Source organism: Armigeres subalbatus, chromosome 3 (assembly GCF_024139115.2).
Source record: "Armigeres subalbatus isolate Guangzhou_Male chromosome 3, GZ_Asu_2, whole genome shotgun sequence".
Classification (NCBI taxonomy): Eukaryota; Metazoa; Arthropoda; class Insecta; order Diptera; family Culicidae; genus Armigeres; species Armigeres subalbatus.
Window position 1 is genome coordinate 390,115,792 of NC_085141.1, and position 144,179 is coordinate 390,259,970.

Genomic DNA, 144,179 nt, shown 5'->3' on the forward strand with positions numbered 1-144,179 from the left:
TCGACGGTAAATTCTTCTCTGACATCACGAACGTCCGCACTTACCGCAGTGCGAATATTGAATCCGACCACTACCTCGTTGCAGTATGTCTGCGCTCAAAACTCTCGACGGTGATCAACACGCGTCGGAGTCGTCCGCCGCGGCAAAAAATTTGACGGCTACAAGACTGTAGACTAGCCCAAGACTACGCGCAGCAGCTGGAAGTGGCACTCCCAACGGAAGAGCAGCTAGGCGCAGCATCCGCCATTGGAAGCACCGCAACCGCTGCACTAGGCACGGTGGCTCCGGATCAGAGAAACGACTGGTATGACGGCGAATGTGAGCAGTTAGTTGAGGAGAAGAATGCAGCATGGGCGAGATTGCTGCAACACCGCACGAGGGCGAACGAGGCACGATACAAACGGGCGCGGAACAGTCAAAACTCGATTTTCCGGAGGAAAAAGCGCCAGCAGAAAGATCGAGACCGTGAAGAGACGGAGGAACTGTACCGCGCTAATAACCCACGAAAGTTCTATGAGAAGTTGAACCGCCCACGTAAGGGCCACGTGCCACAGCCCGATATGTGTAAGGACATAAACGGGAACCTTTTTACAAACGAGCGTGAGGTGATTCAAAGGTGGCGGCAGCACTACGAAGAGCACCTGAATGGCGATATGGCAGACAACGGTGGCGGTATGGTAATGAACCTAGGAGCACGCGCGCAGGACATGCGACTTCCGGCTCCGAATCTCCAGGAAATCCAGGAGGAGATCGGCCGGCTGAAAAACAACAAAGCCCCTGGAGTTGACCAACTACCAGGAGAGCTGTTTAAACACGGTGGTGAAGCACTGGCTAGAGCGCTGCACTGGGTGATTACCTTCCTTCTCCAAGGTTTGGGATGATGAGGTTCTGCCGCAGGAGTGGACGGAAGGTGTCGTGTGTCCCATCTACAAAAAGGTCGATAAGCTGGATTGTAGCAACTACCGCGCAATCACATTGCTGAACGCCGCCTACAAGGTACTCTCCCAAATTTTATGCCGCCGACTAATACCAATTGCAAGAGAGTTCGTGGGGCAGTACCAGGCGGGATTTATGGGTGAACGCTCTACCACAGACCAGGCGCCATACGTCAGATATTGCAGAAATGCCGCGAATACAACGTGCCCACACGTCATCTATTTATTGACTTCAAAGCCGCATATGATACAATCGATCGGGACCAGCTATGGCAGCTAATGCACGAAAGCGGATTTCCGGATAAACTGACACGGTTGATCAAGGCGACGATGGATCGGGTGATGTGCGTAGTTCGAGTTTCAGGGGCATTCTCGAGTCCCTTCGAAACGCGTAGAGGGTTACGGCAAGGTGATGGTCTTTCATGTCTGCTATTCAACATCGCTTTGGAGGGAGTAATACGAAGGGCAGGGATTGACACGAGTGGTACGATTTTTACGAAGTAATTTCATTTCATTTATTTAGTTAACATCTAAACAGATAACACTGAATCAACAATTTGACGCCACAATGCACGGTTCGAGGCCGCATCTCTCCATCCTCGGATACGCCCCACGCTCGCCAAGTCGTTCTGCACCTGGTCTGCCCATCTCGCTCGCTGCGCTCCACGCCGTCTCGTAACTGCCGGATCGGAAGCGAACACCATCTTTGCAGGGTTGCTGTTCGGCATTCTTGCAACATGTCCTGCCCATCGTACCCTTCCGGATTTAGCTACCTTCTGGATACTGGGTTCGCCGTAAAGTTGGGCGAGCTCATGGTTCATTCTTCGCCGCCACACACCGTCTTCTTGCACACCGCCAAAGATGGTCCTAAGCACCCGTCTCTCGAATACTCCGAGTGCTTGCAAGTCCTCCTCGAGCATTGTCCATGTTTCATGGCCGTAGAGGACAACCGGTCTTATTAGCGTCTTGTACATGACACATTTGGTGCGGTGGCGAATCTTTTTTGACCGCAGTTTCTTTTGGAGCCCGTAGTAGGCCCGACTTCCACAGATGATGCGCCTTCGTATTTCACGACTAACGTTGTTGTCAGCCGTTAGCAAGGATCCGAGGTAGACGAATTCCTCGACCACCTCGAAGGTATCCCCGTCTATCGTAACACTGCTTCCCAGGCGGGCCCTGTCGCGCTCGGTTCCGCCCACAAGCATGTACTTTGTCTTTGACGCATTCACCACCAGTCCAACTTTTGTTGGTTCACGTTTCAGGCGGGTGTACAGTTCTGCCACCTTTGCAAATGTTCGGCCGACAATGTCCATGTCATCCGCGAAGCAAATAAATTGACTGGATCTGTTGAAAATCGTACCCCGGCTGTTACACCCGGCTCTCCGCATGACACCTTCTAGCGCAATGTTGAACAACAGGCACGAAAGTCCATCACCTTGTCTTAGTCCCCGGCGCGATTCGAACGAACTGGAGTGTTCGCCCGAAATCTTCACACAGTTTTGCACACCATCCACCGTTGCTTTGATCAGTCTGGTAAGCTTCCCAGGGAAGCTGTTCTCGTCCATAATTTTCCATAGCTCTACGCGGTCTATACTGTCGTATGCCGCCTTGAAATCAACGAACAGATGGTGCGTTGGGACCTGGTATTCACGGCATTTTTGAAGGATTTGCCGTACAGTAAAGATCTGGTCCGTTGTCGAGCGGCCGTCAACGAAGCCGGCTTGATAACTTCCCACAAACTCGTTCACTAATGGTGACAGACGACGGAAGATGATCTGGGATATCACTTTGTAGGCGGCATTAAGGATGGTGATCGCTCGAAAGTTCTCACACTCCAGTTTGTCGCCTTTCTTGTAGATGGGGCATATAACCCCTTCCTTCCACTCCTCCGGTAGCTGTTCGGTTTCCCAGATTCTGACTATCAGTTTGTGCAGGCAAGTGGCCAGCTTTTCCGGGCCCATCTTGATGAGCTCAGCTCCGATACCATCCTTACCAGCGGCTTTGTTGGTCTTTAGCTGTTGAATGGCATCCTTAACTTCCCTCAAGGTGGTTGGCTTCCATCGTCCGCTGAACTGACGTAGTCATCTCCTCCGCTGCCTTGACTTTCACTGCCTGTACTCTCAGCGCCATTCAGATGTTCCTCGTAGTGCTGCTTCCACCTTTCGATCACCACACGTTCGTCCGTCAAGATGCTCCCATCCTTATTCCGTCACATTTCGGCTCGCGGCACGAAGCCTTTGCGGGATGCGTTGAGCTTCTGATAGAATTTGCGTGTATCTTGAGAACGGCACAGCTGTTCCATCTCCTCGCACTCCGCTTCTTCCAGGCGGCGTTTCCTCTCCTGAAAAAGGCGGGTCTGCTGTCTCCGCTTCCGTCTATAAAGTTCCACGTTCTGCCGGGTACCTTGCTGCAGCGCGACCGCCCGCGCTGCGTCCTTCTCCTCCAGAATCTGTCTGCACTCTTCGTCGAGCCAATCGTTCCGTCGACTTCGACCCATATACCCGACATTGTTCTCCGCTGCGTCGTTAATGGCTGCTTTGACTGTATTCCAGCAGTCCTCAAGAGGGGCCCCATCGAGCTCACCCTCTTCCGGCAACGCTGCCTCGAGATGCTGCGCGTATGCAGTGGCGACATCATGTTGCTTCAGTCGCTCTAGGTCGTACCGCGGCGGTCGTCGGTACCGAACATTGTTGATGACGGATAGTTTTGGGCGCAGTTTAACCATCACCAGATAGTGGTCAGAGTCGATGTTAGCGCCACGATATGTCCTGACGTCGACAATGTCGGAGAAGTGCCGTCCATCAATCAGAACGTGGTCGATTTATGATTCTGTCTGCAGTGGTGATCTCCAGGTGTACCGATACGGGAGGCTGTGTTGGAAGTAGGTGCTACGAATGGCCATATTCTTGGAGGCGGCGAAATCAATTAGTCGTCGGCTGTTTTCGTTCGTCAGCCGGTGAGCGCTGAACTTTCCAATAGTCGGTCTAAACTCCTCCTCTTGGCCAACCTGAGCGTTCAAATCTCCTATGATGATTTTGACGTCGTGGCTTGGGCAGCTGTCGTACTCACGTTCCAGCTGCGCGTAGAATGCGTCCTTATCATCATCAGTGCTTCCGGAGTGTGGGCTATGGACGTTGATTATGCTGAAGTTGAAGAACCGGCCTTTGATCCTCAACCTGCACATTCTTTCATTGATCGGCCACCACCCGATCACGCGCCTTTGCATATCGCCCATCACTATGAAAGCTGTTCCCAGCTCGTGTGTGTTGCCGCAGCTCTGGTAGATGGTATGATTACCTCTAAACGTTCGCACCATTGATCCCTTCCAACAAACCTCCTGCAGCGCTACGATGCCGAATCCACGGTCCTTGAGCACATCGGCGAGTATGCGTGTGCTCCCGATGAAGTTGAGAGATTTGCAGTTCCACGAACCGAGTTTCCAATCGCTAGTCCCTTTTCGTCGCAGTGGTCTTCGTCGATGGTTCCGGTCCGTACTCTCTTGTTGATTGTTCGTTGCTTATGATTTTTAAAGGCTGGCTTGCAGGGCCTGACACCAAACCCCTAAATTTACGGAGGACCATTCTCCTTATTTCCGGTGGACCATGGTGCACAGTTTCACTTTAGAGTCCCTCGCTGGCACTCGGACGATGATCAGCCGCCCCTAACATGGAGACCAGACGCTGTTGTGAGCCGATCCTGACATGGAGAACAGACGCTCAATAAGATTTGCACCTCCGGAAGAGCAAACCCCCTTCCCTGTCAGCATACGACCATAGTTCCCACCGGGGTTGGTTACCCGATCTTCCCTAAGGTTGCTCGTATCCCGGCCAGCACCGCGGGGAGGTAGGGATAGGAGTTGCTGGGTAAGAGGCTAAGGACCGCGAGATGGGGTCTATTTTATTCCTTCAGGTACGCGAAGTACCAATGGTACGCTTTACCCAGCATTTGCCGTGCCGTTTTTTCACGAAGTCCGTCCAGTTATTTGGTTTCGCCGACGACATTGATATCATGGCACGTAACTTTGAGAGGATGGAGGCAGCCTACATCAGACTGAAAAGCGAAGCTAAACGGATTGGACTAGTCATCAACACGTCGAAGACGAAGTACATGATAGGAAGAGGCTCAAGAGAGGTCAATGTAAGCCACCCACCACGAGTTTCTATCGGTGTTGACGAAATCGAGGTGGTTGAAGAATTCGTGTACTTGGGCTCACTGGTGACCGCCGATAACGATACCAGCAGAGAAATTCGGAGTGGCTGGAAATCGTACGTACTTTGGACTCCGTAAGACGCTCCGATCGAATAGAGTTCGCCGCCGTACCAAACTGACTATCTACAAAACGCTTATAAGACTGGTAGTTCTCTACGGACACGAGACCTGGACGATGCTCGTGGAGGACCAACGCGCACTTGGAGTTTTTGAAAGGAAAGTGTTGCGTACCATCTATGGTGGGGTGCAGATGGCGGACGGTACGTGGAGGAGGCGAATGAACCATGAGTTGCATCAGCTGCTGGGAGAACCATCCATCGTTCACACCGTGAAAATCGGATGACTACGGTGGGCCTGGCACGTAGTTAGAATGTCGGACAGTAATCCAGTGAAAATAGTTCTTGACAACGATCCGACGGGAACAAGAAGGCGAGGTGCACAGCGGGCAAGGTGGATCGATCAGGTGGAGGACGATTTGCGGACCCTCCGCAGACTGCGTGATTGGCGAAGTGCAGCCATGGACCGAGCTGAATGGAGAAGACTTTTATGTGCAGCACAGGCCACTCCGGCCTTAGCCTGATAATAAATAAATAACGGAGTAACACCATAAGCCCCGCCCCTTTGGCAAACGAAATGGGTGCACATTTTGTTTGCGCATTTCCACATTCGCTGTTGGGGCTAATGACGGTGGTAGGTCAGGTTTGGTATAAAGTCGTTTGGCATAACGCCGTTTGGCATAAAGGTCGACAGATGATGAAAAGACAGATGATGTGTATTATGGCCCCGAATAGGACAATGTACCCCGAAACTCACATCCCCGAATGGAACACTGCCCAGAAATCCATTACCCCAAAAGGCCAATACCCCGAAAACATTTCAAATCTGTAGTATTATTTTTTTTAACATTATTATTATGTTTAACACCAACAGAATCATCGAATCGCAAAATGACAATCTTTGCAAAAAATAAAAAATATAGGTACTTAGAGAAATGTTGTAAATGTTTAGAAATTCTGTTTAACCAACAGTTTTGATTTTCCGTCTGATTAACTGACTTAAACTGAAATTCTATCCTATCATAACCTGGAAACTATTCTATGCAAAGGAGTGTGAGAGCATTCATTCAATAGATCGCATTTTTCCGGAATAAGGCCTTCTTTAAATGGACGCATTTTCTCAGTATAATGCAGCCAAAAGAAGTGTTAGCCTTCTTTAAATGAACGTCAACCAGACACTCTCTCTCTCTTTCTCGTTCACTCTTAATCACTCACTCACTCACTCTTACTTACGCACTTACTCACTCACTCGCTTTTACTCATGCCCTCCCTGTTACTCACTTTATCATTATTTTTAACTCACCTACTCTCACTCTCTCACTCACTCGCTCTTACTCACTCACTCACTCTTGCTCATTAGATCATTCATACCACACACTCATTTTTACTCGCTCACTCACTCTTACTTGCTCATTCTATCTTACTTATTCACTTACTCTTTCTCACTCAATTTTACTCATGTACTCATACTTACTCACTCATTCACTCGCTCCCTTTTACTCCCACTCACTCACTTTTACTCACTCACACTTATTTACTTACTCACTCACTTTTATTCACTTATTCATTTTCTATTACTCATTCACTCACTTTTACTCACTCTCACTAACTCATTTAATCTTACACACTTACTCTAACTCGCTCACTCTTACTAACCCACTCAATCACTTGTCGATTCCAAGACCACGCTTCATCTATAATCCGTTGCTTTTACTACAGCGAACAAGAAACAAATTCAACCTTGGTGCCCTTGTAGCTATGCTGACGTTGACTCCGGCGTTGTGTGCATGAGAACGAGATGCATAATCTCCCCATTCAGGACTCAGGATGTGGGCTGTAGAACGGGATTTTACGGAGTAAGAATACAACCGTAGGTGGTACAACCCAAGACTTTTGTATGAGAGTAGCATCACTTTCATCCGTTACCACAGATATTGGACTTTCTTTAAGGAAAATGCCTTTGTATACACCACGCGAAACCTGATATATATTTTTACCTCTGTAGTTTTTTGTATATATAAAAAACAATGGTTTTTCGTATGAAAGTGCACATTTTTAGGACCCCCTCCCCCTTTAAGAGTTACGTAATCTTTAAACATTTCCTAATAAATGCTCATTAAACATCAATTGAATGTTATTAACTCTTATTTGTGTTAATATATACTTAAAGCACATGATTAGATAAATGCGTACTCCACGTACCCCACCAGAAGCGCACTTTTACCCCACCGGTGGGATAAGAGTGCGTTTTCCACTTGTCTTGCAATAAGGGTTCTACCAAAACAAATCTCAATAATTTCAATATTTTTTCCACTGGGTAACATAAAGGAAGAGTATATGAATCATCGACACTGATTTGATATGCAGAAGCTTGCTTCAGGGGCCCTCCTTAGCCGTGCGGTAAGACGCACGGCTACAAAGCAAGACCATGCTGAGGGTGGCTGGGTTCGATTCCCGGTGCCGGTCTAGGCAATTTTCGGATTGGAAATTGTCTCGACTTCCCTGGGCATAGAAGTATCATCGTGCTAGCCTCATGATATACGAATGCAAAAATGGTAACCTGGCTTAGAAACCTCGCAGTTAATAACTGTGGAAGTGCTAAATGAACACTAAGCTGCGAGGCGGCTCTGTCCCAGTGTGGGGATGTAATGCCAATAAGAAGAAGAAGAAGAAGAAGAAGCTTGCTTCATAAGGGCCACATGATCGATTGAAAACTAAGTGCGTACTCTTGTCCCACTCTACTCTAGTGTTTTTTTTTTATTTCTCGAGGTGAACCCGTCCAGGGCCAAAATACTCGTAAATAAAGATAATAAATATGTAGAAATTTTGGCTATCTCAGTCTTTAAAACCATTAAACGATTAGCGTTTAATGGTTTTAAAGACTGAGATAGCCAAAATTTCTACATAAAAACTATTTCCAGTCGTTTCCAATACCATAAAGATAATAAAAGTTATAAACTTTTATCGAGTAATTTTTTTTTCATTGATGTGATATATAAACTTGAAATAATGACTAATTCGGGGTACTTGCTCGTTCGTGGTAGTGTCCCATTAGAGGTAATGGCATTCGGGGTAGTGGCCTTCAAGGTAATGGCATTATGGGTAGTGTCGTAGAGTCGTGTTTTATATCTGCCTTTTCCACTTACCATCTTTTTTGCCCGGCAAGATACAAGAGAGGATATGATTCCATCTTTCAATTCGTATATTTGCTCGCACGGAAAGGTATGTTTCCTGCTTTTAATGGATGCATTTGTCTGGTAGAAATCAAAAGAAGATGTGGTTGCTTCAATCCAGGAAATTGCTCGATTTTAGGCAACTGAAGACATGATCCCCCAACGGGTTCAAATTCCAAGCAGAAGGCAGGAGATGATATGCCTTCTTATTTCAATTATCGGGCATTTACGCGATTTAAGGCAAGGGACAATGTGATCGTTTTTTCAGGATGCATTTTTCCGGCAAAAGGCAATTGATGATTTGACTCCTTCGATTTAGCGATCGGTTTAAGGTAAAGGGAGATATGATACCTTCTTTGAGAGATGCATTTGCCGGCAGAAGTCTAGAGAATATGACTCCTTCTAATTCAGGCATTTCCCCGGTTTAAGGCAAGGGAGATGTGATCTCTTCTTGAGGGATGCATTTGCCCGGTAGAAGGCAAGAGAGGATATGATTTCTTCTTTTGATTCAGGCATTTGCTTAGTATAAGGAAAGGGAAGATATGATCCTTTCTTTCGACAGGGTGCATTTGCCCGACTGATGGTAAGGTAGGTATGAAGCATATGGTGTCGATGGTGAATAAGATCGACAAATAGAAGTAATTAGTTGAGGTCAAGCATCGCAGAATCCAAAACAAAATTCACTCGCGTTTTTTAAGGGCACACAACTCAATATGAAAGCATCGCACAACTGTCATTTTCTTTATTCCACGCATGCTGCGCCACAGCAAAGCTGAAATAATAAAATGCTTGTCCTTAAGCACTGAGGAAATGCTTATAGAAAATTAAGTTGAAAAGCAGGCGAAGTTCGAAGAGCCATTGAAGAAGAAGAAGAACTAAAAAAAAATTTGCTCAGGCATGCTTTCCATTCATCGAAAATACAGGGGTTAGGCAAAATGATTGAGATAGGCAAAATTTGGCCCAAATTCAAATCCTTATAACTTTTTGAAAAATTGATGAAATTGGACAAAACCGGAAGCATTCGACGGCAAATTTAGTCAAGATTTAGGAACATGTGCGATCACGAATACTGGCCACCGGAGACCGGAAATGTTCCGGATTTTCGGAGGCCATGTCAAAAACACATTTTTTCTGCCGCTCGTATTTTTGTGTGGTTTGAAGTTACATCGATAAACATTATTTTCCTAAAAACTAGATCTTATTGAAAATTGAATGCGGGCTGTTGCGCTAAGATCCGTTGAAAAACATCCGAGATATGGCCATTTCAGTAAAACTGGTTCCGGATACTATGGTCAATTATGTATATCCTTCCAATCACGTATATATTATCCGGTACCATATCAATATTGGTATCAAACTTCAAGATTTTTCATGGAGATGCTTCAGGAAGCATATTCAAGATGGTCAGTTGCTCTGACCACTCTGTAGTAGGTTCCAGGTGCCCGGGGGAAGTGGCCAATTTGAAAAACGTTCAGAACCCTAACAATATGGGTATCAAACTTCAAGATTTTTCATGAAAATGCTTCAGGAAGTATATTCAGGACGATCAGTTGCTCTGACCACTCTGTAGTAGGTTCCAGGTGCCCCGGGGAAAGTGGCCAATTTGAAAAACGTTCAGAACCCTAACAATATGGGTATCAAACTTCAAGATTTTTCATGAAGATGCTTCAGGAAGCATATTCAGGGTGATAAGTTGCTCTGACCACTCTGTAGTAGGTTCCAGGTGCCCCGGGGGAAGTGGCCAATTTGAAAAGCGTTCAGAACCCTATCAATATGGGTATCAAACTTCAAGATTTTTCATGGAGATGCTTCAGGAAGCATAATCAGGATGATCAGTTGCTCTGACCACTCTGTAGTAGGTTCCAGGTGCCCCGGGGGAAGTGGCCAATTTGAAAAACGTTCAGAACCCTATCAATATGGGTATCAAACTCCAAGATTTTTCATGGAGATGCTTCAGGAAGCATATTCAGGACGATCAGTTGCCCTGACCACTTTGTAGTAGGTTCCAGGTGCCCCGGGGGAAGTGGCCAATTTGAAAAACGTTCAGAACCCTATCAATATGGGTATCAAACTTCAAGATTATTCATGAAGATGCTTCAGGAAGCATATTCAGGACGATCAGTTGCTCTGACCACTCTGTGGTAAGTTCCAGGTGCCCCGGGGGAAGTGGCCAATTTGAAAAACGTTCAGAACCCAATCAATATGGGTATCAAACTTCAAGATTTTTCATGAAGATTTTTCAGGAAGCATAATCAAGATGGTCAGTTGCTCTGACCACTCTGTAGTAGGTTCCAGGTGCCCCGGGGGAAGTGGCCAATTTGAAAAACGTTCAGAACCCTATCAATATGGGTACCAAACTTCAAGATTTTTCATGGAGATGCTTCAGGAAGCATATTCAGGACGATCAGTTGCCTTGACCACTCTGTAGTAGGTTCCAGGTGCCCCGGGGGAAGTGGCCAATTTGAAAAACGTTCAGAACCCTATCAAAATTGGTATCAAACTTCAAGATTTTTCATGAAGATGCTTCAGGAAGCATATTCAAGATGGTCAGTTGCTCTGACCACTCTGTAGTAGGTTCCAAGTGCCCCGGGGGAAGTGGCCAATTTGAAAAACGTTCAGAACCCTATCAATATGGGTATCAAACTTCAAGATTTTTCATGGAGATGCTTCAGGAAGCATAATCAGGATGATCAGTTGCTCTGACCACTCTGTAGTAGGTTCCAGGTGTCCCGGGGGAAGTGGCCAATTTGAAAAACGTTCAGAACCCTATCAATATGGGTATCAAACTTCAAGATTTTTCATGGAGATGCTTCAGGAAGCATATTCAGGACGATCAGTTGCCCTGACCACTTTGTAGTAGGTTCCAGGTGCCCCGGGGGAAGTGGCCAATTTGAAAAACGTTCAGAACCCTATCAATATGGGTATCAAACCTCAAGATTTTTTGAGGTGATACTTTTAAATACTTATAGAATACTATACTTATAGAACCAGCAGCTGTCATGACCACTCTGTAGTGCGTTCAAGGTGCCCCGGGGGAAGTGGCCAATTTGAAAAACGTTCAGAACCCTATCAATATGGGTACCAAACTTCAAGATTTTTCATGGAGATGCTTCAGGAAGCATATTCAGGACGATCAGTTGCCTTGACCACTCTGTAGTAGGTTCCAGGTGCCCCGAGGGAAGTGGCCAATTTGAAAAACGTTCAGAACCCTATCAATATGGGTATCAAACTTCAAGATTTTTCATGGAGATGCTTCAGGAAGCATATTTAGGACGATCAATTGCCTTGACCACTCTGTAGTAGGTTCCAGGTTCCCCGGGGGAAGTGGCCAATTTGAAAAACGTTCAGAACCCTATCAATATGGGTACCAAACTTCAAGATTTTTCGAGGTGATACCTTTAAATGCATTTTAGAACCAGCAGCTGTCATGACCACTCTGTAGTAGGTTCCAGGTCTCCTGGGGAAGTGGCCAATTTGCAAAATGTTCGAAACTATATCAAAATGAGTATCAAAGTTCAAGGTTTTTCATGGAGATGCTTCAGGAAGCATATTCAGGACGATCAGTTGCCCTGACCACTCTGTAGTAGGTCCCAGGTGCCCCGGGGGAAGAGGCCAATTTGAAAAATGTTCAGAACCATATAAATATGGGTATCAAACCTCAAGATTTTTCGAGGTGATACTTTTAAATGCATTTTAGAACCAGCAGCTGTCATGACCACTCTGTAGTAGGTTCCAGGTGTCCTGGGGAAGTGGCCAAATTGCAAAATGTTCGAAACCATATCAAAATGAGCATCAAAGTTCAAGGTTTTTCATGGAGATGCTTTTGGACTCTCCTGTCGAATAGAGTTCGCCGCAGCACGAAGTTGACCATCTACAAAACGCTCATTAGACTGGTCTGCCTCTATGGCCACGAAAGTGGGATGTTGCTGGCAAAGGACCAACGCGCCCTTGGAGTTTCCGAATGGAAGGTGTTGCGGACCATCTATGGTGGGGTGCAGATGGAAGACAATGGAGGTGGTGGTGGAGGTCAATGAACCACGAGTTGTAACTGTTAGGAGAACTACCCACACGGTACAATTTTGGCGGTTACGATGGGCCGGGCATGTAGCCAGAATGTCAGACGATAACCCGATTGAGATGATGCTTTGATAATAATCCGACCGGTACAAGAAGAAGAGGCGTGCAGCGGTCACGGTGGATCGACCAAGTGGAACGCGACCTGCGGATCTTTCGCAAAAATGAAAAACAGACGTCATACTCAGGATTTGTCATCATATCAACAAATACCTTGTCTTCCAAAATAATTTGATAATCGGCAGGCTTCACTTTGCCCTTAAGTGCCATAATAGGACCATGGCCATGTCAAGATATAGCACCCCACACAATTGCTAAGTCATGCTTGCGACCTGGCACGCCATCTTACACTTGGTCGATCCCCCGTGACCGCATCGCGCCTCTTCTTCTTGTACCGGTCGGATCATTATCGAGCACCATCTCAATCGGGTTGTCGTCTAACATTCTGGCTACATGACCGGCCCACCATAACCGCCAAAATTGTACCATGTGGGTAGTTCTCCTAACAGTTACAACTCGTGGTTCATTGACCTCCACCACCACCTCCATTGGCTTCCATCTGCACCCCACCATAAATAGTCCGCAACACCTTCCATTCGGAAACTCCAAGGGCGCGTTGGTCCTTCGCCAGCAACATCCAACTTTAGTGGCCATAGAGGTCGACCAGTCTAATGAGCATTTTGTAGATGGTCAACTTCGTGTGGCGGCGAACTCTATTCGACAGGAGAGTCCAAAAGCATCTCCATGAAAAACCTTGAACTTTGATAATGAGTATTGAGTACTTGATATGGTTTCGAACATTTTGCAATTTGGTCACTTCCCCAAGACACCTGGAACCTACTACAGAGTGGTCATGACAGCTGCTGGTTCTAAAATCCATTAAGAAGTATCACCTCGAAAAATATTGAAGTTTGATACCCATATTGATATGGTTCTGAACGTTTTTCAAATTGGCCACTTCCCCCGGGGCACTTGATCATCAGGCAGAGTGGTCAGGGCAATTGATCATCCTGAATATGCTTCCTGAAGCATCTTCATGAAAAATCTTGAAGTTTGATACCCATATTGATAGGGTTCTGAACGTTTTTCAAATTGGCCACTTTCCCCGGGGCACTTGATCATCAGGCAGAGTGGTCAGGGCAATTGATCATCCTGAATATGCTTCCTGAAGCATCTTCATACAAAATCTTGAAGTTTGATACCCATATTGATAGGGTTCTGAACGTTTTTCAAATTGGCCACTTCCCCCGGGGCACCTGGAACCTACTACAGAGTGGTCAGAGCAACTGATCATCCTGAATATGCTTCCAGAAGCATCTTCATGAAAATCTTGAAGTTTGATACCCATATTGTTAGGGTTCTGAACGTTTTTCAAATTGGCCACTTCCCCCGGGGCACCTGGAACCTACTACAGAGTGGTCAGAGCAACTGATCATCCTGAATATACTTCCTGAAGCATTTTCATGAAAAATCTTGAAGTTTGATACCCATATTGTTAGGGTTCTGAACGTTTTTCAAATTGGCCACTTCCCCCGGGGCACCTGGAACCTACTACAGAGTGGTCAGAGCAACTGACCATCTTGAATATGCTTCTTGAAGCATCTTCATGAAAAATCTTGAAGTTTGATACCCATATTGATAGGGTTCTGAACGTTTTTCAAATTGGCCACTTCCCCCGGGGCACCTGGAACCTACTACAGAGTGGTCAGAGCAACTGATCGTCCTGCATATGCTTCCTGAAGCATCTCCATGAAAAATCTTGAAGTTTGATACCAATATTGATATGGTACCGGATAAAATATACGTGATTGGAAGGATATACATAATTGACCATAGTATCCGGAACCAGTTTTACTGAAATGGCCATATCTCGGATGTTTTTCAACGGATCTTAGCGCAACAGCCCGCATTCAGTTTTCAATAAGATCTTGTTTCTAGGAAAATAGTGTTTATCGATGTAACTTCAAACCACACAAAAATACGAGCGGCAGAAAAAATGTGTTTTTGACATGGCCTCCGAAAATCCGGAACATCTCCGGTGTCCGGTGGCCAGTATTCGTGACCGTGCATGTTCCTAAATCTTGACTAAATTTGCCGTCGAATGCTTCCGGTTTTGTCCAATTTCATCAATTTTTCAAAAAGTTATAAGGATTTGAATTTGGGCCAAATTTTGCCTATCTCAATCATTTTGCCTAACCCCTGTAAGACTAGCCACCAATGTCAAATTAATTCAAAGAAGATTTCTCTTGCTAGTGAGTGTGTTAACATTTAAAATATTTCTGGTTTTACAGGAACCTTTATTATTGATCTTTTGCTGCGTCGTACAATCATGTGTCTAATGTTTCATCGTAGAATCAACGATGGCTGAATGTTATTCATAAATCACAAAGCTTCAATAGCAAATTATGCCAAATTACCATTATGCCAAACGACTTTATGCCAAACGTGGTACAATCCTAATGACCGACCGCTTTCTTTTTCATTGTGCATAAAAAGAGCCTTGTTTTGCGCGCGCGTGTCATTTTCGTTCGAAATTTCAGGGATGCCGCTGTTACTTGCTGCGGTTCTATCACTGAATTCTTTGGAAAATTCCCTTTCAAATAAGCCCTTGATCTCTTCTGTAAGATGTTCGTGAACAAAGTTACCAGTTCTTTCCACCTTTGAAATCGGTCTTTTTCCAATGTCCATTGCATTGTCGTACCTGAATAGTCGACACTGCCCGGGTAAAAATATAAAATAGGTTTACAAAAATACAATTAAAATGCACTCTATTGTTATGTTAAAACGTAAACATTGTACTTCGGGTTTTATTAAACTACCACATGGTTCTCCCAATAAATAATGTACAAACTATTACAAGCAACATTGCGATAATGAAATAATGTAAAAACAATGAATAAAACTTTATTTTGTTCAAGAAAATGGACTCTGTATGGATTTATGGTAGAATTTTTGATTAAAATAAAACCTAGTGTGGAGAGCAAAACTGTCTAAGGTAATTTTATTGTGGGCATCTACATTGATTGTAGTTAATGTTTATATTCAATATTTTATTTACTTCTAGAAAAAAATTAAAAAATGACATTTTGACTAACTATCTAAATACGGTGATCAAACATTTTGTACAAATTTATTGTTGGCTGACAGTAAGTTCTATGAAATTGGATGAGCGGAAAATTGGATGAGCACGAGACCAAAACCATTCAAAATTCAGTGAAATCTGTTACAACCATTATTCCCTTTTTTTGTCCTGAACAATAATTTGTATTGAATTTTATTTTATTAATTTTTATTAGGGTGTGGATAGGTAGGGTGTAAAGTAAGAAATAATGAAGAAAAACGCGCGACATGATAAAGCGATAGCATCGCGCGTACTTTCTGAAAAAAATAGCTACGTCGACGGTCGTTGACAAAATAAAAATGTTTCGCGATTATCAGTTATAATAGAGGCTTTGATGGAAGGCTCGTATTTCGATAATTCAAAAGCCTAGAAAAATTATGCACATTTTTGAAAAGTGTTGAAAACTTGTAGCCTAATACATAGAGGAAGATAGTCTTGTTCGAGTTTAATTATATGTGAAAATACCTCATCAAGTTTTTCTCAATCGCTATAAATCATACATTGCTAATCAGTAATCACGTACGGATACAGCGCATCTATTGTCAGTATTCAGATTACTGTTGCACTATTCAAATAAACATGATCTTGTGTAACATTTCTTCTATTTTATATAAAACGGTTGTGCCAGGAAATGTGCCAAAATTTAGCATAATTATCACTGGTATCGCACAGTAGTCCTCTTGACAAACAGCGAGACCAAAATCGTTGGCCCCGTGTCGTTTATCGTTTCAGAGTGCCGGCCGGCTTGGCACGTTCTTCCTCCACTCAACAAGCACTTTGTCCAACTGTTTTAACTAGGACTTGCGGCCCCCTTTTCGGAAGATGTTTATTCTGGCGCTGTCTGCCAACGTGAGGAATCGCTTTTTCTTATCACCGCCGAGAGCGATCTGCTTCCATTTTTCTTCACACAATGTGCCCTTTTACTCGATTCCATTCCCAATTCGGTGGCCACCTTCCGGAAGCGCCGAAACTAAGACGACGGTCGGTGACAGCCAACGAACGAAGTGACGCTTCTCGGTGCTGTGATTTCCGTTTGGCTTCCGGCGTGGCCGGCCGGCCGCCCGAACTGAATAATGCCATTCCCGTTCTGGCAAGATAGGTAGCTGTACCGACTGTTCGCTCAATCCAAAGGACATTCGATCTGATAAATGTTTCAGTTTGTCTTGGAAAAATAGACAGCAGCGTGCAACAACGGTGACACGGAAATGGAAGAAGGACAGCGTGATTCGCTTCATTATAGCGTATTTTACAATTCGGCCCTTTAGGGGGTTCGGGCGTTCGTTTCTCGCTTTCTTACAATGTGGACTGTCGCATTTAAAAGACGGAGGACAGTAATTGTGCCTGAAAGGAGTTGATATTTTTCTCGATGGAAACGGCGATGGATGGAGATTGGTTTCAGGTCATTTATTATTAGCGATAGAAGTCAAGTAATGGCGCTTTGCGTCGGTTGTGTTCTATTTTATTACGCAATTGAGGTGAATTAAATCTTTTTCAAATCGTTTTTGTTTTTCCGTGCTTAGAGCAACATTTTCATCACCTAATAATTGTCGTTGAAAGTTTACAAGATTTGTTGCTGGAAAAATAAATGAAGAAGGGAACCGATGGCCACTAGACCGAAAGGTATTTAATCGAGTACGTAATTCGGCCAAACAAATCGTTAGAACAAAACCCATCTTGCCGACAGTCATTTGGGCGGAAATGGCAGAGGTGGAAATGGATTTACGGCTGATAATGTCGTTCGACCAAACTGGTCATTTGGCAGAAAATGTCGGAAGGCTGAATAGGTGAGTTGCTTACATGCTTTGGAATTTCACAAAATCAAGACCAATAACGATGCCGGCTATGTCCTCACACTCAATTTAGGAATTTTTAGGGTGTCCCAGAAAGTATAAGCACGATTTTGATGCACTCCTATTGATTTCAGATAAATTTTAAATGACAGGTAATTACTGAGGATCATTGTTTACGTTATAATCTGTCGCTCTGTGATTCACAAGTGCCATTTGTTTACGTTGTTATGGAATTGCGAAGTTTTTTCCTGGAAAAGCGCGAACAGACTTTGCACGAATGATTCACTATTTCTAACATTCATTCCTGTCAGATGGCGAAAATAGAAAATTAGAGCATCGGAGCAGTTTGCAATGCGATTCGGAAGTAAGGTGTGGATTTTTCCTTCCAGGTCATCAAAAAATCTGAACGTAAATGGACCCTATGAACCATATGTTCGATCGGAAATGGTACTTCTGTTCAAGATTTGGAAAAATATGAGAACATCGAAGAATAAAGTCGACCGAACAAAACACAAAATGAACTACGGACTTTCAGAGAGCAGAGGAAGAAGAAAAGAAGTGAATAATGCTGCATATGTCCGAATATGGGCCTATAAGTTATACGATAAACTTTTGTGTGGAAGACCGTTATGCAAGGTGATGATGATGATAAACCATGAGTGAAGTTCGGTTATATGTAAAATGCTTCCATGGGACCATTTCAACATGATCCGTACTGGTAAAGTATTGACGATGTTGATAGGCAAGTTTATTTAGAAAAAATCTGTAAAAAGGCAATGATTTTGTAAGCAATTTGCAAGTGCGTAATTCTTTCAAATCCATTTGCAGCGATCGATACAATAACAGTTGATGTGTACGTTCAGGAATTCTTTTAGCGGCGGTTACTGTCCATTATCCGAAAGCATCATAATCCAGCACTATTTTGGCTGGTTTTGATTTCAGTGTATTACGCGATGGACACGGTAATATGGTTCAAAGCGAAAAGAGTCGACTCCGTACTCAATGAGATGGATTCTCTAAATCATTCCCAGGAAATTCCTATTATAACTTTTTGTGCTTTGACAAAGGCTCATTTGTGAAAGCATGTAAAGGAAGCGGACTCCATAATAACTTTTCAAAAAAGATTGAAAATGTAGCCTAAATCATTGACAAACGGTCCGTGCAGAAGCTAATGGGTACCATCTGATCAAAACCGCACTCCTTAATGTACGATCAAAAGCATCTGGGAAAAGTGACACTGAACAGCAGTAAAGCATAGTGAAGGACATAAAATATATATCTCCTATAGGATTAGGAGAGGAAAATTAGTTCGACACTCATTGCTACAAGAGACCAAAATATCGTCTGCATCTCCGTGAGCTTCACGGGAAAGGAATAGATGGTTAGATGAGAATGTAATCTCTAGGAAGTCGCCTTTGCAAGCGACTAAATATTTATTTTGTACAAAATTATTTTTCTTTGTACGTGTGTAGTATGCCAGCATATGTTGTGTTGAGATTATCAACATCTGTACGGTAATTGACAGTATTGGTGTGATTTGAGATGTGGCACATCTCTAAGATGGGGAGAGGGAAGAGAGAGAGAGTCAAATTCATGGTCTTGATCAATAATGTGTTTCATCACACTGATGATTGTTTCTCTTAGTCTAGCTATCTCGTTATTTGTCTGTGTTGTGTTTAATTCTACGAGCTTTCGGTGTTTGTTTATGTGTGTTTGATGTCCACTAAGTCGTGTTTTAATTGGTTTCTAGTCATACCAATGTATGTGTTATTACAATTTTTGCATGGGATTTGACTGATGTGTTATGGGGACCAGATTTTTAACCTGTTTTAGGATGTTTTTAGTTGTTTTTATGATTCGATATGCTAATTTTACCTGTCATTTGTAGGCAGTGTGCGATGTTGGTGGTCAGCTGGGGGATGAACGGAATTGATTTGTAGGCGGTTGTGGATTTTGAATGCTGATGGAGTTGGAAGTGGAAGTCATGTTAACCATTGCTGAATTGATGCTGTTCGGATCCATTTGATGTTGTGGTGATGTGGTTGAGCTATGTTGTTGGCATGATGATGGTTGCGAAACAGGTGAAGATTGTAGGGCTGCAATGGATGATTGGCCGTTGGTTTGGTTATTGTCCTGGGTGTTGATGTGGATGTGACATAGGATTCTGTTGATTAAGGTCACTCCTCACGGAATCCAAGTTTCAAAGTGCATGCGTTTTCAGGGGCACACCACTCGATACGGAGGCGGCGCACAACTGTCATTTTTGTTGATTTAGCTTTGCTGCGTCACAGCATGCGTGAAAAAATAAAAATGACAGTTGTATGCTTCCGTATCGAGTGGTGTGCCCCCGAAAACGCGAGCACTTTGAAACTTGGATTCCGTGAGGAGTGACCTCAATGTTGCGGGATAGTTGTTTTGGCGACGATTTTGAAATATGATCTGCTTTAAGATGTTCCAGTTTGTATTCGTTGTCAGTCTTATTACTCGGTCTATGTAGTTTGATGCTATGTTCATTTCATTGTAGTTGGATGGAAAGAGTGGAAATTCATCAGTCGTCCGGATGCGATAGGCTTGGAATACCAGCTGGTGCTAAGAGTCTGGTCTTCGTGTCGGGTGATGAGCGTGTCTAGAAACGGAAGCTTGTTGTTGGATTCTTTTTCTACGGTGAATTGGAGATGTGGGTTGTAGCCATTGAAAATATCCAGGACTTCATGGATTTTATCTTCTGGTAGTGCGAGTATTAAATCGTCAACATATTTTATAAGGACAGGCATGGAATACGGTACTAGTCGATTCACCGTGTGTAGGAGGCTATCCATAACTACATCTGCTCGAATTGGAGACAGTGGACTGCCCATGGCTGTACCGAATGTCTGTATGTAGAATTTGTTCCGGCAACAGAAATAGGATGTTCCCAGACAGAATTCAACCATTTCAAACAATAAGTCCAAGCATATGTTCGTGGCTTGTTGGATATCATCCCAGTTTGTGATTATATTACGGACGACGAGGTCCTTGGGTATGTTCGTGAAGAGGGAGACCACGTCAAAACCAACACGTATTCTTGTGGAAGTGTAACTCAAATCAGTTCAAGATCGCATCAGATGCCAGGTCGTAACACACATCCAAAACCACCTAGCTCGAAACAAGTCAGATGTTTACCAAGCCCCAGTACAAAAGTTTTGTAAACAGGCCGAAAAAATCACGCGCAGGTCGCTGAACATGACAACGCCATAGCGTTAGAATCAGATAAAGACAAATGGATGGTTATAATGTATCGTGAGCAATATGACACCAAAATGCTTACACTACTAAACGACGACACGTACAAAGTTGTCCCTAGAGATCCGACATCAAAATGCCAAACTCACAACAACAAAAAAAGAGTCTTTTAGACCTCCATCTAATTGATGCGCCAACCTAAAGGACCACAACCACACCATCTGCCCAAGGATATACGGCCAACCTAAGGCAAACAAGCCGGACCTGCCTTTACGACCAGTCGTTCCGAACATGACCTCACCCACATACCATCTATCGAAGTACATCGCATCAATACTCAAACAATCTTCAAAGGGACAGTTCAACATAACCGACAGCTTCAAGTTTGCAAATTATATCAACAGATTATCTGTTCGGCCAAATAACCTCTTCGACCACATCATCTCCTGTTCGGCCAAAAGTCCTATGCGGCCAAATTTCTTCTGCGGCGAAATATCCTATTCGGGCAAATTTTTTATTCGGTCAAATTTTTTATTCGGCCAAATGTCCTACTCGGCCAAATGTTTAGCGAATGCGACCGCTATTGAATAAATATGATGGTTTCATAAGTACAGTGAACTCTCCTTAACTCGATATTTTCCCTGACTCTAGCATACTGCGAAGAATTAGAAGAAGTTTTTCAATGCATTTTCACTTCGCTCACTCGATGTTGTCAGAAACAGTTTAAAGTGAGAAGTGCGAAGTGGGAGGTGAAAAATTAAAAGAGGAGGAGTGAGAAGTGCAAAGTTAATAGTAAGAAGTGAGAAATAAGAAGTAAAGAGTGATACGTATCATATCTTAATTTTTTCTTCTCACTACTCACGGCTCACATACCATTTCCCATTTTTCTCTTCTCCAACTTCTCAATTTGCACTTGTTTATCTCATTTATTGCTTCTCGTTTCTTATATCTTACTTCACAGTAAGAAGTGGGAAGAAATGAGGAGTGTGAAGTGAGACGTCTAGCTTACTTTTCGCTTTCAATTTTTCCTTCCTTGTTTATCTTTTTTCACATAGCACTCAAAGTGAAAAGTGAGGAGAAACTGATGAGTCTCATCTTATTTCTCATTCTTCACTTCTCATTTGACTTTTTCCGCCAAACAGTTTTCGTTCTAATAACTGTTTTTTGCCAAACGTTTAATTCGATCAAACGGATTATTCAGTTGAACGACTTCCGGCCAAATGACCCTTCTCCACATTGCCAACCCAAGTAATCAATAAGTCGTATATTTCGCCAAATCAGCCATATAGTGCTACTTTATGCTTATAAGTGTTAAAATAGCCTTATATTGGCCCTATATGGCGGTTTGGCGTAATATAGTGCTAATGGTTACTTGAGAATCACCTGTCATAAGACGAGTTTAAACAATCCCATTGAATTCCACCACTTAATTGTATCCTGACAGATACGTATTTCGACCTCAACAGTAAGGCCGTCTTCAGTGTCTTGTACTTGACTCGAACTCGACTTGAGAATGTATACTATCTTAATAAACCAGTCCCACATCCAAACATCTCCCATCATCTGGTACTAACTCTCGCTACATTCTCCCGCATAGCTATCAATTAGATCTCCTTAATCACCTGGTATCATCATTCATTATTATTATTATGGATCCTGTAGTGCAAAGGGCCGACTTGAAAGATCTCCATCCTGAGCGTTGCCCGACTATCGCTTAAACCTGTTGCCAGGTTAGATTTCGGTCGACTTATTTTATTTCTTTGTTGAAGCTTCGCCGCCATGAGCCTCTGGGTCTGCCTCTGCTGCGATGTCCCGCTGGGTTCCAGTCTAATACTTGTCTACAGATTTCGTTTCCGCCCCTACGTAGAATGTGGCCGACCCAGCCCCACTTCCGATCCCGAATTTCTGTTGCTATCGGCCTCTGGTGACAACGACGATGGAGCTCGTTGTTTTAGATCCAGTTGTGAGGCCACCAGGCCCGAATTATATACCGCAGGCATCTGTTAATGAACACCTGCAGACGTTGAGTGTTCTCCACTGATACACACCATGTTTCGCTAGCGTATAACAGCACAGATTTCACGTTAGAGTTGAAAATTCGTATTTTGATGCGTTCACTTATCTCCCTGTTTTTCCAGATATTTCTTAAACTCGCAAAGGCAGCCCTTGCTTTCTTGATCCGTGCGCCTATGTCGATCTTGGTACCGCCGTCTGACGTCATTTGGCTACCAAGATATTGGAAGCTTTCAACATTCTCCACTGCCCGGCTACTGTGAAACTGGAAGGGGTCATTGTGTTTACATCCAACGATTTGGTTTTGTTGACGTTGATGACTAAACCTGCCGAGGAGGAGCGCTGGGCAAGGTCGTTGAGCTTACTCCGCATATCAGAGCGCCGTTGAGCGAGGAGTGCAACGTCATCAGCCAATTCGAAGTCGTTTAGGTGCTCCATGGTTATAGGCTGCCATAACAGCCCGCGGTTTGGTTCACGGTCAATCGCATCTACCAGAATCTCATCGATTACGATGAGGAACAGTAACGGTGATAGAATACATCCTTGCCTCACACCAGCTACGACCCGGATAGGGTCAGACAGGACCCCATTGTGCAGCACTCTACACGAAAAGGCCTCGTACTGTGCTTTGATGAGGCCGATGATTTTCTCAGGAACCCCCTTGCATCTCAGGACGCCCACATATTCTCGTGATTGAGACGGTCGAAAGCTTTTTCGTAGTCAATGAATACCAAGTAAAGGGACTCTTGGAACTCGTTGACCTGCTCAAGAATTATGCGGAGCGTGACAAGATGGTCCACACAGGATCTTCCGGCACGGAATCCGGCTTGCTGCCGCCGGAGAGTCGCATCGATCTTCTCCTGAATCCGGGCTAGGATAATTTTGCACAGAACTTTGAGAACGGTACACGGCAACATAATGCCTCGCCAGTTATCGCATACAGTCAGGTCACCCTTTTTGGGCACCTTCACTAAGATACCTTGCATCCAGTCGACCGGGAAAGTTGCGGTGTCCCAGATATTACGAAATAAACGATGCAGTGGTTGAGCGGATGTCATGGGGTCAGCTTTGAGCATCTCGGCTGATATGCGGTCGACCCCTGGGGCTTTATTCTATTTCATGCTTTGGATGGCTGTTTGAATCTCTAGCAGTGATGGAGCTTCGGTATTGACACGTGTTATACGTCGGATCCTAGGCAGATCATGCCGAGGTGGTGATGGCTTGCCTGGCACTTGAAGAAGTTGTTCGAAGTGCTCAAACCAGCGTTTTAGCTGGTCAGTTGGGTCGGTCAATAACTGATCATTCGCGTCTTTCACAGGCATCGTTGCATTCATCTTCGCCCCGCTTAAGCGTCGTGAGATATCGTAGAGGAGGCGAATGTCCCCGGTTGCGGCGGCTCTCTCTCCTTCATCGGCCAGAGAGTCTGCCCACGCTCGCTTGTCCCGTCGACATGAGCGTTTTACTTCCTTCTCAAGAGCCGCGTATCGTTGACGGGCTAAGACTTTGGCTCCACTGGTTTTCGATCGCTCTATCGCGGCTTTGGCTTCTCTTCGCTCCTCTATCTTCCTCCAGGTCTCATCGGTGATCCATTGTTTTCTCTGGGTGCGTAGTTCGCCCAGATTGTTCTCGCTGGTGGCGATGAAGGCATTCTTGATGGCGGTCCATTGGTCTTCCACGCTGCCACCTTCTGGAACATCTGCAGCACGCGTCTCCAGTTCTTCAACGAAGGACCGTTTCACCGTGGCATCTTCCAGTCGGCGTGTGTTGAATCGTCGTCCAACTCTTTCCTCCTGCCGACGAATCCGCGCAATGCGCAGGCGTATTTCGCCGATGAGGAGGTGATGATCAGACGCGATATCGGCACTACGTTTATTCCGTACATCAAGAAGGCTCCGCTTCCATTTTCGGCTGATGCAGATGTGGTCGATTTGATTTTCTGTAAAGCCGCCACGGGAGACCCACGTGACCTTGTGAACCGGTCGATGAGGGAAGAGCGATCCCCCGATCACCATGTCGTTATTACCACAAAATTCTGCGAACAGCTCTCCGTTTTCGCTCATTTCTCCGAGACCATGTCGTCCCATAATGCGCTCATGATTCGAGTTGTCGGATCCGATCTTCGCATTGAAGTCGCCCAAACAGATCTTGATATCACCCTTCGGAATTCTATCTACGACGGCATTGAGTTGACTGTAGAGGTTCTTTTTGTCTTGCAGATCGGCAGCATCGGTTGGCGCATAACATTGGATTATAGTAAGGTTTCGGACCCGTGTTCTAAATCTGGCAACGATTATCCTTTCACTTATAGGTTCCCACTTCATAAGCGCAGAGTGTGCCTGAGCGCTTAGTAGGAAGCCAACTCCGCGATGCCGGGGAGCGTGTTCACCTCGTAAACCAGAGTATAGCAGAACTTGTCCCGACGGTGTTCTGTATTCTCCAAAGTTTGGCCAACGGACTTAAACCAGTCCCAGGATCTCAAGCTTCATGCGGCGTGCCTCATTGGCAAGTTGTGCCAATTTACCCTGCTGGGCTAGGGTTAAAACGTTCCATGTTCCTATGCGTGTCCGTTGTTTCGCGCTAAGAGTCGTCGCCGTAAAATCAGTCCGTATTCTTTCATTATCGGATTCTCGAACAAATTGATGTTTCGGGAACAGTAGGTTGTTGGCCCAAGGTTCCCTATCCACCGGGATGGGGCTGCCATGTTAGGTATAGCTTTCGGGGAATAGCATTTCATACTCAGCCGCTGGATGCCAGAACAGACGCTGTTGGAGCCGCACCTCCTTGGTGAACAGACGCTCGATCAGTCGGGTCAAATTTGTTTAAAGTCCCACCCAGCACCAGGACTAGGCTAGTGCGCTTTGAGCGGCACACGGTCGCTTTAATAGGGCCTGCTTGGGGACACATACAGCTTTGTATAAAAGTTCAACAGAGCCCACTGTCGAACCCCACCACATCCTAGGCAGACCCCACAGGACGCACCCTCTCACTCTAGCTGATGTCAGAAGGACAACAGTGCACAGGCTGCACTACCAGCTAAGTACGCAACCCTTAGCTGGCGGTCAATTGTCATCGGAAGACCCGTGCACTATGGGGAATCAGGTGGCCGAAAATAAAAAAATCGACTTTCTCTGATTCGTAGTTCAAGTTGACCGATGCTTTGGAGCATGAAACCCCAGCATATCAGCACTCTAAGCCATATGGTTATCAAGATATAGGCATTAGAGCCAGACACTTTTTAGTTCTTGAAAAATCAATGCATTATTCAACTGTCAATATCTTCGGCTACAGTAGCTCTTTTCCAACTCTTTAAAAAGTTTCTGAAAGTTTGTTTCATGGACTTGCGAAGAACGGGTTAGTTATGGGAAAATAGGTAGTGAAACATCCGAAAATGACCCGAAGAAAAAAATACAAAAAGTTCTATACAAAAAAAGTTTCTCAAAGTTTCGCTTAGCGACTACCACTACGACTTTCTTTGGACCTCCCAGAAGGCATTAAAACAAATTCCAGCTGCTTATGGCTGCAAATCTGCGATTCCAATCACTTTTTCGAAAAAAAAATCATTAATTTTGAAACATTAAATGTAATTATTCTCATAATACACGGCAGACTGTGATGGGCTGGATACAAATCCCATGCGTATGCCAAAAGAGCATCAAGAACAGTTAAAATAGAGATAGTAGATAACACGAAAAGTGTCGTAGGCTTCGTGGTAGGCCGTGTACACGATAGCTTATGCAGCTATATGATACTCCATTTGGCGTAGGCTCACCAAGAGGAGGCAACTCATTATCTATCAAGTATCAAGCAAATAAATATGAAAAAAAAAACAATATACTCTTGAGGGTTACGAAAATACTAGTATATAGGCTTAATTTGAAATTATTTCATAAAAAGTAAAATTTTGATATTAATTAAAATCCAATATGTGAATACAAGAAGCAAAAATGTCTGTACCTAAGGACATCTTTCGATAATTATTGGTATGTACCTAGGTGAAATAAATAAACAGAACATTTATGAATGTCTATCTGAGTGCATAGTGAGCTGTGATTGCGAAGGTAAATCGTGTGAAGTGTTTGTACTTATTATTTGGTGAATCATGAATTATAGGCAAAATTACAAAATTTACATGACGTTTTCATTCGTGCTATGAACTCGTCGGATCCTTTGATAAGCTCCCTCAACTTAGGTAAGCGACTTCAAAATAAATCTAATCTGGAATATCCAGAAGATGTTCAAAGTTTTTTAGTGACTGAAACTTCTTGCAATACAACAGATTCGAGTACAGAAAAATATACCGTAGCAGATATTTTAATCGATCTTGAAGAAATAAATGATGATTTTGTTGAGGATGTTCATGTACATAATGAATAAATAAATGTTGTTGCAGTATACTTATATATCTTGAAGCTTTTATTGCATGGAGTTCGTTTAGCTTTAATATAGCTTTATATTGTATTCCCTTTACTTGTTTTACGGGTTAAGAGCCTGAACCAATCTGAGAAATCCTACAAAGACAACCTGTTACGTATGTAGATGCAATGGCCTGTATTTGACGGAGTCCTTGTGCAACTTAGAACATCTGTACAACTCAATTCACATAAAAACAGTATACAATTTTCTAGTTTGAACTCTACAGGTCTGCGCTGCAATAAAATACACATCTATAGACTGCTGTGTACATGAGACATTCGTAGATAAAAGGGATATATTCCATAGAGATCAAAGGTCTGTATTCCAGGTAGTTTGGAGACCTTAGAAGTAATAATGACCTGCAAAACAAGTATTTCACATCTTTTAGACAATAATCTACGATATAAGTGTGAAATATTGCAGAAATGAAATGAAAATATTTTCGGCCACCTACTTGTATGGAGCCGCCCCATAGTGCCGTGGAAGCGTGAGTATTGGAACTTGTGAGGACCAGAGCTATGTTAGGTGCCCCTTCCCGGATGTCAACTCACCATTTCGCAGCCCCCGGTATCATCACCGTAGTCAAATTTAATTTTACGACCACACACCAATGGCTGACATAATTACTATTCTGTTATCGAATTCACCGTGAAAATACTATGGAATTTTTGTCGTAATTTTGATAAATTTCCTTTGAAAATACGGATGAACTTGTTGCAGTGAAACTTCTGGTGATTTTTCATATGACATTTCAAAGGAATTCTGATTTATTACTATTTAAGAATTTTCATAAAAACTACGGAGATTTTTTCATTGAATGTCCTGAGAATTTCTTATAGAAAATTCGATGAAGCATTTCCCATAGAAATTTTGAAGTATTTTCCGCAGATAGTCTGCAATTTGCATTGGAATGTTTTGAAGAATACCGTTAGATGTATGTCCGTTGAATGTTACGAATATTTTTTGTTATCTTTCTTTATTCTAAATCCACTTTTTTTTGGAAATAACATGTGATAAAAATTAATCTCCAGACTTCCCATCAGAAGAGTGAATCATGCTTTTTCAGATGGTAATGGAAGGTAGCATTTGGTACGTTCCTCAAAATTAGCTTGAACAAAAAGTTGCTTTATCAACGTTCATAAATTGCTACACACGATTCAGAACTCGAATGCAAAAAGGTCGCCCCCGTTCTAGTCATCATCAGCTGTTCATTTACCCTACACAGCGTCATATAGAGAACATAAAATTCCTACACAGAGCAAATGCCCGTGGTTTGTTTTCTTTCAGAATTTCCAATAACATCTCAACTCTGGTGACAAGAACGACAACGATGGTCTGCCATCGGTGCATATTCTGCGCTGCACTTCTCGTATGAAATAATTTCGCATGAATGAAGTGGAAAACCTCCGGTTCTCCACTGCATGCATGAGAAAAGTGCACTAACCGTGACACTCCGACCCAGTCCCAGACAGACACATTGTTGAAGGGTGAAATGTGTGGAATAACAGAAAATATTGGTTTTACAAATGTTCCTCAATGTTTTCGTATTTTTCATGCTGTTATGATCCCATGTTTTCTCATGTTGAAAAATGAAACATTTTGCAATGTGTGCTTCTGCAATCAACTGTTCCGTTACGAGACCATTTTATTTTACTATCGATTCCCAAACTTACTCTTTCGGGCACCTTTCAGCAACAATAGGAAACTTTTCCCAATACTGCGCCACCCAATCCCGGATAGATTCCGGTGAGGACAAACTCAAAATCAACATTTAAATTACTTTCTTTGCACACTCGACTCAATGGAACGGCTAACCTTTCCTAGGATCAGGATTGTACGGCGATAGCTGTGTAGGTACTCAAGGCATCCTCCCTGGGAACTACACAGAGTTGATGGAGCAGCGCTGCATCCGGTAAGGCACCTACGGAGGAAAAATCTTCTTCAAGATTTCGCTCGTCAGCTGTCATACGACAGCTCCCAACAGCGCTCCTTCCCGAAAATCACTATCAACTTGAGTTTACTTTCTTGAGAGCGGAAAGTTTTCGAACGAACGGGGAGTGAATTGAAGAGTTCTAGTCGAGATTTCTCGTATCCCGGTAGTGACCTTTGGGCATATGCGGGTGAGCTTTTGGGAAAATGTTGTTTGTCTCCGTTGGAGTTGATGTGTGCACAAACTCACTCTGCAATCTTATAGGACAAATGTTTGAATTTAGTTCTAATCCTCGGGGTCTGTCATGGTGCTTGAACACATTTTTGTTCGACCAAAGACCTAGCAACTATAGCTGGTTACTATGTTTTATTTCCACGAGTGTCATGAAAATTGAAATTTATTGGCATTCGGAAAGTTTTAACGATAATTAGCAGGCGTGAAAACAAATGCCTTCCTGTTCAAATCGACCTAGTTCATGATTTTTGCTTATATAACTTTAAAATGTCTTCGTTCATACAAACACCTAGCGAATGACTTCGCTTCATTTGCTTTCTTTTATATAGTAAGCACTTGACTTGACAGCAACGTGTATTTAACATTTAATGATGATGATTGTCACACAAACTACATTGAATCTCGCAGCTTTGCTTGCCTTTATCAGCATAACACACTGATGTAACAAATTCCGTTCCGATTGATAAAAATAAGATTGTCCTACCACGAAACGAGCCAGCGGCTGGTAAGGAAATGGTAGCCAATCTGAATGTACGGATTTACCATTTTTATCTCTAACAGTTCTGCACAACCGTTTATTTGCCTTAATCCGCTAAGCTAAATAAATATCGAAACATTATTGGACTGATGCGATATCATAGAGTTCTCGCTTTCACACCCCATCAGTGCAGTGTTTGGTTTTCGTCGTTTGGGCTGATTTTAAAATTATCCACGGCAGAGAAGGCTGCTACAAAGTAAATCGGTACGCTTGGAAAATACTTAGGAAAACGTATCCAGTGTTGAGCCAGACATAACACACATTGCAAAAAAAAAAACTATTGTTTGAAAAACACAGATGTAATTGTAATTTAAGCAACTTTCCCCTTTTTCGAAATCTTTTTACACACCATAAAAAAGTCTTGCAATTGTTGTATAAAATATTAATATATACAATTCTACAAGATTTAAATTAAAGAAATGAAGGTTTTTTCTTCAGAAACTATATTGAAATAATACAAGATTTTCAGATTTTGATACAATTATTGTATTCAAATCTTACGAATTACAATCTCGGTTAAAGTTCATTAGCTGAAATATCAGCTGAATCGACGTTTGATTACGGCGGCTCCTTTGAGTGCCACAGTAAACAAATTGCTTTATCAGCTGAGATATCAGCAGAAAGTCCCGAACCGAGCGCTCGGCTGTGCGGATCTCGGTAAAAGAATGAAAAAATGCCGAGCCGAACTAAGTGTGCTCGTTGATTATGAACGAGCAAATTTCCTGAGTTACCGATTAATTTAGCATGTAATGTGATTCAGAATGTGATAACTATTTTGGAATGTTCTCGAGAGGTGATTTGGGCAAATATGGTCTAAGTTAACCCTCCGTCTGTCTTTTATATGATGCCCTTTGGTTTGGTTGATCACAATAATTTTTTTAAAAGTTCAGGCCTTCCTGGAACTGACGTCCAGAAGCGGATAGCGGAAACAAACTACAGCGTATTCGAGAGTAGTTTGCTAACTCTAAACAGTTATTCGATGGCATATAATGCTGAACAATGGTGAATATACTAAGACCTTGCAATTTGTGGTTACGAACAAGAGATCAGACTAAACTAGTACTAGTACTATAGAGTTACATATGATAGGGGTAGGTTGAATGGAGGCTGAATCCCTCCCCTTCTGTTCATGATGAACAAATGATGGAAAAGGCGGTACCCGATAATTGAGGAAGTGGGTTTTAGTACCCCTGGTAAAAACCAGATGAAGCCCGTTAAACACCGGTGGTAAGACTTGTACCCAAATGTGGGTGCCCGGGAAGCTCGACAAAAAAAAACTCACCCGTCCTCGACTAAAAAAGCTGATGAGGGCTGCAAGACAAACGGCATTTTCAGCCAGAACGCCTCGGATGCTGTAGGACTTGGATCGAGGTACCTCACACTTCGGGCACCGGAGTGTACTCGACCGAACCCAACACTCCGCTGTCATTGCAAACAATCCGGAATGGGCTTTCTACAAAAACAGGGTATAAGAAGGGAGACGATCTGCTGTTTTCTGTAGTTGGCTGTGTTGGTAGAAAATATTGTAATAAATCACTATTTTCACCGGCGAAACATCTATTGCTGGTGATGCTAGGGCGGTAAATGTCAACGAAGGAAAACTCAATACGTTTTGATGTGTACCCAACATGTTTGGGGACGATGGACCGTTTGGCCCAAAACCATTCGGCCGAATTCCATTTGGCCAAAGGCCACTAGGCTGAAAGTTGTTTGGCTGTATATACCATTCAGCCGAACAGACCATTAAGCCGAAAGGGTCATTGGCCGAAAGAAAATATGTATGAGATCCCTTTTTGCCGAATTCATTTTCGCGAAATAACGTTAGGCGGTATGTATTTTGCGCTGTATGACATTTGATGTATTACACATCTTTCAGAATGACCTTTGGCGGAATGCCGATTTTCAGAATTTATATTAAACAAATTGGCGCTTTCTTGGATAAGCGTGGTGTAGTATAGCAGCTATTCGATATATATATATATATATTAGGGTGGCTCAAATTAGTATGGGAAAAACTTTGTTCAATTTTTTTGATGGGCCGCCCTCTTATCCGGTTCTATTTGATGCCCTGATGCTCTGGACAAAATTTCAGCCAAATCGGTCAACGTTTGGGCGGTGCTAAACTCGTTGGAAGTTTATATGGAAAAATGTATGCAGAAACATCCAAAAACAGTAAATTGCAGCTGTACTACACAACTTACCATGAAGAACTATGATACTCATTCAGATCTTGGAGAATTTAATACAGAATGTTATGCAGAAAACCGCGAGAAGATTCGAGTTTGCCCGGCTAAGTTATTACCATTTCTCTGCAGTGGGGTTTGAGCAAATTTCGTTTCTTTTACCTTTGAAAAGAAATAAATTCACACCTACAGCACTCCAGTAAAATGCTAATATCTTTGCGTAATAAACTCTAATCTTCTCGCGGTTTTCAGCATAACATTCTGTATTTTATTTTACAAGAACTGAATGAGTATCATGGTTCTTGATCGTAAATTGTGCCGTCCAACTGCAAATTACTGTTTTTGGATGTTTCTGCATACATTTTTCCATATAAACTTCCAACGAGTTTAGCACTGCCCAAACGTTGACCGATTTGGCTGAAATTTTGTCCAGAGCATCAGGGCATCAAATAGAACCGAATAAGAGGACGGCCCATCAAAAAATTTGAAAAAGTGTTTTTTGAGCCACCCTAATATATATATAATTGCTCCATTACAATTCTTTATTCCTGGAAAACGCTCTTTTAGTGAACGAATTATCTCCTCATCTTGCCTTATCACCGGCAGACGTTTTCTCGCTCGAGACGCCTTATACTGGAAAGACGAGTTTATTTGAAAAAAGGCATTATCTCCTCCATTTGCATTACACCGGGCAGACGCGATCATTTAAAGAAGGCATTGTCTCATTCTTTCACTTTATTCCAGACGAACGAGTTCATTTATAGAAGGGACTATATAATATATCCTCTTTGCCTTATACAGGGCATCTTTGCATTATTTTGAGCTAACGCCTATTTCTGAAGAAAGGATCACATCTACCATTTCCTTACTTCGTGAAAATGCCTTCTTTTAAAGAATGGATCACATCCCCCATTATCTTATTCCGGGCAGATTATTAAAGAAAGAATAATAACATTGATTATCTGGAGAAACACCCACCAAAGAAGGGACATATTAACCAATGCATTATTCCAAGCAGATACATTCTTTTTAAAGAAGGAATAACATGCACCATTGCCTCATTCCAGGCAAACGCATCATTTTTGTTTACAAGGATTACATCCACCATTGCCTCCCGAGCCAGACAAAAATGGTTACAGCAACTTGATTGGGACTGGATCTTATCACAAATGAGTTGCAGTAACCTATGTGAAACATGCGTGCTGCTAGGGCTTATACTTTTTAAGAAGGTACATCTTCTGTCCGGTATGTTTGATTTTAAAGATAGAAAAAATATTTCCTAAAAAGATTTTAATCGGAATTACTGTTTACCACTGTTTATTTTCTTCAGCCTTTATTCGACTATTTTAGAACAAAAACTACCTTGAAAAATACTGTACTCTGATATCTTTATAATTTAACAACACATCTTGAGGGATCAAGAATATCTAATACTATCACAGGATATTGAGCTGATAATCTCCAATAAGACAGTCTTGAACGTAACTTTTGTCAGCTATAATAAAGTAGGGGCAGCGTATATTGTTGCGCCGTCACTACACACCAGCCGTACTGGCAACCCTGAGAGAAGAACGAGAAGGCAGTGAATATTTCCATTCAGTTATGTACCCAAATCTGTATAATAAAGACGTATTGAAATGAGTCTCGCGTGTGTTAGGCGTCCTTTTGCTTTATCCGTGTCACATAGCGCAATTGTCCGGAATCGTTCCGGTGAATCCACTGGCCTGTTGTGTGTCGGTTCTGTCCGACGGTCCACTCTGCATATCCCATCAACTTTGAACACTGCTCTTTTCGAACGCTCATAGTTGATTGCGAAGATGTGTTTGCAAGAGGTACTTTATTTTCGGTAAATTATTCCATTCGGGGAAATGTTGCATTCGGGGTATTGGAAGAAATGTCATTAGATAATTGTCGTACAATCACCTAATAGGTCATTTTGCCAAACTGGTCATTTGGCAGAAACGGTCATGTAGCAAAAAGGGCCATTAGGTCGAAAATCTCGTTTAGCCGAAAAGGTTATTTGGTCCAAAGTCGTTTGTCGGAAAGGTGCATTTAGAAAATGTCGTTTGGCCGGATAGGTCATTTAGCTGAAAAAATCGTGTGGGAGAATCATTTAGCCGCAAACGCCGTTTGCTTTGATGTTCGTTTGGCAAAAAGGACCACTTGGAATAGTGAGAACTGATTTCTAACTTTGCTTTTTTACAGTGAGAAACAAGTAATGAGGATTGAGAAGTAAGAAGTGAGAAGTTTCACTACAGTGGGAAGCGAGGAGTGGGAAATCAAGAATGATAAGTGTGAAGTCGGACGTCTCACTTCTATCTCCTCGCTCCCAATTTCTCTCTTCACTGTGCAAAATGATTGTAGCGAAATGGGAAGGAAGACGCCTCTCTTCTCACACATCATTTCTATCTTCTCATTTCTCACTTCTCGCAGTGAGAAATGATGATTGCGAAGTAAAGAGTGAGACGTCAAATGGCCCATTTGGCCTTATGACATATTCGGCGGAATAACCTGTTCGGCCAATTGACATACATATTGTGGGGAACCGACTTGCCTTTCTATACCTCCGATAACCTTTCTGGCCGTCCAACACTAAAAGGTATTATTTTTAGCAATGCAATTCAATTGCTTTCCAATTGCCAATCGTCTTTCAATCTATGATAATTATCTTACAAACAAATCAATACACGTGCGACATTCTAGGCACAACACCACATTTATTTATAGGAACAACTTTACTAACATATTTATTTTCTTCTTCTTCTTATTGGCATGGCATTGGCACACTTAAGCACTTCCACAGTTATTAACTGCGAGGTTTCTAAGCCAAGTTAGCATTTTTGCATTCGTATATCATGAGGCTAACACGATGATACTTTTATGCCCAGGGAAGTCGAGACAATTTCCAATCCAAAAATTGCCTAGACCGGCACCGGGAATCGAACCCAGCCACCCTCAGCATGGTCTTGCTTAGTAGCCGTGCGACTTACCGCACGGCTAAGGAGGGCGCTCAACATATTTATTTAGTTTAGTTTAGTTTTTAATTGCCTTGTTTTTAAAGCCTTGAACTTAAGACTTTACAAAAAAACAAATAGAATTTACCTCGTGAGGGTCCGCCACACACTATAGGTGGGTTGTTAACACACAACTAAAATGTCTATTTCTAATGGTCATGATCTCTTTTTTTTATTGTCTTTATTAATGAGGTTTTCGGCCCTTGACCGGTTCACCTCAATCACACGATCTCGATCGGCGCAGTCCGATAATATATATCGGGTTCTGTGAGAGTCAGCTTTTTCTATTACAGGGTGTCTGCAAATTATCCGTACAGATTTTGATAGTTTGCTTCTACAAAGCAAAAACAGACAATAATGGCATAACAACTCAGCAGGTTGTAACAGATGTACAGGGATGCCACATTTGAAGACATGTCTTCAATTTGAAGACATTTGAATCTCTGTGAAGACATTTATTTCATGAAGACATTTTGAAGACTTTTTAAAATATTTGAAGACTTACCTGCTTATTTAAAAATACTTGAAGACAATCAATAGGTCAGCGAATAGAAAATATAATTTGATTACTAACTTATGAATTTTGCGACTTCTAAATGCAGATAATATATATTTTAATAATATATATAATATATATAATAAATATTACAAAAGTTATATTGTGGATTTACTCGCTATGAAGATTTTCCCGATTACTTTTACGGCAACTCAGAGTAAGCGCAAAAAAACGAGGGGAACGACAATGTTAATGTCTTATAAAACTTGATTTTAATGATTTCAAATATTAAGTCAAATGAAATCAATTCTTCAATATTACAGTCGCAGAACTTTATGATATAATGTAGGTATTTCTTTCGCGGTTTTTTGGGGCAAGTATTAAACATTTTATATCTCACGATCAGGTAATAAATATCATATACATCTAACTACCCCTTACCTACTGGGACACGTGATCATTCTTTTGTCCGCCAAAAATGAAAATGCCAAAAAGCACGTGGTTGCCGATAAACAAATATTCGCTTTTTCACTCAGATTGCTGGAAGGATTTTTTTTGACGTTTACTTTGGCTCGCTCAGACCAACAGCGAATACTCTAGCGACTACTTTAACGAACACTTGGTGGAACGGCTACTCTAACCGACTGTGTCCACCTAGCAAGTAAACGTACAATACTTCAAACTACGAGTCGGAGCGAGTTTTTCTAACATATTTCGCGTATTGAATTAATTTACTCAACTACCCCGAAGTCAAATGCGATAGTTAATAATGTGGGGTGGCTTCTGTTCATATAGGGAGAAAAATTGTGTGGGGCAGCTGTAGATGAATTCCAAAAGCAGCATCGTATATCAGGGACTGGACGAAATTGCTGAAAAAGGACCCACAGAAAATAAAGCATCACTTTTCTAGGAATCTGGGTTGCAGGTTACGACGTCTATGATATGGCCATCAGGTAGTGTGTGTTGGAATATCAGGTAGTGTGCGACGCTTCGCTGTAGATCGAAGATGGATAAGAAGCGGGCGCTGGTTAGTTGTAGTTGCTCTTTGGTATAGATTAAGGAAGTTTGTTATGGATTATTGTATATACCTATTGTTGAATAAAGAGAACTGCAGCTGCTGGCAGAATTATCAGTCAGTAGCCTGCCGTGGTGTAGAGAGGGAACTCTAGTTGTTATTCTTTGTGAGGGGGTTCCCTTCTCCGGCCAACAGGTTATGGGCCCAGGAACGATTCCCGTTCTCCATCTTAGCGGGATGTTATGGCTGTCAACGTTATCGCAGTGGGATAATGGATCGGCCGCATAAATCGCGTGGTGCAGTGGGATCATGGATCGGCCGCATAAGTCCCGTGGCGCAGTGGGATCATGGATCGGCCGCATAAGTCTTGGTTAGCGCTGGACGGAATTCATCAGGAGGTTGGAACGTACGGTAGGATGCTAGCTGGTCAGCAGCAGTCCAAGAGGAGCGTCGGAACATTCAGGAGATGGTCAACAGGGTGCTGTGCAAACGTCGAATATAGGTCATTTGTACGGACAACGGATTGCACCAGGAGGAATTGTTCGGCGAGGAGGAGCTCTGGACTAAAGGCTCAGTGTTAGGAGGAGCTAGGAGAGTTGCGAGGCGTGCACACTAAGGAGGAGAATTTCTCCACTAAATCCATCTCTGAAATTCCACATGAAGCTCCTCCAGGAATTCGTCCAGCAATTCCTTCAGAGATTTTTCAGAAAATTTCTCCAGAATTTCCTTTGAAAGTACCTCTAGGGGGTCGTTCAAAAATGATGTCACAAGTTTTAGGGAGGAGGGGGTCTAAGATTTTGTGACAGTTCATGTACTAGGTATACAAAAAAAACGAGACAGAGGGGGGGGGAGGGGGTCTAGAAATTCCAAAAAGTAATGGACGTCATATTTGAATCGCCCCTAGGAGCTCCTCCATAAGTTCGTCCAGAATTTTTCCGTAGGATCCTCCAAGAATTCCGTCGGAAAGAAATTCAGAAATTCCTTAGTTTGTTTTTCATGACTTTCTGCAGCATTCCTTCCAGGAATTCCCCTCGAAGCTCCTGCAAGCAGTCGTACGAAAATTCCTCCAAGAATCCCTTCGGAAGTTTCTCCAGGAATTCCTCTTGATTGTGCTCCAATAATGTTGCCGAAAGATTCTCCAATAATACCTCTGGAATTATACTCTGGAATTACTCCGTTATTTCCAGGAATTCTTTCGGAAATTTCTGCAACAATACCTCAGGAAATTCTTCCAAAAAGTTATCCAGAAGTTCCTCCTGAAGTTTCTTCAGGAACTCCACTGCAAACCCTTTCAGTTATTGCTCAGGAAAATCATCCAGGAATTCTTCAGGAAATTTTTTCAGTAATTCCTCCCGAAAATCCCTCCGGAATTCCTCCTGCAATCCCTCCGGATGTTCCATTAGCATTTCAACCGGAAGTTCCTTCAGAAATTTATCTGGAAGCTCCTTCAGAAAATCTTTTGGATGTTCCAACAGCAATTCCTCCGGAAATCCCTTCAGGAGTTCCTTTAGAAATCTCCGATAAATCCATCAGAGATTTATCCAGAAGTTTCTCCAGAAATTCTTCCGGAAATTTCTTCAGAAAATCTTGTACAAGTTAAAGAAGTCTTTAAAAATAAATTCAGAAGAATTCCACAAGGAAATTTAGTTAGAAAAATCCATTGGAATTATATTTGAAGACTCATTAGAAAATCCAAGTGAAAGTAATTGCCCTTACTCATGAAGATTTAAAAGAGTATTCTTTTGAATTCTAACAATTTGAGTGTTAAAACATAAACGATACATAAAACAAAGGAGATGAATGAAGTTACAAACCTATTGGATTTTGAAATTTTTTACTGATAATCGTAAATTTGATATTGAAGACATTTGAAGACATTTTTACTCGACTGTGAAGACATTCGAAAATATCCACTGGCATCCCTGCAGATGTGTACTGCCCTGAATCGCATATTTGTTGAATAGGAAACCCAGCAACAATGGGACTGATATGCGATTCACGGCAGTATATGTACTCTGAGCGGAGCATTAGTGATTAATCATAGATTTAATCATGATTAATGAATAATGCACACTTAGTTCGGCTCGGCATTTTTTCATTCTTTTACCGAGATCCGCACAGCCGAGCGCTCGGTTCGGGACTTTCTGCTGATATCTCAGCTGAAAAAGCAATTTGTTTACTGTGGCACTCAAAGGAGCCGCCGTAATCAAACGTCGATTCAGCTGATACTTCAGCTAATGAACTTTAACCGAGATTTGCACAGCCGAGATCGGTGGAAATTTTTAAGTGTGTGGGTTATTTAATCATTATTCATTAATCATAATCATACAAAAAATACGATTCAATCATTAATCACTAATCGTTAATAATAGATTTTTGCATTTAATCATTAATCACTAAAAGTATTCATGATTGTTTTGAGTTTATTCATTAATCATCAATTTTTACATTGCTTTTATTTATTATTCTTTAATCATAATCATACAATTTTTATACCTTTAATAACATAATTTGGTAGAAAGGTTAGTTGATTATTGATCACTATGCAAATCAATCAATTTGATTATTCATAATCATTAATCATTAATCATATCGATCGTTAATCATTAATCATACATATATTGTGTCAACATTTAATCACGATCGGTAATCGTTAATCATACTTCATAATCGTTAATCATTGTCAAAAATTATTTTAATCGTTAATCATAATCATTAATCATTGTCAAAAATATATAAATCATTAATCATAATCTTTAATCATAGAGTTGAATGGTTTAATCATAAGAAATTTAATCATTCATTGGAAGCTTCATTCATTAACGCTCTGTCTGAGAACACTGAGCGTCATTTCATGTATAAAAAAAAATCTTTGTGAATGTTTTTTTTTTTCGGTTTTCCGAAAATTCCTTTCTACTGCCTTCCTACTCACCCGATTTGGATTGGTCTATATTGAAATCAACAGCCATCAAAACACCGAACATATTATCGAGACATTTGAAATCATGTCACAATCGTCAACAATGTGTGAAAAGTATCTGTATAGAAACGTGCGGCCATCATGATTTTTTTTTTTCCAAAACGATCGAAGGCGTACAACTCATGACACTCATGGTTTATGTAGTCCCATTATTATAACATGCAATGCATGCTGGTTTTTTAATTTATTCCAAAAAATATTCAAAAACCTGTCTTGTTGTACGGATAATTTGCAGACACCCTATACTGTTAAATTGCCTTCGGCATTGAAATTCATATCCATCCTTGCTTTACGATATATCTACACTCATACACTACACTGATAAAGAAATGAGGAGTGAGACATCAAAGGATTTACTTAGCCAAATGACATATTCGTCGAATGACCTATTGGGCCGAACGACCTATTCTGCCGAATGACCTGTTCAGCCAAATGATCTGTTCGGCCAAATGACCCTTTCGGTCAAATTACTTTCGACCAGATAGGTTTCGGCTTAATGGTTTGTTCGGACTAGTGGCATTCGGCCAAATGGCTTCTGGCCGAATGAGTTTCGGCCAAACGACTCTCCCCAACGAGAACAAAGAGAACCGTAGCGACAATCTTTCTCACACTCAAATCTCAATCTTTTTTTTTTTTTTGCTTTATTTATGACATACTATAATTACAGAGTTCGTTCGACAAATACTAAACAAAGGCTAAACTGGAACGGTCAACAAATATTTAAGCATGTACCGAAATTATTTTTAAACGCTAAACGATTATTCCATCTCAACATCGTTGAAACCTCATGCACGAGCGAAACGGCCTGCGATTCTGAAGGAAGATAATTACACTTGAGTCTATTACGCAGAATCGCATAGTTTCGCTCACTCACGTTTAGAAAAGCTTTCTCTTCTTCTTATTCTTATTGTCATTATGTACGTCCCCCACTAGGACTCGCAACTTTGTTGCAAGAAGTGTTCATTCAGCACTTCCACAATTATTAACTGCAAGGCTCCTGAGTCAAGTTACCAGTTTTTTTTTGTATTCCTGTAACACTAGGTTAACACGTTGAAGTTTTTATGCCCAGAAATGTCGTTTTCAATCGCTCTAACGCAAAATTTTCAATTTGCTTTGCTGCGACGCATTTGGAAAATAAAAACCTGTTAGCTTTCTCGGGCAAATATTAAAACATCGTCTTACTAAAAAGATGCGCTCTTTCGATAAGGCGATCAGTCGAGCATTTATTTATTTTTTACTTCGCGTTGCAAAAAATGGTGTTTTTCACTTCGAGTTTTCCCAGACAGTAAAGCGAGCCTAGCAGTAAAACGCCTTCGATCACTTTGTTGCTGTCGTGCACTACTCGATCCCGTTCCACGGACTGTGTGAAACCTAGCCAAAAAAAACTCGCAGAGGATATTTTCTAGGGCTCAACGTGACCTTCGGGAGGATTGGAATAAAAGCCGTTATACCCTTTATAGCCGTATAAAAACAAAACGTCATACCCGCCTTCTATAGCTGGGCAACCACCGCGCGTCAATTTCCATGTTTTGGCAACAATGAATAATAGAGTTCATGCCTGCAGCGGTAGCCTCTTGACTTATATTACGAATACTTAAGCATATTTTTTACTTCTAGACCACCTTGGGACAGTAAAAAACATATGAAAAACAAGAAGTGAGCTTTGTTTTGTTGTCGTTTTCCATTGCAACATGCTATTTTTGATCTAGTTCCTATTCCAATTTTCCTTCCATTCCTCGATCTGTCCTTATCTCAATGGTCCCTTAAGGTGAAACTGTTCAGAATCCAAATAAATTTTTCCTCGCATTTTTAGAGGCACCAATACCAATGCCATCAAAGAAGCAACGAATAACGGTCATCTTTATTATTTTAGCCTAGCTATGTCGTAAATATCGATACTTAATGATTTTTTCCTGCCAAATTGCACGCATAGTAAACATTGTTTTTAAACCTTCCGTTACAACCCCCCCCCCCCTTTTGAAAACGAAAATAAAAATCTGTTCGCCTGTAACTTTTTTGACTTTTAACATTTATTTCGCAACTTTCACCAAAAAATCGGAATTTATTCAAGTTTTTAGAGTTCTATGGATTTTCAGGATTGGCCACTTGATTCCGTAGTTATTCCGGATTTAAATTGAGTGTTAGCCTTTGGCTCAGAACGCATGTTTTGGAAATTATTATTTTAAATATTTTGATTGAAAAAGATGCATAACATATGCCAAATTTGATCAGGAGTTTTATCGGTCTAAAATCTAACCTGTATTCCGGATTCCGGACTCTCCGCCGGTACCTGTTACGGGTTCACTTTACGGAAATAGGCTAATACCATCATGCGACACATCAAACTCCATGATTTCATAAGTTATGGCAATCTATGGAAGTTTTATACTTCTTGAGCAATATTGAACCTACAGGAACTGGTAAACGAATTTACCAAGCACCAGCTCAAAGGTCAATTTTGGGAAATAAGCAAACCCATCAAGCGACAAACTTCAAACTTCATAATTGCGAAAGCTATGGCATTTTATGTTATTGATGTGCTTTCTGGACTATATTTGATACGATTGGAGCAGATAGTTGTGCTAACGGGAGGGTTAATTCCGAACATCACATTAAATACAGTAAAATGCTAAATTTGAACGTCATCTCAGTTTTTGATAATCATGATGTGTTTGATCGTTCGTTTTCAAATCTGTTTTTAAAAATAGGATTAGGCTTTTTGATTAGGATACAGTCTGTGGAATTATGTGAAACATTCGAGACGGTGGTTTATAAATAATAAATTAATAAAATTCGTTTTATATGCAATAATAACGAAATGTTCAAGATAAAGCTTCATGTAACGAGTGTGGGTGAAAGGAGGTGATGTCTGAATGTATATGTGCACAAAACTTCGCCAGCAACCGGTTATCGTAACTTCATATTACATAATCGATTCGACAAATAAAAAAAATGTGAATACTTCTAACTGAGGAATGAATTTTGGTAATTAATATGCAACCAGTATTGATTGGTTTTAATAAAGAGTATCTATTTGGATTGAAATCTATATACATAAAAATGAAATTCTGTCTGTCTGTCCAGCCGTTATTGACTCGGAAACTATTGAACCGACTGGCGTGAGAATTTGTATGCATGGGTTTTTGGGAGTTTTTTGGAAGTCTCTAATGGTGGTTGTAGACCCCTCTCTCCTCTATAAAGGGGAACTCCCATACAAATGATACACAATTTTCTCCATAACTCGAAAGCTAATCAAGCAAATGGAATCAAATGTATCATGTTAAGGGTTTTAATGGCCAGAAATATGTCTGTTCTAGGTTCGAGACCCCACCCCCTTTTGGGAATTCGAATAATTTAATTAACCGTCTTCTAGAAAGAATGCAAATATAAAACCACGTTTCAGAGAATTGATCAATCTCATGCGAGACGAAATTCGTCGGGTCTGCTAGTATTATCGATAAAATTAAATATTAACAGCTTAACAGCATTTGTATGTAATTAAGTACGGAAATTTGCCATGAAGTAGGTATGTGAACATTTTCTCTCCCGTGTTAACGGATACCGATTTACCTTGTACCAGCTGTCACAAAACTATTTTCCAGCATGCTCGCCGGTTTATCGGCACCGGCGAAAGCGTCTTCGTCTCTCACGTATTTATTTGGTCGGAAAATTGCACAACTCGGCAAACATGCCATCAGGGAAAATCGCTAGTGACAGCATAAGCGTAAAATTCAAATCTTCACTTTGCGCGCGGAAGTCACAGTCTGGCACATCGGGAAGGAGAAATGAAGAAAAAAAAAGCACCAAACATTCTGCGACAACATCGAGCGGCGACACCACTGACTGCCGGCAGCTGAACTGAGAAAGAAACTCCATTTGTGGAAAGCAAATATTGCTGCACGATTTAGTTTAAGAGGAAATTGGGACGCAAAAAAAGTGCAAACGGTAGTAACTTTTTCAGTCGGTAAACCGCAAATAAAAACCAATCGGTTTTCCTAAATCTGCTAAGTAAACGTTTTAACTGGAGATGCTTTTGGGTTTACTCACCAATTATTTCATACCGGTATCTTGCGAACACAGAAGAGGTTGTTTGATATATTGTCGTTGGACATAAATACTGCATGCGGTGTACGGTTCGGACTTACAATCAATTTGGAAACTTCGGATATTTCGAATATGATGCTTTTGTATACACTTTTTATTTATTATTTAAGCTTCTTTTTTTCGATTTGGCGAATTTTTAACTTTATTGTTTTAGTATCTAGGTGAGTGAGAAAAAGCAACCAAGTATAGTTTACTGACAATCAATCAATGAGCGATTAGGACATACGGATAACGAAGAAACATTCGGCATCACCGAATAAGTTAAGATTTCTGTGAATTATGAACAATTATAAGGATGTCATCATTTCAAACTGTTTCGGATCAACATTAATTACACAGGAAACAATTAAATTTCAATTCATCTTCAATTTTTTATTAGCCCTAATTTATGTACAAAAATGATACACTTGATCGGCTCCGTCTTTCTTTATGTACAAAATATACAATGCAACAACTGGCTTTAGTGTATTCGACTCACGACTATTGCAGCAAATTGCTTTTTCAAGCGCTTCAACAGCGCTGCTAAATGCTAAATCTTTTCACTTTGTTTTCGCTATGGTTTAAATAATTCGAAACGGCAGTGACCTTTCTTTCGGCTGCCTTCTTGCTTGCGTTAAATACTATTCAACAGAATCTGTTCAAATGACTAGCGATTTTCTCGATAGAGAAAATCGAACAAAATCTACCTCTTTTGTCCGCTATGATACAAAATTATGAGAAAACCTGTGTACAAAAATATTCGTATCTATTTTAATCGTTCTTTCTTTCTTATTTTCTCCTGTCGTTCATTCACGCTATCTATACACAACAGTCTTGTATTTCTATGGTCTCTCCTGGGGGGTGCCTTCGCCACCGTCGCACCTCCTGGACTATTTGCTCAGATTTCTCCTTACCCTAATCTATCACCAATCACAGCGCACCCATCACTCGCTTCTTCGTCTTCACCGTCCTCACGCTCACAGTACCGCATGCCCTAACCTGAGTGTGTTGATGAAGATCACAAACAGCGCCACCTTGGAGACGAGCGTGGCCGTGCCGGACTGGGCCATCCCCGCTTGCGTCGAGCTGCGGATCGATTTGCTCCGCGCCGCACCCTCGATCACGTTGTTGCTGTCGTCCTCGTCGAGCAGCGTCCAGCTGGGCGCGTTCGATTCCCGCTCGGTGACGTACCGGTTGACGCTATTGGCGGCCCCGGTGGAACTCGCCACACCACACGTGGGCGTCGGCCGCCAAATGCGGGTCAGGTTCGACGCGTACGCATCCATATTGTCGGTGCCCTGTTGGGGTTAGAAAGAAGGGAAAATGCGATTGGTTAGCAATAAATCATGGAGAAACAGTCAGTGGGAGCAGCTTCCGGGATCAAATGTTGAAACGCTGCAAGCTCACGAGAGCGTGGCAAGGACAAAAGTTTTCCCCTCAATCCAACTCAATTTCAAGTCAGCAGAGTGAGAAAGGTTGGTGGAGTTAAACTAGTGAAAAAACTATCCGGGGTAAATGGTTTCGGAAGCGGGAGCAAAGGAAATCTCAATATTTGCATAAAATTGATTTATAAAGTACTTTGCCAAACTATTGTATAATAAATAATCCTCTTAGTGACTGGGTTTGCGGTGCCCGGAAAGAAGGATGCTGAAAATGAGAAGCAAATGGAACAGAAGTAGTGGGAAAGTTTTGCGCAAAGTTTGTCGAAGTAGAATGGGAATTGGTTTTGTGATTTTTGACGAACGGGGGAAATTCATTTTCTTTCATTGTGAATCGGGTCAAGATGTTTTCCCCGAAGGATGTGAAAGTTTTCCGTATTCCGACGGTAGTTGGGGATGCATTCAGTGGTCAGCGTTTGATCTTTGAAGCGTATTAATTTTGGGGAAAATTTTACTTACCGGGATGGGGGTATTCCGGGCGCTCCAACAAAGGGGTTTGAAGGCGCCTTTCCGTATCACATATTGGAACGCGTTGAAGTTCACTCTCCAGTCGTAGGAGAGTAGGCGTTCCTCCAAAGTCATTCCGGCGATTTCCGGAGGGGATGCTATCCGGATGGGATTCGCTCCGGGAGCTAACTCGTTGATTCCGACGGCGTGCAGAACCGTCGGCAGACTAGGTATCGAGTGGCAGGATGTGAGCTCTTTCTGGCGAGGGTAGTATAAACTGAGTACGAGGCAGGTTTCGTCTCGCGAGGTGTAACCACCGAGGGCGATGGTTTTCCTGCCGGTGCTATCGTAGGAACATTCAGCGATGAGGCGATCTCCTGGCAGTGCCTTGACTGGGTTGTGCAACCGTCGGAACTCCTGGTAGTTGGCATCCACGTTCAAGTCGTGGGCGATTGGCGGCAGTTCTTCGCGGTATCTGATCTGTCGCAAGCGGACCTGTTTGCCCATGTGACTGGTTTGCATCATGACGGCAAAGATGTTGATGCCTGGTCGGGGAAATGCTCGCTGGGTGCACTCCTCAATGCAGTGACCTTCGGAAACGACTTTTTCCTGACCGGGCGGGATGATGTGCCGCCAGTTGGGTTGAATGCCAACCGAGAGGACACCGGCGTCATGTTTTCGCAGAGTGGTCGAGTAGTACAGACGAAGACCGGAATTGTCCATCCGGGGGCGCATGTCGATCGAGTTGCTCTGGAAGCCCATGTAGTGCGTTTCCATCATGTAGAAACGGGCCTGGTATGAATCGAGCGGGTATCCGGCCTCGAGGGGAAATGTAAAGCCCTGTTGGTAGAAAAGAGAAAGTAGGAAAAATATTCATGATAGTAATAGCATAACGGTGAATGTGGTAAAAAGAAAAGACAAATCAGATTGGATTATTTTTTGTTTACAAAAATAAGGTTTTTCTCCCTGACCTAATCGTATAAGTGTCAGTATTTAAAATATGGAAGGGTCATTTGGTCGAAAGCTATTCGGCCAAGTGCCACTCGGCCGTATAATACGTTAGGCTTAGTCATCTAGCTGAAACGGAAAATATCATTTGGCCTAATACGATTTACGACCAAAAGGGACATATGACCAAACTTGTCACTAGGCAGAATAGGTCATTTGGTCAATAATGCCGTTTGGCTGAAATGATTGCTTAGAAGAAAGGTCCATTTGGTCGAACATTCCATAAGCCGAACGGGTCGTAGAGTCGAAAATGTCGTTTGTCCGGAAATTTCGTCTGGTCATTTCGCCAAATACGTCATTTCTCCGAAAATGACGTTTGGCCGAAATAGTTATTTGGTAGAAAGAGTCATTCGACTGAAAACGTCAATGTTCTGGTAAATTCCGATGTGAATATGTACATTATGTGGAAGATTTTGATATGAAACAAGTGTTGACAGTAACCACATTCCTTCGATGGGACTCGAACCCATGACCCTCAGTACACTTGTTTGAGTCCCACCAATACATTTTTTAAATCAAAATATTCAACATAATGTAAATATTCACATTGGAGTGTACATATTCCAGGAAAATAGTAAATTAATTAGTTCATGTATCCTCCACATTGGCTTTTCTTGGTGATATAGACCAGCGGTTCTCAACCTGGGGTACATGTACCCCTGGAGGTACCTTCGCCGAACCCAGGGGGTACCTCGAACGAAATGCTCAATGGCGGATGAATTACTATTTATTGATAAAGTTTTGACAATTTTGTATTTTTTTATTTCTAAACTTTGTCTTGTACATAATATGCATGGTGAACAGTAAGTCATGGCCTATTGAATCCTGACCTCCACAACCAGTACAATGGATGCAGGGCTGTGAGACAAAACATCAAAAGGGCAAAACCTCGAATGAACAAATTTTGAAAAGTTTCTATGCAATCTACCAGGCCAAAACATAATGAAATCTAGAGTCTACAGATTTGAAAGCCTCCATTTGACAGACATGAAGACTATTTCCCGAAAAGCTCGGTTGCTTCGTTGCAAGAGAATTGGATGCATCCTTCTACGCTTCTCGGAAGCCTCCTTTCAAGTGTCCCGGAAGCCTAATTTTAAGAGGTTCAAAAACTTTCTTTTAAGAGGCCCGAAAGTCTCCTTTCAAAAGGCTTAAAAGCTTCTTTTTAACAGGCTTGAAAGCCTTCATTTTAAAAGGCTCGGACGACTCTTTTGAAAAGGCTCGGAAGGCTCATTTCAAAAAGCTCAGAAGCTTTCTTTTGAGTGGTTCGCAAGCATCCATCAAGGAGGCTCGGATTTTTTTCTTCAAGAAGCTTGGAAGCGTCCACTCAAGATACTCCAATGCCTCATTTTAAGTGGCTAAAAAGCCACCATTCAAGAGGCTCGAAAGGCTCAAAAGTGTTTTTTAAAAATACTCTGAAGCCTCCTTTCAGGGGGCTCAAAAATCGCATTCAATAGGCTCGGAAGACTCTTTCCAAGAGGCTTGGAAACCTCCTTTCAAGAACTCGAAAACGTCCCATCGAGATGCTCGGAATTCTTTTTATAAGAAGCTTGGATGCCTTTTGAAAATGGCTCAGATGCGTCCTTTCAAGATACTCAGAACCCTCCTTTAGAGTGACTCGGAAGCCTTCCATAAAATGGCTCGTAAGGTCTTTCAAGAAGCTCGGAAGCCTCCTTTCAAGAGGCTCGGAAGCCTTCTTTCAAGAGGCTCGAAAGCCTTTTTCAAGAGTCTCGGAAGCCACCTGTCAAGAGGTGCGGAAGCTACCTTTCAAGAGGCTCGGAAACCTTTTTTTAAAAGGCTCGGAAGCCTCCTTTCAAGTGGCTCGGAAGCCTTTTTGAAGAGGCTCGGGAGCCTCCTTTCAAGAGGCTTGGAAGCCTCCATTCCTCAGGCTCTGAAGCCTTCTTTCAAGAGGCGCGGAAGCATCCTTTTAAGAAGTGCGGAAGTCTCTTTTCAACAGGCTCGGAAGCCTTTTTTCAAGAGGCTCGGAAGCCTCCTTTCAAGAGGCTCGGAAGCCTCCTTTCAAGAGGTTCGGAAGCCTCCTTTTAAGAGGCTCGAAAGCCTCCTTTCAAGAGGCTCGAAAGCCTCCTTACAAGAGGCTCGAAAGCCTCCTTTCAAGAGGCTCGAAAACCTCCTTTCAAGAGGCTCGAAAGCCTCCTTTCAAGAGGCTCGAAAGCCTCCATTCAAGAGGCTCGAAAGCCTCCTTTCAAGAGGCTCGAAAGCCTCCTTTCAAGAGGCTCGAAAGCCTCCTTTCAAGAGGCTCGAAAGCCTCCTTTCAAGAGGTTCGAAAGCCTCTTTTCAAGAGGCTCGAAAGCCTCCTTTCAAGAGGCTCGAAAGCCTCCTTTCAAGAGGCTCGAAAGCCTCATTTCAAGAGGCTCATTTCCATAGGCTCAGAAGCCTAATTTCAAGACGCTCGGAAGCCTGCCTTGATGGGTTTTAGAAGCCTTTTTTCGAGAGGCTCAGAACCCTCTCTTCAAGGGGCTCGTAATTCTTTTTTCAAGCAGCTCAGAGGCTTCCTTTCAAGATGCTGGAACGCTCCCTTTTAAGTGGGTCGAAAGCCGCCTTTCAAGAGACTCGAAAGCCTATCTCCAAGTGGCTTGGAGGGTTCTCTCGGAAGAGGAGCGGAATCCTACTTCCAAAAGGTTCGGAAGCCTCCTTTCAACATGCTTGGAAGCCTTCAATAGTCACAACAGTCCCTACAGTCAGTCCCTCGATGTAAGAACTTAATTTTAATTGGGAAGTTTAAAAAAATGAAAATTTCAGAAAAGTTTATGGAGAGCCATATATTCCGTTAGTTTTCAGGTCCATTTTTCATATACTTGAAGAGTTACGATTATTTTCATTTACAGCAAATAAATCATAGGGGGTACCTCAATTAATGCAAAAGTTCGAAGGGGTACCTCTCAAGAAAAAGGTTGAGAACCGCTGATATAGACCATAAACAACATTATTTTACGTTTCATTGGACGTAGCTTGCTGGATGTAACCTTTCAATTTTGTCAGTCAAATAACACTTCAATGTCACCGAAAAAAGCCATTTTAGAGGCTAAGTTAGTTGAAACCCCGCGATGATTAAATCAAACAATAATTGTAAATAAATAACAATGTCGGGTGGCCCGAAATATAGGTAATTCACTTTGATTGAACTGCGTCATGAGCCGAACGATTCATAAGCCCAAAAATGTCGTTTGGCCGAAAAATGGCGTATGTTTAACTGGCCACATAACCAAAAAAATCATATCATATCTCATTTCTGATTTCTCACTTCTCACTCCGTTCTTCTCTCATTTACAGTGAGATGCGAGACATGAGGAGTGAGGAAAGTTAAATGAAACTTCTCACTTCTCACTCTTTATTTCTCAATTTTCACTGTGAAAAAGAAGAAATTTGAAGATGTAAGAAATAAAAAATGATTTATTTCCCCTTCTCACTTCTCCCGGTGAAAAATGAGGATTGCGATGTGAGAATGATAAATGAGATGTCTTACTGATCATTTTGCCGATAATGCTGCTTGGCCGAAATGGTCGTTCAGAAGAAAGGGTCATTTAGTTGGAAATTATTTTGATCGAACTGGTAGTACAGTTAAAAATGTCGTTTTACCGGAAATATCATCTGACCAAAAGTCATGTGGTCGAAAATGCCATTTGGCCTAAATGGTCGTTTGGCAGAAGGGCCATTTGACTCAGAATGTCATTCGGCTGAACGGCCCATGAGGCTTAAATAGTTGTTTGGCCGAGCAATAGAGAATGTAATGATAGTCGAGAAATAAAAAATAAGCCATGAGAAGTGAGAAATGTGAAATGAGATCTTTTTACTTCTTACTTTATGCTTCTCATTTTTCTCATTTTTCTCTTCTCACTTCGCACTGAGAAGTGAGGAATGAGGAGCGAGTAGTGAGATATGAGGGAAGAGAAGTGAGGAATGAAGCCTTTTACTTCTCACTCTTTTTTCTCAATTATCAGTGTAGAAAGGCAGAAATTTGGAAAGAGAAGTAATAATGAGGAATGCAAGGGAGAAAAGAGACGTCTCACTATTTAATTCTTATTTCTCACATGTTAAATGAAGGTTGCGAAGTGAGAAGTGTTTAATTTGACGTCTCACCAGTCAGCATTATATGTACGCATTTCTCACTTCTCACTTCTGACTGTGGAAAAGTGAGAAGTGCGAAGTGAGAAATAGGATGCGAGATATGATGAGTGAGAAGTAAGACGTCTCACTTCTTACTTATAATTTTTTTTCTTTTGATTTCTCATTTCTCACTTCTCATTCCTTACTCCTCATTTCTCAATTAGCATTAAATACTCCACAGTTTTCACATTTACTATTATTTAGCAAACCACATTTTCGGCCGTATGACCCGTGCGCCGAATTGACAGTTTCGGGCAATTGGCTCTTTCTGCCAAACAACAATTTCGGAAAAAACGGCATTTTCGGTCAATTGACAAGTTCGGACAGGCAACCCTTTCCGTAAAACGGCATTTTAGGACAAATGATCTGTTCGAACTAACGGACTTTTCGGCTAAAGGACCAGTTTGACCGAACGACATCATCGCAGTTCATTAAATTTCATAAACAATTCACTACGGTTAAGTTAAAAAAAAAATGATTCATATTTGATGTTCAATACCGTGCCGTAAATGCGTTTTCTTTTCGGCAAGAAGCACCCAATGTTTATGGTTTATGATTATGCAATTTTGTGTTCTCTAAAAACAATTGAGAATTCGGCCTACATGTATGCATTTGACCTGCAGTTGTTAAAAATCACTTTAAAATGTCTGGCATGATAGGATTTCCTACAAATAAATAATTACAATCTTCCATACAGCAATATATGCACGTTTATTATTTATTCAGAGGGCATCTCCGTGATAACGAATACCGGGCAGTCATCCATTCCTATCGACCAAATCAACCGTGTCTAACAGGAATAAACAGAGCTCTCTCGCAATGAAAAAAAGTCTTTATTCCACTTTATGGTAGCATCGCCTTTCTCATACGTTAGAATAAAAAAGGCAACAATAAATAAAATTAAGTTCATTGATAGGAAGATAAGTCCGACTTCAATTTGATGACTGTATTTTTCTCATATCAGAGAATTCATGATCAGAGAAACGACTGGTATGACGGCGAATGTGAGCAGTTAGTAGAAGAGAAGAATGCAGCATGGGCGAGATTGCTGCAACACCGCACGAGGGCGAACGAGGCACGATACAAACGGGCGCGGAACAGACAAAACTCGATTTTCCGGAGGAAAAGCGCCAGCAGGAAGATCGAGACCGTGACGAGACGGAGCAACTGTACCGCGCTAATAACACATGGAAGTTTTTTGAGAAGTTGAACCATTCACGTAAGGGTTACGTGCCACAGCCTGATATGTGTAAGGACCTAAACGGGAACCTTCTTTCGAACGAGCATGAGGTGATCCAAAGATGGCGGCAGCACTACGAAGAGCACCTGAATGGCGATATGGCAGACAACGGTGGCGGTATGGTAATGAACCTAGGAGCACGCGCGCAGGACATGCGACTTCCGGCTCCGAATCTCCAGGAAATCCAGGAGGAGATCGGCCGGCTGAAAAACAACAAAGCCCCTGGAGTTGACCAACTACCAGGAGAGCTGTTTAAACACGGTGGTGAAGCACTGGCTAGAGCGCTGCATTGGGTGATTACCAAGGTTTGGGAGGATGAGGTTCTGCCGCAAGAGTGGATGGAAGGTGTCGTGTGTCCCATCTACAAAAAGGGCGATAAGCTGGATTGTAGCAACTACCGCGCAATCACACTGCTGAACGCCGCCTACAAGGTACTCTCCCAAATTTTATGCCGTCGACTAACACCAATTGCAAGAGAGTTCGTGGGGCAGTACCAGGCGGGATTTATGGGTGAACGCTCTACCACAGACCAGGTGTTCGCCATACGTCAGGTATTGCAGAAATGCCGCGAATACACACATCATCTATTTATCGACTTCAAAGCCGCATATGATACAATCGATCGGGACCAGCTATGGCAGCTAATGCACGAAAACGGATTTCCGGATAAACTGATACGGTTGATCAAGGCGACGATGGATCGGGTGGTGTGCGTAGTTCGAGTTTCAGGGGCATTCTCGAGTCCCTTCGAAACCCGTAGAGGGTTACGGCAAGGTGATGGTCTTTCGTGTCTGCTATTCAACATCGCTTTGGAGGGAGTAATACGAAGGGCAGGGATTGACACGAGTGGTACGATTTTCACGAAGTCCGTCCAGTTATTTGGTTTCGCCGACGACATTGATATCATGGCACGTAACTTTGAGAGGATGGAGGAAGCCTACATCAGACTGAAAAGCGAAGCTAAACGGATTGGACTAGTCATCAACACGTCGAAGACGAAGTACATGATAGGAAGAGGCTCAAGAGAGGTCAATGTGAGCCACCCACCACGAGTTTCTATCGGTGGTGACAAAATCGAGGTGGTTGAAGAATTCGTGTACTTGGGCTCACTGGTGACCGCCGATAACGATACCAGCAGAGAAATTCGGAGACGCATAGTGGCTGGAAATCGTACGTACTTTGGACTCCGCAAGACGCTTCGATCGAATAGAGTTCGCCGCCGTACCAAACTGACTATCTACAAAACGCTTATAAGACCGGTAGTTCTCTAGGACACGAGACCTGGACGATGCTCGTGGAGGACCAACGCGCACTTGGAGTTTTCGAAAGGAAAGTGTTGCGTACCATCTATGGTGGGTTGCAGATGGCGGACGGTACGTGGAGGAGGCGAATGAACCACGAGTTGCATCAGCTGTTGGGAGAACCATCCATCGTTCACACCGCGAAAATCGGAAGACTGCGGTGGGCCGGGCACGTAGCCAGAATGTCGGACAGTAATCCGGTGAAAATGGTTCTCGACAACGATCCGACGGGAACAAGAAGGCGAGGTGCACAGCGGGCAAGGTGGATCGATCAGGTGGAGGACGACTTGCGGACCCTCCGCAGACTGCATGGTTGGCGAAGTGCAGCCATGAACCGAGCTGAATGGAGAAGTCTTTTATGTGCAGCACAGGCCACTCTGGCCTTAGCCTGATGATAAATAAATAAATTTTTCTCATAACTCAAGAACGAATTTCCAATTAATTGATAATAACACAAAAATGTGTTGTCAAATAAAACAAAATGTGTTGTCGCTGTAAAACAATCAAATAAAGTTAAAGGGACATCATTTCTTGTGAATGTGATTTGTTTTGAGTAAATTAATAAAAGTTTTATAGAAAAAGATTTCTAACATGTTGTTAAATTCCAATGAACGTAAAACCTTTCGCCCAACGTTGGAGAACGAGAAAAGCAAGAACAGTATCCAAAATAATCCATTTATATTTCATGCTCAACGCAGAACAACAGAAATATCCAAACAAACTCGGGGCAGCTTCCGAACAAAAAGCGCCAAACAACGCACTCCACCTAGACAATGAAAATCCCCCCTCCCGCCTGTACTCCACATAATGGGCATCAAACACCGGATTTTCGAGAGAAAATTATTATTATTCCAAAACAGTTTTTGAACGACCTCGCGGTAACGGCTGAACACGAGCTTACACTCCCCCCGATTTCCAGTGGTCCCCCCCCCAATACCCCATCATTATATTTCAACAGTTGAACGCGCGTCTCCTCCAGGCACTACTGGTTCTGTTCTTGCCATCGCCGTCGTTGCCGCGTCGCAGTCATCTACTATTTACAATTCTCAAATTCTCCAACGACCGCAACAACGATGATGGTAACGAGCAAGGCGACGTCCACGAATGACAGATTGATGCCATCAGAGTATGAGCGCGAAAAAAAAAACTTCAGATCATAATGCGAAGGTAATGTAGACCTAACATGTAGGGTAGAGGTGCCTGTTTCTGGGCATTCCGTAGTCGATGGTTGTTAATCAAAATCTGTGAATTGATTCAGAAGAAAACAACAAACGACTGGAATGAAAAAAATGTGGAAAATCGCCAATCACGGGCACGTCTACCCTTCACGCAAGCATTCGCGTTTCAATTGTACGTGGCCCGCGCACCGCACGGCTCCAACTGATGAAATGAAAGCATAATAATAAAGAATTCATAATCGTGAAAAAAGCACTTTGAATGAAAACAATGATAAATTTTTCAAACGGCGCGCACATTTGCGCGTTATTTGGAATACTGAATAGGCAACCTGCTGGCGAGTAATCTTGGTCGCAGCTCAAAGGTGGAAAACAACAATTCGGATGGTGTAACGGCGACGACTGCGATTGATAGGAACGATCGTTCCAATGACACACCACATGCCTCCCCTACTCAAACCCCATGTCATCCTGAGCTTCTGTTATTGAGCTTGACTCAAGTTGAAGAAACATAACAAATGGGAACATTGTTCAACGTCCGTCGTCGTCGTCGTCGTCGCGGTCCTCATCACTCACTCGGCCGGTCATCCATGAATCAGGAGACACGTGATTTGTCTTCTCCGTATGCAACTTTTGTACAATAATGGCAGGCAACACTTACCTCAGAGCCGCGGGACCAGGCCGCCACAATCGAGTTGCAGGTCAGTAGCTCCTTCTCGGCCTTCATGCACGATCGGCCAAATTCGCGGGACATGATCTCCAGCTCCGGCGTCGAGCCCTGGCACTCGTACAGAATGATGTGCTTCATGAACGGCAGATTGGAGCGCGACTCGATCACGGGTTCGTACTGGCGAGAAAGAGAAAGAAAGGAAACAAACGATCAAGATCATCTTCATCAACAACAGAAACGGGCGCTTCTTTTCGGACTCGGACGGATTGGATGCAAAAATATTTCGGTTTCGATTTGACTGCGCGTTCCATCGAGCCGAAGAAAGCCCGGGAGAAGGAAAATCGGAGCAATGGGAAATAAAGATTGTTTTTAATTGTTTCGAGATTCGTGAGAATCGACTTAATTAATGGCGATGGTCGAGAATGGGAAATCGGTGCTGCAGTAGCGTCATGGGCTCCAACGACTCCGGAGCCGAAGGAACACAGAAAAAAAAGCATAATAAAAACCGATTAAACTTTATGCTGCCTTCCTGGGTTTGCGGGGTTCGGGTGCCGTGGCTTAACCACGAGGGGAAGAGTTGGTGCTTCCTCGTTCGTTGGGGGAAACGTCTAAATTGGTGAGAAAAATCTTCTTTTTGTGGCATTAAGTGAAGTTTATGAAGTTATAAAAATTAGGCTTTTAATGGCGGTGCGGAGCCGGGTGCAATATTGTTTGGAAAACAACTGACTTTGTTGGAAGTATGTTATTGAATCAATTGAGGCTTTCTTTTGATTGATTGCTTAACGGTGTAATTTCTATCGAGATAAAAACAGAGCAAATAAAATAACCGGGTTCAAATATTTTTCATACAATTTTGCAATTGTTGTCTGGGCTCCAAAAAACAAAAGGCAAACTAAAGCGAAATTAGTATCTTCATTCAGATTAATTAAAAACAGAAATCATTCCCAGCACAAACATCAGTCAGAAGTGCCTTACTTAAGATTTCTCAAATCATTTATTTTTAGGAAGAGCTTCTCCTACGTGAATCTCTAAATAAAGAGGTGCACCGCCGGACCACACCACCCACAGTTTATGGCGCCACTCCAACGCCAAAATGTTTGCAACGGCACTCTGCTCCCGAAAAATTCTCCACAAAAAATCGGTCCACAAATAGGTTCACAAAAAATCGCAGTAGTATGTATAAAAAAATAAAAAAAAATATTTCTGATGTTTCAAAATCGAAAAAAAAGTCTTAGGTATGTTATTACTTTCAGTTCTTACTTTTACTTCCACTATTCAATTACATATTGAAATCCAATTTGTAATAACCGATGCGTACTTCGTCTTTTTCTTGGAAAACTTTTCATTTTTTGTGTCAATGAAATAGCATTGCCCGTCAATGTTGAATGCTTTTGTTTCCGCCATCACCGTCGCCCCACATCACTATCAAGAATAGATCGTAAAATTTTCTGTTCCACCTCAATAATACTGCCACAGTCACTTTCGTCATCCCACGCCATCATCAAATCCCGTAACAATCGTCCCATTTCAATTGTTTACCGCCTAAAAGCAAACATCTTCCATCTCCCGGACTCATTGCGCTCGTTACACTTTGATAGGAAAAACAAAGAACCACCGCACTGCCATCCGCGCCCGATTTAGGTGCCCTCCTTCCCTTCCCACCGCGCGTCACGATTCAAATCGAAATCATTCCTACTTTGACTGTACCAGCCTGCCGCACTTACCCGTATCATGTGGTGCTTCCGCACGAACTGGTCCAGCTTGAACATCTTGCACCATCGGAGGTTGTCGTCCCCCATCGGTATCTCGACGTCTTTGTTGCGCAGCTCCAGCGTTCGCGTCCGCGAGTCCAACTCGATTGGGACCTGGTTCACCCGCTGGGTCAGAAAGATGGGCACCGAGTCCTTGAAGGCCTCGTTCGGATCCGGCAGCGTTCCGATGGCTTGGGCACCGTTCTTCGGATCACGGTTGTGGTACATGTAGATGATCCGGATGGTGTCGTTCTGCGGAAAAAAAGGGAAAAACGCGACGGATTAGAAAAGCCGTGAAAAAATCAAAATAATTGGATGGAAGTTGTAACCAATTCAAGTGTACTGTTTATTCGAGCGGGAATCGGAGTTGTCAACGTTCTGGAAGTCGGAATAATGGTGCGGCGCTTGAATACATTAGACGATTTACTCCCGGGACCGCCACCGCCGCTGGCAGCAGCCGGCTGCTATCGAGGCACTTATTCCTTTCCAATTATCAGCTTATTCAAATGTAAATTTATTTAAATCTCTTCCTCTCTGGGCTGCACATAGAGACGATGGCACTGAATGGCCCAACGGGCACTGACTTGACTGCAGCGCAACTATAGCGACATACTCCATAAATACTGGATGATAGACAAGCAAGCCATCATCCTTCCGGAGTGGGAACTGAGCCTGCAATCGATGGAGCATTTGATTGCGGACTCAGGACCCAGGAAGAAAGCAATGAGGTCAGCAGCAAAGACTCACTCTTCCGATCGGCGCCCCCGAACTCGAAACTCTCTTCCCTCTGTTAGCAGTAAATCGCGTTGGGAGCTCCCTCGTAGCCGAGATTTATTCCAACCAACTCCTTAAACATCTGCGCTTCTCTCGTTCCCTAACTCATCAAATTCACATGCCCTCGTCCGGGATGGTGAAAATCTGGCAAACCATCGAGTAACAAGCAGCTCAAGCAGTTACTGTATCTCTGTCTCGTTGTCCGTCCCTGTTTCTCTCTGGAGGCCGCTGCTGCTGGTCGAGCACGGCGCGCTATAAGCGTTTTATAATTTAAATTTGCATTCATAACAGCGCAATTTTGATATTTGCATAAATTCATCTCTGTTGCCCGCTGTTGCCATATCTCGTTGTTGCTTCCCCCACCGCACCGGCACAGATAGACGCCGTGTCCTACTGCACCGAATGAAGTTGGTGAAATGTAGCAAAAGCAAACGACCACCGTTGTCGGCTCGGGAGGTGAATCTCATTTACCATCCCCCAATTTAGAGTTAGGACGTAGTGAATTGCAGAGAGGTTTAGAACCATTAGTAGCGTTGTCCATTGGATGACTTGGATGATCTCTCGCTTTCTTCACTTGCATCGCATTCTGCGACTGGGTCATTGCCTCCTCGCAACTTAGCGATAATTAGGAACTTCCATGTTTATGAGTAAAGTTACAATTTTTACATTGCCCAGTGAGTCAAATGAACTTCAAACACGATTTTTTTTCGATGTTTTTCCTCATTCTAACAGACATTTTGAATAAATATTCAATAGGAAGGAACATTTATTTTTATAAATTTTGGCGTATTTTCTACCTAAAATTATTCAAAAGAACAGAAAGATTTCTTTGACTACTAAATAAGATGTCAAATCAATCCTCCATTCGCTTGCGCTTGGAATCCTTTTCAAGAATGATAGATTCTAATCAAAAAAATATTATGTTTAAATGACTCAAAAATAAATTGAAGAAACGAGTTTGTTTTCCAAAAGTTTTGTTTTCAATTGCTGAAAATTAACTGTTTTAACATAATTTGAAATTGAATTTGATTTGATTGCAATCAAAAAATTTGAGCTTTTGATTGAGGACATAAATTGGTAGAGACCTTCATAATTAATAATTATTATAAGCCTTCCAGGTATTAGACAAAAACTTCCGAAACAACTTTCCTTCACTTCAATCATAACTACTCACCGTGATGGGCACATCCTGGTTGGTGTCGCAGGTGTCCAGCTTTCTGCGGAACCGGAGCACCGTGTGGGTTGCATTCTCGTACCCGAGCAGTAGGACATAGTCCTGCGAAGGATCCACGTGCGGTTCGCCGTTGCTGTTCATTTTGAAGTGTCGGTCCTGTGGTGAAGAAACGGAGGGAAAGAAAAGAAAAAAGCGGGGTCAGCAGTGATTCAACTATCTTCATAAGTGCGGGTTTATCTGAAATTGGTTGGTTGGCCCGCAGTGCGCAGGAAGCTTGACCAAGTCAAGGTGCTAATTAATTCGCACCGTTGTGCGAAATCTGTGCACAACGTGGGAAGTTTCACGCTCTGCATACTCTGGCGTATAATTCAGGTGGTTGTGTGAAATAACTCCGCGAGCGGAGACGAATTATCTTGATCGCTTGGCCGAGCCAAACGGGCGGACGCAAGGGAATTGGATACTTGAGGAGCTTCCAGGCGAAACACATAAATCGATCACTTTATCGATGGTGTCTTAATTAGATGGTTGGCGAACGGTTGTCGGTAAACGACTACCTTGTACAGATGTTGTTCGGCAAATTCGAGAAATCAGCAATGAAAATAGAAATGAAAGGATGTTGAGTTAACGAATTGTTACGACCAGGAGTAAAAAAAAATCGCTCACATTATTAAAACTTTGAATTGAGCTTCGTTCGCTCGATTCGAGCACTGCTTACAAATGTTGCTCATTAATTATAGAAGTTATCGATCTACCGAGCTGTCTTTTCCGAGTAATAAATGTGCCATCGGTGCGAAGGCACTGTTCACAATTAGTACTGTTTGCACCCGGCGATGGCTGCATCATGACCATACCGACATGATTACCCATTTCCACTGATCAAAAGTTACCTCAGCGGTGCGGAGCATCGTCATGTTTCCTCGAAGTAATCATCAGCCTGACAAACCGGTGGACAGCCGCCATTCAAATGATTGATAGGAAAAATATCGATTCGTCTTCTGCGATGGGTAATGTGCGTCAAAAGGAAAAATCTGAAAGGTATTTCTTTCTTTCCAAAAATTATTCTCATTGTTACTTGAAACGTTGATTAGAACTAGATAAAAAAACAACCGAGAATATTTTAAGAGAAGTTGAGCGGTTTGAAAAAAATACAAAGTCAATCAATTCAGAAATTTGAACATTTGGCAATTTGCCTTTTGAAATTTCGACAATTGACACTTTGGCAATTTGAAAATTGGGCAATTGGACTGCTGAAGCAGTTCAACAGCAAACGACAACATAGTTATTTTTCAAATTTTTTAGCTTTGCAGTTTTGCATTATGGCGATTTAATTATTCTGAAACCGATGGAATGACAATTTGACATCTGGAAATTAAACGATTCAACATTTTAATAATTGAACAATGAAAAAAAAATATTTTAATACTTGAGTTTTTAAATTTTGAAATTTTTTTATTTTCAAATATTTTAATTTTAAGATTTTTTATTTTTTAAATTCTGAATTTAAATTTTTTTTTTATTTTTTAAATTTTTAAATTTTTAAATTTTTAAATTTTTAAATTTTTAAATTTTTAAATTTTTAAATTTTTAAATTTTTAAATTTTAAATTTTTTTAATCTTAGGATATTCAAATTTTTTAATTTTTAAATTTTCAAATCTTTACATTTTTAAATTTTTAAAATTTTTATATTTTTAAATTTTTAAATTTTTAAATTTTTTAATTTTTAAATTTTTTTAAAATTCTAAAATTTTAAAATTTTTGATTTTAAAAATTTTAAAATTTTTAAATTTTAAATTTTGGATTTCTAAAATTTTTAATTTTAAATTTTTAAATTTTAAATTTATAAATTTATAATTTTCAAATTTTTAACTTTTAAATTTTGAAATTTTGAAATCTCTAAATTTAAATTTTTTTAATTTTTAAATTTTAAATCTTTAAATTTTTAAATTTTAAATTTTAAATTTTAAATTTTTAAATATTTAAATATTTAAATTTTTAAATTTCTAAATTTTTCAATTTTTCAATTTTTCAATTTTTAAATTTTAAATTTTAAAATCTCTAAATTTTTAAGTTTTTAAATCTAAATTTTTAAATTTCAAAATTCTTAAATTTTTACATTTTTAAATATTTAAATATTTAAATAGTTAAATATTAAAATTTTGAAATTTTTATATTTTTAAATTTATAAATTTTTAAAATTTTAAGTTTTTAAATTTTTAAATTTTTAAAAAAATATACTTAATATTTAAAAATTTAAAAATTTTAAAATTTTAAAATTTTAAAATTTTAAAATTTTAAAATTTTAAAATTTTAAAATTTTAAAATTTTAAAATTTTAAAATTTTAAAATTTTAAAATTTTTAAATTTTTAAATTTTTAAATTTTTAAATTTTTAAATTTTTAAATTTTTAAATTTTTAAATTTTTAAATTTTTAAATTTTTAAATTTTTAAATTTTTAAATTTTTAAATTTTTAAATCTTTAAATTTTTTAAATTTTTAAATTTTTAAATTTTTAAATTTTAAATTTTTAAAATTTTTAAATTTTCAAATTCTTAATTTTTTTTTTTTTTAAATTTTTAAATTTTTTAATTATTAATTTTAAATTTTTAAATTTTAAGTTTTTAAATTTTACATCTTTAAAATTTTTAAATTTTTGAATTTTTAAATTTTCAAATTTTTAAATTTTAAATTTTTAAATTTTTTATTTTTTTTTATTTTTTTATTTTTTAATTCTTCATTTTTTTTTTAATTTTTTTATTTTTCCATTTTTTTTTTCAATTTTTTCAATTTCTTCAATTTTTAAATTTTTAATTTATTTAATTTTTCAATTTTTCAATTTTTCAATTTTTCTATTTTCCAATTTTTCAATTTCTCAGTTTTTCAATGTTTTAATTTTTCAATTTTTTAATTTTTCTATTCTCCAATTTTTCAATTCAATTTTTCAATTTTTTCAATTTTTTTCCATTTTCTTCAATTTTTCAATTTTTTAATTTTTCAATTTTTGAATTTTTGAATTTTTGAATTTTTCAATTTTTCAATTTTTCAATTTTTCAATTTTTCAATTTTTCAATTTTTCAATTTTTCAATTTTTCAATTTTCAATTTTTCAATTTTTCAATTTTTCAATTTTTCAATTTTTCAATTTTTCAATTTTTCAATTTTACAATTTTTCAATTTTTCAATTTTTCAATTTTTCAGTTTTTCAATTTTTCAATTTTTCAATTTTTCAATTTTTCAATTTTTCTATTTTTCAATTTTTCTATTTTTTAATTTTTCAATTTTTCAGTTTTTTAAATTTTTTTGATATTTCAATTTTTTAATTTTTTAATTTTTCAATTTTTCAATTTTTCAATTCTTCAATTCTTCAATTTTTCAATTTTTCAATTTTCCAATTTTTCAATTATTCAATTTTTCAATTTTTCAATTTTTCAATTTTCGGTCTATCTTTCTGCCAATCTGTAAATCTTTCAATTCTCAGATCTGTCAATCAATTACTTTAATCAACTCTCCCCCTTTTATACTCAATTACAATTGTTCATAAATCTAACGATTCTGATTTTATTTTGTCGCATTCTGTTAAAAAAAAGTACGACCTATCGCCGCCAGACAGTGGCTACACTGTCCTTCTACGAAGACCAACAATTATCGTGCAATCTGATCCCGTCCATCGTTTAGTCGCGCACATACCGGCAAGAAGTAAACCGCAAGGATATCGTTTCTCCAAAATCAAACAACGCTCAACCCACCTCCCGAGCCCGAGCAACGAATCTAATAAAAGGAGAGGAAATTGATTTCAATCATAATGATTGTTTTTTGTGCAATTTTTTCGACACCGTTTGACCGTTTCGGTCCTAGAATTTTTACGGACTCCTTCCGAGCGATTGGCTGCAGCTCCCGAATGGCGATGACGACAACGGCGTAAGGTAGGGAAGCATAAAAATAGATTGATTTTCCTTTGTTCTTCGCCTAGAACGAGTGGAACCTTCCCAGTTGTCTTGGGTCCGCCGTAGTGGCAGGAACTCAATTCAATCCCGCCCCTGTTCAGTGGTAGGAGTGGGTCCAAATTGTTTGCACTCGCACTTTCGGGGAGACTAATCCAGCAGCGTCATCTTGTCTCTGCACCCCACCACGGCCGCGTCCTACCGACCTGGATTTGGGTCAAACAAACAATTTGGCTGAAGTCCATCGACGCCGTAGTCCATCGATGATGGCGAGTATTCATGTGCTCGCGCGAGAAAGATGATGGACGACGTCCATTACGTGAGCAGGACGGGAAAGTATAGTTTTCGGTGGCAAACACATAAAGCAGACTAGCGGCGAGTCCAGTGGCCAGCTACCGTCCCAGGAGATGTATTCGGGAAGATAGAAGTCGTAAATTGAACTTTTTTGTTTGGCCTCGGGGGATTGCTTGCCGCCTTGGATGATGGTAGCGAGTGCCGCCGTCATCGTTGTTTACTGCTAATAATCAAATATTAAATTAGCTTTCGGAATAGGACCGAGGGTGCTCACCGCTCATTGCGTGAGTGCTTTCACTTGAGATTGATTTCAGTAATTGGAATAACATTTACGAAATTTTGTACTTTCAGACACATTCACAAGGTTTTTCTTTTTTATGGTCAACTGAGCTAATGCGTTTTCCGTTATCTGTCCAACCATTCTCGAACCGTCAAAAACCGATGCTTTTCGCGTCAAATGGTTACACAATTGTACGGCTCCAAACTACCTTCACTGCCACCACCTCGACCACCGCCAGTGCGAAAGCGCTAAAACCACCATAAAATTAATCACCCTACAACGTCGAGAAACATTAACCGAAAGTGGTCATCGGTTGGTCGGTCGGTCAGCATCCACAACTCAGGTGCCATCAAAACCAAACCAAAACGCGTTCATGCTCGTGGGGATAATGATTATGACCGTGCTCTTGAGTGGCCAAACTTTGCCAATTAATCTTCCGAGCGCGCGGGGCCGATCTGCCGGCCTACACACGTACCTACATCGCTCCAAGCTCCAACCGGCACAAAACAGACGTCAAAGTGACGCACCATTAGGAACGTATAAACTTCCGGCTTACGGCACTCTGAGAATTTTTATCATCTTAAAGTTTCTCGAAGCAAACGGTCATGGTCGTCGTCGTCGTTTGCGCTTTGGTCCTCGTCGGTTCGCTCGAGTGGCTGATCGGGATGACAGTGTTGCTCCTTTTCGCCGGCAGTTGACCTCGTAACAATTTAGCTCTGTATGGTCTCTTGTTGTGCGGGTTTTCATTCCTCGAATTCTTCCCGTCAAGGACCAACACGGAGGATTTCGAGAGACGAAGATGCTATTTAAAGTATTTCCAAGCTTAATTACAGTTTAATCCTTACGCTTTGCCGTCGCCGTCCACTCGGATGGGACCATTTATGTACTGTCGCGAGGCGGTTCTTTCAGGAGTGAAACGGCGTGGAAAAGAGAAAGGCACATAACTCACTCGGGCAACCAGAACGTGGTTTGGGCGTTGATATATACCACTGTGGACGAAATAATCCGAGGCTAAAGCTATCGGTTTTTTTGGTTTTATTGATATTGAAGTGAACAGGGAATTTGACCTGGAAAATTGTCTTGACGGCCGCCCATTTCTCGCGGGTTCGTACCTCGGGCAAAGAGGCGGGATGTGGCCTTATTTGATTCGAATTAAGTTTTTGTATATCCACTAAACAGCACTATGGACATACGATGTTCAGGAAGTCGAGCAGCTTAGGTTCTAAACTAAAATAATAATCGAATTTGGCAATCACTTTGTTCACAAGGTTAACAAGAACCTTTCAAAGCCTTAATCCCTTCACACGTGAACCAGTGAGGCTTTCGCCCGTAAAAAATATCCAGATCAAAAATGTAGCAAACCGCTACGGCTCCGATTGCACGCGTGGATTAACCCCCTTGCCAAGAACACCGCAACCGCCGAAAAACCACCGTTCCAGAAGAAGGGAACACGCTGAGGTATTTCGCTTTTATGTTTTGGCCAGTTCGCTGAAATTCAGATTATGCCAGCCGAGAACCCTTTCGACGGTATCGTCGGTACGGTGGTTGTTGTATGACGTCGTCCGGTCGAACTCGTGGCGATTTTTTCCCCAACTTTTCACGCACCTTCAAAGAGCGACTCGTTCGGACGGTCCTTCCACGGTGGCCGAAGAAGATACCGAAAGGGTAATCTTAATTAAAAGTAATTATTTTTTAACACACTGGGGGAGGAAGGATTCATACGAGTGCTCACTTGCTTACAAGCGTATAAGCCCGGGTTTCAAGCTGTGTGTGTGTTCGAAGCGTTTCTGTGGTAGAGAGCGAGAAGCTCGGTATTCCTCGTCCACTTAATCTAATAATAAAATTGTTTTAATTAAAATCTCAGGTGCGCAGCTTTGTGTTTCGGAGTGGAACAACTTACGGCGGGTAAGTTTGAAAGCTCCGAGATCCGGCATAGAATCGTTACTCATTCGGCTATTCAATCCACCTATTTTAATGTTAATGCCACTGTTTATGGGAATTTGGATTCTATGCGGCTAAGTGCGAGTACAGCTGGGTACTGTGAAGTGGGCAGCACTTGAGCAGCAGAACGCACTTGATAGCGCCGGTATCAGGCAGGTTGTTCCTGGCAAAAGATCTCAACTGTTTGCAGGTGTAGTTGCTTTGAACCAGTTTAATGGAATTTGTTTATGTGTGAGCAAAACTCCGGTGCGCAAGGAATGTTTTGCGGAGTTTATTTTGCGGATGTAGACCGTGGCAAATAAAGCTGCTTTGAAAAGATTTGAACTACCTCGACAGCAGCTGTACAACAATGCAGTAGCTTAATAGTTGATAATTAGCGAGTTTAGCTTTATATTCAAAATTTCAATTTTCAAAGAACTTTTTTTCGGACTATATGTTTTAACAATATATAGATATTAACACCTTTGTTTGAAAAGAATCATTTGAGGGCTTCCATACCACACGATTTTGCAAATCTACAAATCTGCTAACTCTATCGTTTAGTCGATATGCCCGTCTCGTTTAATAGTTTCCCATCATCCCATTCAGTCTGCCAATCTGTTTTTGTAAATCAAGTTGACGATTCGCAGTAACTTCTAAAGACTTGCGATTGTTCGACTCCTTCGAAGTTTCTCAACAACATTTGTTAACGTGCGGAATATCATACCAGAAGTGAATTTGCGATCATCATAATCTTCCACCATCACTACTGGAATTAGTTCGCCCAACTAAACGAGTCGTCGTCATAACAGGACCATTAACCCCACCATTTGCCACGCCGAAAAATACGGGAGCGAAGGCTGCCGGCGTCATCCACCCGACGACCAAGGACCCAGCTGTGGCTTGTCTGCGAAGAAATGAGCGCCCAAGTGCGCGACGTTATGATTATTATGGCACCAGCCCGAGCACACACAGTCAACAAATGAGAAATCGCAAGAAAACAAGTTTTGCTGCCACTCGTCGTCGTCGCCGCCGCCGTCATAGTCTCGCGCGATGACTCTTGCTTGAAAAGATGGGGAAAAGTTTTCCCCATTTCGGAGATGGGGTTGAACAGATTCGAGCAGTCATCCGTTGAGTGTGCATGTTAGGAAAATGGCAAATTACTATCGCTTTTGTTGGGAAGAGTCGCTCCAGGGGAAATTTCCCTGGTTCCATGAGGATATTGTGAATAATCAAGCTGCACATGCCGCAAGATTTATGGTAATCGACGTTTGAGACAAAGAAATCTCCGCGGGCACGTGGGCCATGAGATTGGTCCGGAAACGAAGATCGTCCAATTTAACTGTTTTCTTTGGGGTATTCATTCTACGCTCCTCAACCGAAATCGATCAATTTACCGTCAATTGGTTCCATTCGAGTAATCGATTTTGCCTTCTGGCTCAATTACGTCCAATACAAACAATCAGAGGGGGGCAGCAGCTAGTGACGTGCTCAACACGGACCAAATCCGTAGACAAATAGTCCGAATTCGCTCTGGCAAAGAATCGAAACAACGGGACCCGCTCGAATGCGTTTCTGCGCGACGCGTTCGTTCCACTGTTCCACGAAACCAGAATTGATGGAACTGGAGCAGCACGCTTATCTGGTTCAATTTATATCGCCCGGGAGATCCGCAGGGCCTTGTTTCGAAAGAGATCTGTTCGGTGCCCTCCAAGTTAAATCGCTTCTAATAAAAATCATGATTGCGGCAATCAAGCTTCTTCACTTGGGACTTTGGGAGACGGTGTCGGTCGAGTGACGACCCTCTCGAAAACCACGCATCACTACCCGGTTTGATCGCTGTGTCGAGCCGTCACCGGCGGCGGGGAGCGGAACGGGTTATGGGACGAGCCGAAAATAAGTGTCGTAAACAGCAATTGAAGGGAATTTCGGTCGATTCGATTCAATTTAAAAGTCCCTCGGCTCCGTCCGTGAATTGATTGCGACCATTTAGGCCCGACCTTCTTTGTTTGTCTTCCCGAGCTGGATGCTACTGGACGGGAGCATCATCTTCGTCAACAACGGCGCGACGGTAAGGGTTATCGATTTTGTGAGTGTGACGAAATCGATGAGACCCATTTCTGATAATTTTTGACAACGGTTTTTATTTTTCGGGAGCCGCACTGTTCCCGGAAGAAAACGCTAACAAGACCCAATCGTCAGCCAGCCGTACCCCAATAATGGCTTGTTTTCGTACAGGGGGAGGAGCCTGCCGGTGCCGTCACAAAGGCAGAAAGAAACACAGTCGGTAAAAGTCGGCTAATAAACACAAAAGACGGTGCAAATAATAACAAAAAAATATGTGCTGGTTAGTGTGGCAGCGTTCGCGCGCCCCAACATGGGTTCATAATTTGCATAACTTGTTATTGCCGCCGGCTCTTGGTTCGTTTTACCGCTAGACGAAAGTGTGTCTTGTATTCTGCTGGGATGCGTTCCGGTGCGATGACGATGTTGTTTGAGGATTTCTTCGTTAAGATCCGAAAATAGTATGTTCTTGTCTTCGGTAGAGAAGCGTTACAAGAAAAATTGGAAAATTGATAAGAAATTAAAGTATTTCCCTACCACAGACATCCAAATTGTATTAGTAAATTCTTCTCAAGAAATCAAACTTGTATCTAGAAAAAAAAAACAATTTGTAGTGCAAAAATCATAAATGAACAGAAAAAATGCTCTCACTATTTTTCTCTAAAATACCAATTTTATAAATAAACGAAAAAATGCCGATAACAATTTGTTTTTGCCTTCGTAAAGCATTTTTTGGCCGAATGTTGTTTGACCGAACAAACAATTAGACCGAAAGACACATGGCCGAAAATGTTATTTGGTCGAAAATGCCGTTTGCCCGAAATGGTCGTTTGGCTGAACAGCTCAAATGGCCGAAAATGCAATTTAACCGAGAGGGGCGTACGGTCTAAAATATCGTTCAGCCAAACTGGACATTTGCCTAAAAATGGAGTTTGGTTAACATTTTCATTTGACAGAAATATCTATTTGGCCGAACAGATCGTTTAGACGAAAACTTCGTTTGGCCGAATAAGTCATTTGGTCAAACATACTATTTAGCTACAATGGTCGTTTGGCAGGAAGTACAATTTTGGTCGAACGAGTCGTATGACCGCAAATGTTTGTTGATCGAAAAGTGTGAAATGATGAATGATAATAAAGAAGTGATAAATGAGAAGTGGGAAGCGAGAAATGAGAAATGATAAGTGAGACATATGTTAAAGTGTGAAGAAAGAAATGCAACGTCACGAGGCCGCCACCAATAGTGTTTGGCACAACGCCGCTGCCAACATTTTAGCGTGGAAGGGCCGCTTGGCTGAAAATCTTTCGGACGGAAGCCATTTGCCCGAACAAACCATTGGGTCGAAACCCATTTGGCAGAGAATTTTGTTCTGCGGAAAATGTGGTTCGGACGAACGAACTGCGAATTGGTCATTTAGTCGAAAATTACGTTTGCCCAAAATGGTGGTTTGACGAAAATGGCCAGAGTGTAGTTTGGCAGGAAGGGTCATGTGACCGGAAATGCCGTTTGATCGAAATGTTCGTTAGGCAGAAAGAGGCAGAAATGGCCTGTTTGGCTAAATGCAAAAAGTCATTTGGCCAAAACGGTCGTTTGGCAGAAAGTGCTATTAAGCGAATGTGAACGTCATTTGCTGACCAAAAATGCTGATATGCAGAAAAGTATGATAACTTAGAAGTGAAAAATGAGAAGTGTGAAGTGAGAAATTAGAAATGAGTAGCTAGACATTGAAAAGTTAGAAAATCGTAGTGAGAAGTAAGAAATTAGGAGAGAAAATGAAGAAATAAACTGTGAGCAGTGAGAAATAAGCAGTGAGAAGTGAAGAATAAGATATTTCACTTCTTACTTCTCACTCATCATTTTCCACATCTCATACCACACTTCCTCTACTCACTATTCAAAAAATGAATTTCCCAAGGAAATTCGAATGAATTTCCCAAGGAAATTCGAATGAATTTCCCAAGGAAATTCGAATGAATTTCCCAAGGAAATTCGAATGAATTTCCCAAGGAAATTCGAATGAATTTCCCAAGGAAATTCGAATGAATTTCCCAAGGAACATCGAATGAATTTCCCAAGGAAATTCGAATGAATTTCCCAAGGAAATTCGAATGAATTTCCCAAGGAAATTCGAATGAATTTCCCAAGGAAATTCGAATGAATTTCCCAAAGAAATTCGAATGAATTTCCCAAGGAAATTCGAATGAATTTCCCAAGGAAATTCGAATGAATTTCCCAAGGAAATTCGAATGAATTTCCCAAGGAAATTCAAATGAATTTCCCAAGGAAATTCGAATGAATTTCCCAAGGAAATTCGAATGAATTTCCCAAGGAAATTCGAATGAATTTCCCAAGGAAATTCGAATGAATTTCCCAAGGAAATTCGAATGAATTTCCCAAGGAAATTCGAATGAATTTCCCAAGGAAATTCGAATGAATTTCCCAAGGAAATTCGAACGAATTTCCCAAGGAAATTCGAACGAATTTCCCAAGGAAATTCGAACGAATTTCCCAAGGAAATTCGAACGAATTTCCCAAGGAAATTCGAACGAATTTCCCAAGGAAATTCGAACGAATTTCCCAAGGAAATTCGAACGAATTTCCCAAGGAAATTCGAACGAATTTCCCAAGGAAATTCGAACGAATTTCCCAAGGAAATTCGAACGAATTTCCCAAGGAAATTCGAATGAATTTCCCAAGGAAATTCGAATGAATTTCCCAAGGAAATTCGAATGAATTTCCCAAGGAAATTCGAATGAATTTCCCAAGGAAATTCGAATGAATTTCCCAAGGAAATTCGAACGAATTTCCCAAGGAAATTCGAACGAATTTCCCAAGGAAATTCGAACGAATTTCCCAAGGAAATTCGAAGGAATTTCCCAAGGAAATTCGAAGGATTTTCCCAAGGAAATTCGGAAGAATTTCCCAAGGAAATTCGAACGAATTTCTCAAGGAAATTCGAACGAATTTCCCAAGGAAAGTCGAACGAATTTCCCAAAGAAATTCGAAGGAATTTCCCGAGGAAATTCGAAAGAATTTCCCAAGGAAATTCGAATGAACTTCCCAAGGAAATTCGAATGAATTTCCCAAAGAAAATCGGAGGAATTGCCAAAAGAAATTTGTAAGAATTGCGCAAGGAAATCCGGAGGCAATAGTTTCCCAAGAAATATCGAAAAAATAGTTGATGAAATAAGAGAAAATTGTAAAGAATTTACCAAAAAATAAAAATCCGATGAGTTTTCGAGGAAATTCGAATGAATTTTCCGAAAAAAAATCAAAAGAATTTCTGAAGGAGATTCGGATGAAGCAAATTGCGAAAAGTTTCCAGCGGGACACCCGAAAGGTTGGTTCGGCTTCGAAAATGATCCTCGTTCAATCCGACTAGAGCGCTTTCGTTTTAAATGGCAACCAAACACGCTTACCACAAAATAACCACACATGATAACTGCTAACCATGCACCGGAAAGAAAGCCAGCACCATACAACTATTTAACCAAAAACCCTGAACCGAATTTGCATTTAGATAGCGTTCGGCAAGTGTGCGTAGATACCCCTCTGATCCGACCCGACCGACGCCGAAAGACAAAGGAATTCAATTGGAAAAGCTGTTAAAGTTGGAAATTACTTGTGCAACAAGTTTTTCCACATCCTCATATCTTTTTTTTTTGTCTCTGGTTTCCTCGGTCGGTTCCACAGCTGGTTTAAACGAGACGAACTGCTTTCCTGACATCATAATTTGACACGAACAAAGGGATCCGGTTCCGGTTCGGGGTCCGTTTCTTCCCTTTTAGTTGCATGGATCTCCCATCCATGTACGGTGAATGTCGAACTGACAGTTTGCTTTCGCTTCATTCCTATCTCGTGCGGGACGGGACAAACGATATGTGTCTGCTGCTGGTCCGTCTGTCTGTCTATCTTTTGCCGCATGTGTGTGTATGTGCGCGCGCTTTCAGTGTATCCGGATGAAAATTGGAAAATTCCTTTTCTTCGATCCGGGCCACTACGGTGGCGGAGAAAACCGAAACAGCCAGCGGAAGAACAGCATTAAGTTCCTGTTTTCTTTCGAAACAATGGCACCGATGCGAGCCCCTGTGAAGGTACGAATGAAGACTGTTCCGAAATTGACATCGACATGTGAATGGCGCAACGTTTCCCGACAGATTGCGAGTGAATTGTTTGATATGTGGCCGTGAATGAATGATGATGGTGACCGTTAGGGTAGTGCCACTTTATCTTCAGGGCATTAGGCAGATTAAATGTCAAAAATCATTGTCGTTGTCTTAAAAATCAAAATGTTATTCGAGCTGCTAAACCAAAAAAAACGACAAGCTGCAAATCTGGCAATTGCATCTATTCCTGATTCTGCGAAAACATCCTCCTATCGATGCAGTTTTCAGCATCTGAAGTCCGATTCGCCAACCGTTCAAAACGCCATTACATCAGTTTTTTCGCACCCTATCACCCACGGCCATTACAATTTTGCTAGTCGCAAAAAGCAGAACCCCAAAATGAAGAAAAATCCTCACGAATGGGATTTTGACCATTATTTGCCAATCGAGAATTCGCTACAATAGGAATCCGTCCGACGAGTGTTTCCGACGATTGACGTGTTGACCGTGGCGACGGCTGAGATCAACGCTAATCAAGGTATGAGAAAAGACCCGGACGGCCCGGGCCAGTATCATAAAAGTCAGCCCAAGCAGAGACAAGTCATCTAAATACTTCCACTCCCACCGATCTTCGCTGATCCGGTCCCGCCGTTCTGTTGGCCAGAACAGCAAAAGAACTGTCGGTTTGCCACAATTTGCATACAACGTTCCGAACTGGAGCCATACGTGTGCGAAAGCATCACCCCACATAGGAACTTGCAACCAGCAAAAAAGGAAAACAAAACTCGGAAGTGGAGGCCCCTTGCACCGAAAACTCGTCTGCACTCGAGATATGAGTCCTTTCTCATTTTAATACTTTCTGGCTTTCGTTTGCTTCCTGGACCTGCTCCTGCCCGGATGATGATGCTTTGTGGATGCGGCTGACTCGAGACCAAATGGCGACGACGACGACGAGCAGTAAGAGCTTTATATTCGCACAGACGAATTTGCAATGAAGATCGGAACCGGAGCAGCCAGCATCCCAGCCTTGGCTCGGCTAGTTATGAGCTTCTGTACGACCATACTGCATGCGACGGAGCAACAGCAGCAGAATCACAGGTGTGCAATGGCAGTGCGTCCTGGCTCGAGCCGAACGGGTGATAGGATGGGATTTTTTTTTTCGGTGGTACTTTCTACGAATTACACACAACACATGGCTCGGGAATGTTAGATGCATGGAAGTACGAGTGGTCGTACAGACTGCCGTTCGCAGCAAGTGGCACCCTAAAAAACAGGGAAGATGGGATATCTGTCCCAGAAGAGTGGGAATTTTTAAGCAGTCTAACGATGGTTATGTGGTTTCTGTTGGTGGAAAATAGGGGGAATGAAAGTGGCGTCGAACCGGGCTGGAGCAGGTGCTGTTAGGTGCGAGCTTCAAGATTTGTTTATCCATTCTCGGGGTAAGTGTGGGATATTAAATTGTTTTATTAAATGTGTGCACAGCTCCGCTCGGAGCAAGGATAAAATGCTAAACAAGTTATCTTGAATGACGAATTTAATCTGGGGGGATGGGAAGTCCGACAATATTTGAATATGCTGTTGCCTTTATCGGAGTTCCACAGAATTTCATAACCTGCTTCGGAATGCACAAACACAAACTGCGGTGATACATTTCGAAAACGGTAGAAAATCTTAGACGATTAAAATAGTAAATAGATAGCAGTTAATAATGCTTTGACCTTTAGCCACAACATCCTTCTAATGAGAACAAAGCTGTATAACATTTTCATTCCTAGCTATGATGGTCCATTTTTTAAATGCGTGACCCTCTATTATGTCTGGTGAATAACAAAACTTCAATAAGCCATTTCAACCACTTTCATAAACAGCAAACCTACAAATCGCTTCTCCATTAAAAACAGCAAGTTCAACTCGGAGAGCCAAGTAATCACACTTTTATTGTTTACCTTTCCCATCGTCGATGGAGAGCAATTGGCAGTAAGCCCCATCAAATTCCATCCAGCGGGATGAGTCCAGATTTCACTCAGAAGCTGGAACCGGTAGCCAACTGGTTGGCCGACGACAACGTGCCGCTTTTACGACTGGATTGCACTTCTTTCACTGTGCTCCAGCGCAAACGTATTTTATATTTATTTAAGTGCAGCTCCGACCAAGCAAAATCGTGTGATAAACAATGCAAAATCTTCCAATCGCCGAGCGAAGAAACGGGGCCTGAAAACTAATAAAAGCCAACCAACCGCCGCGGTTTGCTTCGCTGCTTCGACCGGGCAGCGAAAGCGGATTAAGTCCTCGCAAGTCGCTTTTATAAGGCTACGTTTCCGGACCCCGCCGCCGGTCGACGCAGATCATCATCATCATCATCATGATCATCCTCTTATGCGTTGGAATTGTGGAATTCCTATTTAAATTAATAACACTAACGGCACTAATCCGGCCTCGCCGTTCATGGCAAGGGGTAAGGCGATGATCGTTATGAAGACGAGTGTAAAGACCGTCGTCCTACACCGAAAACGGACCTTTTCGGCTGTAAATTAATTGGAGCAGACAGAAATGTTACGACCGCACACACGAAACCTCAACATGTCCATCAAATGACTACGAACCAAACGGGAGGACCGAAAACGACCGGCGATGGTAACCAACCACCAGCGACCGGATATGAAAACGGAAGCGATGCGTTCCCGGCTCAGCTGGTTTGAGAAGGCTTGTAATCCTTTGCCGCTTGGCTCCCGGTTGGGTCGGCTCGAATGGGAAGAGCTTCTGCGTTTTATTTTTTCAGTGTTGTCTGATGGTTAATCCGGGAACGTACCTACGACGGTTGCGGCCGAGCCCAGAATATTCCGCTGCCAACAGTTGGAGAGTGCAATTTCCGTTCTGTGGCAGACGTCGGATCATGCCCGGGAAAGATGCTGGAAGGAGCAACTTGGAAATGGACGACACCGACGACTACGACGACGGAGCCCCAAGTAAGCGGGAGACTCTATCGTTGTTGTAGCACTTCAAGTAAATATATTCGGGAGAGCCATTCTATCCGAGCATGGTTCGTTTGGAATTTTTTCCCCTGTCGTTTGCTCCGAGATAGAGCTATTTCGAAGATTAAAATATATTAAATTCCCACCTAACATGAAGAGTATGGAAGAAGGCACGTTATTTAGTTGCTTTATGATTTTAGTATTACAAGGCAAGGTGAAAATACTTTTTAAAAAACATTTCCACCATTGTAGGGCAATTCCAAAAAACGCCAACTCAAATCCCATTCTCAAACCACAATCATGACGCATTACAGTCCACCTCAATTCCAACTCAAACTCTAAATCAACCAACTTTTTACGCTTCCCTTGTTCCCATCCATCATTCCACTTAATACGAAAATCAAACATTCACAAGAACAACAAGAATTAAGCTCAGCTCCTCGCAGTCGACCTTTTACCGCTCCACCAGATTTCCACCGGGGCGGGAGAGAGTTCGAGCGGTTAGTAAAGCCAAAACTTCCTGATTGTAGCGAAAAAGTTGCAAGTCTTTTTTCGGCAGTTCTTCCAATCGCTTCGACAGCACCAAAGTCCATAAAACTTTGCCCTGCCTTACATCCTCCACCGCCCATATATTTGCAATACAGCGCAAAAAGTTCTATTTACCTTCCCGATTTTCCGTTCCTCGACAGTTTTTCCGAAACGCAATCCATGCTCGAGAAGAAGCTCACGTGGAAGTTTGTTGTTGCCCACGGATCTATGAAGAAGTCGACATCCATAAAATCAAATTTTCGGACCATTTGATTGTTTCGCATGGATTCGTCTCTTCCATCGTTACTTGATTTATGCCGAGGTGGGTGAATGCATCGTATCGTGAAATTAATGGACTCAAATCAATTTTCCGTTCCGAATCGAAGGAAAATTTCGGCTAATTACAGTCGCTTTATTTTACGCTGATCCGGACGGGTCGATAACGAATTTGTTTAGCAAGAAAAGTGTACGCCGTGTCATTAAACATCCAGAGCCACAGGTACAGTGCGGACCCTGTTTGGACGGTAGCCCGCCGTAGGGCCTACCGATTATATGACCCATTCCGGTCGAAACTTCGCTCCGAAGCCAGCACCACGGTCATAAATCAAACAAATTAGAAATCCGAAACAAACAAATGCAAACAAACAAGAATAAGAAACACCATTTGCATTTGGAAGGTTTCAAGGTCTCGTTGGAAAACCATAAAGAAACATTAAAAGAACTGCCACCGCCGAGGGCCCTCCAAGTGGAAGGAGGACAGTGCAGAAATTCGCTCCGTTCCACTCGGGTTTGGCATTCGACTTTGACTTCTCTATTCGTAATGCGACGCCGGTGATCATTTGCCGTTTCGGAAAAATGCCAAATTTGCCGAGTGAGGAACGTACCCGCCTACCAAATTATGGCCCAGTTCGGCTTCTTCCCCAGCGTAAGACACGGACATCGAAATCATAAATCTATACGTTTTTGACTTTTAACGACTGGAAACGAATCGGAGGACGAAGGTTATGTGTGTGGATTTGGTCGGTTGTAAACATTGATGGCAAATAATGCGGGTGGTTGTGTTAATCGCTTTCGAATGGACCCGAACGAGGCAGGCACTAAAGTAAATGCATTTGAGTTTTGACGAACGTGGGCATTATCTGCTAGAAGAATTTGGAATGGAAGGCATAGTGATTAGGTAGGAGCATTAGCTTAAAATGATTTTGTTAGAAAACTTTATCTGGTTTTGGTTTTGCTTGTTCCGGTTTTGTCAGTATTTCAATAATTGTGATCTCTAAACAAATAGAATGGAACGAGCTCACACTTTCTTAAAAAAATCTAAATTCTTCAACGTTACTGTTTTTATAAAATTCGAATATGATGGTCAAAAGTTCCAGTCTGTACATGTGGAAGTTTAGATGCATTTCCCGTGAAAATTTGTAAACCTTTCCCGTGGCGGAAGAATGTGAAAATACGAAATATTTTCATATGAAATTGCTAAATAAGTTCCCAAGAAATTCGAAGGAATTTCCCTGATGAAATTTGAAGGAAATTTTAAGGAATTTCTCAAGGAAATTCGACGGAATTTTCCTGAGGAAATTCGAAGGAATTTCCCTGAGGAAATGCGAAGGAATTTCCCTGAGGAAATTCGAAGGAATTTCCCTGAGGAAATTCGAAAGAATTTCCCTGAACAAACTTGCAGGAGTTTCCCTGAGGAAATTCGAAGGAATTTCCCTGAGGAAATTCGAAGGAATTTCCCTGAGGAAATTCGAAGGAATTTCCCTAAGGAAATTCGAAGGAATTTCCCTGAGGAAATTCGAAGGAATTTCCCTGAGGAAATTCGAAGGAATTTCCCTGAGGAAATTCGAAAGAATTTCCCTGAGGAAATTCGAAAGAATTTCCCTGAGGAAATTCGAAAGAATTTCCCTGAGGAAATTCGAAAGAATTTCCCTGAGGAAATTCGAAAGAATTTCCCTGAGGAAATTCGAAGGAATTTCCCTGAGGAAATTCGAAAGAATTTCCCTGAGGAAATTAGAACGAATTTCCCTGAGGAATTCAAAGGAATTTCCTGAGGAATTCGAAGGAATTTCCTGAGGGAATGTGAAGGAATTTCCTGAGGAAATTCGAAGGAATTTCCTGAGGAAATTGAAGGAATTTCCTGAGGAATTCGAAGAAATTTCCATGAGGAAATTCGAAGGGATTTCCATGAGGAAATTCGAAGGAATTTTCATGAGGAAATTCGAAGGAATTCCCGAGGAAATTCGAAGGAATTTCCCGAGAAAATTCGGAGGAATTTCCATGAGGAAATTCGGAGGAATTTTCATGAGGAATTTCGGAGGAATTTTCATGAGGAAATTCGGAGGAATTTCTATGAGGAAAATCAGAGGAATTTGTAGGAATTTCCATAAGGAAATTCGGAGGAATTTCCATGAGGAAATTCGAAGCAATTGCCATGAGGAAATTCGAGGAATTAAAAGGAATTTCCTGAGGAGAATTCAAAGGAATTTCCTGAGGAAATTCAAAGGAATTTCCTGAGGAATTCAAAGGAATTTCCTGAGGAATTCAAGGAATTTCCTGAGGAAATTCAAAGGAATTTCCCTGAGGAATTCAAAGGAATTTCCTGAGGAATTCAAAGGAATTTCCTGAGGAATTCAAAGGAATTTCCTGAGGAATTCAAAGGAATTTCCTGAGGAATTCAAAGGAATTTCCTGAGGAAATTCAAAGGAATTTCCTGAGGAATAAAAAGGAATTTCCTGAGGAATTGGAATTTCCTGAGGAAATTGGAATTTCCTGAGGAAATTCGAGGAATTTCCCTGAGGAATTCGTGAATTTCCTGAAATTCGTAGGAATTTCCAGAAGGAATTCGTAGGAAATTCCCTGAGGAAATTCGTAGGAATTTCCCGAGGAAATTCGTAGGAATTTCCCGAGGAAATTCGAAGGTTTTTTCTCGAAGAAATTCGAAGGTTTTTTCTCGAAGAAATTCGAAAGAATTTCCCGAGGAAATTCGAAGGAATTTCCCGAGGAAATTCGAAGGAATTTCCCGAAGAAATTCGAAGGAATTTCCCTGAGGAAATTCGAAGGAATTTCCCGAGGAAATTTGAAGGAATTTTCCGAGGAAATTTGAAGGAATTTTCCGAAGATATTCGAAGGAATTTCCCGAGGAAATTCGAAGGAATTTCCCGAGGAAATTCGAAGGAATTTCCCGAGGAAATTCGAAGGGATTTCCCGAGGAAATTCAAAGGAATTTCCCGAGGAAATTCAAGGAATTTCCGAAGAAAATTCGAAGGAATTTCCTGAAAAATTCAGAAGGAATTTCCCGGGAAATTCGAAGGAATTTCCTGAGGAAATTCGAAGGAATTTCGAGGAAATTCGAAGGAATTTCCTGAGGAAATTCGAAGGAATTTCCTGAGGAATTCGAAGGAATTTCCTGAGGAAATTCGAAGGAATTTCCGAGGAATTCGAAGGAATTTCGAGGAATTCGAAGGAATTTCCTGAGGAATTCGAAGGAATTTCCTGAGGAATTCGAAGGAATTTCCTGAGGAATTCGAAGGAATTTCGAGGAATTCGAAGGAATTTCCCGAGGAATTCGAAGGAATTTCGAGGAATTCGAAGGAATTTCGAGGAAATTCGAAGGAATTTCGAGGAATTCGAAGGAATTTCCTGAGGAAATTCGAAGGAATTTCGAGAAATTCGAAGGAATTTCGAGGAAATTCGAAGGAATTTCGAGGAATTCGAAGGAATTTCGAGGAATTCGAAGGAATTTCGAGGAATTCGAAGGAATTTCGAGGAATTCGAAGGAATTTCCTGAGGAAATTCGAAGGAATTTCCTGAGGAATTCGAAGGAATTTCGAGGAAATTCGAAGGAATTTCGAGGAATTGGAAGGAATTTCCGAGGAATTCGAAGGAATTTCGAGGAATTCGAAGGAATTTCCTGAGGAATTCGAAGGAATTTCCTGAGGAATTCGAAGGAATTTCCTGAGGAATTCGAAGGAATTTCCTGAGGAATTCGAAGGAATTTCCTGAGGAATTCGAAGGAATTTCCCGAGGAATTCGAAGGAATTTCGAGGAATTCGAAGGAATTTCCTGAGGAAATTCGAAGGAATTTCGAGGAATTCGAAGGAATTTCCTGAGGAATTCGAAGGAATTTCCTGAAATTCGAAGGAATTTCGAGGAATTTCGAGGAAATTCGAAGGAATTTCCTGAGGAAATTCGAAGGAATTTCCTGAGGAATTCGAAGGAATTTCCGAAATTCGAAGGAATTTCCTGAGGAATTCGAAGGAATTTCCGAGGAATTCGAAGGAATTTCCTGAGGAAATTCGAAGGAATTTCGAGGAATTCGAAGGAATTTCCTGAGGAAATTCGAAGGAATTTCCTGAGGAAATTCGAAGGAATTTCCTGAGGAATTCGAAGGAATTTCCTGAGGAAATTCGAAGGAATTTCCTGAGGAAATTCGAAGGAATTTCCCGAGGAAATTCGAAGGAATTTCCCGAGGAATTCGAAGGAATTTCCTGAGGAAATTCGAAGGAATTTCCTGAGGAATTCGAAGGAATTTCCGAGGAAATTCGAAGAATTTCCTGAGGAAATTCGAAGGAATTTCCTGAGGAATTCGAAGGAATTTCCTGAGGAATTCGAAGGAATTTCCTGAGGAAATTCGAAGGAATTTCGAGGAATTCGAAGGAATTTCCTGAGGAAATTCGAAGGAATTTCGAGGAATTCGAAGGAATTTCCTGAGGAATTCGAAGGAATTTCCCTGAGGAAATTCGAAGGAATTTCCTGAGGAAATTGGAAGAATTTCCTGAGGAATTCGAAGGAATTTCCTGAGGAATTCGAAGGAATTTCCGAGGAAATTCGAAGGAATTTCCTGAGGAATTCGAAGGAATTTCCTGAGGAATTCGAAGGAATTTCCTGAGGAATTCGAAGGAATTTCCTGAGGAAATTCGAAGGAATTTCCTGAGGAATTCGAAGGAATTTCGAGAAATTCGAAGGAATTTCCGAGAAATTCGAAGGAATTTCGAAATTCGAAGGAATTTCCTGAGGAAATTCGAAGGAATTTCCGAGGAAATTCGAAGGAATTTCCTGAGGATTCGAAGGAATTTCCTGAGGAATTCGAAGGAATTTCCCGAGGAATTCGAAGGAATTTCCTGAGGAAATTCGAAGGAATTTCCGAGGAATTCGAAGGAATTTCCTGAGGAAATTCGAAGGAATTTCCTGAGGAATTGAAGGAATTTCCGAGGAATTCGAAGGAATTTCCCTGAGGAATTCGAAGGAATTTGAAATTCGAAGGAATTTCCTGAGGAAATTCGAAGGAATTTCCTGAGGAAATTCGAAGGAATTTCCGAGGAATTCGAAGGAATTTCGAGGAAATTCGAAGGAATTTCCGAGGAATTCGAAGGAATTTCCTGAGGAATTCGAAGGAATTTCGAGGAAATTCGAAGGAATTTCCCGAGGAATTCGAAGGAATTTCCTGAGGAATTCGAAGGAATTTCCTGAAATTCGAAGGAATTTCCCTGAGGAATTCGAAGGAATTTCCCGAGGAAATTCGAAGGAATTTCCTGAGGAAATTCGAAGGAATTTCGAGGAATTCGAAGGAATTTCCTGAGGAATTCGAAGGAATTTCCTGAGGAATTCGAAGGAATTTCCTGAGGAAATTCGAAGGAATTTCCGAGGAATTCGAAGGAATTTCCCTGAGGAAATTCGAAGGAATTTCCTTGGGGCAATCCGAAGGAATTTCCGAGGAATTCGAAGGAATTTCCTGAGGAATTCGAAGGAATTTCGAGGAAATTCGAAGGAATTTCCCGAGGAATTCGAAGGAATTTCGAGGAAATTCGAAGGAATTTCCGAGGAAATTCGAAGGAATTTCGAGGAAATTCGAAGGAATTTCGAGGAAATTCGAAGGAATTTCCTGAGGAATTCGAAGGAATTTCCTGAGGAAATTCGAAGGAATTTCCTGAGGAAATTCGAAGGAATTTCGAGGAAATTCGAAGGAATTTCCTGAGGAAATTCAGAAGGAATTTCCTGAGGAAATTCGAAGGAATTTCCTGAGGAATTCGAAGGAATTTCGAGGAAATTCGAAGGAAGTTCCTGAGGAAATTCGAAGGAAGTTCCCGAAGCAATTCGAAGGAAGTTCTAGAGGAAATTTGAAGAAATTTCCCGAGGAAATTCAAACAAATTTCCCGATGAAATTCGAAGAAATTGCCTGAGGAAATTCGAAGAAATTTCCCAAGGAAATTCGAAGCAATTTCCCTGAGGAAATTCGAAGGAATTTCGAGAAATTCGAAGGAATTTCCTGAGGAAATTCGAAGAATTTCCTGAGGAAATTCGAAGGAAATTCGAAGGAATTTCGAGGAAATTCGAAGGAATTTCTCGAGGAAATTTGGAGGAATTTCTTTAAGGTTTTTAGTCTTTTGAAATCTATGCCTTTCAAAATTATTTTCTTAACTTTGTTTACTTTTGACGTGCTGTTAAAAAAATCTTTGTAATGACTTTTGCACACTTTTGGAGGTACATAATTCCTACGGATGATATTTGCCACAAGGCTGCAATAAAATGTTCAAAATTCAAATAACAAAAATGCAAACCAGTTCTCATAAATATCATTTGTTGCCGCAGAGAAAAATATTCTTTTGCCACCAATCACCCATGTGAAACACTCCAACATCCCCAATGAAAATTCCAATCGATCATAAACATGGAATCTTTTGTACCCCCGGCAAATATATCTCGGGACAATCGCCCCTACAAGTGTTGTTTTTCCTCCCCGGTCTCCTAACCCCCAAAAACCGACGCGACGAGCTACACCGTATTGAACACGAACGACAGCGGTTTATTAGTTGTCGCAGTGACAGGAAAAATTCCTGCTTGTTTGCGCGAACCAAAAACAAAAACAACAACAGCAAAATCCGATTCTACACGACATCGGCATCGGTGGATTAGTTTTTTTTTTCGCACGTGGGCGTCCATATACCACATCATGCTAATTTATTTCATGTCGCAAATCGCATAACCAAACACCACATCGTTCCGCTGCTGCCGCCCCGCACCGACCGCTGGCTGGCTGGTGCGACATAAATTTTCTCATGTTGTACCGACGGCGGACGGTGCCTCCTCACCGCTTCAGATCTGATACGGAAAAGCCTGCGATTATCAGATTTCTTGCTGTCGCTGGAGGCGCTTAAGGAAGCGCCCGGATGGTTTGTCAATGACGCGGTTGACGCCCCCGCATTGCAATCGGAGTTGCTGTTGCACCGTTCCAGGCGGCAGGCAGAGTGCATTTTTCTGCGCTCATGTGTGACGGAGCAAAATGTGCTCAGCAAAAGCAGTGAGACAACTCGTTGGAAATATCCGACGAGGTAGAATGTAAGTCTTTGTAACTGTCTCACATTCGCTGCCATGCCTTCCTACTTGGGACTGTTATGCATGAAGAAGCTCTTCGTTTTCTTTTTTCACACCAAAAATTGAATCCCAACAAGCTTTCATGAAAAAATTAATTAATTTTTCCGTTCCATTTGCTGTAGACTGCATTAAATCGAGTGAAGTTTTTCAGATTCCCATTCCCCATAACGCAGTTGGAGCTGCCGACGGGCCACATTGCGCTTTATATCTGGAGCGCGACTATGATTGCTTACCGCCTGCTTTCGATTTTCGTTTCAGTCCGTAAAAACTCGCATCCAAACACACGATGAGCACGCATCGACGTATTGCTCCAGGCGGCCGAACCTCGAAAAGTAGGAGGTATCTCTCAAATTATCTCAACCGACAAAACAAAGCAAAACCGATGACGTACAGCACCAGCGATTCCCGACGGACTGTCGGCCTAACAGCACTCTTCACGTCTAAATTATCTTCGTCATCAGTGTGGCGCGTAGGTTCATCGAACGCGGCGGCAATAACCGATCACGATGGGAGGAGCGAGTCCCGGAATAAAAAATCTCGAAAATGAACTTTCTAAAACACTCCCCGCGGTAATTATCTCCCGCACCTTTTATTTCGAGCGAATCGCGCCTCAGTTTTGGGCGACAAAGTGGTCTTACCTGAAAGTGGACCTGCCCGTTGTCGACCCAGCCGATGACGATGTCCGCCCCGTAGATGGACCCATCGGTGGAGAACCCGAGCCCGACGTAGCCGAGGGTTCGCGCCTGCACCTCGAAGGTGATGTCCTGGTTGTTGATGCTCCACAGCAGCCGGTAGTTTTCGTCCAGATCGACCGCGTGGTCCCAGTGGGCGGCCCCGGTTAGTCCGAGGACCAAGACCAGTGCCAGAAGCACCGAATTTGCGGGTAGGAGACACATTGCACTGTGCTTTTGAAAACGCGGCGATTGCGAACAGCACTCACTTTTGTATCAGATTGGAAATCTGAGATTGGCTTTTTTTTATTTGACACAAAAATCACGGATGAAAGAAAGGGATTTTTTTATCACCGTTCGTCACTCATATTGATCACTTCTATTCTTCGACGATCTTCTTTTTTCGTTATCTGTAAAGAAAAGAAAAAATCAGTTAGATTTTCTGGTATGGTTTATTTTGAAAGCTGATTTCTTTTTGATAAATTGATGTGAGCTGTCTTGGCCATTTCAATCCTTTTCAATTCGATTCGCAAAATAAAAGCACAAACAATTTCTTTATAGCTCATTTAGCGAAAATATTTTTGTTGCCGCTATCTGTCCGCAATTGAATCCTAAATGACATCCCCCAAGGGACATCGTCCAATGATGTATTTCCTGTTGTTTTCAATGCATTTATGGTCAGTCGCATTTTATTTAACGGCACAGAAGATTTTTTGGTGGATCTGCTCAGATTGTGAATATTACACTCTGAGCTAAAAAAAAGTTGCAAAATAAATCCTACTTTACTAAAAACGCTATAAGGAACTTCTCTTTCCTTAGTACAGTCTCTACCTATATGGAAGGCTGTAAGACGTCGAAACACTCATAAAAATAATTCTATCAATAGTGAAGATTCACTACACTGCCATCAAATCAACGAACACTCCAGAAAGGTTTTTTTTCCTCCTAAATCTTCTCTCCCAGAGAACAACCTTTTCTTCCATCTCAACCATACTTGAGGACTTTTCCAATCCATCGACTTTTACCGGGAAAGTCTCCAACTTCAACTTCCAGCCTAACAATATCGAACATTCAATCACCTTTCGGCTCAAGTGCGAGCCTTATCTGGGTTCACCCAATTGGAGTGCACTCCTTTCCGTCCAGCAGCCGACAGGATCCCATCCACGACAAAGACGAAGCCGTCGACGAGGGAAACATCCGAAGAAAAAAGGATTTCCCAAAGAGGCACACACGCACATTTCGTTTCATTACCATTTACCAGTGGTGCGAATCGTTCGAGATCTCTACTTGAGTGGTTTTCCTCCCGGTTTGTTCCGTGTCAGCATCTGGTTCCAACCGATAGCGGTGGCCGTTTGTCGGAGCCCCCGAAAACAATCGCAAGTTGGCGCCACAGGTATTTGTTTCCCGTTCCGAGACAGGCGCTGGCTGGAAGTTCGAACCCTTGTCGTGCCGTTTTATTGGTTCTTTTGGGCGAGCCCGCTGCTGGTGGATCAATACTTTATCCGATGGAGTTGAACAGCCAACAGCCTGATGGAGGAAATATTTTTCCGTTAATGAGGCGATGGGGGCGCGGCTGACTGCCAACGGAAATCTATGTTCGAGCACATATTTACGCATTCCGGAATCTGCGGGCGAGATCTTCCCACTTGTGTAACCCGCACCTTTGTCAGCTGGATATCGGTAATAATGGATTCCGTATTGAATTACTGCGTGCTTCATACCGAATAAGCCGAGATATGGCATATTAGGAGGATTAGCATTGCAAATTCCTGCCCAGAACGAAGGGAAAAATCTCTCCGCACGTACGCTGCACATTAGACTGGCCCAGGAAACAAAAAGTTGTCTAATTCCACGGGGCACCCCCCCGGATTGTGTCTTTGGGTGAGAAAATCAATCTCTGAAAATTTCAGCTCATTCGCTTGTTGCATAAGCTGGCGCATTTGATTTGAAGTTTGTATGGGGATTTCAGCCAAAATGTATAGAAAAATACACCTCCGTCACTTATTCGATCTGGAAATTGCTTCTGATTGCTCGATTGACCTCAGAATTGCAAAAACGGCAGTTGGTATGCTACAGAACAATTTCACAGAACATTGTATGATGATTAAATGAACTTTTATATAGGTTTCGGCTGATGCGATTCGATCAAAAAATCCAAAAATAGACAAATCAGCTCCTAATAAATCAGCCGAAAACTATATAAAAGTTCTTTTAATCATCATGCAATGTTCTGTGAAATTGTTCTGTAGCATACCAACTGTCGTTTTTGCAATTCTGAGGTCAATCGACCAATCAGAACCAATTTCCAGATCGAATGAGTGACGGAGGTGTATTTTCCTATACATTTTGGCTGAAATCCCCATACAAACTTCAAATCAAATGCGCCGCGCCAACTTATGCAACAAGCGAATGAGCAGAAATTTTCAGAGATTGATTTTCTCACCCAAAGACACAATTCTGGGGGGTGCCCCGTGGAATTCGACAACATTTTTTTCTCCCCATAGTAATCTGGGCCAGTCTACTGCACATTCCCAAGGAAGTGTGTAATTTCTCGCGCGAATTTCGTTCGCCATGTGATACCTTCCGGAGCTGCTAAGTTGGATGCCGTGTACCAATCAGAGACACACGCACACACCGTGCCCCAAAGTCGATAATGGAAATCTAATACTCCGCCGGTTACGGGAGGCTCAGAATCCGAACAATCCGAAGGATCGATCCCGGAGGAACGGGACGAACGTCGTCATTCGAAGCAAGAAGCAATTACCGAGGCGCAGAATTTATGACTGGAATTCCACTAATCTATTTCCCATCGGAGGGTTTGCAAAGATGCGATGCCGTGACGCACAGTAGGATGGTTTCCTGTAAAATAGCTTGGATTAGCTGTCGCACATTTTGCTGAGTGGTATTTTCATGGCGAAAATCTTGTATGAGTGAATGGGTTTTCTGTCACAGATTGCATAGCGAAGAGCGATAAATAAAATCGCTCAAAAACGTCACATAAGATCGTATAAAACATGATATGTAAACGTATTTTTGCTCTAGACGTGCGGTCAAATTCATCACAACAAGTAAACATCTGACTTTTGTCTATTTATGATACACAATCCCAAAGGATTCACATTTATTTACGGAGAAAAGTCGTTTGACCGAAGTCATCCGGCCGAATGTGTCATTTGGCAGAACAAATCGATCAAGCCGAAAGCCATTTGACCGAGAATGTCATTTGGCCGAAATGAACATAGGGACGAAAACGTCGTTCGGCCGAACTGGTTATTTGGCCGAAAATGTTGTTTGACTTAAGTTGTCTTTTGGCGAAAATGGTCATTTGGACACAAAAGTCGCTTACCGAACAATTCATTTGGCTGAAAATTCCGTTTGGTCGAAATGATCGTTAGGCAGAGAGGGCCATTTGACCGAACAGATCACACGGCCGAAAAGGTCGTTTAGACAAAAATACTAAATGTGTAAAATATGAAGTGAAAAAAAATAATTAAAAAATGAGAAGTAAGAAATAATAGATGAGAAAAAAAAGTACTGTGAAAAGTCATTTCTCTCTCTCTCATTTGGCCAAAAAAGTCGTGGCCGAAATGGTTGTTTGGCAGACAGGTCCATTTGCCTGAACGGATCAAACGGAAGAAAAGGTCGTTTGGACAAAAAAAAACAAATGTGAAAAAAAGAAAGTAAATGATGATAACTGAGAAGTGAGAAGTAGCCTAGGGCTGAAAGTCTCATTAATAAAGATATAAAAACAAAAAGTAAGAAATAATAGATGAGAAAAAACGTACAGTGAAAATGAGCAGTGAGAAATTAGAAGTGAGAAATGAGGTGTGAAAGGTAAGGTGTATCACTCCTTACTCCTTTTGTCGCACTTCTCGCAGTAAAAAGTTTTTACATCTCATATCTCACTTTTAATTTTTTATTTTAAAACTTTTTTGTTCCCTTCTTTTCTCACTGAGAGAGGTGGGAAATGGGAAGTAAGAAGTGAGAGGTCTGACGCCTCACATTTTACTATTTACTTCTCACTAGTTTTTTCTTACTTCTCACTTTTTATCTACCACTTCTCACAGTTAGAAGCGCAGGGCTGGTAGCGATGAATGTCGTTCATAATAGTGACTTTAGTGACCAACGATGACGAAAAAGTGACCAAATAGTGACTTTTGTATGAAGTTTCGAACCGGGCATAGAGATTGCAAAATAGTGTTTTATTTTTAAAATCCTTATCTAGAATGCTATCAGAAATCAAGAGAAGGCAAAAACAACAAAAGTATGCTGCTGGTCACGCCCATTTTCATCGTAAGGAGGGAGAGGATAGAAGCAAAAGGCTAGTGACTGCGACACTCTCATAAGTACCACGGAGTCGGATATTAAGGATGGTATTCGTTGGATCAACCAGAAGCTAGCAATTTGACAATGGTACCTCATATTAAGTAACACACTACGAGAAGGTATCTACCCGGCATCAAAACAACGGGTAGTGAGTAAGGGAGACTTTAAGTCCAAGGCTGGCTTGTCTCGACAAAGTAACAAGTTGTGTCACACAATTATGTTGAAATTAACAACATTTGTTGTTTAATATGAGCTCGAAGTTTTCTGTATAACAGCCAAAGTATGATATGAAAAATGATCTAATTGATTCCTAGACGGTGAATTATTTGAACTCACAAAGTTTCTAAATCCTTGGTAGAACCACTTATTTGAAAAACAAGTAAGTGAGAAAGGATTTTAGCTGTTATAAAACTATGGTTTAGTAACAAATTTCAAAAAAGTTTTTGAGATTTTGAACTCGACGTGGCATTCTGAGGAAAATTTTGAAAATCCAATAAAACTATGGTCTCTTCTTATTAGAAATCCAGAAATTCTAATAAAATATAATTTCTAATTTCTTAAAGTCTGTTAACCCTCTACAACCCAAATTTTTGTTTTCGCTCAAAATCATTGAACCCGGTTTGGGCATTAACATTTTTTAATTCGCGATTTTATCAATTTTACACTTTGGTTTTTTTAGGTTTTTGTTTTTCAAGTTTTTTATCCAATCATTTAAACATGCATTGAAGTTTATAATATTGATCAACATCAAAAACTTTTCGAAATCTTAATAATTGAAAATTACAAAAAAAAATTATCAAAATACCCCGTCTAAAGGCGGTCTTGGGCATTAGAGGGTTAAAAATGGGTGGCTTACTAATCAAAAACCCTTTTAAATCTAATTAATTTTTTAAATTTTATCTTAGATTTAGAAAATCCGACCAATTCATTCACCTCCACACTAGTTTTTGGATATCTATTTTAATTGTTAAGAAACAGGATCTTTTTATAAAAATATGAACATCCAACATCATTGTCGTATAACTGAAACTGAGGCTGTTCACTATCTTTGTCACCGGAGAGTATTAACGCTCACCAACAGACGTGGTCTCAATACTCTTTACTTTCGCATTTCAACAAATTCCAAGATTATAATAGAAATCAATAGGAAATAACCTCAAGATTGCGTATATTTCCCAAATGTAATATATTGCTACCAGATTCACATTTGATATGTTTGATTGTACATGTGATTTTTATTTTAAACTTTTTAACAACAGTCAATACAAAAATAGTGACTTTAGTGACCATTTTACGAAAAAATAGTGACTTTTTAGTGACTAGACTCAAAATAGTGACCAAGTCACTGAAAGTGACTCGCTACCAGGCCTGGAAGCGGGAAACAAGATTTTTCAGTCCTCGCCCAGACAACCTAAAGTTCAGTTTTTATATAAATTTGTTCACTCCTGAAAAAATTATTTAAAATCCGAGCTTAATATCCCATCTTATCCGTACTTCTAGTTGCCTGTGCGTTGCTCACTTATCATTAATTTTTCTCTTCGAATTTTCAACTTCTACCTTCTCATTTTTTACAGTTGGAAGTGAGAAACAAGGAGTGGATAGTGAGACGCCTTACTTCTCACATCTCATTTCTCTTTTTTCACTTCTTATTTTCTCCCTTTACTTCGAAAAGTGAGAAGTGAGATATGCGGAGTGGGAAATTAGAAGTGAGAAATGAGGAATGAGATATAAGAAGATGTAACATGTAAAAGGCGCCTCATATCTCACTCGTGACATATCATGCATGTTACTTCTCTATTTTCACTTCTCATTTCTCACTGTGAAAAGTGAGAAATAAAAAGTGAGATGTCAAACATATTATTTTTCCATTCTCGCTTGTTTCCACTTACTTTCTACTTCTCATCAACCACTTCTCGTAGAGAGGAATGAGATTATTTATTTCTTGTTTCTCACTTCTTATTATTTCTCATTTCTATCTTCGAGTTTCTCACTTTACACAGTGATGTGAAGTGCTGATTGAGAAGTGAAAAATTAGATTTGAGAAATGAGGTGTCTCAGTTTTCGCTTCTCAATTGGATTGTGAATTGAAAAGCAAAAACTGAGACACCACATTCCTCACATCTCATTTCTCACTTCTCAATCACCACTTCACAATTCACTTTTGTTAGGCTTATTCTCATTTTCCCTTACATGACCCGTTCAGCAGACGGCATTTTCGACCGTGGGATCAGTTCGGCTAAATAACATTTTCCGTCATATGATTTGTTTGAATAAACGACATTTTCAGACGCACGGCATTTTAAGCCAAATGACATTTTCAACCAAAGGGCCTATTTTCCCAAACGATCATTTAGGTCAAACGATTAATTCAACTGATTTACATTTTCGGCTAAGCCGTTTTCAGCCTGATGCCGTTTTCGGCCATGTGGTTTCCGGCCAAACAATTTTCGGCTGAACGACTCTTTCTTTCTCTTGATGCTTACAACTGTTTATAAAATAAAAATAAAAAATGGAAAAGTTATGAAGTTTGAGTTCATTTTAATATTTGGCATTTAATCATTGCTGCCTTTTAATAATTTTCTGTTTTGAATTTTAAATACAAGACGATTGAAGCGATCGCACAAGTATTCTTATTTGTATGAAAGATCAGTTGTGTTAAAACTCACATTCCAATCTGATAGTTATTTATTTTATGCGCAAAAATTAGTCCAGTTATGACCACGCTCAGAAAATGTCTTCCAAGTGTGCGACACGGCGAATGAAGATATTGATTCCTCCGCGGATTTTCCGGGAAATGATCCGCGCCCACAAACGCACACCCCATTCGGTAGGCTGAGGTGTACCCATTTCGTGGAAGAAAAACCGGAATTTGGCGCAAAACTTTTTAATCCAAATCGCAATCTTCCCCAACTTTGTTGATAGGTCCCCATTAATTGCACATCCGGCGGGCAAAGGCTGAGCTGAGCTGGCGGCGGTCGATGGCAGCGGCTTTTTGCGCCTGCTTTCATATGAGCCAAACAGGACAAACTTTGCTCGTTTTGAATCACTTCCGTTCGTTCACTTTTTCGCAGGAAAAGAGGCCGATGGGGGTGCTGCACTGCTGCTGCTAAAGGTGTGTTCGTAAATTTGTTCCGAGACTAAATTTTATTTTGATATTGTGTCTTTTTGTACGCCATAACAACAACTCTGCGCCCGAAGCGCTCTCACTCGCCGTGGGTGGGCGGGGGATGGATTTTTAACAAATTACATTTCGGCACCCGCCCGTCGCACTCAGTCCCACAAGAGATTCGTCATCGCATCGTCGGGAACGGGAGATACCGAGCTGCTGCCATGTCGCTCCTTTCAAGCTGGAAAGAAGCGAAATCGGGACAGAAAGGATAACTTTGGAAGAAAATAAACTCTTCCTGTTATTCTTCGTCTTGTGTGGAATCATGTGTTCGTTGATGTCGTCTTAAAATTGAAAAGTTGTCAGAGAAAAAGTTTCATGAGCTTTCATTTGTGCTTACAATGCAGAGAACACGAACTGTGACTGTTTACTACCCTGCACATCAGGGGACGGGTGATGATTGTTATGGTGATGATGATGGCACAGATTTTTAAAGTTCAAATGGGATGTGATTAAAGACGAAATCCCAAGTGCTGGAAGAACAAAGAATTCTACAACTTTTAGAGTTTTTTCTGAGTCTCATTAGAAGGTTCTTCCAGCTGGAAAGCATTTTCAAAAAGGCTTTTTTCACAGTTGAACATTAATTACGACAAGAATAGAATACTCAGTTAATATATGACAGACTGACGAAATGGACCGTTTGTAGAGCTGTTTGACGAACCGAGTAGATGGATTTATAAAAGTTGGTCAATATAAGCCATCTTCCAATTTGTCTAGCTTGGTCTCGAAACTATAATTAATCAGTAAAAAAATAGTAAACTTATTTAAAATCTCCCAAATTCAAAAGGCTGTGCTTTGATCTTTTATGTCCAGATTTCATCATGTCATTGCTGCTATCAATAAAATGCTGTGAGCTTCATTCAAAATTAGTCACTCCATCTCCACCAATTTCAAAATCGTCATTAAACGATTCACTATCAGTTCCAGACCATCGACATCGGAATGCATCCCACTACCAGTCCGGACACAGGTCTTGAATGAACCGCCGACCACTTATTCATTGATAACCGGCCGGGTTGGTGTCGCCATCCCGAAGAAATCCCGTATTCCTCATCTCAATTATCTCATTCACACCGTCGTCGCATTCCCTGCGATGGGTCATCGTCGCAGCTGATGACTCAGCCAACCCACCTTCACCATATTCGTTGCTCGCTTGATCCCTTTAAACTTGATGACGACAGCAACGACGGCGACGAGGTTTCGATAATTATTAGACCAAAGCGTCGTAAATACTTTTATAGCGCTTCTTTTCCCGTTCCAATCCGAGGGCGAGGACAGACTTTGGAGAAGTAGAAAAAAAATCCAACTGACCTAGACGACCGACGACGACGATCGTCCGCCCGTCCGGCGCGAAGGCTTTTAACGAGATCGTGAATTATTTAATCGCGCCCTAATAGGATAATTTTCAACCTCCAGACTCGTGGCGGTGCGACGGTGGACGCGGGCAGAACGAAAGTTTTTACTAAGTTTTTGAAAAATGGTTTCACGCCACTTGCCCGTGTCTAGTGCTGCAATCGGGGGAAGAAGATCTTCGAAACTAATTTAACGATCCGAGATAATTGCTCTCACAATTAAAAATAAGAATGGAAAAAGTGTACATTCTGTGCACCTCAAACGTGAGGAATTGGTGCCGTTGGAAGAGAATATTGACCGTTGTTAAAGTTGGGACCAACTCAAACCGAAGTTGAATTTTCGTGCACTTAATTACCCGGTCAGAACGCACCTCTCTAAACGCAACAAAGTGGAGGTATCGTTCAAGTTTTAAATATCAGAATTTGTGTTACACCCTCCAGTTCGGACCCAACTAATGGAGAAACGAACGCTCCGAGCGTGAGTGACTGGTTCGTAATTAAATTCTCAGGAAAAGAAAATCCCTAACAAAAAAAAAACAACATTTAATCAACGTTCGGTTTTGGTAAATATTTTTCGGGAGAAATAGGTAGGAGTTCCTCATAACTTCATAAATTTCGACTCGTTCCCTGGGCCCGGCCAAGCCTACGACGTGCCAACCAGCAACGTGAATATGAGGACGGTTCTGACTCGGGCCGATAAATCATCGGCCGGTAGTACCCATTTCTGAAAGGCACGGCAATCCTTACTCCGCCCAACGAATTTCGGTGGAAACCCAAATGAAGTCAGTCAGTCAGTCAACCCAGCCAGCAGCCCGGTTCTACTTGATGTCTCCTGGAACATACGTAGGCTGAGCTGATGAAAGAGAAAAGCCTGGATATGTGCGGATGCATCGTTTGTTTGTGAACAGATTGCCCAGAATGGGACCGTAGAAAGGAGCATTCGATTCATTAATATAAATATTTTGGGTTTGGAATGAGAGAATTTATGACCGGAGATTTCTGTACTGTGTCTGGGAACTGTCTGGGCAAGACTGAACTGCATTCTACCGGGTTGATTGGGTTTGGAATGTTCTTGGACACAAAAGTGAGTCACAAAACAACGGGTTTTGTCGTTCTAATCCCGTCATATTTGGGAACTTTATGTACCGCGTGATTCCGAAATTCATCCGCTTTATAGTCAGCGATTAAAATTCAAATATTTGGGTGCTTATGAAACTTGTCATATTTATTCAAGTATTTTTGTTGCTAGATTTAATTAGAATCATTTGAATCAAAATTCGTGCCAGATGGACGGATTTATATTCAAAAAGAAGCGTATTTTTGTCAATATACGAAGAACGAGTTCAGATATTTATTGGATCAACTATTATAGGAATTTACGAATACTGAGTGAGTTTATCTGATCACAAGAAAAAAAATATTCTCAAAAAAAAAAAGGTTTCAAGAACATCCCAACTGCGATGCATTCATCTTCTGACACTTTGCTGCTGGATATTGTGTTGCTTGCGGTAACAATGTCTATCAATCCTGCAAATTCTCCTTCTCGGAATCGAATTCAATTTACTGAACTCACCCAACCCGAAAGTTTTATTCTATACTTCGCCAAACACCCAGCAGAAAAACATAGAGAAAACAGCTCAAACACAGTTTGTTTGATTTATCATTCTTGCACTTCTCCGCCCCCTTTCGAGTCAGTTCTTTTCTGCACATGGGAATTACTTTGCGTCTTTGCGAAAAGGAATCCCATGCCCACCTCCAACGGTTCCCCGTTGCCCACACAGTTGCCTTTTGTCCTAGCGGATGACAATATTTTGAGATGGAACTGTCAAGAAAACGACAACACAATGTGCCATGACATGACCATCATCATCGTCCTCCGCCGGCAGGATCAGGAAATGAGAAAAGGTGTGAAATTTCTGTTTGGGTTGGAACGAGCGAGGATCGTTAGAAGAAAACGTAAACCGGTGAAATAATGGGCAGGAAACTCGAGGGACAACAGTAGGTAAACAGAAAATCATATTTTACATAAACAAACATTCGTTGCGTTTTTTTTTCTTCAGCTGGTTGAGATGCGTCGAAGGAGAACTCAAACCCGAAGCTGGGAATGAATAGTTTCCCTGTTTTATAGCGAAGGCATCCTTCATTTCCAATGTCCAGCGAAAAGAACAATCTCTCGTGGGGCCATTCTACCTGGTGCTTTTGCTCACGAGCTGAAAAGGAAACAAACGACGACACGAAAGATGAACGCTCGCTCGCTCGCCGTTTCCGTCCTTTCCTTCTGTGTAAACAATAATAGAACCAGGCGCTGTCAAAACACACAAAAGAATTATGAATACAAAGGGCGAACGCATGGAATATTGATGTAAGAAAATATTTTATTTCTGTTTTATTATCCAAGGCTCCGCTTTGGTCCGGCTGTCCGCATTTGGATTTTCGCTCGGTGAATTCGGAATCTGCCGGACCAGAAAGGTCCACGCGGACTACACGGCCGTGGCTCATTTATGGTCGCATATCTTCGTGGCAGCATCGGGCAGCGTGGAGAACAAAAGCCTCGCGTCGATTTAATCTTCGAGAAACGATCAATTTTCGGTGGAATCGGTTTGGTTCAACAAGAGACGAAAACAAGCCTGGATGGAACGGGCAATCGATTGTCGATTGTCGGGAATCGATTAGCGGTCACACTTGTTCCGCGTGCTTTCCAGTCGGTCTTCGGTTGTGGACATTCTGGATGCGGATTGTGTGCGAGTTGCGTTGCTGTGGACAAGGTGGATTGGGTATCCGTTACATAATTTTACGGTGACGGATCTTGTACCCGACAATGTACGAAACCGGATTGACCAGAACGCAGGTACAAGGGCTATGTAGGTTGACAGTTTGACACAACTTGACAGATTCGGGATCGAATCTAATTAAAATAACACCGTCTTTGGTATCCGACGTGAGAGGAGGTCCATTTGATGGAGAAATGATGGATGCTTTTGTTTGAGCAATGATCGGATACATCAGAATGACTTTGAATTGATCAGATGAGCATAAAAATTGAAGAAATTGGATGATGACAAGGGATTGAAATGAGATACCGTCGAAATCCACACACCTTAGCACTTAAATATATACAAAAGTCACTAGGAAATACGAATCAAATGCAAATAAAACATTCGTCATTGGTACATATAAACGAAGGCATCTATTTGTTTAGTGTTCCACTTCTACGCATTAAAAACTATGAAAAATATTAATTCTGAATAAAATCCGCATCTACTAAATTGAAATCCGTCTACCGTGGACGGATTACGAAACTAACGACCAAAATCCAAACGGCTTTTTTTACTGAATGTTTAAAACAGAGCTTACCGATTGACTAGACTAGTAGATAGTTCGATAAGCGATGCCTTCGATGTACATTTCACTGATCTTAGTTTTTAATCGCGATTTGTAAATTAAATACAGTCACTTTTGTTAGAATTCTGGTCAACACGTGAACAAATTGCAACTTAAACTTCTCGTATGTTGGGTAGCGATTTGTTTATTTTTATTTTTGTTGTTTTAATTTCAAAGCCTACTTTTCGTTTCAATGGATAAGAAGATTACTACCAAGCATATGAGCAGGATAAGATAAATCATTTATAAATTGATTACCTTAACTCCATTCAATTGATTGATATCTCATGTGGGCGGATTTTGATCCCCCATGGTAGTTCTTGATAAATAACGAGAAAGGTAAAAAAATGAATTAATGAGCTGACTTCGTTTCCCAAATCTGTGCCATCCATTCGTTGGGTATGACTCCACTTATTCAATGCTTCAACATTGAAGCAATTTTGTTCAAAATACGCATCCGAAATCCAATACTTTCCGAGGGCGCATAATGGAGAAAATATTAATTGGTTCCCGATTAATCTTGAATTTCAGCCCAGTATTGTTCCGTCTGGCCCATCCGAGACCAAACAGAAGCTGCAAACCTCTTCCCGGCGGAACCTTCCACTTGAGTTCGAAACACATAAATCCGAAACCGTGTTTTACTCCAACCGACCGCATTGTTTCGCCCAATTTCTCCAGAACTGGAAGCTTTAAGACCGTCTCATCTCGGTTGCTTCATCTACTGGTTTCGACTACTATCGCGAGACAATGACGACAACGACGGAAAAGGTATCGAATTTCAAAGTCGACCTTTGACGACCGACACGGACGGACGGACGGACGGACCGACTCAACTCTCGGTGAAGGCATCCGAACGTGATCCGGGCTTAAGTGCTTTCGGTGCTCCGGCTGTTTCCTCTCCGTTCGTTCGCCGTTTGGCCGGGCGATCTTCTCAAGAGGTTGTTGCCGTGCTACTCCCGCGGTAAGAATGCCACCGCCAGCAGCGTCGCACCGCAGGCCCGTCAGCCTTCACCGCCGAAATACAAATCTTCACCTACCGCCGTATAAGCTCTTTCTGCTGCTACACATTCGGTGCGGTTAGATATGTAGAGTAGATCGATGAGTTGCTTAGAGGGAAACTGGTTTCTGCGTTTGGAACTTGAAGAGCTGCGAGAATCTCGGGAGAAAGCCACAAATATTTCCTGATAAATCACCCCATTTAGTGTCAGTCGGTACACGGGACGGAAATGTTCTGCTGTTTCTCGAAGGTTTTGATTTTGGATGTTTTACTGGTTGTTTGGTTCATTCTTTCCGTCATTATTTCGGGGCTCGACCGCCGTTGTCGATTGGAATGAGTCACACGCTAATTGATGGGAGAAGACGTGGGTCGCCACCGAGGAATGACATTCTGGGGGTGAGATTTGGATGTTTGTGCTTCTAAACGACAACGGCAATCGAATTTATGATTATCGATTCGAAGGTGGAATGAGATTTATGCGACCGAATGTGGTTGGAGGTTGAGATTTTTTTGTTTTCCGAGAAAAAAACAACATTTTTGAACATGGTTCAACACGGATGTTACACTCGGCTGTTGGCATTTGGTTGACTTTTGCGAAAAGGTTCTTTCGAATTCCAAAGTTTGGGATACTTTGTTGTTCTCCTTGCCCATAAATAGTTAAATATATAGAAGAGCGAAGACATTTAATTTTGCTTTGAAGTCCAGCGTTGGCGAGTGCAATTATGGATCTGGTCTACAATCTTTAACTTATTCAATTCTACAACCTTCAAATAGGGACAAACACGTTAACGACACATAAATATCATTATCATACTTGACTTCACGCAACATTCCACTTCAAGTTCGTTCTATTGCAGCAGGTTTCCATTCCGCAACTGCCACAAAATCAATCATCCACCGCAAACAGTGCGAACCAGATAATTGGAGTTCTCCCTTCAACATCGTCCATTGCCATAAACGGTGTGCACGATCGCGGATCGCTATCGAGGTAGCAGTCAATTATGCCAAACGCTTGACACCACAGAATTGCAGTGTCTATGAGTGGTCTGCCACATCATCGCTCTGGACAATCGTCACCGAAGCTGTGCGACCTTCACGAAGCCTCAGGGCGTGCAGCTTGCCGCCTCAGTGAACGATCATCAGACAACGCACCGAGGTGCTAATTGTAGCGCCTTGAAATCGATCTCGAATGCGCACTGCTGCTGTGGATTAAATTATAACGATCAGCGCAGTGCCACAACCACCAATTTGCAAACGAGTTTCACTACAGTGCGGCTGATTGAAACTGGAACGGCTCAACCGTTCCGCAAGTTTTCTGTGGGCAGCCAAGTTGCGGCAGCTCAGTACCGGTCGGCAATGTTATGAAATATGATCGGGTCTTGATTCTGCGGGTGATCGCAAGTCCAAACAGGGGTGTTTTTGTCGACGTAAACACTTGTCACTGTGTTGTGAAATGCGATATGAATTTGAATTCTGATTCCGGTTTATGCAATCTGGGTGGCCGGTTTTAACAAATTCCACCGACGTTTTGATGACATCGCAACGCTCGGCGATCAACTGTCATTAAATCATTCCCAAGTGCCCCAGATGATCCTAATTTTCTCCTGTAACAGGCATCCCAACTAATTACACTCATCCTAACCACTCAATTACCCGCACAGCAACTTTCTCCCAGGTCAGGACACCCTTCGGCAACGACTTTGATGTCTATTCGCTCACGCAAACTAGTCGGGATAGAGCCTGATGGTTTCCATCAGCCTCATCTACTTGAGAAGCACCGAAGCCCGAAATGCACCCGGCACGGCAACCGCATACGGATCGACCGAAACCGCATTTTTTGAGCAGTTAAACGAAGGAGGAAGCATTTCATTATCTTACAGCAGGAGCTGCATCAGCAGACAGCGCAGCGGTTTCTCCGACTTGCCAAACAATAACAACGAGTACACCACGATTACAAAGATCATCATCCGGGTGCGATGTAGCGGAGAACCGTAGAACAAGGAATTCGATCGGTCTTTCTCTTCCTCTTTACCCTAAAATAACAAAACTCATCTCCATTCGAAACCGATACCATATGGTCCGCTGTAGGTGAGGCTTTGCATTTGAGCCACTTCACTTGAGCCAAGTTCGACACTTCTTCACGGTTTGTAGTTCTTTATTTCATTTTTTCTTCTTTCCGGGTCTCGATAGATAAATATTTACACCACACTAAACGATCGGCTTTCCACTAGCTCTAATATCGGTCCGAATGAGTAATGTTAATCTAATTTCCTGTCTTTCGTTGTTTGCTTTGGAACGATCAGGGTGGCGCGCTCACCGCATGACGATTCTTCGAATTACGAATTCCGAAATCCACTCTGCATCGCTCAACGCAATATTTGTCCCGCTCTGCCCCATACGGTTGAGAATAATTTATTGCACATCGCCGTATGAATCGTAATAAAAAGATGGGAGTGCATGACGGGCACGTTGATCGCAAAAAAAAGCAACATACCTACCCCTCAATAGAATACCTCAAGAAGCGAACGATGGCGAACCGTGCGCGGCGGCATGGAGAAAAGGCTACGTGCCGTCCGCTTCCTTTTGCCATTACCGTGCATCATTACACGACTTCGGCAGGGAGTGCGATCCTGGCCATTGTATATATTGAATTAATTACGCGATCCCATCAGGGGGTGGAGCTGTCGAGTGCAATTTCGCTTCGGTCTGTCAAGTCATCTTGGACGGGGAATCGACGACAAATGAAGAAGGAGCGTGGATGAGTGCGTCGATTTAGCAAATGACAAACACGGCTCCCTTCAACAGATGTGTCTCTCCGCCAGAGTCTGCTCATCGTTAAAACTGATGACGATGACGAAGATGATGGAGGCGATTTGGGACAGATATGTAGACGGCGGCAGGGCGGCGTTATGAAATGACGAACGTTTCGAACGTTCTATTTTTAATGATCGATATTAGAGTGGAGCTAAGTGGCGAGGTCGACACCTACAGCCGCTCTATGAGCGAACTGCTGCTCCAAGCTACTGCTATTGCTGGATACACGGCTGGGGATGGTCGTGTTAACAAATGCGTTGCAGCTGTCGACGGCGAGAGAAAAATGACGCGGGGGTCAATTCGGGTGGAGAAAAATTTTGAAATCAGCGTGGGCTCAAATTGGTTCGAATGAGCTCCATTACGGTGAATTTATGATATCTTAATGGAATGTCATCACTATGATGGAACGGCATACCGTTTAGTGATTTTTTTTTGTCCCATGAAAATGCTGCCAGACTTTCTTATCCAAAAATGACTGTTGAACCATGTCATTGGTATTGTAGAACAATTGCAGTGAACTGCTAATTTATTGATATGACTTAACCGATTCCGAAACATGACTTGTAAACACATTAATTAGGAACGTGTCAAAAACTACCTCCTTCGCAAACTGGATCTACGTTTGTCCGCACCACGTCCGTAGATCCGGAGCCACTCAGCCAGATTATGAAAACATAAATATCTCTATTTTTAACCCGATAGGTGACAGCTTCACGCCTGATATTCCGCCATCGGTGTCCACGGTGCAAAATTTATGCCCAGACAGCTGTCGTGCCGTTGGCCTTGTTCAGACTGCTGCCGAGTGTGGTGGCTACTCCCACGAACAAATTAGCGATCTCGGTGTCCATAAATTATAACGGACGCTGGCCCTCGATTAACCCCTAACAGAGGCTCATTTTCGAGTCGGACCAAATTGGTGAGTGGTGAATTCCAACTCTCCTCTGCTGGACCGAGCCAATCCCGAGAACCGTGGAATGCGCTCAGCGTTCCACTTCAGCTTTACACGCTGGTAGTTATTCGAAACATTAATTTGGTACTGATTTCTTGAATCGAACCAACCATCTACAGCCATGCATACCTATCTACTCCGAAAGCAATAATCGAACTGTGTTATTACTTTGTTTGTTTGCTTCATTCGCCTCTTCGAACCGTTCAATAGCTCTCTTGCTCCATTGAAAAAGGCAGCTAATTTTCATATGATTCATCATATTTTCCCCCACACAGATCCACCGTCTTTGCCCAGGCATAGAAATAAAGAAGAATTCGAAACTCTTCCACTGATCTTCCTCCCAGGCATGGGCGGCCTTCAAGTGCAGTCATTTTCATAATCCAATTGAATTCGAAAATTGTACACAATTACTTCATTCCCAAATATACTATCTCATACCTATGGGCTATTCAGCTGAGAAAAACCCTTCAAACTACACAACGCCAGTAGCACAACTGTTAATCGAACCACAAGCGAAGCCATGAAATCATCTTCAACTGGAAAATATCAATTGTTTTTCAATTCGTCTGGGCACTTCAGTTCAAAAATGTTCCAGCCATCAAGTCCACTCAAGAAATATCTTCTCGCTCTTTACCCAATTTCAAGGGCCATAAAACCAACTATTCGGTAACCGAAACTACCGCAAACATTAAAAGCACGATCTCTTACGGCGTCAGACCACCTTTAGTGCCTAGGACAGGAAATACCAAGACAGCACACTCAACCGAATAGTGCATTACGGCGCTAATATGCGATCCGTGAAATCGGAATCACCATGAAACACTTTCCGGGACACCAACCTGCTTGCTGATAAGAAACGTCGAGAACTATTTCAACACACAAGCACTTCGTTTTAGACTCTGCTTACTATCTCCCCTTGCCGGTTCCGGTTCTCTGCGATGTTGATCCAATATTTGCACTTAGCTGATGAACATTCGTAAATTTCCTGTTTTCTTTTTTGTAATCTTACTTCCTCCGATTCATATAATTGTTTCACTTCGCGCTTCCTTTCGTTTGTGCGTTTTCCAACTGCGATTACCTCACTGTTGATAACACCGCCGTTCGCTTACTCACTAATCACATTCTAGTGATTCAAATTTGCTGCACTCCAATCACCACCCCGAAATCATGTTGTCGCTTATCGACTGTCGCACGTAGACGCTGTCCTAATCCGTAATCGGTTTTTTCACACCTGGACACCGCAGTAGAATTCATCAATCATAACCACTTTCCGCCCTTCGGTTCTTCTATGCACATAAACCCGACCCGAATTACCACGATTCGCAATTACAATTTCGTTTTCTTCCTCCTCGTCCGCGCACAACCCAGGAACGCAAAACTTTACCAGTTCCCTCCGTCCTTGGCGATCTCCTACATGCACGAACACGTCTTCCCAATCACACGCGATAGCCTCTCAAAGCCGCGCTCGCATTTTTCGCTTGTTTCCAACCATCAAGCAGCAATCTTCGCTTCGCCACATGAAATCTTTCTCTCGAACACAGAATCGCTGTTTCACCCGCCCGTCTTCTCACAAGAAGCGCTTCCAGCGGGCAGCAACAAAAACAATAACAATCGGAAGCAAAAAATCGTTCCACCCGTCGAAAAACAAACCGACCGTACGGCAGCGCGCAGCACAAAGTCCGACTTAACTCTAGCGATGTTACGACGATACTAAAACGCTCATTTGCCTGTACCACCGGCAGAAGGGGGAGATGTGAATACAAAACACAGAAAAACTCGTGTGTTTGTTTGTGCTGTTATTGCCGCTGCTGCCACTGCGTTTGCTGCTTCCTCCTTTGCTTTCTTCTACACACACTCGGCCGAATCGAACGCATCACCCTGCGTCCAATTGACAATCGCGTTGCACCCCCTGCCATGCACAGAGCAGCACCGCACTCACACTCATCCGAGCAATTAAAATCAATCCATCGCCAACGGTGGTGTGTGGCACGGCTTTACCGCCGTTCGTTCGACTTCGATAGCCACGAAGGGAACGAACCCAACCCGAACCGGTTCCCCCACCACCGGTGCTGGCGATCGGACCGGCAGTGGAAGGGGAAACCATGCGGCACGGTAACCATGCAAACCTACTTATCTTGCGTTGTGTTGCTTCCCCCTCCTCGGAAACGATCCGAGCCGAAACCATTCGACTCGCGTACGAGTCGAAGCCGAAGTGGCCGGGCTTTGAGTGTAGTGGTTTCGTCGGGTCTTAGCTTGGCACGCATTGCTGCCCGTGCGTAACTGTCTCGGATCATTGTTTTCTGCGCTTGTTTAGCTATCGTTTGCCTGCCCATTTTGTCAGCCATTCTTCCTGCGATCTTTCACCATTCATCGTTTTAATAACGTGAGGCTGTTGCGTTTGTGGTCTTTTTCTTGTTTTTTTGTTCCCTACTGAAATTGAGTAAATTTTTAACAGTTTCCCAAACATTCGAAAAGAAAAACGCCCTTCAGTGCATATTTTTGGCATTCTTTTTTCTTCTCAAATATCCATCTGATACTGAGGATGAAGTAGTGAAATTCGTACCACGTAGCACGGCTCTCCTTAGATAAGAAAGAGTTGAGAGAACATCTGGTATTCCTGTATTGGGTGTCGAAGGACAAGACATGGTTAGATGCAGATGTAGAATAAGAACGTGACTAGACCGACGTTGAAGTGCTTAAATTCAACTGTTTATCAAAACATCTCTTCGAGATCTCAGACCATACAACAATGCTGAGCATATGTGGGAAACAACATATCTAGGTTACTCTAACCACTATTGAGTCATTTTGAAATAGTATAATTTTGAATTAGTATTTTTTGAAGCAAAGATCGACGGTTGATATTTTGTTATTCATTTCACACCAGATTACTGACGAAACACAAGTATGAAGCACTATTTTGGTTAATAAATAAAAAGATAAGGGACATAGTGTATGAAAAATTCATTATTATTTATTTCTTCGCCCAAATTTGACTGAATAAACGTTTCAAAGTTTTCATATTAACAGAACGTAGTTCTGTCAAAGGTCAAACACAGACGGAAAGGCGACTTTTAATTTCTTGGAATGCACTTACGATTAATTATCTGTTATCATCGATTCAAAATATAGGCACTTCAAGTAAATTATATTTTCCTCTGAAAAAATTAGGGTATGGGCTGTATTTTAGCAAGGACTCATATTTTGGACCACTTATAGATGAATTTCCCATTCAAACTATCTACAAGGTGTTAAATATCTTGGCTGTGCATATGCACAGCATATGTTTCGAAATGGACAAATTGATATGAAATTTGCGAAAAAGAATCCACGTGTCTTGGAGGGACTCGAACCCTCAACCTGCTACCCTCTAGATAGGCGTGATAACCCCTACACAACAAGACCACTTAAAGGTCACGTTTGCTCAAAAGCCATTAGAATCCGAGTACCAACCTCCACCGCGGTTAGCTCTCTTTTTTACAAATTGAATATCTTTCGGATACTTGATTTGTCCAATCTCCACATGTGCTTTACTGTTGTATATCCACAGACAAACGAGTGCACATTGTTTATTAAACGAGAGGATCGCACTCCATGCCCTCCAGCAACGGGCTGTGCGGGATGGTATAGAATGCGGAGAAAATTCCGCAGCAACTTCCGGAGGAACTTCCGGAGCAACTTCCGGAGGAACTTCCGGAGAAACTTCCGGCGGAACTTCCGGAGAAAATTCCGCAACAACTTCCGGATAAACTTCCGGCGGAACTTCCGGAGAAACTTCCGGCGGAACTTCCGGAGAAACTTCCGGCGGAGCTTCCGGAGAAACTTTCGGAGGAGCTTCCGGAGCAACTTCCGGAGGAACTTCCAGAGAAACTTCCCGAGGAACTTTCAGAGGAACTTCCGGAGAAATTTCCGGCGGAACTTCCGAAGAAAATTCCGCAGCAACTTCCGGAGAAACTTCCGGAGAAACTTCCCGCGGAACTTCCGGAGAAACTTACGGCGGAATTTCCGGAGGAACTTTCGGAGGAACTTCCAGCAGAACTTCCAGCGAAACTTCCGGCGGAATTTCCAGAGGAACTTCCGAAGGAACTTCCGGAAGAACTTCCGAAAGAACTTTCGGAAGAACTTCCGGAGAATTTTCTGGAGAAACTTCCCGAGGAAACTTCCGGAGGAACTTTCGAGGGAACTTCCTGAGAAACTTCCGGGGGAACTTCCGGAGGAACTTTCGAGGGAACTTCCTGAGAAACTTCCGGGGGAACTTCCGGAGGAACTTTCGGGGAAACTTCGGAATGAAATTTCGGGGGAACTTGCGGGGTAACTTCCGGAGGAAATTCCGAGGGAATTCCTGAAGGAATTTCCGGAGGAATTCCTGGAGGAATATCCGGAGGAACTTTCGGAGGAACTTCTGGAGGAACTTCCGGAGGAACTTCTGGAGGAACTTCCGGAGGAATTCCTGGAGGAACTTCCGGAGGAATTCCTGGAGGAACTTCCGGAGGAATTCCTGGAGGAACTTCCGGAGGAATTCCTGGAGGAACTTCCGGAGGAATTCCTGGAGGAACTTCCGGAGGAATTCCTGGAGAAACTTCCGGAGGAATTCCTGGAGGAACTTCCGGAGGAATTCCTGGAGGAACTTCCGGAGGAATTCCTGAAGGAGCTTCTGGAGGAATTCCTGATGAGTTCTTTGAGAAATATTAAGAAGAATGCATGGAGGAATTCCTGGAGGAATATCCGGAGGAGTTCCTGTAGTTCTGAAAGAATCTCGGAAAAAGATTTGGAGGAATATCCGGAAAAATTTCTAGAGGAATATCCGGAGGAATTCTTGAAGGAATATTCAGAAGAACTCCTCTGAAAACACTTCCGGGAATTCTCCAGGTTCCTTCTGGAGTTCTTCTAGAGATGCATTCTGAATTTCCTCCGGAAGTTCCTTCTGGATTTCTTCCGGAAATTGCTTCTAGAATTCCTCCGGAAGTTTCTATGGAATTCCTTCGGAAGTTCCTTCTGGAATTCCTCCGAAAGTTCCTCTTGGAATTTCCCCGGAAGTTTCTTCTGGAATTCCACCGGTTTATTTTAAAATTCTTGCGGAAGTTCAGTTCGGAATTCCTCCGGAAGTTTCTTCTGAAATTCCTCCGGAAGTTCCTTCTGAAATTCCTCCAGAAGTTCCTTCTGAAATTCCTCCGGAAGTTCCTTTTTGGAAAGCTTTGGAAGTTATTTCTGGAATATCTTTGGAAGTTCCTTCTGGAATTCATCTGGAAGTTCCTCTTAGAACTCCTTCGAAAGTTCTTTCTAGAACTCCTCCGGAAGTTTTCTTTTTGGAATTCCTGCGGAAGTTGCTTTGGAAAATCTGAAGTTCTTCCAGGAATCCTTCTGGAAGTTCCTCTAGGAATTCCTGGTAGACCAATTGATATGAACTCCTACACAGTTTGAAATTTTTTGAACTTCTGGTTTAGATGAGGTGCGAATCATATACGCGAGCTCGACGGACGTGTATGGACATGACTGGTCAATGTTCGATTTTGACCTGTTAAACCAATTGTTCCAAACTCCACAATTGTTTGGACAACCTAGAACATCTGGTCTGGGTATAACTGAAACGAAATTGGTAGCGTGGTATCTACGGACATCTATTAACATAAATGTATGATATCACGTTTGTATCGAGCGCAGTTGACCTTGTAGAATGTTGATCCCAGAACATTTTGGGCAGCTCATAACATCTAGTTTGGATATAACAGAGTTGCAAATCACACATATAGGCTCTACGAACTTGTATGGACATGACTGGTTAATGTCAAAGTTATATTGAGCGCATTTGGTTTGATAGACTCCAGAGCAGTATGGAGTACTTCGAACATCTGATATTGGTATAACTGAGTTCCAAATCGTATGCATGGGCTCTACTGACTTGTATGGACATCTTATTGCTGTCAGATTTGTACCGAGCGCAGTTGACCTGGTAGACCAATTGATCCAAACTCCAGAACAGTTTGGAGAACCTAGAACATCTGATTGGGGTATAACTGAGTTGAAAACTATACACGTGGGCTCTTCGGACTTGTCAATTTCAGATAGCTATCGAGCGCAGTTGACCAGGTAGACCGATTGATCCAAACTCCAGAACAGTTTGGAGAACCTGAAACATCTGGTATGGGTATAACTGTGCTGTAAATCATATGCGTGGGCTCTACGGACTTGTGTGGACACGATTAGTCGATTTCAGATAGCTATCAAGCTCAGTAGACTTGGTAGACCAATTGATCCAAACTCCTAAACAATTTGGAGATCCTAGAACATTTGATTTGGGCAAAACTGAAAAGAATATCATTCCCCTGTCCTCTATTGACCTACATGGACATGACGGGTTTCCATTGGCGCGAGTTTCCGTAGTTTTCATCGTCAACATTTGCATATCATCTTTCATCACTATAGAGGTCATTTTGGAGTCGCTAGGGATGTACAGAAGAAACATTTTGTTGATACATAGTATAGTCAATGCTAGAATAGTGTTATAAAACATTTTTTGAACCTGTAAGTTCCGACTGAAGAATGTCATGTAAATCGAAATTTACTATATTTTGAATAAAAAAAACATTCTTACTCACGCCCCTCTAGGGACAAATTGAGCATCCCTAGAAACATATCTCACCAGTATGAAGAAACTAGATGAGATAGGTAAGACATCCGTAAAATAATTGTGAAAATTGGTCGAAAGACGCTTGAGATACAGCTGTTTGAAAATTTGGTTCCCACGATTTTCTGAGCACTGTATTCGGCGTGTTAATGCTTACGCTTACTTCAAGAATGCTTTGAAGAAAATTGCTATTTGCGCAGATTTGCGCAAAACAATCATCATATCCCCGAAAAGCTGAATAAATAAGCTTTTAAATAAGCTCGATTCGGCATGCGTGCGATTGCGTGCTCACAGTTAAAAATCAGGTTGAACAACCCAAGTAACAATTTCAGAGCTGCATGGATTTATTCAAGTTTTTTAACGGTTTTATCGCTGCTTTGTTCAATGCCGCGAGATTAGCTATATTCGAAGACTTATAACTATCTTCAAAACCGTAATAAAACGCTCAATAAATCCACAAACGTCAAATATCTCATGATTATCCTGAGGACTTCAATAAAACCAAGCTTGAGCTTGATTGACTGCTCGTAGTTGCTACTCCATTATGACCAGATCAGCTGTTCTTGCACAGGGAACCAACAGATGTTTGCTTGGGGCTAGCTCACATCTTCAATGTACAAGTACTGGTGATCTCATTTGTTAGGTCATACTGGCGCCTGCCACGTCAGAATGCAAGTCAATGTAGGGAAGGGGGAGGAAATGATGATTCAATCACTCGCCCACTGCAAGCCGAATATACCTCTGCACTTGCCACGAGTTCAGGCGGAATTTGTTGGAATTCTTGGGTTAGGTTCGAGAGGCAGAGGTCCGTCATGGTTAACGAGCTGCCAAGTGATAGATAGGAGAAAGCAACTGATGGAATTTCTAAATGGATGTTTGGAAACGCGCTTTATAGTTCATTTCTAAATCTAGCAGATTACTGCTAGAATATTCAAGTTGGAGGTATATGAATTGAGATGGAAACGGTATGGAAGCCCATTTCCAGTTCTAGCGATTGCTAGAACATGAGAAATATAGAGAAAGAGGAAATATAGCCAAAGTAGGAGAATGGAACGGACCTGGGATTGAACCCACGACCTCCTGCGTTTGAGGCAGAAGCAGTGGCCAAGCCCGCTTACCTGAGGACTTCAATAAAACCAATTTTAAAAACTCTCATAAAGACGGATATATTGGTCATGGACTTGTCTTAGGCCTAACCTAAATAAAACTTAGTAGTTTTCGAAAGGTTTATAATGGCATTGTACAAGAACATAATGTTTATGTTAAATTTCATGAACTATGGTCATTCTAATGGCTAAAAACAAATGTTTCTGTTACATGTTCCTCAAATATCTTAAACAAAGAAAACATTAAACACAATATTCCCAATTGATCATTCGCATATTTGAAATATTGTTCTTTATTAACAACTAGTCGACCCGGCAGACGTTGTCCTGCATAGTAGGCGAAAATGCGCGTTGTGAAATTTCCATACGAATCTTAATTTAAGTATTTCACGATTTACTCAACTTTTTTGATGAATTTCGACTGAGGAAATATCATATAAACCCGTCGGAAACGATAACGAACATATTTGCTGAAGGAATGGAGAAAATCCATCCAACCGTTTTCGAGTTATGCGGATACGAACACAGACCATTTCATTTTTATTATATAGAGAAGATAGATATAGAAAATAAAATCCATTGGTCAAATTCCTCTCCTGAGAATGGAACAGATAATAATAATAAAATAAACTAAAGGAACGTGTTATTTTACTACCGGTAAAATAAAATGGTATAAATACGAATACGCAACGAATGGTGAGATGACCACGATTTGAGATGTTCTTCTGCTGCTGCTGGAAGCATAAGTTCTATTCAAATTACCATGGACCGGGTAGTTTGACCGCTTTCAACGTGAACATTTTTTAATTTGAGCCCCGTTGGCTCGAACATCGTTCAAATAAAAAATAAATAAAAAATAAAAATTAAACATCGGTAAACGGAACGCATAATCAAAACCAAATGGCAGAGAGTAAATGAACCTTGTTAATTTGAATGAAGTATCGTTTAAATTAACGGGGGTTCACAGATTTGATTCTATTCCCTATCTTCTCACGGCACGGTAAATGTTAAATTTGACAGGCTTCTGTATTTTACTGGAATCAGACAAACTTTCAATAATATTAATTATTCATAGTTGTGGAAATACTGAACATTAGGTGGATAAACTGACCAAACTCCCGTTGAAAAGTAGAACCATCGCATGAAGAAGAACTAATCGTAAGGTACCGAGTGCCGCAACTTTCAGTAAAAAACATTTTATAAAGTCGAGTCAAGTACGAGACACTGAAGACGGCCTTACTGTTGAGGTCGAAATACGTATCTGTCAAGATAAAATTAAGTGATGGAATTCAATGGGATTGTATTAACTCGTCTTATGACAAGTGAAGACATTCCACTAAAAAGCTCAAAATAATTTTCTTTTCATTTCATATTTGAAAGTTATGCAAATTTAATTTTGACCATTAAACTACCCACAGTGTAGTAGCCATGCTGTTAGTGTAGAATCGATTTTATATTGGCGAAAATATTTTGCAAAATCCATTACCATTATTAATAAAGGCTGCATTTATCGATGATTTTCAAATATTGAAGCATAAGAAATGTTTTCTTCAAATCGGAATGCCACTAGAAAAATAGACAGCATATCGATTTAATATCTACACTAATTAATAAGCAGTACGCTACAATATTACGACGGCGCGCTTTCTTACCTGATTTTACCAGAAATTCGAGCGCGCATAAAAAATGTAAGCAAGCGAACGAATTCTGGGGCATTCAATTTCCGATTATTGAATAATATTTTTCATCCATGATCAATGTCCATGAACGTTGTTTTTTTATTTATCCATTTTTCCTGATTTCCTTTTCCTCCAAAACAATAACAAAAAGCTCCACGGAAAAGAAATTCCCTTTTTTGACAGCAGTTTTATGGCAGTTTTATGAACATTCTTGAACTTTCTTTGAAGACGTTCTCAAGAGTGGTCCACTTGGCCATAACATAATCTTATAGCGGTCATCAAGAGGTTGATATGTAGATATTAGTTTTATTGCTAGTCTTGAAAATTTGTTCTCCAAATCCGCTAATAGACTATGATAAAACTCAAAATGTTACTTGGGAACATCATGTCTTTGCCATACATGTTTCAAGCAATTTCAAAAAACATCTTTGATTTACCATTGGATCGACATGATGCACCCCGTGCTACTTTCATCCAATCTTCGTGAAATTTTGAGGAAAGACATTTAAAACATTATGAAAAATTATAAAAATACTTTCGAAGCTGTACGCTCAACTCAATTTTCTTCACTTTTTTCCGCCTTGGCATCACTGTGCGTCGTCTCGTTTCTGCCGGATCGGAAGCGAACACCATCTTTGCAGGGTTGCTGTCCGGCATTCTTGCAACATGCCCTGCCCATCGTACCCTTCCGGCTTTAGCTACCTTCTGGATACTGGGTTCGCCACACACCGTCTTCTTGCACACCGCCAAAGATGGTCCTAAGCACCCGTCTCTCGAATACTCCGAGTGCTTGCAAGTCCTCCTCGAGCATTGTCCATGTTTCATGTCCGTAGAGGACTACCGGTCTTATTAAGGTCTTGTAGATGACACATTTGGTACGGTGGTGAATCTTTTTTGACCGCAGTTTCTTCTGGAGGCCGTAGTAGGCCCGACTTCCACAGATGATGCGCCTTCGTGTTTCACGACTAACATTGTTATCAGCCGTTAGCAAGGATCCAAGGTAGACGAATTCCTTGACCACCTCGAAGGTATCACCGTCTATCGTAACACTGCCTTCCAGGCGGGCCCTGTCGCGTTCGGTTCCCCCCACAAGCATGCACTTCATCTTTGACGCATTCACCACCAGTCCAACTTTTATTGTTTCACGTTTTAGGCGGGTGTCCAGTTCTGCTACCTTTGCAAATGTTCAGCTGACAATTGACACAGCTCTCCGCAATGTTGAACAACAGGCATCATCTTGTTTTAGTCTCCGGCGCGATTCGGACGAACTGGAGTGTTCGCCCGAAATCTTCACACAGTCTGCACGTCATCCACCGTTGCATTAATCAGTCTGGTAAGCTTCCCAATGAACAGACGATGCGTTGGGACCTGGTATTCACAGCATTTTTAAAGGATTTGCCGTACAGTAAAGAAGTTCTCACGCTCGAAAGTTCTCACGTAGTGCTGCTTCTATCTTACGATTCGTTTAGATGTTAACTAAAAAATGAAATAGATCCATAATTCGTTTGTAGGCATTAGGACCGCAGTGCCCAAGCTTCTGTACTAGCCTCACATTTAATTTAACACTCATTATCATTCATATTTACCTTGGACCACATGATGTAGAATTATAAGTGGATATAAAATAATGGAAGGCAGCATTTTTATGCTGATCTGCAATTTACAAACCATTACTTAAATTACATATTTCAACATATTTTAGACATTTTTCTAATACAAAAATATGCATAGCGAGTTTCCTTTCAACTAGGTTTCTAAATTGATATCCCAATTACTTGGCTCTATCTTTGGCACTGTAGACTGTTTTATAAAGATAGTTAATGTTGGGAAAAATTTTAGGTTCAGGTTCCTTGGGATCTTGATTTAAATCCATGCGGCAGTATATTGTTATCGTTGTTTTGTTTCTAAGCAATAATGTCAATGTGAATCCCATTTATTTGATTTACGATGTCGTCGTCGTTTCAATAACAATGCTGAGTTTAGCAAACCTCTTCAAATAATAAATAATTGAATTCAATCCCACCCTCTTAAACCCTTATTTCAAGTTTATAGCTCTCCGGCAGCATAGTATTAAAAGAAGATCAAAATTCAAACTCTGCTACTTCAAAATATATGTCTCTTCAGCCATTTCAGTTTGGGTTCCCTAGTGCGAAGCAAACCTCAGGAGGGGCATGGCTGTTTGACCCTCCCCAAGTTTCTTAATTAAAAGCGCTTCATCATTCCCATGATTTGCTGAGCACTGGCGACCGACCAAGCGCAGGCTGGTAACGTGGCGGTTGCCTACCAAACACTCCCGAAAAATAATAAATTCAATATCCGACGAAATCCCAGATAAACAACAACAAAGACAGAAACGCAACCAGTCACAGCGGCAGCTTCTGCACTAATAGGTATCACCGCTAGTAATTCGGCCCCTTTTTTGGTCGACGCGATGTTTGCGGATGGATGGTTGATACGCACTTCCCCTTTTCCGATGGCAACAGTCGTAGTTCGCAGTTACCTAGCGCTTGCCATTTCCCATGACAACGTGCGTTCGCGACCATGCACAGCGGCGGATCTATAGGTAATATCTAATCTACGAAACTTAATAAAAATAACTTTAGCATACTTAAAGTATGTTTCACCTTTATATTTATTTTATATATTTTCGGTCAATTCAGGGAAATATGCTCAGTTTATTTCATTTATGACGACCACTGCCATAGATCTTGAAAGAGGACCTACATAAATTTTTGCCAACAATGCGTTGCACTTAAAATGTATTTGAGTATTTTCTCCCAAATATTGCATTTGCAAAAACAAAACAGTATGAATACAAAATTTTCACCCGCTTCTGGCCACTGTGTGACAAAACAGCAATAACTGGCCATCTACTGCCGAAGCTACTGCATTTTCCCGTCATCCCCAAAAATCCCAAATCGTTTTCAGTGAAGATGTTCCTTATTTTCTGTTATCCCACAAGGTCATAAATTTCTGTTACAACACCGAGGCGTGCACAACGCGTTAGCGCTTGTCCGCTCTTCTCATCCATACTTTTCGGAATTAACAAAAATGAGCCCAAAACTAGAAGGTAGCGAAAAAATTGGACACATAAATATGCTGGCAGTCTCGAGAAAGAATCCCACGTAGGAAGAAACACTGAGGACTAGAAGGAGGATAAAAGTGAACTCAAATGTTTATGACTTTTCACATTAAAGTCTCGGCCCTCCTCGGTTATACGAACCATGCGAGATGGCGTGTGATCCGGTAAGTTGAGACTTCTTGGGTCACCGGTTGCTGTTTGTTGCGGTTGACCTTGGGTTTCCTCGAAAGGCGATGCTACTCGTTTTTATTACTGAAATGGAATTCGACAGTTTCGGTCTGTCACTGTCACTGACATCTGTTATTCATTGTCTTAGTTGTACACAGGCTATTGCTCTCTTATTTTGAAAATTAAATTTGAATAAACAGCCATGAAAAAATCGGGTTCTTCGCCTTGCCAGTGACATCCGCGAGGGGTTTCCAAATCGCGTGTTCTTAGCAGTTTAAAAAAACTAAATTTACTCACTCCAGAAGAAAATTTTAAACACGATAAACCTCCTTAGCCCTTTTTATTCCGAACTAATTTTGAAAATTTGCAAATACCCTAGTATCTAACTAGTTGATTCAAAAGTATAAGAGTGCTAGTGTCGTTCCTGTTCGCGTGATTAACATCTAGGTTACTTCGACCTGGCAGCCAAAGTACCGGTACTACAAGTGTCAAACCGATGTTGCTGATAAAACATTACAAGGACTTTAACATGATGTTGTTGTTGAAGCATAATTTGGCAAAATAGTTTAAATGACTATAGCGCCACTAGAGTTCTAGTACCTATGCTTCTACTGATGCTGGGTCATTAGGCCGAAGGCCATTAGGCCGAATGGTCATTAGGCCGAATGGTCATTAGGCCGAATGGCCATTAGGCCGAATGAGAACTGGGGAGTGAGAAGTGAGTAGTACGAAGTTAGGAAGAAGGCAGAAGGAAGAAGGAAGTATGAAGAAGAAAGGAGGGAGAAGGAAGAAGGAAGAAGAAACACTGAAGAAGGAAGGAGAAAGAAGGAAGAAGGAAGCATGAAGCAAGAAGGAAGAAGGAAAAAGGAAGAAGGAAAAAGGAAGAAGGAAGCATGAAGAAGGAAGAAGGAAGAAGGAAGAAAGGAGAAGGAAGAAGGAAGCATGAAGAAGGAAGAAGGAAAAAGGGAAAAAGGAAGAAGAAAGAAGGAAGAAGGAAGATGGAAGATGGAAGAAGGAAGAAGGAAGAAGGAAGAAGGAAGAAGGAAGAAGGAAGAAGGAAGAAGGAAGAAGGAAGAAGGAAGAAGGAAGAAGGAAGAAGGAAGAAGGAAGAAGGAAGAAGGAAGAAGGATAAAGGACGATGGAAGAAGGACGAAGGGAGAAGGAAGAAGGAAGCATGAAGAAGGAAGAAGGAAGAAGGAAGTAGGAAACAGGAAGAAGGAAGAAGGAAGAAGGAAGAAGGAAGAAGGAAGAAGGAAGAAGGAAGAAGGAAAAAGGACGAAGGAAGAAGGAAAAAGGAAGAAGGAAGCATGAAGAAGGAAGAAGGAAGAAGGAAGAAGGAAGAAAGGAGAAGGAAGAAGGAAGAAGGAAGCATGAAGAAGGAAGAAGGAAAAAGGGAAAAAGGAAGAAGAAAGAAGGAAGAAGGAAGAAGGAAGAAGGAAGAAGGAAGAAGGAAGAAGGAAGAAGGAAGAAGGAAGAAGGAAGAAGGAAGAAGGAAGAAGGAAGAAGGAAGAAGGAAGAAGGAAGAAGGAAGAAGGAAGAAGGAAAAAGGACGAAGGAAGAAGGAAGAAGGGAGAAGGAAGCATAGAAGGAAGAAGGAAGAAGGAAGTAGGAAACAGGAAGAAGGAAGAAGGAAGAAGGAAGAAGGAAGAAGGAAGAAGGAAGAAGGAAGAAGGAAGAAGGAAGAAGGAAGAAGGAAGAAGGAAGAAGGAAGAAGGAAGAAGGAAGAAGGAAGTAGGAAACAGGAAGAAGGAAGAAGGAAGAAGGAAGAAGGAAGAAGGAAGAAGAAAGAAAGAAGAATGAAGAAGGAAGAAGGAAGAAGGAAGAAGGAAGAAGGAAGCAGGAAGAAGGAAGAAGGAAGAAGGAAGAAGGAAGCAGGAAGAAGGAAGAAGGAAGAAGGAAGAAAGAAGAAGGAAGCATGAAGAAGGGAGAAGGGAGAAGGAAGAAGGGAAAAAGAAGAAGGAAGAAGGAAGAAAGAAGAATGAAGAGAAGAAGGAAGAAGGATGAAGGAAGTAGGAAGAAGGCAGAAGAAAGAAGGAAGAAGGAAGGAGAAAGAAGAAGGAGGAAGAAAGAAGAATGAAGGAAAAAGGAAGAAGGAAGAAGGAAGAAGAAAAAAAGAAGAAGAAAGAAGGAATAAGAAAGAAGGAAGACGGAAGAAAGAAGGAAGAAAACGGAAAAAAGAAGAAAAAAGAAGGAAGAAGAAAGAAGGTACAAAGTAGAAGGCAGAAGGTAGAAGGAAGAGGGAAGAGGGACGAGGGACGAGGGAAAGAAGGTAGAAGGAAGAGAGAAGAAGTAAGAAGAAAGCAAGAAGAAAAAATGGAAAAGGAAGAAGAAAGAAGGAAGAAAGAAGAATGAAGATGCAAGAAGGGGGAAGGAAGGTGAAAAAAGAAATTCTCATTTTTCACTTTTTGCTTCTTTTTGCTAATTCGGCCTAATGGCCATTCGGCCTAATGACCGTTCGGCCTAATGACCGTTCGGCCAAATGACCATTCGGCCTAATGACCTTCGGCCAAATGGCCTTCAGCCTAACGTCCTTCGGCCTAATGGCCTGACACCGCTTCTACTATCTTACTCGACTTCTTCAACTAATACGAACTATTCGAATGTTTGCAAACCACTGGAATTGTCACTGGAGATCACCTCGGCCAAATTATTCGACACATGCGCTCAAACTACAGAAGAAAAGACTTCTCCACTGAAAATTGTACTTGTGGAACGATTTTATGATATTTTCCAGAAAACTGTTTGCCGGAATCATGATGTCAGAATGATTTTTGCCAGAAACCCATTTGCCAGAATGGACCAAATGCTCGAAAGCCATTCCCTAGAATAGACTGCCAGAAGGCAGTTTTTCAGAAATTCTGATTATTATTGGCGGTTAAAAAATAGAGAAAGAATCAAGGGTCCGGGTCGTTTGGCCATAAGGTTATAATATGGAACATAAGGCATAGCTTTGAACTGCGGCAAAAGTAAAGGATACGGGGATTTAAAATGATTTAGTAATGATATTAGAAATAAAATAAAAATGAAAATGAACAAACGGGCAAACGCCGATTGTATGATAATCGCCAGAAAAGCACTTGTCAGAAAGTATGGCTTGCTCGAAAACTATTAGCCAGAATGCACCATTTTCCAGAATTTCAAATTTCCTTTTATACGAGGTAAATTATGAAATTAGTAAGTGATGAGCAGGTGATGGAACTAATACTTATTGATACCTGATTTTGCACATGATTGTACGAGCGTACTTATAATGAAACATGCGGCTAAGCAACGAAAGGTCATACCTCAAAATGGTAAATTGTGACACGAGACTGAATACTTCGAGATTACTTCCTTTATTTTGTTTTTGCACATACGTAAATGGGAAAACGCAAGACCCTGTACACTAAGTGGGCAAAACCGTACATTTTATAAAAAAGAAACAAAAAGTCAAAATAGTGCTAATTTGCCTTATGCCGGTCTAATACATGACGGCTGAATCTGATATCTTTTCATATAATGGTTGAATACATTGAAAGGGAATGTTACATTCTGGAAAATGATATTCTGGGAAATAGTCCATTCTGGAGAATGGATTTCTGGGGAATGTTAGATTCTAGGATTTTGTTTTCTGGGAAACGGCCAATACATTCTGGCGTTTGGGTTTCTGGGAAATGGTTTTCTGGCGATTATCATACAATCCAATGAGATTAGGAAAGCAACACACAGAGTTTGAATCCGAGATAAAAGTAATAAACATAAATTAACCATTTTCGAAACAGTCGTTGTTATGTCGAGCACTGTGACCGTTGATAAAATATCAAATTGTAAAACAAAACCACAGTAAAAGTAAGAATTTTCTCATAAAACAATGCACATTAACTTACTTGATACTTGATGGGCTACAGCTCTTCGATGAACCTACGCCGAATGGAGTATCCTTCTCCACTGGACTCGATCCTGGGTCAATCGCTTCCAGTCGCCCTGAACATTGAGCGCCTTCAGGTCCTCTTCAACTGCAAAAAGCCATCGTGTACGCGGCCTTCCACGAAGCCTGCGGCCTCTTCCGGGTTCTCTGCTAAATATTATCTTCGCTTGACGTTCTTCCGGCATACGAACAACGTGACCAGCCCATCGTAGTCTGCCGTGTTGTATAAGCTTAATGATATCCAGCCCTTTATACACCTGGTACAATTCGTGATTCATGCGACGCCGCTAGATACCGTTCTCCTGTTTACCGCCGAGTATTGTCCGCAGCACCTTACGCTCAAACACTCCGAGAGCTCTCCGATCAGCCTCCTTTAACGTCCATGTCTCATGGCCGTATAAAGCCACCGGAAGAATCAGAGTAGTATACAGCGCGAGTTTTGTTTTCGTTTGCAGACTACGGGACTTAAGCTGGTTACGAAGTCCGTAATAAGCCCTATTTCCAGCTGCAATACGCCTTTTCACCTCGCGGGTAACATCATTATCGCACGTCACTAATGTTCCAAGATACACAAATTCTTCTACCACTTCAAATTTTTCACCATCCAGCACTATTTCGCTACCACCACCACTAATGAACCCACGTTGATTGCCAGCGACCATGTACTTCGTTTTGCTGGTATTGATCGTGAGTCCAATCTTCGCTGTCTCCGGGCGCAAAAGCCTCTTCCACGGCACGGCGATCAATTCCGATAATATCGATATCGTCCGCAAATCCCAGGAGCATATGCGATTTTGTGATAATGGTACCGCTTCTTTGCACACCAGCTCTCCTAATCGCTACCTCGAGCGCTATATTGAACAGTAGGTTCGAGAGTGCATCACCCTGCTTTAATCCATCTAAGGTAACAAATGACGTCGATATTTCATCCGCAACCCTTACACTTGATTTCGATCCGTCCAACGTTATACGAATCAGCCGTATCAGTTTCGCCAGAAAACCATGTTCAAGCATAATTTGCCATAATTCATTCCGTTTCACTGAATCGTACGCCGCCTTGAAATCAATAAACAGATGATGTGTCTGCAAGTTGTACTCCCGGAATTTATCAAGGATTTGTCTCAGGGTAAACATTTGACCCTTACGAAAACCTGCTTGGTATTCGCCGACGAAGAACTCTTCAAGCGGTCTCAATCTGTTAAACAGAATACGGTCTGTGCCCTTTCTTGAAGAGAGGGCAAATGAGGCCGTCCAACCAACTAGCAGGCATTTCCTCGTCTTCCCATATTTTCGACATAATATGGTGCAGAACTTCATAAAGCTGCTCACTGCCATGTTTGAGAAGTTAAGCCGGGAGCTGGTCCTTCCCCGCAGCCTTATTGTTTTTCAGCTCTTTGACAGCTTTTTTAACCTCATCTGGTGTAGGTGACTCCACAGCTTGTTCATCGTCGCTAATATTTATTCTGTTCATCGATGCACCGTCACTTCCTCCATTCAACAAAGTCTCGAAGTGTTGCTTCCACCTGGCAGCCACTTCAGTTTTATCTGTCAGCAAATTCCCTTTTTGGTCGTTGCAGATGACGGGAGATGGCGCTGTCTTTCTCCGCACGCCATTGACAGACTCATAAAACCTCCGCATATCGTTCTGCTCCATTTTTCCCTGCGCCTCACTAATCACTTGTTCTTCGTACTCTTTTTTCTTCCTGCGGTGGGTTCGTTTTTCGGCTGCCCTTGCTTCCTTGTACCGATCTCTATTCGATCGGGTACCTGACACCAACATCCGGCTTCTGGCAACGTTCTTCTCGTCTGTCACTCTCTGACACTCCACATCGAACCAACCCGTCCTGGGTCGCCTCTGTGCAGTGCCTACCACTTCTCGTGCTGTTGTGCTCACCGCTCCATGGATCGACTCCCATAGATCGTTGATGTTATCGCTAACGTTGATTGCACTTATCCGTTTGTCGAGCTTCTGGCGGTACTCAGCCGATACTCCTTCCGTCGACAATCGCTGGATATTGTAACGCATCGTTCGCTGTGATCTTTCGTTCGATACAGTTGACAACCGTGATCGAATTTTACTGACAACGAGGTAGTGATCAGAATCAATGTTCGGACCTCTGAATGTCCGCACATCGATAACATCCGAGAAATGGCGCCCATCCACCAGAACATGGTCTATCTGGTTGCAAGTTTCACCATTTGGGTGTCTCCAGGTGTGCTTTCGGATATTCTTTCGTGCAAAGTAGGTGCTACTGATGGCCATCCCTCTGGCAGCAGCAAAATTTACTAGCCGTAGGCCGTTGTCATTAGTAGCGGAGTGAAGGCTCTCCCTACCGATTATGGGACGGAAAAAGTCCTCTCTACCGACCTGAGCGTTAGCGTCTCCGATAACAATTTTCACGTCATGCTTTGGGCACTCTCCATAGGCTTTATCCAGACATTCATAAAACGTGTCCTTCACGTTGTCGGATTTATCGTTTGTCGGTGCGTAAACGTTGATTAGGCTGTAATTGAAGAATTTTCCCCATATCATCAACACACAGATTCGTTCGCTAATGGGTTTTCACCGCATCACTCGCTTCATCTGCTTGCCCATCACTACGAAACCAACTCCATGCTCTGCTTTTTCACCGCCGCTGTGATAGATGTTATACTTGAATGCAGTATTGGTCGTGGGGTCCACGGCTCGGAATTCACGTTCTCCGGATCTAGGCCATCGGACTTCTTCAATAGCAGCCACGTTCACTCCAACCTTCTGCAGTTCACGAGCCAGAAGGCTCACTCGTCCAGGTTCATTTAGGGTCCTGACATTCCAGGCACCGAGTTTCCAATCATAGTCCTTATTTCGTTGCCGGGTCGGTTGCCAAAAATAACGTTCTCTTTTTCTTCTATCTCCATTTTTCGTGGTATTTGAGAGGCTTCACATTAACTAAATACTAATATTTGACACATTTAGAAGCCAAAACTATGACCATACGACACCCAGGACGACATGTAAATTACGACGAAAACGTTTGATCAAGTAAGATTAGATTAAGTAACTGAAACTGTGCAACATTGTAACAAAACATTCTCTCAAAAAATATAGTTTTCCCTTGAAAAAGGCCACATCCAATGGCCGAAACGTCGAGAAGAGTATAACGCTAATCGTTTAATGGTTTTTAAGACTTAGATAGCCAAAATTTCTACATATCTACAATTTCAGCTATGAAGATTCTTAAAATTTTTGGATTGACCAAATTGGCTTCATTTTGGAATTGGACTCGCGTAGCGGAAGGACTTTTCATTTGGGTTTGGAGTATTAGTAACCTCACTATGGCGAACTCGACGTTCTGGAAGATCAATTCTGCGGTGTTAATGCCGTGCTAGAGAGGAAATCAACGACATGACGTATTTGCTAAGTTTTTTTTATCTATGTATTTCTACTTTATTTTTTCTCTCTTGATTTCTTTTAAATTTTGAATTAGTATTGCTTTTCCCTCCTTTCGGTTAGTTACGGAATCCAAGGGCAGTGCTTCTTATGTATGTACATCGTATTTTAGAAACAATTCGCCGTGATCCTGGTTTAATAATTTATCCTTCTTATTTTCTTGGGGAATACTCAAAAAGCCAAAACGTGTAGTGACCATTAAATGGTAAATTTTACATAATTTAATTCATATTCATTGACATAGGTATATCATGTTCCAACTGTGATCCACGGTGTGTCTATGGGGAAACATTATTTTTCAAAAATCAGTATCTCTGGAACACCCACCACGTGAAAGTAGATGCTCTCCTTTTTCATATAGTGGGTAAACTAAAATGTTCTATCGGGGGATCTAGAACAATTTTTATTTTTTTCACTATTTTTGGTGCAAATTCCATAGAAATCTCAAATGATAGCCGATTTAACCCCCCCAAAAATGTATGGAAATATGACCCCCGATAGAACATTTTAAAAATGCACCTACGTGAAAGAGGAAAACCTATACTTTCGTGTAGTGAGTGTTTTAGAGATACTGTTTTTTTTTTAAATAAGCCTCTTCGGACAAACACACCGTGTGATCCTCTGATATGGGAGATTACATAATAAAGTTTCTTCTCTTTGGATCGTTCCGAGCGAACGGCTTTTTGAGTCTCATTATCCAAGAAAGCTAGTAGGTATTCGTGGTTTTCGATCGCTCTGATGTAATAAAGAGCAAAGCAGTTTTTATTAAAGGGAAAACGGTTTTTTCCACCACTTGAAAAATTTATTCATAATTAAATGTTCAACTAATAATTTCTAATGAATGAATGTTGCAAAAACTGCCAAAATTTCTGTAGGATAACATAACAGCTATATTTTTTATGGGCAGTATAAGTAGCTTCTGTGAAAACTTCCATCACCGAAATACACCTTCAATATTTATTTCCACGGTACACAAACTTCAAACAGTGAATTTTTATGTTAAAAAATCAACGATTTCACATTTTAATGCAATATTTGTAAAATACTCAGCAAAAGCTCAAACATCTGACCACATTTCTTACATTTAGTCTAGAGGATCTATGACCGCCCCCCACCCTTTCTAGGTCCATGATAATCCCATCTAGAATTATGTTTACAAGTTTGTTTTTTGCATTGTTGTTGTGCATATCATTGCTTGAGAAAGTTGGCGTACTGCCAATATTTAATGAATCAGCTGTTTGAAAATCAGTCGAACTTATCGCCCAAAAAACGTACAAGATTCAACCCGTCAACTCGTATCATTGCATGATTTGTATGTGAAAAAATGCGATTTTACACGAGATGATGAGTTAGTTTTGGAATTCCTATTCCTGTTTTGACTTTTTAATGACAATTTAAGATTCACCCTTGTCTCAAAATTAACGGTATCGGAACTGAGCGTCATTGAACACGTATGAAAAAAAAAATTGTAGCCTCCCTCTGTAATTTTTCATTAGCTACGCCATTACACAGTGGGCGCAGCAAGCCAAAAACGTGCGTTTTTTTTATTTGCGTGCAAACGGTTGTAGATGGTGACTTCGGAAGAAAATTTTACCAAAAAATAAGCTATCTTTTGGAAGATTGGGGTGACCTAAAAGTTCGCCTGTTAGGGTATTTCTTTTTTTTTTCATTTTCGTTTAAAAAATTTTAGCCGCTTCAAAAGTGATAGAGCTTGAAAATACAAACACTTCGTAGAATATACCAACTCTCTATCTTTTAACGGTAGCGAGTTATGATGAAATTTTCAAAAACCGTGTCTAAAACCAGTTTTTTTCAAGAAAACTTTTTTTCTTATTGTTTTTCGACATGGACATGTTCTACAAAGTGAACAAGTACATCAAATCACACGTTTTTCTAAAAAATGTGGATATTTCGGAGGTATATTAGAGAAGTTATTCGACTTTTTCATATTATATAATACAATTTTGCTATATCCATAACTTTAATTGAGGCAAATTGTATATGAAAGTATAGACATCCAACTACCAAATGCACTCTGTTTTATTAGGAGGAATTCGGAGGAAATATTGATTTGACAAACATTAAGGTGACTCAAATTAGTATAAAAATCATTTTTTAAATAAAAAAATCCGAGGGGGGGGGCAAAATAGATTTTAAATATTTGTATCGGCCTTATTTCCATCGAATAGCGCAAGAATTGAACTTTCATTCAAGCATTTGATAATCCATTTTTTTTATTGTAACTATCAATACTGAATGGTTTATTCTGCCAAACTTTGTCTCAAATGCCGAACATGCTTAGTAAAAATTGTCTCAAATTCCAAATACTTTGATTCAAACACCATCACCGAACACCATCTTAAATGCACTGAAATGATTTTTTTTATCGTTATCTCATCGTTGGACAATTTTTATGTCCTTGATCTGTACGCCTGCCGTTCGTTTATTTATGCAATAATAACGAATTATTTCTGATAATTTTCCATGTATCGAGTGTTCGGAATATGAGTTTGTTCGAGATTTTATTCACAATTCCAAAAAAATAGAAGATGGCCACTTCTGGGGAATGCTTTCTAGGTCAAATTGATTCTGGCAAAAAGTCTTCTGATAAATAACTTTCTGGTGAATGTCATACAACTTGTGGAGCACTGAGAAGTAATAATTAATGTACTTAGTATGTAAATTGAACATTTTCTACCTAATTGAACAATAATTCCACCAATAACCTTGCCCCGATTACAATGCTATTGCCACTGTGTTCCACTCACCTTGACAATTCACCACTTCCTGTACATTCCACGCTGCTGGCCTCCTTCACCTTTTCAAGTTCTTCCAATTAGTATGATTAACCCGTCATGCCGTCCATGAGATCCGACGTGGTCAGCTCGCCACAAGTCATCACCCACTTCGGGTTGTGAAAAATTTGATTAAAAGTCACGACATGCGGCTCAGGCAGGACAATAAAAAAAGCACAGCCCCATCCCGCCGCAGTCCTAAGACAACCAGTCAGAAGTTATTCAGTTCACCTTCTACATCCGCGCTCGGTCAAACTCAAAGCCCGGTCAAATCTCTGGCTGTGATGCGAACGAAGGTGCGCTAATGTATTCACCGATCACTCAAATTAATAGTGATTATGTAATTATTCAATTACAACCGGACGAGCCGAGAAGCCTCAGCGTTAACCGGATGAGCTGAATAAACAATGTCAGAGTCGGAGAATCAGAAACGTAAACACGGCCGCCACATAAGGCTGGATGGGCAACCAAAGCACCAAAAGGCCTGCCATCGTCAGAACGGACGACCATCCACCCGCTGCTGGCTGCTGCTGGTTCGCTCGCTTCGCTTTCTTGATGGTTGGTAGTTTGTTAGCTGTCATGACGGAGCACAAAATAAACTGCGCTGCTCCTGCTGCTGGCCGAATTTTTTCCCGAGAACAAGTGATTTTTTGTGTAAATCTCACAATCAGCCTCCTCGTCTAGTGTCCCGTTGCTGGTTGATTCGTTGATCGTTCCGTTGACTTACTCAGGTGTGCGGATGCTGTAATGCCAGTGGTTTGCAAATGTTTAGCTCAGCGCGCTCTTTACCATAAGTCTGGATATAGAATTTTTCCGGGGGCATTACTATTTTCGTTGATTGAGACACTCGTCTCGTACATGACAAAAAGTATGCCCAATTGAAGTTTACTTGTTTTGAAAATACTATCGTGATCACAGTTTGAGAATCACTGCTGTATGCAAATAAAAACGAGGTTTGAACAAGAGATGTTTCCTAATCTTGGCGGTTCGACTACAGCTGGACCACTTTTATTGGTAAAATTCCACGCGATCATCGATTTAAATGAGCCGGGTTGTGGAGAGTTTTGTTAGCTTTGTTTGGCAAGTGATGACTACCACCAATTGAAATTGGAATGGGGATGTTATATGAATTCTTATGTTGTGAAATCATTTGTTGATGATTTGATGCGATGGACAAATTGGATTTCCGGAGAATGTTGGCAAAAAATTGCAACCCATCGTGAAGCCTTTTTTGTCATACAATTTCGTTATTTGTTAATCACACACTACATGGTTAAGATTCCTAACCTAACAACGTTTAATTATACGCTTCCATCCGTTCTAGTTCCCCGTGCAGTAGATACCCACTTGATGGAACGAAAATCATACCGTGCCAAGTATGTCAACCAGATAGCTCTATCTAATTACCAAGGGCATTGCGCTCTAGTTTCCCACCCTTTCGCGTCAACTCGAGCATGTTGGCAAGTTCCCAGAATTTTCCCACTAGATATGCCCAGTAAACGGCGCATATGTGCTTATTATCCACGATTACGGTCGCCACCGTGCCGCTTCACTTGCAAAAACTCAACAATCGTACAATCTGCCACTCCACGTCGTTGACGGTTCTCTCGCTCAGTGCGAACGCAAGACGGGTCCACCTTTAACGATTTCCAAAGTGCCACTTTCGTTGTCAAAGGCGACCTTCTGTCTCACTGTCGTCGCATGCACTCGTTTACCACTTGGTGGCAGCGACAAACGCAAATTATCTTCGTCCATCAGCAGCGGTCCAGTCGCTGCGAAATTATCAACAAATTACATCTTGTTTTTAGTTTAACCACGCTGCTGCTTCCACTACGATATATGTGCTTCGCATTCTGTGGAAGACGTAGATCTTTGTGGTATATTGTGGGTAAGTTTTAATTCAGCGAATTCACTTCACGAATATCGGTACCTATCTCATCAAGCAAAAGTCACATATCAAGGCAAGAGTAAACTGTGCGACCTTCCAACATTGGTAGAGTGGTCCTGGTCCATGCGTCAGCTCATACGGTAGCTATTTTTGCATCGTCTGACATACATCTTCCATAAATGGCGGACAAGCAGTAAATATCTTTGATCAATCAACGATAAGAAAAGTGAGATACAGAATGATACAAAGCAAGGCTGCACTTTTGACATTGTTGAATTGCTAAAAAAATATTTTGTTGTGAAACATTGCTAGTAGTGATTCATGGCCATCGGTACAGAACCCAATTACGTTGGTGATAATGAGTCTATCATCCTCATCGGAATATAGCTATCAAGCATAGTGATTGGAATGCACATTCAATAAAACGATGGTCGCGTTGTTTTTATACCGTGTAGATTACTCTGCTCATGATTTGCTGCTGCACAGCCTGCACGAATAGACACCTGCACCTGCCCTACCTCTGAGGAGGGGAAGAAGCCGTCAGTGTAACAAACAATGCTGTCTGACATACTTCCCTCCAGATAGCCAGATGTCCACTCATTCAGCGAGAAGAATCCTGTAGAAAATTTCTGATATGGAAAACTACTAAAAGCAGTGAGAATACTTGGAGCAATGACAGGTTTGTCCCAATTACCCATAATCAGTAAAAACGAAGTGTATGTTGAACCGTGGCTTCCTTCCATCCGGGCGGCATGGACTATGTCCAAGGGCTTTACGACCCCTCCCCACGGCTTGGGGGGCCTGCCTTGGACGTGGTGGGGCTTGGCAGTGGGCTTTGTTCCCCCTCTACAAAAAGCTGTATGTGTCGGCAAGCAGGTCCTAACAAAGCGACAGTGGGCCGCTCAATGCGCACATAAGCCCAGAGAGTGCCAATTGGCACATCAGGATCAATACCATCCTGATTACGGCATTCTGGCCGTGTGTTAACGGACCTTATCTTGGATATCGTAATATTGTAAAAGCGAGGGGTCAAACAACAAAAGCGAGGGCTGGAAGTCTGACATTCTACTCTCTTAGTAGAGCCGAACTGATTCGAAACGACGAGTGAGCTAAAGATTGGGCTGTCTTCCATCCCTTTAAACCGTGATGGGCCTTGTAGCACGCTGTCCAATCCTGCCACCAAGCTTTGACTGCTGGACGGGAGTGGGCTCACATGCCCTTTCTTGACTTGCGCTGATCTAGCTATGCACACGTGGGTGTCAACCCTTGCATGGCCTCCAAAGATAACCATGAGATCATTGAAAGCGACTACTCCAGTAGGATTTGTCGGCATCCACAAGGGGGAATCAATCAATTATAATGAGTGAATCAAAAAATAATTCTTTTGACGATGCGTTAGGCATGGATGTGGTAAACCCCTTTGCCAAGGGGGGTTTGGCGAGGTCTCATCCCAGGAAGTCGGAGAGCGGAGTGACGGCAGAGCGGAGAGTTTCTCCAGCAGTAATGGGTTATGGTAAGGAACTGAACCTTCGGCCGACAAAGGTGCCCAAACCGATGCCTTCCCTTTCCTTGGAGAAGAGGCGATTGGCCCTGGCGGCCAATGAAGAAAAGACTGCGCCTAACCCGAAAAGGCGCAGGCAGCAATCCGGCGAAGGCGCTCAGAGCAAAGCCAAACGACGTGCGACCTTAAAGGTCAAACATCACCTGGACGGAGCAGATCGGGGTACGAGAAGACAACTTCTCGGCCTAAAAAGGTTAAAGGACCTACCGGAAGACGAAATCATGGAATTTGAGGAAGAAATTATTGGAGATCATCAAGAAGAGGAAAAAAGTCAGAAGGAAGAAGAGATGCTAAAAAAGCAGACACCAGATATCGATGACGAATACATCCAAAGGACATTCGGAATTCTCAACTGTTTGCAGCTGGTAAACGACTTCAAGGTAATTATGAAGGAAAAGACATGGAAGCTAGAGGCAAACCAGCGTCGAGCTCAATTCCCTACGTCAGGATCCACCGAGCGTTCTCCGCCAAGGAAGAGTTCACGCAAGATTAATAAATAATTTTATTTGAATTGTATTCGGCTCCATAAAGTTTTAAGAAACGTCTGAGCCTTAATAAATAAATAATTAACAAAAAACACGTAAAAAACGATCTCAGTGTAATATTCCTTTCACATTATTGTTAAACATTCCTCGTAATAATAATGTAAATATAAAGCTGACTAAAATCATTATTACGTTGGCTATCTTGCCACACTTTACTCCAAACTGGGGTCATTTTCTACGTAGATTTTGAGATCTACGCCAAGTCTCCAACTTTGGTATTTAAGCGGATTTTTCTCGAGGGAATGCGCGAAAACCACGAAAATCGATTTTGGTTTCAGTAGTTTTCTACGTGGATTTTGGAATTAACGCAATACGTATCACCCGCATAAAAATCTACTTTAGTGTTATTCGGTTGAAATGCGACTGAGTAATAAACCTTAAGGACGGATATACGGATGCTGCCCAAATAGATTTTTCTAATAAATAGAATCCGGCCAAAATACCTACCTTAAAATTACCAGTCGTCCCCTCCCAAAACTCCAACCGTCCATCCGCACACCCAATCACTATGAGATTATCCAAAAAGTCCAAACACCAGATCGGCGATGGCTGATAGATTTTCTTGCGCACCGTTGCGCCAGCTCCCCCCACTCCGCCCCCGGGTGGTCCATCGGAGGGACTTCTTTGCGTTTCATCTTCTCCGCTGGGCGACCGACGAAAGGATGATGAGGTGGTAGGGGGAGGCGATCGATTGCTCCTAGATTGGTCGACCGCCGCTTCGTAGTACTGGGCAGAACTGTTCGAGAGGAAGCGATTCCTTAGGTCTACCGCCCCTAGCCCGCCATTGCTGAGGCGTTTAGATTGCTGCGCGCTGTGATCACTGGTAAAATGACGATCATACTGGATAGCAAAGTCCAACAGTCCGGCGTTAGTTGATTGGTCCTGCCGGTTTTGACTAGCGAAATTAAACTGAAGTTTTTCTTCAACTTAAATGCGAAACTGGTGGGAGATTTCTCAGGGAAAATTTCCTGAACTCCGGTGATATTTGAACTGGTTGGCTCACTTTTTACAATGACGGATCCATTGGGAGACCCTTGGCTCTCTTTGCGCTGCATATCCAAGTTACTGATACGGTGAATTTCAGCCATTAGCTCCCCGTTGGTCACGTCCCAGATTTTGACCTGCCCCTGCAGGCACGAGCTAGCAATCATATTGCCATCCGTCACCAAACATTCGATGCGATGCTTATGTCCGTTAACCTGAATCGGGACACCCTCGAGAATGCGCTGTTCTTGCTTTGGTTCTTCGGTTTCACTTTCAGTCCAACTTGTTCGCCATTCGGCATAATTTCGAGTACACAGGCAATGGTACAACACGATAAGCGTATAGGCGACCACAAAAATGCTTACCGCAATAAGCATGCCGCTCAGAAGGATCTCCATGGGTATTTTGGGATAAAACGGAGCATTGGTGGTACTCATGCTCGGAGTATCACCACTGTCCACATCGCTAAGATCCAATGGATCTAAAGCAGCTGCCAGTGCCTTCCATTGGAAGTGATGTGGTGGTTTTTCATCTGGGTTCCGCAATTTTAAGGCGACTTGTGGACTTACCGCATGAGACAATTTGATGGATGGTAACACAGTTACGTACCTACCTACTGCTTGAGAATCGATGACCAATGAAAATTTGATAAATGGTAGACCGTTTCGTAATCCGGATGTTCGAGACGATTTAGTTGCTCCGTTATGTTCAAAACACGTTCATTGCCTCCGGGAATATCTCCTTCAGAGAAATGATTATAAGTAATATGGCCAGCTTCAGCCGACCGGAGATCATGCATGTCGTTCATTGGAATGTCTATTTTGCTGGCTTCACTAGCGACACGTTGCGCCGAAAGGTTTTTATCAATCAAAAACTCAATCAACCCTGAATTGTAGATGATGTTTGATATCCATAACACCATCCAGATCATGAAGCCTCTTTGAAAGAAACGTGTGCGTGCCCAAAAGTTAACTATTCTCAATCGCTTTGGTATCTTTTTGTCCTTGCCGTTTCCAGAAGTGGTTAAACTGTTCTTTTTGTTGCTACAAGCTTGATCCATTACGGACAACTTTGGATGGGACATGGATCGACTTATCCCTCCATTCCTACTTGCTTCCATCACATTCCTTCTTACGTCGCTATTGTAATACAACATTTTCGGTAGCTGCCGAACCTCTGCACTATACTCGACCCGCTTGATATCCAAAGCCAGGACCGTGGAAAAGAACATAATCTGCAGAAAGAAATCCGACACCAATTCAACGATGGCAAAGATGCAAAATTACTGGAACGAACGTGCACAAACCAGCCGTTAGAATCGTTATCTCCGTCAGCAGATTCTTCGTGATGGACCAACCCTCCCGAGAAAGGCCTTGCGCCAAACGAATCTTGACGTCCAGGTTGCTATCCGTAGTTAAAACACTTTTTGTAATAACCAACGCATGTCGACCCGCAAAGAAAGCTAAAGACAGAGGCGAAGCCTTGTAAGTGAAAACTGATAAGCAAAAAGCAAGCCTATAACCACGTTATGGGTTGATCTTCGTGTCCCATTGAAGAGACAAACAAGAAGAAGCCGTGCATGTAACACAGCTGAATCTTAACCACTGTGCAACTGCTCAGCAGCTGCTGTGGCAGTCGGTATCGGATTCGAGGACTGATGTGGCCCTCCTTTCCGACCCGTACAACGCTGGCGGCTATTTGCACGACGGGGTGGTACCAGATCCAAGAGGGGGTACACTCCTCTGCTGAGAGCGTCGCGATAGCCAAGAAAAAATGGTGTAAAATGGTGTATTCTATTGTGGCCGTTAGAACAGCTCAACTAGATAATAGGCTATCATCCGACCTAATGGGTCGTAAGCCGGTCGTTATAGAAGGAGATTTAAACGCTTGGGCAGCGGAGCGGGGTACCCGCTGCATGAATCGAAGGGGTCAAGCTTTAGGGTCAAGCGTTAGTAGAGGCGCTTGCGATTCTCAACGCATTGCTAGTCAATGATGGTTCCACTAGCACGTTCAGAAGGAACGGAGTCGAGTCATGAATTGACGTAGCGTTTGTCTATTCTGGTCTACACCAAACTTGGACTGGAGGGTGGATGAGGTTACATCCATAGTGATAATTTAGCAATTCGCTTTAAGACCAACTACCCAAGCAAACACAAGTTGAGATTAGACTTGAGGATTGAACTAAGAAGTTCACATTTAGTTCGAATATAGCTCCATTGTTCATAAACCGAACTTAACTCTCAATTTATACTATTAATGAACTTGAAAGTTCAAAAAAAAGTTGTTACTCTTCATCTGAACTTTCAAGTTCACGTCATGCTACTTAAATTATTGCTCCGAGCTTCTAACAAGAAGTTCGGTTCAAGTACTAACCAAACTTCTAATCAGCTTGAAAAATCAATATTATTCCGAACTATAAAGATTCAAGATCCTTACGAACTTTCAAATCCAGAATCAGTTCGATATGAACTTTTTGTGACATAAAGTTCACATTTAGTACCACCTTGACATTATAGAAACTTTCTAGTTCACATTTTATCCTAATTGAACTTATGGTGAACTTTGACACAAGTGTCGTATATGAAATCAACTCATGAAGTAAAATTTTGCCACTTTACATGTCGGTCGTATGGAGCAGTGGTACGCATCCCGGATTATAAGAGGAGGACTGGAGCTCAATACTTGTGGTAGGCGCATCGTCATGTGGAGTCTCGCATCCTAAATAAGAACAGCAACTACGTTCTAGCGAATAATCATTAAAAAAAATTAAAATAGTTCTTACAGTACATCGCATTGTGTTTTTTATTTTATTTTGTAAAGTACAGTTCAAGTTCATTGTCTAGCTGAATTGCATGTTATACTCTCACCGAACTGTTTGTGAACCTTGATGTCCACTTTAGAAGCTGAATAGAAATCTGTAAGAACTTGAACATAGTTTAATGTGAACTTGATAATTCGGTTAACAACATAAAAAGTGAGCTGAATAGAATTCTATTCAGGATCCCTCTTGGAGCTGATTAAGCCAGATATGTACTGTTATGCGAACTTTTGGTTGCTTGGGTATTGCGTGCAATATTCAAGGTTCGGGGATCCCTGTTAGGTCCGTGGGTGGATGACCAATCACTTCGACCCTGGGACTGGAAGCCAAGACTGAAGGTCTAAGCGGGGATGCGTTGATAGCTGTCCTATGACGCGCGTGCAACGCCACCATGCCGAGGAAAGCTCTTCCGAGAAATGGCAGACTCTCGGTATACTGGGGAAGAGCCGAGATTGCGGCCCTGCGATCAACCTGCCTCAAGGCTAGGCGAAGGATGCAACATGACCCACTGAGGATGAAAGAGCGGACCGCCGTAAAGTGGCCTTTAACAAGGTTACCAAGAGCAGTAAGGGAACGTGTTTCGACAACCCATGCAAAGGAGCCAACGCGAATCCGTGGGGTAACCCCTACAGGATAGTGACGGCCAAGACCAAAGGGAGCTCTTCACCCCCGGACGGTTCCCGGATAGGTTGACAAGGGTTATCGAGGTACTCTTCCGTCCCGAGCTACAAGGCCAGGCCAGGGGGCCTCCTGCACCGCAAGGCAATATGGTGCGGCGGTACGGTGACGAACGAAGAGTTACTCGCGGTGGCCAAATCCCTGGTGACGAACAAAGCTCCAGGGCCTGATGGAGTTCCGAACAGCGCTCTCAAGACAGCAATCATAGCATGTTCAGGCTAGCTATGCAGAAATGCCTTGATGAGTGTAGATTCCCCAAAATATGGAAAAGGCAGAAATTGGTGTTGTTGCCGAAGGCAGGGAAGCCACCGGGCGACCCATCGGCGTATAGACCAATCTGTTTTATAGACACGACGGGCAAGTTGCTAGAGCGCATCATCCGCAACAGACTGACCCCGTACTCAGAGGGTACGGACAGCAATCAGTTCGGTTTTCACAAGGGTAAGTCCACGTTGAATACAATTAACTCGGTGGTAAAAACCCCCAAGATAGCGATCCAACAAAAAAGGCTAGGTATTTGATACTGTGCGTTAAGGACACTTGATGTGAAGAACCTCATGTTACCGACAGGGTACCCGGGTACCTTTTTCATTTTCAAGTGATTTTTTTAGGGTTCCTAACATCGCAGGAACTTGAAACTCCGTGACATGTTCAAACTCGGAAAAAATAGGTTTGGTTAATATCAAAATTAAAATCTAGTAAGGGGGGCTTCTAAATATTTTTAACCCGTCACGTACCGACAGGGTACCCGGGTATCCACGTTTTTGGTATGACCATAACTTCGTCAGTTTTCAACCGATTTGAACGATTCCCTTAGCTATGGATTTAAAAATTCGTCTTCTATCCAATCTATGCCACATTGATTCGAATCGGATTACCTGACTACCGGAATTCTGGATTTGCTAGACCATGTCTCAAAAATGGATATGTTGATGTTATAAAAACCAAATGATGATGATGTCTTGTATCCTGAGTTATCAGTTTCGTAGAAGATTCGACTTCGAGAAGATTATGACTTCACAACTTATCAGAAACCCTGGCGATCTTCTTCTTCTTCTTCTTATTGGCATTACATGCCCACACTGGGACAGAGCCGCCTCGCAGCTTAGTGTTCATTAAGCACTTCCACAGTTATTACCTGCGATGTTTCTAAGCCAAGTTACCATTTTTGCATTCGTATATCATGAGGCTAACACGATGATACTTTTATGCCCAGGGAAGTCGATACAATTTCCAAACTGAAAATTGCCTAGACCGGCATGGTCTTGCTTTGTAGCCGCGCGTCTTACCACACGGCTAAGGAGGGCCCCAGAAACCCTGGCAATATAGATATCAAAATTCTAGGATTTTTTTACGGAAACATGTTTTCCAAGTAGTTTAGACCATAAGGGTCGATGCCCACGTAGCGTTTGAAAAAACGCAGGTGTGCATCGGTGCGGCGACGCTGCGTTACCGCCTTTTCCCAATGCACACATGCGTCCTTTTAACGCCGTGTGCACGCAGCGTTGAAAAGACGCTACGTGGGTATCGAGCCTAAGATGGATATCAACCAGAACGGTCATCCTGGAACAAGTTCCTGGAAGTTGTCTGAAGTGGCCACAAACTCATTGGCAATATGGGTATCAAAAATCTAAGAATTGTTTCAAAAGCATATTTAGCTGGGTCATTAGGCCGAATGGTCGAATGACAAGTTAGGAGTGAATAGTGTGAAGCGAGCAGTGAGAAGTGAAAAGTAAAAAGTGGTAAGAGAAAATGAAAATAGGAAAGTGTGGATCTATTGCATTCACAGCTTCTTATTTACCACAATGTCTAGAATGCTCAGAACAGTGGGTGCGGTTGACCTTCAAGAAGGTTTACCATCGAAACGGTAAATCAGCAAAAGTGATTAGAAATAGTCGGGCAGGTAGATGTTACCTCTCTTACTCTATATCTTTAATCTATATAATAAAAATGAAATGGTCTGTGTTCGTATCCGCATAACTCGAAAACGGCTGGATGGATTTTCTTCCCTCCTTCAGCAGATATATTCGTTAGAGTTTCCGACGGGTTTATATGATATTTCCTGATGTGAAAATCATTAATAAAGCTTAGTAAATGGACAAAAACTAAAATTAAGATTCATATGGAAATTTCGCATGAGCAGTTCACAACGGGCATTTTCGCCTACTATGCAGGACAACGTCTGCCGGGTCGACTAGTAACGAATAAAGACGAGCCTGCATTGAGCTAAAGAACACTAGTGGTTACAGAATATCAAATCTAGAAAATTTTGGCTCCACGGTTCGCTCTTGTGGGAAAACAGATGATTGTCCAACTACTTGTGAAAACCTTTTTGTGGAAGTTATCCTTGTGAGCATAAGCGTAGGTATCAGATCATGCTTCCGAAACGATTTCATGAATTTCGATACCCATATTGCCAGGGTTTCTTCTGAATGAGTTTGTGGCCACTTTGAGCCCCACGGTATCCTGTTTCCAGAATATCCATTCCGGGATCAAATCATAAGATGGTCCTGATACGTAGTTAAGTTATATTCTTTTAATTTTATATTAAATTCATCAGTCATGACACAAGAAATCTCTATTTGGTTGAATATATATCTTCAATTTATTCAAATTTTGGGACTTGGCCCAGTAAATCAAGAATCCCGGTAACCAGGTGATCCGAATCGGTTATATGTAACATGTATCGAATAGCGGTTAAGTTCCTGAATCCGTAGCAACCCAAAACGTCAAAATCAATGGAAAACTGACAATATTATGATCATTTTAAGTCCGTGGGTACGGATGCCATCGCGCTCTCATTACACCCGCTTAGCCTGCCGGTGGGCCTGTACCGGATTTTAGAAAGCTATTTCCAGAACCATGTTTTTTTAATTAACCTCAGATCTCGACGTTTCATGCATTTTTAAGTCATTTAGTTAGCGTTAGCGTTAGCGTTGTTACGGTATACTTCGTAGATTGGACACTAGTGATACTCATGTTTCTTATGGAATCCTTATCCAGATTGCTATCGGAAATCAAGGTGGAGAGTTACCCTTGATTCCAATCTAAGATAAAAATTGCATAAGCATGAGGATTACTACTCCCGGCCACGCCCATCTTTACCGTAACTAGGGATAGGAAAGGAAATGTTGATGTAGAACTTACTTAACGAGAGGCCCCCGACTTGGCGACGCCCTCATAAGTTCTACGGAGTTGGTGGTTGGGTAGGGTAAGGTAGGTCATGGAGGTTTGCCTCAAGCTGGCAATTCGATCCACAGACTATGTTGTTTACCTCCCTAGCAACACCTCATGTTTCTCAGTGAGTAACAACAACTGTGGTGTGACTTACTGAAGGTCTGACTTTTGCACAACGCGTTGTATTTGGAACTCTTTTGTGACACAAAAAGCGCAAGAGGTGGAGCCTATTTGCAACATCTTGCGGCTACAATGAAAATAAAAACACAAAAACAAACCGGGAATCGAACCATGGACCTTGAGATTTGCAACCTTCTACTATAACCATCACACCATCAATTCTATTTGGAGATTCTGCTACAAGTGCACTACATAAACAACAAAGTCATTTGTAACGTCATTGTACCTTATACGGAACATGCAGGGGACTGTCAAAAATAAAATACTAGCTGCTCAGCTGAGCTCAAAGTGTTTTGCAACATATCAGAAACATTGTCGTAACACTAACGGACCGAAGTGTTATTAATTCTGTAACTTATCTGTTTTGTTCCAGATATGAAACCCGTCGAACCACCCAAGAAGTCAGATGGGTAGAATATTGCGACGCCACTTAATAGGAAATGAAACATTGTGTTTTTCTGAAACTGGGAAGTGGCTTTAATGTAACTCGATGTATTGCCAGTGTCTTCAATGCAATTTATTAGGAACAAACACTTATTTGAAAGATGTTACGCGTGCTGCTTGGGCTGTTTTTATTTAAACTCTTGCCAGCCGGCTGTCGAAAGAGTATATCGATTTTATTTACAGTTTATTCTTTAAATAATTTACAAGATATTTCTTAACCTCAATCTATCAACAACTATCCGTTGAACAAATCTAAATTTATCAAATTTGTACTTTCTGCTCAGTGAGCAAAACGATTCCTCTAGGTTCATCGAATACAAAAATCAACCATGCATTTTAAAGATAATTATACTAAACATTTTACATTTATTTGAAGTATTTTCGCGATTTCTGATATAAAATTCAATAGCTCTGTGATGTAAATGGCCTAAATGCACCACCACCAGAAAATATTCATCACGCGCTGATCTACCTAAACATATATCACACATAGTAATAGAAATGGTACTTCCTTTTGCGTTGTACAAATATGTTGCATTTCACAAAGCTTCACTCAAATTTCAATGATTCACTTCAATTTCAATAAAACACATCACCGGACGAATAAAATAAAATAAATAAATAAATGAATAAATCAATAAATAAATAGGTCAATAAATAAATAAATAAATACCACAATCACTCGCGAGCGCGTCACTTGTTATAAATATGTAATAGTATAAAAACCATGAAGAAATTATGAAAAAAAAAACAGTTGAACATCAATAATGGTGTGGGGGATAGTGGAGGGCAATAAAAAAAACCAGGCTACAGAATTAAAAATTGCTATTTTTATAAAAATGCGTGATTAATACAATATACACATTTAATAAAATGAAAATACTGTCTCCAATTTCCATGTTAGTGAATACCAGGGACTGTCAATTCGAAGGCAATGAGTTCGATTGGACCGTAAATCCAGGATGATAAGTAAAACGAAAATCATTGAGATAATGAATTGAATAGTTATATAAACGCACGGAAATTAGACTATATAATTTGTGAATATTATTCAAATTTTGTATATAAATTAATTATAGGGAGCATCCACAAATTACGTAACGCTCAAAGTGTGACAATCTATACACAAATTTCAGATGCTTCATACAAAAAGTGTGACATAGCGGGGAGGGGGTTGAAAATGAAAATAACCAATTTTTGCGTCACGTAATTAATATTAATGTATCTTCCCATGAAGCAAAAACTAGATATATGAAAAATTTACTGAAAATATTAAGTATAATGAATTATGACGAATTTCGACCCCAACCGCAAGGTCGTCCCCACCGAAGACGACCCCACGGTTGAGGCCGAAACACGTATATGCAAAAGTATTACGAGATGGTGAAACTAAATGGAACTGTCTTATGACAGTGACATTCCTGATGTAAGGTTTCTTATCAGGTGCTGCATTATTTTATTATTTTTTTCCTGAAATTTGAAGAAAAATCTGCAGGTGAAGGGGCTATAAAAGTTTCAACGCGGTAACTCAGAATTATGATTTTGTTTGACAGGATCTGCTTTACGGTAACCAATGTGGAATAATGTGAATATCGACTTATGAAGATTTCGTTGTAATGAATTGACTCACTTTTGATTATGCACATTTAGTTATTCTGCCCTTGATTTTATCCAGCTTTTTATTATAGCCACGGATCAACTATGGCAATTTATTTTGACACATGCTGTGTACAGATTTTATAGCGAAATCCTAGTTGCCTTGGAAGCCCGTCGAATGTTTTTAATTTCAAACATTTTTTTGTTTTGGTTTGAAATCGAATTTTCTCTATACAATAATACTTTGTATTTCTAATATCTTTTTATTATTTCAGATTGGATACATTTTCTTCGAACTGTCTTATCCTCTACGTGAACATTCCGACAATTTGTTCAGATCCCCCTGGATTATTGCACACGAAGCACTTCCGCATCTCCGGAATGTTACTGATTTCTCTGAAATGCAATCCACCTTCAACTCCGTTCCCGTCTGTTCACTTCGGCTGCTTCCATCACCGTTAATCTGAATCTTCAATGTGAGTTCCACGCATATACGTATATTCCATATATACTAAACAGTAGCAGCTCGTCTTGGACTACACATTTGCTGTAGTAGTTAAGAAAACCATTTGAGTTACTCATGCATGTAGTCTTCTTTCTGCTACGGCTGGACGAGTTACTTAAGAATGTAATACTCGGATACCTTTTAGAGGCCTCACACACGCTCCGACCTGTTGTATAACTTTGACTCCGCTCCCAGGAAATGTGGTTCAGTCAAAGTAAAGTCGGACCGAATCAAACTTCCTGGGGGCGGAGTCAAAGATGTACAACACCTCGGAGCGTGTGTGGCGCCCCTTGCGGAGCTCCGGATTGCGATAAAATAGCTACGAAAACTTAATACAATAAATTAATCTCTGTACATTACCATTGTCGTTATGCGTAATACTCTCTATGCAATGGCGGGATGCGAAAATATGAATTTTCAACTAATCAGATAAGAAATTCTAAGAGCACCCAAATTGATGAGGCCTTGATAAGGTCGGTAAACGTAAGCGAGAATTTTCTAATTAGACGGGGAAAACAAAATCGCACACATGAAACCCTTTTTTATGCATTATTCATGTCATATATTTCCCGGTTTTCTACCATCGTCTAAATTAAATCACCATAATCTAACCTCCTGCACGCTCGATGCAAAAAAAAATGATAAGACGTCCCAAATATACCCAACAGGTGCTTATTAGACCCTAAGTGCAAAGTCTCTTCCAATGTCTTGTCTTTTTATAAGAAAAATCAATTAGAGAGGTAAAAAGATTACATGTTATAATGGTGAGATTCTCCAAAATCCTCCATGAGGGCCATTAAAATGTACAGGAACATATAATTATGAATGTTCTTCTCGGCTTTTAGCATAGATTTCAGCTCGATATTGTGGTGGTATTATCTATTGGCCATTGTATGGCATTATCTATTGGCCATTTTATTTTTCCAACCTGAAACAATGGAATAAATAAAAATGCATAACACAATAAATTATAAACTTTGGGGGCTTAAATAGCGTAGGTACGTCTCAAAATAAACATGGTTAAAATTTTCTCCTAATAAACAACTTGGTATGTATCCTAGGCAACAAGAATGGCGCCATAATCGTTGTACACAGCTAGTGTCAAAATTTAGTTACCATAGTTGATTTATGGCTAGCGTAAAAAGCTGGATAAACAAAGGTTAATAGATAATTATGACCACTAAAGATAATTTTGATTCCAAGAAAGGAGCAAAAGTGGACAAATACAAATAATTACATTACACTTAAATTACACTTTACACAACACACTACCCACAAAAATAATCAAAAAAATATTCCACTTAGCTCAAGATGACGCCAAATCCTTTGAACTCTGCTTTTCAGGTACACAGGGCTCCATTTGATCTCGGTTTAAACCTTGCATCACACTTGTGCTTTTTCACCTTTTTATATTTGCCTGACACAGGATTGAAACAGCTTATTTTTTTTATCCTTCTATCTGCTTCCTTCACAATCCGCTACAACAGTTCTATAAACGGGGTCACAGAAATTCGCAAGAAACATCACTAACTTCTACACAAGAATATAGAATAGAAAATATTCTCCCAAAACGGCAATTAATTATTAGCTAAAAATTATCCAAAACAGAAAAATTGACGAAAATGACAATTGCGAAAATTTTACAACTTGTTGCCGTCAATGCACACTGCGATCAACCAATTCACGAAGAAACCTCTTTCATGCATTTTTAAGTCATTTGGCATCAAAAACAAAAATTCGATTTTCGACTTTTCCTTTGATGAATATCAGGCACCCCTAAATCATGTCCGATTGAGCTCAAATATTGCATAGGGTCATATTTTGGGGTAATGAAACTTGTGAGCAATGTCGTTTTTCGAATTTCAAAAATGTAATTTTCATTGGCACCATAAAAAGTATATACTACTTAGAGTTAGCTATAAAGGCTCTGTTTAACCAACATATTTGATTTTTCGTCTAATTAACTTAAACTATCATTCTACGTCATTATTACCTGGGAAAATGCTAGAAGAGATGATGCCTTCTTTAGCACTTGTAGATGCAGAAAAAAGAGATGATGCCTTCTTTAAATGAATGCATTTTCCCGGTTTCAGGCGAACTGGCAATGCTTTCTTTAGATGGACGCATTTGCCCGATATAAGGCAAACATAGGAGATAACGCCTTCCCCGTAGAAAATTTGACAGCTGGAATTGTTGCAACCTACGCTTATGAGATTTTAACACAGGCGTGGGTCAATTAAACACCCTATTTAATATCATTCCGACGAAACAGCTTGTTTAATAATGGAATTTCGTGCTCTCTAAATATAGTGATTGATCGGCCAATGCCTGTGTTAAATTCCCATAAGCGACGGTGCAACTATCGCTCGATTCGCACCCGATTTAGTAAGGGTGATTTTCTATGGGGTTCTTTAGATTAACGCATTTGCCTTGTTTAAGGCAAACATAGAAGATAATACTTTCTTTAGATGAAAGCATTTTCCAGATATAAGACGAACAGAGTTGATAATACATTTTTTTATTGAACACATTTGCCCAGTATAAGGCAAAAATAGGAGATAGTGCCTTCTTCAAATGAACGCGTTTGCCCGGCTTGAGGCGAACAGAGCTGATATTGCCTTCTTTAGATAAACGCATTTGCCTGGCTTAAGGCAAACATAGGAGATGATACTTTCCTTTGATGAACGTATTTGCGTTGTTTAAAGCGAACAGAGTTGAAAATTCCTGCTTTTGATAAACGCGTTTGCCCAGTATAAGGCGAACAGAAGAGATAACACCTCCTTTTAGATTATCGCGTTGGCAAGGTATAACGAAACTATGCCTGTTCTTGTTACAGTAAGGTTTATCGCCGGCTTTCCGCTAACTTTAGAAGTAACTTTGCCACTCCTTTATTTTGATGAAATACATGCTCGCTAGCCGTCTTAAGCCCAGTCGACGTGGGCTGAAATTTCCTCCAGCTCCCTGCATTGAGCATGAGAACGTGCTGCGAAATTCTTACCTCAGCTTTAACAGTCTTCCAAGGTAGCACATGATATATAACGGGATTTTATGGAACGATAACTATATTATTTTCAAATAGTTCTAGTTTGATGAAATAAATCGCGAGTCCAACACGGTGAACCTTGTAAAGGGCTACCGGCTCAAAAAATAAGTACGGATCAACGATAAAAATAATATTAAAAATTGTGTAATTTATTCGACTGGAGTCGCCCTGCTATTGAATACACGTGACACATGATCAGCACAGTGACGGATTGGATGAGCGCTAGATACCTGGGGATCGCTCAACACAAGACGGAGGTGGTTATTGTCAAAAACCGCAAGCCGGTTCAGCATGCAGTGATTCATGTGGGTGAAGTCGCGATCGTATCAAAGCGGAGTTTGAAGCTCCTTGGGGTCGTTATTGATGACAAGCTGACATTCGGCAGCTATGTTGACTATGCGTGCAAAAGGGCTTCGCCTGCTGTTGCAGCATTATGGAGGATGATGTCCAACAGTTCCAAGATTTGTGCCAGTAGACGTAGAAATTTTCATTTGGCTGTTTCTGACGCCAACGTCAGCCACTCAATGGTTTTCGCTGAAACGGTATAGACGCCATCCATTCGAATGAACTTATTGGATCATCTTCCTCCGATATTGCTACCGACGGCAACTTTCTGCTATCGCCAGACGATTATGTTTTCCCTGTCATAAGACGAGTTCATAACATTCCATTTGATTCCACCACTTTTTTGTACCTTTTTACAGATACGTTTTCCCACCTCAACAGTAAGGCCGTCTTCAGTGTCTCCTTCGAGTCAAGTCGAGTCTAATACGAGACACTAGATCTGACCCCTCACACAATCACAAAGCGAACAAAATAAAACTTTATACAAATTACTGATTGCTCTATGACACATCATCGATCGTTACGCAATGTGATGCTGCTATCTGATGTACCTACTAACAGAATGTTAAAAGTTTGCGCACAAAAGTCGCATAATTGCGTTTGCTGTTATTAAGTTCAGGGACGGTAGATCAAGTGTTATCATTATTCTACGGATCACTTTTCGGAGTTATCAATCAGCATATTCCTCGGAAAGGCAATGATCGTCGTATGTACACAGTTGCACAACCGATTATTCTCAACGAGAACATTATGATTAGAAGACTAGACTTCGTAAGTTTTAATTAGAATATAGAGGAATTGTTTCCGCTACTGATAAGAACTCGTGATCTGAACGCCGGCGAAATGCGAAATCCGATTCGCTTCTGGGATATTATTTGAAAGCGAAGATCTAGTAATGGAGTCCCTATTTTATGTATTTTTTATTTAAAATAGGGAAACTGCTCCGTTTTCCATCTCACTGAACACATATTCATCTCATCACGAAACAAAGAAGTACAGCACCGTTTTCCTCGTTTCTTCTTGGTAGCATGCGTGCTCACTACTGAAAAAAAATCTTAAAAATAAAAAAAACAAATCAAATACCTTTCTATTGCTTTGTTTTTCGTGGGATGTATATAGGAGCTATGAGATGAAGTCCAGGAGCAGTAACCCTAATTAATTCATGGTGACTAGAAATAATCCTTAATATTTAAATGTGAGGTTCACTTTTTAAATCATTGTTTCAATAATTTGTTCAATTAGGTTTTCAATAATTTTACGAAAGCACAAGTTTTTGTACCTACATTCTAATAAGTTGCTGAACACAATCCTACGAAAACGGAAATCCCGCACCGAGCTTTATGACCGAACCTCCTCGCTGTGCAACTAATGGCCCCGGGAATGCATTGACACGCTCTGCGGCACGTCCGACGATGTGTGTTTGTCTTAATAAATTTCAATAACGCATCAAAATATGGATCAGGCAGGCTAGCTAGCGAGCGTTCGGGCTCCCTGCCCGCGCGCCGACCGGTCGGTCGGTTCGGTTGGGCACATTGGATTAATTTAATTGGACATTCCCGGCGGGTTCTACGGACGGGCAACAACAACGTTTTGTTCTTAACTGCTCGATTCGACACGATGATCGCAGTTCTTGGGAAACAGTTTTTTTTTCCTTTCTTTGGTGGCAGTGAGGGTATGCGGTATGGGCTTGGATGGTTCGTTCATGTACGGTTAATAACTGCTTTAATAACTAGTTCTTCGCTAAAGAAGCCACTCCACATTACTGCAGATCACAGAACATCCATTGCTTAAAACATGTATTTCCAAAAGAAATCTTTATTTGTCAATTACTAACAATTCAATTTGGATAGGATTTGGATTAACACCATTAAATATATTACCGCTTACCTTTAGTTTGTGGTGTTTGACATAAGATTCAAGCAATCCACAAACATCGAGTATCCCCATACGAACGGCAGAGCGACGGTTCAGCTGTCTCTCCTGGGTGACGTTGTTGTGATACCTTTTTGGAATTAATTTATAATCATTAGCTTTCCACCCCGGGATTCAACTGTCCAAACTGTTTTCTTCCCTTTCTTTTCCCGGTTTTAGTTGTGAAGCATGGTCGTGGCGGATCATCCGAGCTGAGCCGGTTAAAGGTGCTCTTCTTTTTCACTTATCATTTTTATTGATAATTCCGAGGATACGCTGGGTGACATTACGACTTCTATTCACCACCGCCGTCATAAATTTTACCTTTTTTGCCTCGCTCGGGTCCCGTACCAAATTGGACAAAAACCCCGAACCAAATGGGTGTCCTCTCTACATATGTTTTCCTAACTAATTATTTTCGTGTTCTTTCTGTCTGCGATGCGATAATTTAAATTAAGATATTATATGGCCCTTTATATTTACCGGAGTTTTTACATCGATCGAACTGTGTGGATTTTGTTGGTATTTTGTGCGTTCTGGCGGGGTACACTTTTGCTCAGGTAGGCTTTAATCCCATAAAAATATGACCGCTAGATTTACGACTTCAAACTATTTGTTTTTTAACTGTCCCTAAGGGGTTCGGTGTGCGGTTTCAAAATCCACAAGTCAGATGTTCTCGGCAATTTGACTAATGGTACTCAGGTGAATGAACGGAACATGTGTTCCAGCCGCAATGACGAATGTGAGCGTCCTCCAAACATTGGTCGAAACAATTTTTGAGTTGAAACCACTGCTGATTGGGGCGGGTGCATCCTCGTAATTGGATTCGGTAGCCCTCGGATGGAATAAAAGCATCTCATCAACTTTGTAATCAAACGGATTACGCCGCTAAAGTTATTACAAATCGACCTATCATAAACGGGTTGCTTTTAGTGGCACAAGCAGGGGCGGTATTCAAATAAGTTTTCATAGAATGTACAAGCTGACCGCCATAAAGCAGAGGCGAAGTAGGTAATTCACTGACGATGGAGCGGCTATATAGCGGCTACTTTATCATCTATACATTTTACTACTCAGATTTTATCATTATTGCAAATCTTAAAATTTGCTGTTTTAAACGCATTTGTTCCATGTCATGATTATGAATTTCTCATTTACACTAGATTGATCCCATTCTAGTCATGACATGATATCTGAGGAAAAAATCATTAAACCGGAGAATGTGCAGTGATTCCAATCGCTTCCAGTCACTCTGAGCTTTGAGCGCCCTCAGGTCCTCTTCAACTGCAAAAAGCCATCGTGTACGCGGCCTTCCACGTTCCGGGTTCCCTACTAAATATCATCTTTGCTTGACGTTTCGTTCAAGTTCTTCCAGCAGACCGTAGTCTGCCGTGTTGTATATGCCTTATAGTATCCAGCCCTTTACACACCTGGTACAACTCGTGATTCATGTGACGTCGCCAGATACCGTTCTCCTGTTTACCGTCGAGTATTGTCCACAGCACCTTATGCTCAAACTCTCCAAAAGCCAGAGAGTCTGCCCACGCTCGCTTGTCCGTGTTTTACTTCCTTCTCAAGAGCCGCGTATCGTTGACGGGCTAAGACTTTGGCTCCTCTGGTTTTTGATCGCTCTATCGTGGCTTTGGCTTCTCTTCGCTCCTCTATCTTCCTCCTGATCTCATCGGTGATCTATTGTTTTCTCTGGGTGCGCAGTTCGCCTAGATTGTTCTCGCTGGTGGCGATGAATGCATTCTTGATGGCGGTACATTGGTCTTCCACGCTGCCACCTTCCGGAGTATCTGCAGCATGCGTCTCCAGTTCTTCAACGAAGGACCGTTTCGATTAAACCAAAATGTAATCCAAACCATGGCGTCCCATAATGCGCTTATGGTTCGAGTTATTGGATCTGATCTTCACATTGAAGTCGCCCCTTCAACGCGATGTAGGTAGCGCAACCATGGTAAGGTAGCTTACCGAAGATTCTACAGTTACCAAGAAGGCA

General features: G+C 41.6%; 1 protein-coding gene across 1 annotated transcript; it reads right to left on the reverse strand.

Annotated features, from left to right (window-relative positions):
• Positions 1–43,846: 43,846 nt before the first annotated feature.
• On the reverse strand, positions 43,847–101,430 carry LOC134226742 (MOXD1 homolog 2-like). Its single transcript, XM_062707706.1, has 7 exons — positions 100,550–101,430; positions 82,693–83,135; positions 58,581–58,736; positions 56,606–56,884; positions 54,873–55,058; positions 45,378–46,205; positions 43,847–44,777 (listed from the first exon to the last, which is right to left on the reverse strand). The coding sequence occupies exons 2-7, from the start codon at positions 82,948–82,950 to the stop codon at positions 44,457–44,459; spliced, it is 2,028 nt and encodes a 675-aa protein (XP_062563690.1). The 5' UTR covers positions 82,951–83,135; positions 100,550–101,430; the 3' UTR covers positions 43,847–44,456.
• Between the last annotated feature and the right edge of the window lie 42,749 nt (positions 101,431–144,179).

What these genes read in the sequence shown, in the direction of transcription:
- LOC134226742 (XM_062707706.1), bottom strand. Translation starts at nt 82,950, where the DNA reads ATGTGTCTCCTACCCGCAAATTCGGTGCTTCTGGCACTGGTCTTGGTC. An exon ending in ACCAGGATGTGCCCATCACG is followed by an intron (nt 56,885 to 58,580) that starts GTGAGTAGTTAT and finishes TTTTTTCCGCAG; the next exon opens with AACGACACCATCCGGATCAT. An exon ending in GGAAGCACCACATGATACGG is followed by an intron (nt 55,059 to 56,605) that starts GTAAGTGCGGCA and finishes CTTTCTCGCCAG; the next exon opens with TACGAACCCGTGATCGAGTC.